This window comes from Amblyraja radiata, chromosome 18, assembly GCF_010909765.2.
Source record: "Amblyraja radiata isolate CabotCenter1 chromosome 18, sAmbRad1.1.pri, whole genome shotgun sequence".
In the NCBI taxonomy this organism is placed as follows: Eukaryota; Metazoa; Chordata; class Chondrichthyes; order Rajiformes; family Rajidae; genus Amblyraja; species Amblyraja radiata.
This window is the reverse complement of record NC_045973.1, coordinates 24,159,029-24,303,207: the sequence shown is the minus strand read 5'-3', so window position 1 is coordinate 24,303,207 and position 144,179 is coordinate 24,159,029. Positions and strand designations below refer to the sequence as shown.

General features: G+C 44.5%; 2 protein-coding genes across 10 annotated transcripts; one reads left to right on the top strand and one right to left on the bottom strand.

The window, feature by feature from the left end:
• Positions 1-55,068: 55,068 nt before the first annotated feature.
• acy1 (aminoacylase 1) lies at positions 55,069-80,744 on the bottom strand. 5 transcript variants are annotated; one of them, XM_033036872.1, is made up of 15 exons: positions 80,644-80,744; positions 78,850-78,952; positions 75,981-76,045; positions 74,423-74,527; positions 74,189-74,283; positions 70,331-70,407; positions 69,292-69,381; positions 68,006-68,062; positions 61,192-61,265; positions 60,500-60,549; positions 58,828-58,972; positions 58,621-58,689; positions 57,773-57,852; positions 57,422-57,482; positions 55,069-56,714 (listed from the first exon to the last, which is right to left on the bottom strand). In XM_033036872.1, the coding sequence occupies exons 2-15, from the start codon at positions 78,938-78,940 to the stop codon at positions 56,550-56,552; spliced, it is 1,224 nt and encodes a 407-aa protein (XP_032892763.1). In that variant the 5' UTR covers positions 78,941-78,952; positions 80,644-80,744; the 3' UTR covers positions 55,069-56,549. The 5 variants fall into 5 exon arrangements, with proteins under 5 accessions (XP_032892763.1, XP_032892759.1, XP_032892761.1 ...); XM_033036868.1 differs by lacking the exon at positions 80,644-80,744 and adding an exon at positions 79,785-79,828; XM_033036870.1 differs by lacking the exon at positions 80,644-80,744 and adding an exon at positions 79,756-79,801.
• A 240-nt stretch (positions 80,745-80,984) lies between these two features.
• ip6k1 (inositol hexakisphosphate kinase 1) lies at positions 80,985-143,916 on the top strand. Of its 5 annotated transcripts, XM_033036864.1 has the most exons (7): positions 81,010-81,143; positions 86,193-86,311; positions 95,382-95,764; positions 114,671-114,875; positions 129,763-129,944; positions 135,595-135,770; positions 138,858-143,916. In XM_033036864.1, exons 3-7 carry the CDS (start codon positions 95,542-95,544, stop codon positions 139,362-139,364), a joined length of 1,293 nt encoding a protein of 430 aa, XP_032892755.1. In that variant the 5' UTR covers positions 81,010-81,143; positions 86,193-86,311; positions 95,382-95,541; the 3' UTR covers positions 139,365-143,916. The 5 variants fall into 5 exon arrangements, with proteins under 5 accessions (XP_032892754.1, XP_032892756.1, XP_032892755.1 ...); XM_033036863.1 differs by lacking the exon at positions 86,193-86,311 and having other exon boundaries at positions 80,985-81,143; XM_033036865.1 differs by lacking the exons at positions 86,193-86,311; positions 95,382-95,764 and having other exon boundaries at positions 81,004-81,143.
• Positions 143,917-144,179: the final 263 nt, after the last annotated feature.

Sequence of the window (144,179 nt, the reverse complement as noted above, 5' to 3'; positions counted from 1 at the left end):
TTGTAAGGCACCGTGCTCGTTGATGTTTTCACTGGTGATGATGATTCTCTCAACATAAGGTGCTGATTGATCCTTTTAAAAGGGGAAAGCCGAGGATCCACAAACCTGTCTTCATCATTTGTTGGTGGTGGAGAAAGTCAACAACTTCATGTTTCTGGTTGTGCATATCTTTAAAGATCTATCTTGGGGCCCATCATAAAGAAAGCCATATTTATTCTACCTTTGGTGGAGAGATTCTTGGTAAAGCAATATGGTGCGAGGTTATTGTAGACAGTGACGCAGGATTGAGTTTACAATCAGTTCTGCTGTAATCTTACTAAACAGTTGAATACACTTCAAGGGTGGGGTAGGGTGGTAGTTATGATCATAATGTGAATGCACACACGTGTCATAGTCTGGCAGTAGTGTCAGTAGGGCTGAGAGAGGATAACAACCATAAATATGTTTCCGTAGCACTATTAATGAAGAATGGTTATACATGGAAGCTTAGATAAATATTTAAAAAATGACTCCCATTCAAAGAAGAATGCACAGTCTTTACCCCAGGGTTGGGAATCAAGAGCATAGGTTTAAGCTGAAAGGGGAAATATTTAATAGGAACCTGAGGGACAACATTTTTACACAAAGGGTGGTGGGTATATGGAACGAACTGTCAGAGAAAGTAGTTGAGGCAGGTACAATAACATTTAAAAGATATTTGAATAGATTCATGGATAGGAAAGGTTTATAGGCATACAGGCCAAATGTGAGCAATTGAGACTAGCTGATGCTCAGCATGGATGGGTTCTGCCAAAGGGCCTGTTTCTGTGTTGTATCACTCTGAATTTATTTGGACAGATGACCAAATATTTGGCTGGTAATTGATGTTAGGATGTCTTTAATTAGGACAGAGCGACAGTAAGCCAAAGGTCGGGAGGAAGTTCTGGAGCTGATTGTGAATTTAAGCTTCAGGGATGGAGCAGTGAAAGTCTGAGAAGTGGGAAAAGCAAGTGGAATATGCTGATAATTCAAATGATAGATGAGTTTCCAAGGACATACAAAGAATACTTGAACAGAGGGATCTGGGGGATCTTTGTTCTAGAAAACTGGAATGTCAGTATTCAGTATGCAAGGGAAACTAAAATCAGGAAATCTTGCTGCAATAGTATGGAGCATTACTGAGCCTTTTGTGGGGAAATGTGTACAGTTTACTTGTTGAGCTAAATATTTAATCTTCCAGAGGGTTATCTTCTTCTTGCGTATGGCGTGCACAGCCTAAAGTTGTAGGACAACTTGTTCTATTTGATCTTACTTTATTGTGCACGCCAGGTTGATTGCATTCGTCAAAACAGGGAAGGTTTCAATCTCCCACCCCCAGAGGGTTATGATACTTTGGAACTCTCTCCGCCCATCACCCCCCTCTCCCCCGCCCCCGTCCCCACCCCACCCCCACCCCCACCCCGAAGGAGATCGCTGAGTATTTTCAAGGTAGATTTTGTTATTAAAACGGATCGGTGATTATGTGAAACAGAATGGAAAAAAGAGCTGAGGCCACAGTTAGCGCAATATTGATTGGCAGAAAAAGGTTTGAGTTGCTGAGAGTCTCCTTCGCCTGTTTCCTATATCCTGATGTATGTTCATGTCATTGATGGATTGATAACATGAAGTGCTTCCTAATTTGAATCTCTGACAGGGAGAATTTCAAAGAGATACGGAATCAGTTGCGTTCAGAACCGATTTAGTGATGGAATGATTTACATCACTGTCTGAGTTTTTTTTCTGTGATGGATTGAGCTAAACTAAAGAGATTAAATTGATGTGTAATTTGTATTAGTGATGGAGCGAGTTAAAATAGTTACTGACAGCTCTCCAATACCACGGAAAACGACTGGGACTAGTCTCATGGTTATTGGTTGCACTGTCGGAAAAAAGAAATGGATTTTCCTGATGTCTGCAGACACTACTGTGCCGTTTGTCAGAACCAAGCTTGTGGACTCTGGATTTGGTGAAAGACCAGTGTTACTGTAGGCTCGTCCTGTGGCAGCCTTCCAATAAAACTTTGTGATTTGTTTGGCTTGAAATGAAATTGCAAGCAGGGGGAATAACATTGATAGACCGGCAAATCTTCATCGCAAGTTTGTGATCATATCGGAAAGGAACTTTTGCTAATGTACAGTTTGCCTTATTATTGTGCAAATCCCATCCAAGGACCCTGGGACTAAAATTATGGTGGAGAATGCCTGATGGAATTGGCCAAGAAATTAGTTGTGTGGAGTTCATTGCTCCAGGGCAGAAGGCATCAGCTGGGCTCCATTGGACCACATGGCTCAAGTGACCTGATGCATTTGGAGTCACATCATGCAAATAGCTTCCTGAAACTTGTGAAATACATAGGATCACAATGTCAACTTAAAGTTTACTGATCTGGTTTTCATTGTGTGGAATGATTGGGGATGCCATGATCACATTGAGTGGCGGTGCTGGCTTGAAGGGGCGAATGGCCTACTGTAGTGGCAGATTTTTATATTGTTCAAGAGATTACTCCCTCTAGCCACTAAAGTAGACTACATGATTAAGAAGAATATTCTCTCACTTCTTCCTTGAATGGGCCACCCATTATTTGGGCTCCTCTTGGCTCATGGGTCCTCATTCTAGATTCTCCCTCAATAGAATGTATGCTCTCCATATCTAATCTGTCATATCTCACAGGAAATCATGTTTTGATCAAGTCCCCTCTAAAGGTCTCCATTATAAATGTATTTCCACTCTTCCAATCTACCTGGTTATGGCCTTTGCTTTTAAAAAAAAACTGTAACACTATATTCAGCACTGTTTATTTTCTCTTTTGCACAACATGACGTATTCATGTATGATATGATCTGCCTGAATAGTATGCAATACAAAGTTTTACACTGTATCTCAGTACACGTGACAATAATAAATCAATACCAATACATCTCCTCTTCCAAACTCCGGGGAACCACTTCCAAAGTAATAAGATCCTTAGATAGGGAGACCAATCCTTGCATGGTGTTTCAGATGACATCCATACTCTGGAATTGCATGCACTCTAGACCTCAGAGATATATGGCAACCATACAGAATGCTCGGTAGAAGCACAAAGTTCTTATGTTATTTTCAGTAACCTAATGCAAGCATTAAGTTGCATTTATAGGTCATGCGTATGGTGTCATGAGACACACACGGGCATACTAGAACTCTGTGCTTGAGTTACACCTGTGCCCACAGCACCAGGCCCACTCATGTGCCCCAGAACTACAGCACTCACGGCCCATGCATGACCAGAGACCCAGTGCTGCCAAATTTATGCATTGGGATTGTGTGTTTGTACTCATTCATCAGATCTTAGGGCTGCACCTGCATGCTTGTGCCCCTTGCCAAGCACATGCTCCCATTGGCCCCACAAATTTTGATTGATGCTTGGCCCCACACATGTGCATCAATGTATGGCCACACACATGTGCATGGATGCGTGGCCTCACATGTGTGCATCGATCTTGGCCCCACACACGTGTATTGGTACCTGGGTCTGCATCCATACTGGTACGCTAGCCCTGTATGTGTACGGATGGGCATACACATCGATATCGGGTTATATAGACTGCAGAAGCCCCCTGGTGCGCACGCGCCCTGTGTTTGGTGCTAAGGCTCTCACTGCAGCCTGAACACTTTGCAGTGTGTCTGTTGAAGAGTTCCCAGATAGAGTAGGAATGGATGGCTGTCGACACCATAAACTTCATCCCTACCATCTTAGCAGGCACATGATCCAGTGATACTAGAGCCGTTGACTAACACAGCAAGTATTCTCTTTATATTGTGTAGAGCCAGCCCAGGGATGAAGTGTGTCTGAGCAAGGGTCTCGACCCAAAACGTCAACGTCACCCATCCATGTTCCCTAGAGATGCTGCCTGACCGGCTGAGTTACTCCAGCACTTTGTGTCCTTTTGATGAAGTGAGAAGGTTCCCTCCAGTAAACCCTTGCACCACTGGAAATTCACTGTTGGTTCCAGTCCAGCCTGAATCCCACCATTGTATCATACACTGCACGGGCAAATTCATTTCATTTTTCATTTAAGTCTCATTTAATTTAATAATCAGCAGCGGAGGTTTGTAAAGGTTGGTCTGTTGCTATAGTGACTGTTTTCATTTACTGATAACACTCTACCGTGCAGCATTTTTCCATTCTCCTGACCCAGTGCCGTATCCCACAGGGCTGCTTCCTCATGCACAGTTTGTATCACAGACACAGACATTTATTCCCCAAAGAACCCTTCCAAACATGAACATTTATCTTTGCCTTAGAAGGATTGTAAGAATTTCCAGCCATTACACAGCGATATAAAGCTCCAACCAACAATTTCATCTCGTCCTTATTTACAAATCAGCATCATCTACCAATCCTGCCTGCACTGACCCAGTCTGACATCGCATCATTTATTCTGAGCAGTGCCCAAAGATTCTGGAGGTAATTCCACGGACCTTGCTGACTCTGGGGTCACTGAGGTTGCAGGGCTGCAGGAAGTGGGTGAGGTGGCTGGTTCCCAACTCCTGGCCCATGGGAGCTGAAGGGATTGACGAATCTCAAGAGACCCACACCAGGGTCACATAGTTATCACCTGCTTCCTACTCCTCTGTCTCTATGTTTCATCTAAACTACCCAGCAAAGTGTGGAAAAGGGCCAACTCCTGCAGCGTTCAATGGGTGTTCCGAACCAACTGAACACAAGCCAGAGTCCCCAGCACATCCCACATACTCCCAAGATGGGGAGCGGGTCCCACTGGAATGTCGGGCAGGTGAAGAGAGTTCCCGACAAGCGAGGACATCAGTCAGGCTGACAGAGAATTGAGGTCGAGGGCAAGAGGTGGTCCATTTATCCACAACCTGACATGCACGGCTGAAGGTTCCCAGCAGGCCACAGCCCTTGCATGGCCAAACTCAAGACCTGGACGGATCGCGGCTTAAGGGGGCGCCTGCCGAGCCGGGTCCTTGTGGCCGAACAGAACACCTGAAGGATCACAGCTTCAGAAGGAGCCCACTAAGCCATGCTCAATAGACCCAGTGGAAGGGGGAACCCGCCGTGCCCATTCCCCACATCCATACGGAAGACTTGGCGTATCACGGCTTCAGGGGGTGCCCGCCGAGCCAGACCCCTGCTTGTCCACGAAGACAAGAGACTAGGAGGATGGAGCTGGTGATGACAACGATGGGTAAAGAGTGAGGCCGGGAGGAGAGGGAACCGGGCTCTGGCCTACTCGTGGTCAGCTGCGGGAGGCACCCCCGGGGATCAAAGGTGGATAAACGAGGTGATGGCTGGAGGCCTGTAACAGTCTGGGACTTGCCTGGAACAGGCACCGCTCATAAGAACTGGAGCATGGTCTTTGATAATGGCACCAATACATGGCTCCCCTTGCATGCGGGCACAGTAGACTATACACTATACACTTGCTAATCGAGGGTAGCGGTTATGGCAATACTCTACTGGATTGTTTGAAAGAAAAATAATTTCACCGTGTTAGCACTTCACACATGTGACAATAAAAGCACCAATGGACAGATGATGCAGTCCTTGTCTACACACAAGGACTAGCACACAAGGACCTACCGACTGCGAAGGCCGGTGAAGGACGCAAAAAGGAGGTACAGGGACAAGATGGAGTCACGGATGGAGCAGCAGGACACCAGACGCCTGTGGCAGGGGCTACGGACTGTAACCAACTACCGGAGCACCCCACCCTCATCCGCAAGTGCCGGCACCTCCCTAGCTGATGACCTGAACTCCTTTTACACTTGTTTCGAGATGGGCAACACCACCCCAGGTCTGCCGACTATCGACAATACCGCCAGCGGGCTGGCTACCGAAGCTGAGGGGAGGAATGTGCACACATTCTCGCTGTCCGAGCATGACGTGAGGAGGGCTCTGACACGGGTGAACACGAGGAAAGCTGCAGGCCCCGATGGCATCTCGGGGCGAGTACTCAAGTCCCGTGTTACGCAGCTAGCTCCAGTGCTCACTACAATATTCAACCTCTCCCTGGACAAGTCCGTAGTCCCTGCCTGCTTCAAAAAGTCCACCATTGTACCGGTACCAAAAAATGCCTCCCCAGCCTGTCTGAATGACTACCGTCCGGTGGCCCTTACCTCGGTAGTCATGAAATGCTTTGAGAGGCTGGTGAAGAAACACATCTGCGCCTTCCTCCCTCGGAACATGGACCCGTTGCAGTTCGCATACCGTCCGAACAGATCCACGGACGATGCGGTCTCCCAGGTTTTGCACACCGCTCTCTCTCATCTTGACAGCCAGAAGGGGGGTTACGTGAGGATGCTGTTCATAGACTTCAGTTCAGCCTTCAACACGATAGTCCCCACCAGACTAGCCGGGAAGCTACTGGAATGGGGGCTCAACACCTCCCTGTGTGCCTGGGTCCTGGACTTTCTCACCGCCAGGCCCCAGGTAGTCAAGATGGGAGGGAATACATCGAAGTCCCTCACCCTGAGCACAGGATCGCCCCAGGGTTGCGTCCTCAGCCCCCTATTGTACTCCCTGTACACACATGACTGTGTGGCTAGGTTCAGCTCCAACTCAATAATTAAGTTTGCTGATGACACTGTGGTGGTGGGCCTGATCTCAGACAACGATGAGAAGGCCTACCGGGAGGAGGTGGCTGATCTAGCACTCTGGTGCCAGGACAACAGCCTCCTCTTGAACATCAAAAAAACTAAGGAGCTGATCGTGGACTTTAGGAGGGCACATCATCCGAGGACGTACACTCCATTGAGGATCATAGAATCATAGAATCATAGAAAGTAGGTGCGAGAGTAGACCACCAGGTCCGTCGAGCCCGCACCGCCATTCACTCATGGCTGAACACTAAACAGACACACTTACCCACAAACAGTAGACACAAGACACAGAACACAAGACACTACCCTCCCCTTTATACCGCTATCACCCCTCTCCACCCCAAGAACCGCGTGATCTCCTGGGGGAGGCAAAAAACCGGATAAAAACCCAGGTCCAATTCGGGAAAAAAATCCGGGAAATTCCTCTCCGACCCCAATCCAGGCGATCGACACTTGTCCAGGAGATCACTCAGGTCTACTATACTATAGTAAATGGGGATAAATGGGGATCCTGTGGATAGGGTGAGCTGTTTTAAATATCTGGGAGTCCACATCACTGAGGATATGACATGGACATCACACGTCTCAGCACTCGTGAGTAAGGCAAGGCAGCGCCTTTACCACCTCGGGCAATTGAGGAAATTCAGAGTGTCTCCGAGGATCCTCCAGTGCTTCTACGCAGCGGCTGTGGAAAGCATCTTGTCCGGAAATATTACCATCTGGTTTGGGAATTGCGCTGCCCAGGACAAGAAGGCTCTGCAGAGAGTAGTGCGTTCGGCCGAACGCACTATGGGAACTTCACTCGCCCCCCTGCAGGAACTATACATCAGGAGATGCAACTCCAGAGCCAATAAAATCATGGGAGACCCCTTCCACCCCTGCAACGGACTGTTCCAGCTGCTACGGTCAGGCAAACGCCTCCGTTGCCATGCTGTTAGAACGGAGAGGTTGAGAAGGAGTTTCTTCCCAGAGGCCATTCGGACTGTAAACACCTATCTCACCAGGGACTAACTTTACTGAACGCTTTTCCTTCCAATATTTAATATGTAAAAGAATATGTGTGTGTTTATGATTGTGTTTATAGTTTGTTTGGTTGTTTGTTTGTTTGTCTTTTTGCACAAAGTCCGCGAGCATTGCCACTTTCTTTTCACTGCACATCTCGTATGTGTATGTGACGAATAAACTTGACTTGACTTGACTTGAAATTGACACAAAAATCTGGGGTAACTCAGCAGGACAGGCAGCATTCCTGGAGAGAATGAATGGGTGAAGTTTCGGGTCAAGACCCTTCTTCAGGCCAACGTGGATCCACTTTAATTCTTACCGAAAGCCAGCCCCACCGTAGGCGTTAAGCTCCCAAAGACAACACCTGTAGTCCAATGACTCGCATGAAAAGAGCAAAAAAAGTCACAGTTTGTTTCTCTGCCAGGGAAGCATCTGACTCGCAATGTGAATTTCTCCCTCAACTGGCTGCGAAAAATCCTTCCAGTGAAATGCTTGTTGGAATTTGCACAGATGGCACCGACACATACTGTACATTGGAGGTGTTAAACAAGCTGGAAGAAACATTGCACGGTGAAGATTGTAGGCCAGTTGAAGGGAAGAGATATACGCAAGATGTCAAATTGGTGCTCACATCACTCATACGTGTCAACAGACCATCTTCTGGGCCCGCCTTGAAGGGCTTTGCTATGAGATTCGATAAATATTTCCACATGCACGCTATCTGTGCAGAGGGACTGAAAGATTTCAGAATACTGCACTGCAGCACTTGCTTCCTGACTCATGGACTAGTGGTGGATGAAGGTTTATAGAGTTCTGCAGGGCTGTGAGAAATGGCCAATGTTAAAAAAACCTTTGTTGGTAGACAGACTCATCAGAAGGAGGTAGAGTAGAGGCTATTGAGAAAATTGTCAGTGACCGAAGGTTTACTATATATCTGTGTGAACGCAACAAGGAGGTTCAGTGAAGCTTTGTCAATTCAATACTGAGATACATTCGCACTCTTCGGTGATAATGGGGAAATCGGTGAATCTCTTCAAGAGTCAAGAGTCAAGAGTGTTTCATTGTCACATTCACTGGGACTGGAATATTTAAATTCTTCCTTGCTGCAAATTTACAGGCAGTAACACAACAACGCAAGATGCTGCCTGTCCCGTTGAGTTACTCCAACATTTTGTGTTCGCCTACAACAAATAAATATACACTAAACAATAAAGCAATAAATCATCAGTTATACTAAATAACCAAACCATATTTGTGCAAGTTAAAATACGTCGTACAACCTTTATACATCACTCATACATATCAACAGACCATCTTCTGCCTGCCTTGAAGTCCATAGTAGTTCAGTGCTGAGGGAGGGTTGTGATTAGGGTTTTTTGGGATAGATGGTTGAAGTGAAGAAGCTGTTCTTGAACCTGTTTCTATAATTAAGGTGATTTTGTTTGCAAGTTTGGCCTAAACTGCACAGATTTCCATGACAAACAACTTACAAAAGATTGCTTCAAAGAAAAATATGTCCAAGCTGAAGCTTTGCAGTCAGCACAGGGAGAAGAGTAGAGTTCCTCCTAATTACAAGGGGGCTCGAACCATGAGGGGCATGGAGAAAGTGAAGGAAAGTAAAGCTGAGGCCAAGATCAGATCATCCATGAACATTAAATGGCAGAGCTGCTTGAGGAGCCTCCAGCTCCTGTTTTTAATGTGCCCCTGTAAAGAACAATTACTGCTGAATTAGTCATAGACATATAGCACGGAAACACATCTTGCATATTAGTCATAAAGTCGTAAGGTCATTCAGCATGGAAACAGGCCCTATGACCCAAATTATTCATGCCAATCAAGAACCCATCTAAGCTGCATTTGACCCAAATCCCTCTAACCTTTCCTATCCATGATTCATGTACCTGTCCAAATGTCTTTTCAATGTTGCTACCGTATCTGTTTCAATTACTTCCTCTCGCAGCTCGTTACATCTTTGTTCAACTCCCTGTGTAAACAAACGACTCTTCAGGTTACTATAAAATTGTTTCTTTCTCACCTTAAACCTGTTCCTCACAAATTCTTGATTCCCCAACCATGGGGGGAAAAGACCCAATCTATTCCCCTCATGAATTTATACACTTCTGTAGGATCACCCCTCAGTCTCCTGCGCTCCAAGGAATACAGTCCAAGCCTGCGCAAACCCTCCCTCGAGCTCTGTTGAGTCCCGGCAACATCAGGTTCTGGTCATGTGGTTTGTGGGTAATTGGCTTTCCTTACAGGATATACAATGTCTTACTCAGAAGGCAATTTATTCTTTACACAATACTACATATGGTTTAATATTGTACTGATACCTGATACATGCTCCAAGGCCAAGCTAGCACTAAAGCCTGAGGCTTGATTTTCCCATTCTTCATATTCTGAGTATCAAAGAACCAGAGACGCAATGAGCTTTCAAATGATTTTGCCGTGCCTAGACAGCCCGATGACCACGCAAAGTGATGATACCATTGTTTATTGATTGTTTGGTACACCCTGCCATCAGTGACAGGTCCATCAAACTGTTCTATTTGGCTATATAACACATGGGGGTATGCACTTGCATGGCACTTTAATGCAGCAAAGCTGCTGATAAAGTGAAGCTTGATGACAAAATCCCTGAGATCTTACACTTTTTATTAAGGTGAGGCTCCAGGAGATGCAGGGGACAGTTTCAAAAGGTCAGGTACCAACAAAGAAAACCAGCTGGAAAGGATAATCCTAGAACATTAATCAGTCCAGACAGAGGTTTAGGTTTATTATTGTTATGTGTATCCAGGTACAGTGAAAAGCTTTGTTTGGCCTGCTATCCAATCAAATCTATACTATTACTATTCATAAATACAATCAAGTTAAACTCAAATGCAATAGATAGAGCAAAGTGAAATCTATAGAGTGCAGAATATAGTTCTCAGCATTGTAGCACATCAGTTCTGTAAAAGCCCAATGTCTGCAATGGGATAGAGGAAAATTGAACAGCAGCCCTAGCTTATGGAAGGATATTTCAGAAGTCTGATAACAGAGGAGACGAATGTGTTCATGTGTCTGGTGCTGCAGCTTTCAAGCTTCTGCATCTTCTGCCCGATGGGAATGGGGAGAAGAAGCAACAACTGGGGTGGAACGTCTTTGATTATGTTAGCTGCCTTCTCGAGGCAGCAGGAAGTGAAGATTAATAAAATGGTGGGGAGGCTGGTCTGTGTGATGGACTGGGTTACTTCCACAAGTCTCTGCAATTTCTTCCAGTCTCAAGTAGAACTGTTTCCAAACCATGATGTAATGCAACCCAACAGTATGCTTCCTATGGTGCAACTGCAGAAATAACTGGAGACATAATGAATTTCCTCAGTCTTCTGAGGAACTAGAGGCATTGGTGTGGCTTCTTGGCTGTCGCTTCAACGTGGTTGGTCACAACACATTGTTTGTAATATTGATTCCAAGAAACTTGAAACTCTCAACCATTTCCACTTCAGCACCATTGATGCTGATTGAGGCATGTACTCCACCATGCTTCCTGAAGTGTATAACTAGCTTCTTCATCTTGCTGACATTGAGGGAGAGATTGTTGTCCTGACACCATATGACTAAGTTCTATCTCCTTCCGGTGCTCTCTCTCATTATTGTTCATAATCCAGACCATCACAGTAGTGGGCCATCTACAAACCTGGAGATGGACTTGAGGTGTATTTGGCCCCACAGTAATGAGTGTATAGAGAGTATATTAGAGGATGGGGCACTGGTGTTGAGAATTATTGTGGAGAAGGTGTCGTCACCTATCCTCACTGATTGAGGTCTGTGGGTCAGGAAGTTGAGGATCAGGTGGCAGAGGGAGGAGTTGGGAGATGATTATGTTGAATGCGGAGCTCCAGTTTAGCATGTCCATGTGTCTTGTCAAAGGATCAAGGGCAGAACTGGCTTATTGAGCATGGCCCGCTCATAAATCAACTGAGCAGCATCCTCTCTCAGTGTGTATTAAAGTCCAATAGCTGCAGTGGATTTAGTCACAGAGTCATGCAGCACAGTCAGGCCTTTCAGCCCATCGTTGTCACGTTGACCTTTTTGCCCATTTACTCTAATCCTATTTGCCCACATTAGGATCGTACCCTCTGGGCCATGCCTATTTCAAGATTCAAGAACTGCTTTTTCCCCGCTGTGTGATCAGACTCTTGAATGGACCTCCCATATGCTTGGGGTGAATTCCCCATCTACCTTGATGCACCCCTTATACGTTTTATTTATCTGCACTTTCTCTGTAGTTATAATACTATTGGCTGCACTGTTTATTTTTCTCTTTGCATGACCCGTTATACATATATACGGTTGCATTGTACTCATGTATGGTATCATTTTGACTAGATAACATGCAAACAATGTTTTTCAATGCATCTTGATACACATGACCATAACATTCCAATATTTATGCCCCAAACTATGAAGGAAGAATGCCATTTATCTTCTTCACCATCTTATCGATCTGTGTTGCCACTTTTGGAGAATGATGTTCTTGGGGCCCATGGTCTCTCTGCTGATCAATGTGATGATTGAAACTGAAACCAGGAAGAGGGCTGCTTTGCAGCTGATGCTGTGTGTAGCATCTCACCACAAGTAAAACAGCACGATATACAAACAGTTAAGCACCAGGCCCTGTCTGGCTGTGTTATAAAAACTATTTCTAATAGAAAAATTTTCAAATCAAAGAAGGGGATGCGGATTTTAATTGAGAGTGATGTTGGGGATTGTCAAGTGTGCCCTTGGTGCAGGGGATTGGCTGAGGAGCCTGGAGCTATATGTGTTCTCTCTGGAGACAATCAAGCAGAATATGAACTATGGGGCTGGCATTAGTGTCAATACAAACACAATTGCAGGCTTCTGACATATCTCACAACAAACTTCAATTACTGGAGCTTGGTCCTGCCTCTGGTAACGGCAGCGCACTAAGCTCTCATGCCTGATGAAGAGCCATCCACCTGAAATGTCACCTCTGCTTCCCTCTCCACGGAAGCTGCCTGGCCTGCTAAGCGTTTCCAGCATTTCCTGAGTTATTTTCAGATTTCCAGATTTCTTTCAGACCTGAAACTTCTTGCCTTTCAACCTCACAGATGCTAGTTTGTGATCGCAGCTGATGATCCTCGACCCACTCGATGGTACGAACTGACCAACGTTACATTCAGGGCCTAGTGAACACAGGGCCAGGGATTCCACCAGGTTCTGCTGCAGAAACTCCTTTTCACATCAACCATCCTCATTTGTCACCTCGCCAGTCCCCATCATAGTAAAATGCACACACCCATTCTGACAGAGTCATGGTCGGAGTCAATAAACAGTCCCGCTGGTGGCCAGGGAAGGGTGGCAGACTTGGCCACCCCTTCACACAATCCCACTGCTTCATGTTTTGTAAGGCCCAGAATCTCCATAGCAAAAATTATAGAGCAGAGCAAGAGAGACCACTCCTCCGAAATCCAATGGGCTGACGTGTAGTACGTAACGGAACGTCACGGCCACCATTTGTTTATGCCAAACGCGACATCTTTGGTAGCGGGGACGGACTCCAGTTATACAATCTGCTCTTACATCAGGTCGAAGGGAAAAGCAAAGATACTAGAGGCTCCTCTAGTATCTTTGGGGGAAGAGGACGTTTCCTCCACTCCTGAGTTGATCCAGGACTGATTCTCGGTCCCCCCCGATACCAGATGAAGGAAGGCGGCCGGTGGGAGAGCCTCAAGCGTCTGCCCGCGATCGGCACTCCCGAGGCAGTGGGCAATGCTCCTCTAGTATCTTTGGTGTAATCCATTCCAAAGATTGATCCGTTCTAATACTTTGGTGTAATCAGTGTTGTAGGGAAAAGTGTGTTATATATAATCGATCACCACATATTTAGTTAATATTATTGTAAATTTTATTAATATTATTGTAAATTGCTGCTCAATAAAATGGCCCATGTCATATTACGCTTTTTTCGCAGAGTGGCGCATCTTGCTCTGCTCTATAATCTTTGCTCCATAGGGTCTTACAGGCCTTGCAGAGGCCTCACGTGCTACTGTGCTCCAACCACTAGTGTGGCACAGAGCTTTGGCCCCTCCTCTTTTTAATTTTTCCTACAATGGTCCCTCTGAGGAATAGGGAGAGAACTTGGTCCATCCATTCAGTAAGGCCATAGTTGGTCTGCTCCTTAGCCCTCCCGCCTCTCGAAACCCATCAACTTCAGTTCTGGTTTCCACTGGTCCAGCCTTGCTATGTCTGGGCAGTAAGTTTCAGCTTCCCCCTTCCTTCTGTTTGAGGAGGACCTTCCTGGATTCCTATACTGGGCAAGAAAGATTTAGAGGCATATCTTTCAAGCACAGGCAAATGGGACTGGCTTAGGTGGGCAACTTGATCGGCATGGATGTGTTAGGACCGAATTACCTATTTCAGTGTTGTATATCTCTCTGGTTCTATAACATCTTGGAACAGCCTGGCAGTAATTTAAAAACTAGTTGTCTTGAACTGTAGCCCTCCACCAGCAGAATCCGTTGCTGCCAAATCTTTAAAACATGAGAAATATCTCAACGCAATATTGAATGTCAAAACATTGCAGCTACTCAGTGGGTCAAACAGCATCTGTGCAGAGAAAAGAGAATTAATAGGTCAAGAACCTGAATCTCACATACTAATGAAAAACCAAATGATCTCCTTCTCCCGACACATTTGACGTCCCACTCCTATCTCCAGAACTTTATAATTCATCAAACCTGGGCAGGATCTTCACAGTGAAAGGTCTTGGTGAGTGCAGTAGAGCAGAGGGACCCAGGAGTGCAGGTACATAGTTCCTTGAAAAGAACATCGCAGGTGGACAGAATGGTGAAGATTCTTTGGCATGCTGGCCTTCATCAGTAAAGGATTGAGCATAGAAGCAGGGATATTATGTTACAGTTGTACAAGACATTGCTGAGGCTACACTTGGAGTATTGTGTTCAGTTTTAGTCACCCTGCTGTAGGAAAGATGTCATTAAGCTAAAAAGAGCACAGAGAAGATTTATACAAATGTCGCCAGGACTTAGGAGTCTGAGTTATAGAGAGAGGTATGGGCAGGCTAGAACTTTATTCCATGGAGGACAGGAGTCTGATGGGTGATCTTGTAGAGAAGCATTAATACGATAGGTGTATGGAGTCTTTTTCCCAGGTTTGGGGAATCAAGATCTAGAGGGCATAAGTTTAAGGTGTGAGGGGAAAGATTTTATAGGAATGTGAGCAACAACCATTTCACACAGAGGGTCATATGTATATGGTACAAGCTTCCAGAGATAGTAGCTGAGGCAAGTACAATAGCAATATGTAAAATACATTTAGACAGGTCCATGGAAAGGAAAGGTTTAGAGGAATATGGGTCAATGTGTGCAAATGGAGCTGGCTAGATGGGAATCTTGGTCAGCATGGACTATTTGGGTCAAACGGCCTGCTTCTGTGCTCTGTGACTCTATGATTCTTTAATTTAGTTTCAATTAGATTATTTCATTCAAGGAAGTACAAACTTGGTGTACTCCGCACTCCTCCTCACCGCTTTAATCTGCGTGCCCTGGTACTGTCAAAGTGACTCCTCCAAAGCTCATGTTTCCTTCTAACCCATGCAATATACAACCTTTTCCCATCCATTCTTCTTGAGAGAAGGATGACACCTCAGTTATGACATTTTATCCCAGTGGAGCGGTGGTGGACATCCAAAGAATGGCATTGTCCTAGAGTGTGCACAGTGTTGTTGTGAATTAGAGGAGATTCCAGGAATGAGTGCAGGACCGAGCGCAGTCCAGCGAGAGGTGTATCCAACCTGGCCCCGGTGTTGCAAGAGGAACAGCAGCTGGACTGAAAGCAGTAGAGGTCGGTGGCAGATTCCTCGCGCAACATTAAACCTGTCAACCCCCGCACTCTCCCTGAGCTCCCTGATAAAGATGATGATTACGTGAAGTGGCACAGCACGAGCTTGCTGAATGCCAGTTGCTGCACTGACACAGGCTCGCAAGCACAATGCAGCCAGCCAGAAGATGACAGGCCTGTACCGATGTTGACGCATCACAGGAATATACAGAACTAAGAACAACATCCCATGCAGACGAGGCATTTCTCTGAACTGAACAGTTCCGAAACATCATCCATTCCTTCTCCCCAGAGATGCTGCCTGTCCCACTGAGTTACTCCAGCATTTTGTGTCTATCTTCAGTGTAAACCAGCATTTGCAGTTCCTTCCTACACAGTACCTCACTTTGGAACGTTTTGATTTTTAATAACTTACCCATGAGAGACTCAACATAGGGCCATGCTTTTGAACTTCCAGCAATGGATTCAGCAAGGATGGGACCACCTTGGACAGCAATGAGGCAAATGCAAAGGCAGACCACACCCCAGGCCAGGTGGATACTGAAAGACCACTGATTCTCCTGGCCTGACAGAAATCATTCCAGAATTGTCCTCAGTGACACACTCTGGGGTTACCCAGACACTCCACCCCTGAAATGGGCAGGAACAGCATTTCCAAAATGGTCCAAATCTATGATGTTGAAGGCTCTCCATAAGTACGAGTGCTTGGTGTCTCTGAGCTGTTTGTAAAGGTTCTCTTCCATCCTCTGCAGGAGGCTGGTTGATGTCCAAGGACCCAGGATGGGTGGGACAAAAGGTGAGGAAGGATGTGAGAGGTTGCAGAGAAAGTACAGAGAAGGCGCAGAGAAATTTGTCTGGAGAACTGGGGTCACAAGGAGACGTTGAGATGTGTCCTTAAGGAGAGAGAAGAGTGCAGGAAGAGTGGTTGAGCTGCATGACATTCTGGGAAGGCTAAGCAGGATAAACTGTAAGGACAGTTCCCTCACCAAGGCCTCAATCTGAAGAAGGTCCTCGACCCGAAACGTCACCTATTCCTTCGCTCCATAGATGCTGCCTCACCCGCTGAGTTTCTCCAGAATTTTTGTCTTCCCTCAGTAACACGCAGTTTGTTTGGTGGAATGGTAAGAAGAGAGATGAGGCTTACTGCCTGGGAGGGTGTTGGTGGCAGAAATCGCCATCACATTCAGCATGCAAGGGTAGGCAATAGAGGTGTGAACCATGGAACCATAAACAAAGAATGGGAATGGTATTAAAGACCATTGCCCCTGGAGTGCACACATTGGGCCAAATGGCCTCATTGTATGGGCTTATTTCTGTTCTTTCTAAACTGTTTTTGCACTGTTACATGGAGTCCACCTGTGTATGGCATATGTTGGACACACAGACGCACAAATGTATACACACACACACACACACACACACACACACACACACACACACACACACACACACACACACACACACACACACTAATTATCTGTACGTACTAAGCCTGGAGAACTGGTAATCCAAGAATTTGAGATTGAAGATAAAAACAGAAACTGCTGTAAACACTCAGCAGAAAAAGCAGCATTCACGGAGAGAGAAATCGGTAATATTTCAATCCAAAGATCCTTCACTAGTGTTTTAAGATAACATCCAGTGAAGCAGGAAGATATACAGTAGTAATTGTACACAGGAGTCGTTATGCCTGAGAGTCCACAGTGCAAAAGGACAGAGTACCTAGATTCAATAGTAATTTTCCAGAGGAAAATTGGATGAATTGTTGAAAAGAAAACATTTGCCAACCATTTACCCGGTGAGTAATTTGTAGACTGAATAGAATCCTGATTCAGTGGCATTGGCCCATCACTGATCGCCTGCGCTTACATAGTGCACCCACGCGTGTTTCAAACAGTGAGCAGAGAAACAAAAAACGCTGCCGCCAGCATCGCAGGATCCAGCGCTGCACCTTCCCTGTGCATCCTGTGATATTGCATTTCCAGAATGCATCACTGTTGGAAAGAGAGAGCTGCCTGTGTGTGGCTGGGATGTGCAGCGTGAGTGAACGACGGGTGAATCAGTCAATGTCTCCGAGTGTCCACAGCTCCTGATCACCGAAGCTGAATTTACAATGTAGCTACAATTTGTTCCTGCACTGACATGAAGTCTTGATTCCAACCTGACCCTCATTCCAAACAAATGCATGGAACTGATTTAACCAGCAGACAAAGCACATGATAAATGAATGTAGAAGAGGAAATAGGAGGTTGCCAGAATAAGAGGTGTGCAGAAGAAGCCCTGACATGGATACAAGCCCTTGTGCATTTTAGCGGAGCTGATTATTCATTTTAGCTGCAGGAATATTAATATAAATGGAGTTTTATGTTAATGATTGTGGCCTTACAGGGAAATGTGTCTGTGAAAGCTCAAGAGGTCCTTGAATCACAAATGTACCGCAGCTAAACTCGCAGATAATAAGCAGCCAATCATTTTGTTTACACCCATTCACCCATGGTGTATAATTTGTAAATTCGGCAGAAAACTGATTCACCAACACTGGCCCTTCACTGATTGTCGGCATCTCCGCCACTCCGGCCAATCACATTGCACCAATGCTCCACACAGTCTATAAACGGGCAACACCCTCCTCGGCTCTTTGATGAGGCACCTGATCTGAACCGTGTCATTTAAAATGCAGAGAACATCGCACGTTATCTGTGTGTGCTTTCTAGTGTTCAGCGTGTTTATGTTTTTGTGTGTATGTGTGTGGTGTGTGAGTCTATATGTGATGTGTGTGTATGTGTATGTATACTGCCTGGTGTGTGTGGTGTGTGAGTCTATATGTGATGTATGTGTATGTATACTGCCTGGTGTGTGTGGTGTGTGAGTCTATATGTGATGTATGTGTATGTATACTGCCTGGTGTGTGTGGCGGGTGTGGAGGGTTATATGCATGTGTGGTTGTGGTGTTTCTGCCTGTGTGGTGTGTGTGTATGTGCAGTGTGTGTGTATTGTATATATGGTTGTGCGTATGAGTTCGCGTCTGTAGTTTTGTGTCAGTGTGTGTCTGTGTGCATGTGTCCTTGCGTGTGTCTGTGTGCATGTGTCTCTGTGTGTGTGCGTGCACGCATGTATGTGTGCATGTGTGTGCGCATGTATGTGTGTGTGTTACTCTTGGGAATAAATGACATCTCACTCAAGTCCTAAATATTGGTGGTGAAGAACCCTAGTCACAAATCTACATTCACACCATCAACATGTGGGAGGAATCCATGATTGTATTTATGAAAAACAACATATCTGACTGTGGGAGCTCCAGAGGGCTCGCCGCAGGGAAGGTCATCACCAATGTTCACCTCTACCACCTACCCTTGGCTGAATTGTTCCCCAATCCATCCACCCATGGGCATAATGGATGTGATCTTCACTGTGTGACAACTCCAAGAGAAATGCAGGTAGCAGCACCCTCCACTATTCACCACCTTCCAAAGCCTCTGACTCCATCAATCAGCTGCTCACAGAAATCAGTCATTTAACTCGTTGTTCTTGACATGTGGAGATGACATGACCTCGGACCATCTGTAATATAAGGCCACATCATCTGCACGTATCAAGAAACATGAGTTGAAAAATAAAATTTGTGGCGATTTATTTACGTTTTTACATAAATTACATTGGAGTGAATGTTATTCCACACCAGTAATTTTGGCTAATAATTTGTAAATTCTGTAAGGGAGAACTATTGTAAGCTCACAATGTTCCCCATGTGGAGTAGAGCAAGGTGTATTCAACCATGGTCACTGCACTCCAGGACTAATGTATTGAGAACCTCAAGTTCATGCATCAAGAGCACACAGAAATCTTGTGGAAGAGGTACAACACCTCATAAACTACATACCCACCCGGCACCATCAGCCACCAGTGGAAGAGTCTGCAGTTCACACTTTGGCCTCATCAGTCACAGCTGTACAAGAAGTTGGTGAGGCCGCACTTGAGGTATTGTATTCAGTTTTGGTCATCCTGCAAGAGAAAATATGCCATTAAATGGGAAACAGTTCAGAAAAGATTTATGAAGATGCTGCCAAGAACCAAGTGACCTGAGTTATACAAAGAGGTTGGGCAGGCTAAAGTGGGAAAAGGGGATTAGCTTAATTGGACACTTGGTTGGCATGGATGAGTTGGGCCAAAGGGTCTGTTTCCGTGTTGTATGACTCTATAATCTTGTTTGAACCTACAAAACCAGAGTGGAAACAAGTCATTCATTATCCCGTTGGACTGACTGAGAGTCAAGAGTCAAGCCAAGAGTGTTTTATTGTCATATGTCCCAGATATAACAATGAAATTCTTACTTGCTGCAGCACAACAGAATATGTAAACATAGTACACTGTAAACAATATGATAAACGAGAGAGAGAAAAAAAGTTCAGTATGTATATATACACATTCTCACAAGCACACACACACACACACACACACACACACACACACACACATATATATATATACACATACACACACATATTCAAAAGACAAACAATAGTAGTGCAATAATAAAACAATAATAATAATAATAATAATAATAATAATAATAATAATAATAATAATAATAATAATAGTCTTTTGTAGTTCAGAGCTTATTTGAGGTTGTAGTGCTTAATAGCCTGATGGCTGTAGGGAATAAGCTGTTCCTGAACCTGGACGTTACAGTTTTCAGGCTCTTGTCCATTCTTCCCGATGGCAGTGGTGAAACGAGTGTGTGGCTAGGATGGTGTGGGTCTCTGATGATGCTGGCTGCCTTGTTGAGGCAGCGACTCCGATAAATCCCTTCGATGGTGGGGAGGTCAGAGCCGGTGATGGACTGGGCAGTGTTCACAACTTTTTGCAGTCTTTTCCGCCCCTGGGCATTCAAGTTGCTGAACCAGGCCTTGATGCAACCAGTCAATATGGTCTCTACTGTACACCTGTAGAAGTTCAAAAGAATCCTCTCTGACAAACCAAATCTCTGTAATCTTCTCAGGAAGTAGAGGCGTTGATGTGCTTTATTTATAATTGCATCAGTGTGTTGGGTCCAGGAAAGATCTTCTGAAATATGCACGCCCATGAATTTAAAGTTTTTGACTCTCTGCACCATCGTCCCGTTGATATAAACAGGATTGTGGGTCCTCATCCTTCCTCATCCTAAGTCCACAGTCAGTTCGTTGGTTTTACTGATATTGAGAGCCAGGATGTTGTGCTGGCACCATTTAGTCAATCGGTCGATCTCACTTCTATACTCTGACTCATCACCTTCTGTAATTTATCCAACAACGGTGATGTTGTCGGCAAACTTGAAGATGGAGTTCGTACAGTGTCCGGCTACACAGTCATGAATATGGAGTGAGTAGAGCAGGGGGCTGAGCACGCAGCCTTGAGGTGCTCCCGTACTGATTGTTAACGAGGAACAAGTATTTTTGCCAATTCAAACAGACTGTGGTCTGTGGATGAGGAAGTCAAGGATCCAATTGCAGAGGGATGCGCAGAGAAACAGCTTGGTAACCAGCTTTTTTTTGTATCAAAAGCAATTTATCTGATTTAATTTAATGATCAATTTAGCACGATATAAAAACCCCCCAAAAAAACTGTGGTGACATACCCACCACCATATTACAAAATCACCAAATTATTCAGACACTGAATTCCAAACAACTATGTTACAAATATACTAATAACTACTATACAATCCTGGTAAAAAGGCAAGCATCTGGCTCGGGCAAAGCCCTCTTCTGCCTGGCGCCATGACACGCGGATGGCCAGTGGATGGCCTCCGGACCTTGGCTACAAGGAACGCTCTACAGGTCCCTCTACCCTCATCAGGAATGACACTGCACTTGATCTTGGAGTCCTCCAGGGCTGCCAAGAAGGACCTGAGCTGACACCAGTTGTTCCCCTGCACCTCCTTGCCCATCCCCCTCCTTTTGAGGATGAGGTTCAGCGAGCAGGTGAGCCTGTGTAAGTTTGGCCACCGGAGGGAGGCCAGTCTGGACTGATGTTGGGCTCCTTCGGTGGCCTTGATGAACTCGCGGATTTCCTCCACTGGAATCAGTGGGGGGGGGGGGGGGGGGGCGAGAACATCTATTGCCTCATTGTCCGAGGAGTCCCCCTCCACTCGCTCACTGCAGATGGAGACACCATCCCCCATCCCCGGACACACCTTTAGTGCTCGACACTCCCCCCCTCACCCTGTGCGGCGGTTACCTCTTCACAACCTGCTGGTCTCTCCTCCACCTCAGTCCCAACCCTGGGCCAGTGGCAGAGGAGCCTTCCCCAGATGTACCCGGGGAGTCAAGACTATTGACAGTGGGAGCGTCTATCCCTCCCCCAGTTTGGCCCAGTGTGAACTCTGGTGCACCAGACTCAAGGAGTCCCTCTGGAGCCAGGTCCTGAGGGAGAGAAGGGCTGGTTTCCCCTCCCCCCTCCCCGCCTACAATCTCTACTTCCAGTCTGGTGCCTGAATCTTGACAGAGTGTTGAGGTTACAGCTCGGCCAGATGGGAGAAAGTAAGCTATCGGAGATCAAGGCCACTCAACCATGGAAAGTCAAGCTGTGCTAGCACTCAGGGTGGACAAGACGGCTGATTGATTCACATCCGCCAGTAGATTGATTTCCCCCACAAGCTACAGGAAGGAGGTGTAATGATACTCGTGCGAGCCAAGCTGCTCCTGGTGTTGCACAGACAGCCACTGGCAATGACAGCCCTGGGGGTCTTCAGGCCCAAAGGCCAAGGACCAAATGCACGAAACAACTCATTTATTTCTCTTTATTCATCACTACCGGGATCCATTAGTATTCCATCGCTGTAAATTTTAGCTGCTTTAGCTCTTTTCCAAAATGTCTTCCTCTCCTGACACTCTTCTCATCCCTGCCAAGCCATGCTTACAATGTAAATTCTGGAAAAGTTAACTAAAAAACATTGGTCATGATTTAACACCTCACCACCCACTCCCTCACCTCCCCTGGGAGCAGGAGATTAAAACCTCAGAAGCCTGCTGAGGCTCGCTTTCACAGGACTGCTTTGAGTACTCTCAGTGGAGTTAGAGAATAAAACACTGACACCAATTTGAAGTGACGTTTACGGGTGTGTGACTTTGTCGCACACTCCTTTCCCCTGCAGATTGGGCTGCAGTCGAACAAAGAATAAAGCTCCCCCATACTGTGCATGTTTCCCACCTAAATGCCCAGCTCAAACACAGATATCAAAAACAAAGCTCCATGCACTCCTAGATCATCTCTTATACCACAGAGTATTCATGAACATGTACTGTAAGTGGGTGCCGGACAGTTAACCTCGCCAGCAGAGCTGCTTGTCAAGCCTGACTTGTATCTTATCCCCATTTACCCCCTGTGGTTCTCTGATCCTTAGGCTGCAGTTGCAGTCATAATTCTGAAGTTGTATATGAACCTCCAGGATCTGGGAAAGAGGATTCCAGACCTTCACCCATTTCTCTATGAGGAGATTACTCCCTCTGAGTGTCCTGATTCATTCACCTCTCCATCAAAGCACAGTCACTACAACCCATTCCCACAAATTAATCCTTCACTACTACTGCTCCACAGTGGAATAAAGCATACGTCTCCCTGGAGTGCCTCTGGATGCTCCGTGAGATGACTGTGGGTAAGAGAGTAGTCAGCACTTGTGGTCTTACACAGGCAATAAACTGGAAAACGTATTGTAATACTTGCTAAAAAAAAGTGAATTTAAGGGTTTTGGAGTTTTAATGAAAACAGCATCCAGTACTCTGGGATATCTGGGTAGGAAGGAACTGCAGATGCTGGTTTACACCGAAGATATAGACACAAAATGCTGGAGTAACTCAGTGGGACAGGCATCATCTCTGCATAGAAGGAATGGGTGACGTTTCGAGTTGAGGCCCTGCTTGGAATATCTGTCAGTTCAACTCTGCCAAAGTACCAAGGGCAGTGGCGGACTGACCAGGGTGTCAGCTTGCCCGATGGCAAGTGGGCCCCTGATGAAGTGATAGCAAGTGATGGCAAGTGGGTCCCTGTTAAATGATAGCATTGTAGTTGTGGGTGGGCCCCCTTTGTCTCCTGGCAACCAATATTTTTAGACCCAGTCCGCCACTGACCAAGGGTGCCAGATCATCGGAGATTTACTGTCGGTCGGTGAAAGAGGCAGATCCCCATGGATCATCCTGTTCCTGGGTGATCCCGTGGTGGGCATCTTCAGCATCAGCTGTTAAAGTGAAGCCGACTTTGCATGTCGAGTCAGGGAGCTCCTTCTGGATAGTATGAAGCACCGTGAGTTTTCTTACTATTACATTTTCATTCAAATCGACATTTTGCTTATCGGTGCAACAAGAGTTGTTCAACATCACCAGGGCACCTGACAAATATGATGTCAAATGAAACTGAAGTCCTCTGCCTGCACATGATCAATATCCCTCCATTCCCTGCATATCCATGTGTCTATCTCAAACCCTCAAATGTCACTATCATATCTTGTCCACCATTACCCCTGGCAACGTGATCCAGGCTCCCACCACTCACTGTAAAAAAACAGCCATGCACATCTCCATTAAACATTGCTCTTCCCACCTTAAAGCTATGTTCTCTAGTCTTTGACATTTCCACCCTGGGAAAAGGATTCTAGCTGTCTACCCTATTTATGCCTTTCATAATTTTATAAAATTCACATAGGTCTTCCTTCAGCCTGTGATGCTCAAGAGAAAATAATCTGTTGTCAAACCTCTCTTAATAGCTAATATCCTAATCCAAACAGCATCCGGTAAATCTCTTCTGCATCCTCTTTGTACCTCCCATCACCCCCACCATCCTCTTTCCACCAGAAACCCCAGTCCAGCCTTGTGGGTGCCCACAATCAGGGGGTATACCCAACACCTCAACAGAGAAAGCACCTGTTTTTGGCATTCCAAACAAGTAAGAAGATTAGTCATTGACATGCAATGTTAACCTTCTTGATCTCTCCAAAAATGAAGTCAGAGAGTCGTTCAGCACAGGAACGGGCTATTCGGCCCACCATGTCCTTGCCAACATTTTTGCCCATCCACACTAATCCCATTTGCCCACATTAGGTCTGTATCCTTATCTGTTATCTGTTTACTTATCTGTCCAAGTGTCCATACATATGCTCCTTAAACATAATGGTTGTATCTGATTCCACCGTCTCCTCTGACAATGTGTTTGAGATATCAACCACTCTCTGTGCAAAGAACTGTCCACCCAGATCTTCTTTATAACTCCTTCAGCTCGCCATACACCTATGCCCTCGTGTTTTTGCTAGAGAACATGAGTTCTATCATGAGAAAAATACTCTGATAATCTACCTTATCTTTACCTCTTATAATTTTATTAACCTTTATCAAGTGATCCCTCTGCCTCTTTTGCTTCAGAGAAAATAAGCCCAGTCTATCCAGCCTCTCCTATAACTATCCTTGAATCCAGGCAACATCCTGGTAGATCTCATATGAGCACTTGTATCCCATCATGAGCCAATTCTATTCACATCTATCCCCATAGCCAGTTCCTGGCCAGCTGTTTAATTTGAAAGATGTTGACTTCTTCCCACATTCAATACGATATGATACGATAGAACTTTATTTATTCCAGGAGGGAAATTGATCTGCCAACAGTCATAAAAACAGAAAATACATGGAACAAATTAAAGTGACGAGTGGAAAGACTTGGGGTATTTGCAAAGATTGGGTTGGGGGGGGGGGGGGGGGGAGGGGGGATGAGGGGGGGGGGGGGGGGGGGGGTGAGAGGGGGGAGTCATTCCCATTCTACCCGATGACCGAAGGGGGAGGAGTTGTAAAGTTTGATAGCCACAGGGAAGAAGGATCTCCTGCGGTGTCCTGTCCTGCATCTTGGTGCATCTTCAGTCTGTTGCTGAAGGTACTCCTCAGGTTGACCAGTGTGTCATGGAGGGGGTGAGCTGTATTGTCCAGGATGCTCCACAGTTTGAGGAGTAACCTCCCCTCCAAGACCACCTCCCATGAATCCAACTCCACCCCCAGGATGGAGCCAGCCTTCCTGATGAGTTTGTTGATCCTATTGGCGTCCACCAGAGTCTACCATTCACCTACACATTGGTGGCATTGTACAGCGTCATCTGTACTGGGATAAAATAGGAGCATATGGAGAAAACTCATCCAGTCACAGGGAGAACGTGGAAAACAAAGATCTTAGGGCAGAGCAAGATGGTCCACTCCTGCAAAGTCCAATGGACTGACGTGTAGTACGCAACGGAGCGTAACTGCCGCCATTTCAGTAAACCCGACCCGACTTCAGTTATGCCTGTCGCAGTGTAATCAGCGTTGGGGGGGAACAGTTTGCATGTTTCTAAATGTTTTAAATGGTTTTTTTTTAATTTCTTTTTAAATGGCTCATATCCTGTGTTTGAATTGGTTTTTGTATTAAACTTGCACTCTGTAATTCATCTAATCCCATTGTTCACAAATGCTTGTATGCACCAATAAAAGCAATTATATTTATATATATAATATATATAAACACATATATATTTGTTATATATACATGTGTGATACACACATATATAAATGAGATTATAGATGCATATGGGGCGCCGCATGAAGGCAGCCTCTGCCTACAGTCAGTCCGTTTTTTAATTTTTAATTTTGTTTAAAAGTATGTTGAGGAGGTTTCTTTAGCTTTTCTATGTGGGGAAGGGGGGTAGGGTAAGGGGGAAACCGTCTCCCAGTCGCCTCCTGGCGAGGATGCGACTATTCTCCGAGTCGCGTCCTCGCCCCCCTCCTTGCAGCCTACCACCTGGATTGGAGCGGCCTTTCCTGCCGGGACCGGACCAGAGTTCCAGCAGCGGCGGCGCAGTGCTGGATACATCGCTGAGCGGGCGATGCCGTTTGAAGCTCCGGAGTGCTGGGCCTGCTGCAATAACATTGTGGGGCCATGGTTTGAAGAGCTTCCAGTGCGGGCGGTGCTGGCTTCAACATCGCGATGCCTGGGGCCCTTTGCTGAGGGCCGCCAGCGTGGGTTTCCGTTCGGTGCGGCCTGTGGACTTCGGGAGCCGCGGACTCCGGTAGGAAGTGGCCGATTCGGAGATCCATGCCGCTGAGGTTGTTCTCCCGTTCCGACGACGGGGTTCCATCATCCCGGCGAGAGGGCCTGAGCATCGGGCCACCCGTAGTTGCGACTGCAGAGAGCTGCGGAGGGCTCGGGAGGCCCCAACCACGGGTGTACATCAAAGAACATCAAAGAGAAGGATGACTGAACTTTGGGCCTTCCCTCACAGTGGGAAACTGTGATTCCGGGGATATTTATGTTAAAATACTATCGTGTTTTGTTCTTTTTTTTTCGTATGGCTGTATGGTGACCCCAAATTTCACTGTACCAATTGGTGCATGTGACAATAAATGTCTCTTGTCTCTTATCTTGTCTATAATTATATAACACACACACATATATATTTTTCTAGTTTCTATTCACCTGAGCTACTGAGCGAGCTGCTGGCATGAGCACCCGACCCCGTCCTTCTCAACACTCCTGCCCTCCCCGCAACTTTATCCCTGGCAGTCCAGCCGTGCTAACCCGGGCCAGATTCCCCACTCGCTGTGGAAGGAACATAGGCACATTTTGGCTTTTTATTGTGATTTATGGATTATGCACCAACCCACTCAATTTTAAATAATTCAACATCGAAATTCATAAACAAGGATAACACTTTTTATTTCTGTCATTCATGGTAAGATTTACATAGTTGACATTGTTTTGTGTGCGTGATATACTGGGTTGCAGTGTTTCGAATATCAGCTAACTAATGACGGCAGTTCTTTGACAAGTACTCCGCAGTTCGGTGTCGGAGATCTTTTCGACGAGTATTCTGGTGACAAGTATTGACAGGTACTCCATAGTTCAGCGTAGGTGATCTTGTCGATGAGTATTCTGGACCCATTGTCGACATCTGAAATTACAGAAAATATCATATAGGACTAACTTATAAGAACAAATTAATAATAACTACATACCTGCAGAATGGATGATATGTCACTTAAATGCAAAAATTGTATTCAGGGGTGGGGAGAGACATGTATATTGAAAACACATTTTTCCTCTAATATGTCAATTTATCTTAAATGTAGAAGAGCTTATTAAAATCTTCTGACACTAGCATGCATACCTTATGCATACCTTATACAAGAACAAAACCAAAAATGTACAGCAGGTGCATAAATCCTTGTAGGAGATGGGCAGGTTGACAGAGCGATTAATGAAGCAAGTAGGATGCTGGACCTATTAACAAAGACATTAATATAAAAGTAAAAAAGTGATGTCATATAATATAATACATTGTTGGGATCATAAGAATAGAATTGTATATGGTTATATGTTATATGTATATCGTTACAGTCATCATGCATTGGGAAGGAAATTAAGGCTTTAATGTGTGCTCCTCGTGGCATGTCGTAGTTCCCTTAGATGTGGGAGCTGCACAAGTGCAACAGAGTCTAGATCAAAGATCATAGTCCCTTCTACGATCTTTGGTCTAGATGTTCAGCTGAATGAGAGGCTGAAAGAAATTACATTATTTAGCCTGCCCGATCTCTCCCACTTGATAGCTCAGTTAGTCGAGTCCTGGCAACGACTCGACTATCTGAGCAATAATATTTTCACTATACGACAGAAAGTAAATACATTTTTCTCATCTTTCGTTTTTCATGGGGAACCTGCAGACAAGTCGGGTCGTCTACATTGGCAATTCGAGCAAATTATAGTGGAGCAGTACGCTCCGCTTGTAGATGACACCGCTATGACAGAAGCCGGTTACGGGAATGTCGCTGAAGATTACCCATCAGCTACTAGGGCTTTCTCGCGGAGTGAACCATCTTGCTCTGCTCTAAAATCTTTAGTGAAAACTTCCTACACACTGTCATTGTGAGACAGCAGCTATGCCAGTTGGGCAATTACGTTAATGTCCCCAACCTGTCCCCCAGGGCACGTGACTGATACCTGACAGCCTGGGTTCACACCAGTGGGGTAAACACAGGTGATCTATGTCTGCTCTCTGCATTGTAGCATAGACAAGTATGCAGTTCTGGTTGCCATACTATAGAATGTAATTAAGTTAGAGAGGGTGCAGAAAAGATTCACAAGGATGTTACTGGGTCCGGATGGCTTGACTTATTTGGAGAGACAGGATAGGCTGGGACTAATTTCCCTGGTGCGTAGGAGGCTAAGGTGTTTCCTAGTAGAGGTTTACAAAATGATGAGGGTTATAGATGAGATGAATTGTCACAGTATTTCTCCCAGGATTTGGGAGTCTAAAACGAGAGGGCATAGTTTTAAGGTGAAAGTAGCATGTTTTTCACACAGAGGGTGGTGAGTATATGAAACAAGCTGCCAGAGGAAGTGGAAATGGAGGGCAGAATTACAATGTTTAAAAGGCATTTAGACAGGTACATGGATAAAAAAAAGGCGAGAGGGATCTGGGTCAAACACAAGCAAATACAGCTAGTTCGGGAAGGCACCATGATTGACAGGGACAAGGAAGCACATTTTGAGCAGAATAAATAATTGCTGTTTCTCCTGGATAAAGATTTTGGTCATCTGGGCATTGGCAGAGAAAACAAAGGCCAGTGCTGTGATGTGACTTGAATTTCCGGGAGACGGTTCACAGATGTGTACAGCACAGGAATGTCGGTGTCGAACTTCATGCTTGACTGTATATTTTCCCCTCATATTCAACCTTCCAAAGCTCAGCTCCTCACACTTACTTTGGGAGGAGTATTACTTGTTTCTGTAAGTATCACCATGGAGACATAACTGTTACAGTTCAGCTCAGTAATTCTGCCAAGTGTGAAGGCCTTTTGAAAAAATTAAGGTGTCAAAACACCTGGCGATGGTCATTTTGGGAAAAGGAGCGTGTGATAGAGAAGGGCTGGGAGAGTGAAGCAACACCTGGAAAACAGCAGCTGCCCTCTCTGCATCAGGGGCTGAGTGAATTGCTGCCTTTGAAACGGATTCCCGGTTGTAGAACATTGTGAAAGGCAGCGTGACATTTAAAGCACTGTGGCCGGGGAAGATGAAAGTCAGTGTCCCTCAGTCTCCCTGCTGCTTATCATGTGTATTTTGTTTCTCTGCTCCCAGGAGCTGCGGTGACTGTAAACAAATTTAACTCCAATAATACACTGACAGAAGGAGTTTGGTCTCCCATTTCAACCAATAATTGGCTTGCAATGTCATCATTCAGTCAGAAGCTGCCTTCAGAATAATAATTACTCCTGTTGAGGAGCTTGTAGAAATCTGTGCTCCTAGACTAGCCTCGTCTCCTCTGCTTTGTCCAGCACAGGTACAGGCACCACACAGTCACTTGCCTCTCACCCTACACTGGAATTGAAAGCAAGCGGGCACTACAACGATTTTTCTGGAGCTTTGCGGTTCAGATCTCACCTCGTTTTACTTTGCTTTCTTTCCTCACATACATTAAAATATCATTATCAACAACTCATTTTCCAGCAGACCTGCCCACCTTTACCCTCTCCTCCCATTGCAAGGCACCATCTACCACCTATTATTTCTTCCTCATTTTCCTTTTTTCCTTTTTTTTTTGGAGAACGATGGATGCCTCTCTCTCCCTCCGCCATCTGGCTCCTGCTGTCCATCACACTCCAGCACTCCTCAGTCCACCAATCTCACCCTCTCCCTCTCCTCTTTATTCCAGCATCTCCCCTCTCCACTCAGTCCTGATGCAGGATCTTGACCCGAAATGTTGACCATTCCTTCTCCCCCTCTGATGTTGCTTGACTCGCTGAGGTTTTTTTTTTTTAATTAAAAAAAAAAAAAATTTAATTAAAAGTGATGTACAATAATATACTAAATGAATAACATATTCCATTTCATGTACAACTTCTTATTTTAAATTTAATAGTAGAGAAAAAAAGATATGAAAAGCAAGAAATATAGAGGGAGAGAATATTATATAGCTCGAGAAAGAAAAGAAAAAGGTGATGTGCACTAAGCAAGAAGAAAAAGAAAAAGAATAGGAGAGAGAAAAGAGAGAAGAAAAAAAAAGAGAAAGAAATTGAAAGGGTTATGCCCGCTGAGTTTCTAATAACGGCAACAACACCTTTCTCTTCAAACGTCAGGAATCAAGATCAAGACTGGAGGAGGGAAGGAGCAGCCACTCCATGCTACCTTCCCACTGAGCACAGTGACTTGCTTCAATGGATGGTGTAGGTGAGTATCATTGAAAATGGCTTGTGAGCAGCAAAGGCTGGTGTCCTTTTTCACTGGACAACAAGAATCAACTGAAGACTGAGTTAAGTTTAGTTTAGTTTCGAGATACAGCGTGGAAATAGGCCCTTCTGAGTCTGCGCCGACCATCGATTCCCGCACATTAACACTGCCTACACACTAGGGATCATTTACAATTACACATACAAATCTGTAGATCTTTGGAGTGTGGGAGGAAACCGGAGATCTCGGAGAAAACCCAACAAGGTCACAGGGAGAACGTTCAAACTCCATACAGACAGCACCCATAGTCAGGATCAAACCCGGGTCTCTGGCTCTGTCAGGTAGCATCTCTACCACTGAGCCACCATGCCACAGGAAACAGGAGTGAACAGGAAACAGCTGGGCTGTGTGACACATTGCTGGGTGTGCAAGGATCAACAGCGTAGATTCACAGAGTTCTGGAATAAGTGAGTTGTTGTGTGAGTTTAGAAGAATGAGAGTCAAACTCAATGAAATGTATACATTTCTCAAGCCTGCTCCGCCATTGAATATAGTCATGGCTGATCTCTGCTGGCCTCAACTTCTCTTATGTGCCAGTTCCCCAATGGGAAACCGAGTTGAGGCTTTTACAGTGCGACAAGTGCTTTGCAGGACAGTAAAGGGGATTTGGACATGTGATATTAGGGCAGATGATCAAAAGCTGATCCCACAAGGTTTCAAAGGAGGTCAAAGGAAGGTGCAAGATAATAGAGGGTAGGGTGGAGACAGAAATAGAGAGAGAGCAAGTGAATGGAGAGAGATAAGGGGAGAGAGGGAGACAGAGTGGAGAGAAAGAGAGGGAGAGAGGTGGAGAGGGAGAGGTTGAGTGGGAGGGAGAGAAAGTTGGAGAATATGAGGGATGGCCAAAGAGAACCAACGGGAGAGAGTTGGAGAGGAGAGAGAGAAAGTAGAAGAGAAAGGGGGAGTGGGAGAGAAGGAAAGAGGGAGAGTGATGGAGCAAAAGAAAGATAGTTTAGGAAAAAGAGGAAAGGGAGAGAGAGAAAGTGGGATAGATAGGGAAGTAGGAAAAGAGACAGAGGGAGAGATCTGCAGAGAGCACTGGACTGAAGCCTTTTGTGCTAAGATAAATAAGTAAGACTCCCCTTCACTTAGCTTTCCTCCATTCTTCTCTCCACTGAGTTCCACCCTTGCCCTCCTCTCCCTCCAACATTGGTGCAGCTTTGGCCAACAAAGGGTGCTTCAGTTTAGCCATGGAGTGCCCGTGCCGGAGCCCCTGATATTTAACCCTGTCGAACGATGATAGAATACCTCAGCTCAACCTGAAAGGAAATAAAAATCAATTTCCCAACAGATTTTTTATGTCCTCCACCATTCTTGCATGATGAAGTGTTGAAAATTGCAACTCGTGGGTGCCCAGTTATATGGTGAAATATGTCTGGGTGAGAAGGTTGAACAGTCATCAAAGTGTGACTGCTGTTTCAGCTCAATGACAGAGTGAGTAAGGGTCAATGTTCACACACGTCTCAACGAATAAGCCAGCAATGGTTGAAAACTGCCCTCAGCCATAGTGCCCGTTCCTTTGTGGATGCTCTTCTGACCTTTCCACAGATCATTGTAATATGGGCTGTAACGTGTACTAGCTGTCCGATTGCAGACTCCCCTCACAGCCAAACCACAACAAAGAGGCAGCTGCATGGAACCTGCTCATTGGCTCTTCAAATCATGTTAACAAACACACATACACATGCACACACACGTACACAAGCACACGTGCTCCCACATATGTACATGCACACACACACATGTACATCCACTCACACACTCCACATATATCTGAATCTACTCACATACCCAGTTACATCTGCACATTTCACTGGACAGGTTCAAGAACAATTCCAAACTACCATGGACTTTGTACTATTAAGGTTGCACTATGTACTTTTACTTGCACAATCATGGTCTGGTTTACTAGAATTTAGAACATGATGGAAGAAAGTAAAGTGGACAGAATGGGCATGACAGGGAGTGAGGAATGACTGTTGGATTGAATTGCACTTATTTTAATGCAAGAGGCCTGATGAGTAAGGCAGTTAAATTCAGGCCATGGATAAGTAGGTGTGACAGGGATGTTGTAGCCATTACAGAAACCTGGCTGAGAGAGGGACGTTCCAAGGTACAGGTTCTTCAAGAGAGCAAGAGGTGGGTGTAAAAGAAGAGGGGGTGTTACCTTATTAATCAAGGAGAATGTCATGGCAGTTGTCTGAGACGACATTACTGCCATTTCATCCAGTGAGTCTGTATGGGTGGAGCTAAGAAATTAAAAGGGGATATTCACCTTGTTGGGAGTGTCCACATAGGTCATGAGGATGTGGCTAGGGTCTCCATCCAGGCCATTTGTTTTGCACTGATTCACTCTCGGGAAGGCCAACATTACATCTGCCACAGTAACTGTTGGCCTGTACTTGTAAAGTTTCAGCAAGTAGGAATTTCATTATTCCAGTGCATCTGACAATTAAACAGTGTTGGACATTAGAAATACTCAACTATACACATTCAGACTCTTACATGTAAGTACAGAAGTCTTTTTGATACATGCATACAAACAGACCCCACACAGGCAAATAATATAAACAAACACAAACAGACACATAGAGACGTCACGGTATTGAGTGCACAGAACATGCACGCGCAGCACAATTCCGGAAACATGGAAGCATGCTCACAGAAATGAGCAAACCCATGCAGTAACCCGTGTGCTAACACAAACATTTTCTCCTCCTGTGGCAAACCCTCAGGATCGAGGATGACTTAGTTCCAGTTACAAACTGTGGGTCCTGAGCTCACTGTGGGACTGCGGATTCTTCCACCGATGCAGCATGAGGTGCCCGAGGGGGAGAGAGCAATAGATAGTTGTGAGCTGGTGTGCTCACATGTCTGTGTGCTCCCCATGCAGGGCCTCAAGGTGTCAGTACCATCCTGAATGCTCCTTCCCAACTTTGAGCACTGTCAGGAGTCTGTGGAGATGTACTTCGTTAAGGAGGCTTTGGGTAATTGTTATTCTGTCCCATTTTGTTACTTAATTGTTACCTCTGTCCACCTGATAATCTTTTGTCATGCCCGAGCATGGAAACGGATGTCTTTTACTGAATAGTGTGCCCCTGTCCCACTTAGGAAACCTGAACGGAAACCTCTGGAGACTTTGCGCCCCACCCAAGGTTTCCGTGCGGTTCCCGGAGGTTCCCGGAGGTTTTTGTCAGTCTCCCTACCTGCTTCCATTACCTGCAACCTCCGGCAACCACCTGCAACCTCCGGGAACCGCACGGAATCCTTGGGTGGGGCGCAAAGTCTCCAGAGGTTTCCGTTCAGGTTTCCTAAGTGGGACAGGAGCATAGTGGACACATCACACATACAATCAAACACGTATACACATGCAAATCGACATCACAGACAAACAGACATGCAAATAGACACACAAGGACACACACTCATGCATGCAAACAAACACGCATTTTCAATCTGGGGGGCACTGCATGATGGCTGCCTCTGCCTACAGTCTGTTTGTTTTTTAAATCTTTTTTAATTTTTATTTTGTTTGGAGTATGTTTGGCGGATTTTTTTTCCGGTGTTTTATGTGGGGCAGGGGGGTCGTGTAAAGGGGAAACCGTTTTTCAGTCACTTCCTGGCGAGGATGCGACTATTCTCCGAGTCGCACCCTCGCCCCCCCTCCTCGCAGCCTACCAATTGGGTTGGCGCGGCCTTTCCTGCCGGGGAACGGACCAGAGCTTCAGCAGCGGCGGCACAGCGCTGGATACATCGCGGAGCGGGCGATGCCTCACCTGGGATCGCCGTTTGAAGCTCCGGAGTGTTGGGCCTGCAGCATCAACATCGCGGAGCTGTGGTTTGTAGAGCTTCCAGCACAGGCGGCGCTGACCAACATCGCGGAGTCCTGGGACCCTTTGCCGAGAGCCGCCAGCGTTGAATCTCTGCCCAGCTCGGCCTGTGGACTTCGGGAGCCGTGGACTCCGGTAGGAAGTGGCCGATTCGGAGGTCCAAGCCGCTGAGGATAACATCAACAAGGAGGTTGACTGAACTTTGGTGCCTTCCCTTACAGGGGGAAACTTTGATACCGCTGTGGGGATGTCTATGTTATAGACTATCGTGTTCTGTGCTTTTATTTTGTTTTATTCGTATGGCTGTATGGGAAAAAGCATTTTGTTGTCCCAGTACTTGTACTATGGACAATGACAATAAAGTTGAATCAAATCAAATAGACACACGCACATGCACACAAATACAAAACCACACACACACACACACACACACACACACACACACACACACACACACACACACACACACACACACACACACACACACACACACACACACACACACACACACACACACACACACACACACACACACACACACACACACGAGTTTGGTTTAAATCTCAGTTGGAGCTAAGTGCAGTTTGAAAAGCCAATTTCAGGGAATGAGTGTGAACTAATTGAAGTGATGCTGAGTGGATTGTAAAGAAGCAGCACATTGATTATCACACAAGTAGGAGTCGTTTGGAAACCGGCAGCAGGGCTATAAAGGAGCTGGGTTTGAGCCAGGTCTGTCAGCATGTTTTCAAGTCGACAGAATCGCATCAGCCATGTTCTCAGTGGATGTCCTGCTTGTGCATTCTCCATGCTGATGCTTGTCTGCCTGCAATGCTTTCTGTTCTGTGCAGAATGGCTGCAAAACGATTCCTTTCTTCAGACCATTAGATTGTGCTTCTATTATTTTACAATAAAAGCAAGGTGTTGTATCTAGTGTCACTGACAAGGAAGTGAAAGGTAATGACAAGGATGATTCAGCACTTAACCCTGATCATAAATCAACATTCTCCGGCCCCAATCCCATCTCACAGACAGATGCCCGACAGACAACTCAGGCTAAGTGCTGGGAAATGGAATCAGTATACGTAGGTACTTAATGGTAGGTATGGGCATGGTCTGCCAAAGGGCCTGATTCCATACTGGAAGACAATGATCCCATCGTATATCATGTGACAATCAGGATAACACAACCAGACACTGACCCAGAGACACATACAGACCTGGCGTGATATTCACACACACACACACATTCGGTTCATGCTTTTCCCAGGCTCTCCTCCCTTCCTTTGTCTCTCTCATTCCTCCCCTCGCCCCTCCAGAGGCAGCCCACAGTAGTGGGAGTGGAACTGCCCGTGGTCTGTGTCGAGGGTACGTTTGCCGAGTGGTGATCCAGTTATTGGGAATCACATCACACCTTCAGATGGAAACTCCATGAAATTCGTCCTCAGCATGATTCAAGGTGAGCAGGAGGTTTCTGATGAAGGAGATCAGTTGTACGCTCCAACCGACTGCCTTCTCACACTCCACGACAAAGTCTCCCTGCGTGTGGCGGTTTGTATCACAGCAGGAAGACCAGTTGTGCTGCTATGAGAAGGTGGCAGGGAAAAGTTTGCCTTGAACTGCTGCAATCTGTATAGGTAGGCTGGCAACCTTGGGACCATCACTCCCAATCCCAATGCCTGCCAGTAATATGTTGTAGCTGAAGGAAAGACTGAGCCTGGGAATGTTACAACCCACAGCAGGCAGGGACATTTGAGGAAGCACAGGAATTTGTCTTCCCCTGCCTTTCATAGGACAGGTGTGCTCTTTCAAATCAGACTAACCTGTGGGACAGTCCACCACGTTCCAGGCACTCACTGCTCTCCATGTAATAAAACTTGTTCCGCACATCACCTTTAAACTTTCCTCCTCTCACCTTAAAGCTATGAGATTTCCACCCTAGGAAAAAGGTTTGGACTGTTTTTCTTACCTATGCCTGTCATGATTTTATATATTTCTCTCACTAATACATTGGGTATGTGGAGCCAGCCATCTTCTGAAGGCCAGACTGAGACAGTGGATTGTCATCACTAGTGTAAACAAGTGGCCAGTAGCAGTTGTCTAAGATGAAGGCTGGTGGTTACGGGGAAGGTGAGGGGCGGGGGTGGACATTGTGTGGTTAACATTGTCTTGCCCCCACAGTCACAACCTGGGGGTGGGGGTAGGGAGCAGATCTGCTCAGTCCTGCCCACACTCGCACACCAACTAGGAGGCCACTGGACGAAGGTCAGCAAAGGTCACAAGCCACCCGCTGAGTTTGGGATATTGAGATGACTGATTCAAACAAGGAAATATCCACCAGATATGAGCCAGAACAATTACACTTTATTTCTTTCATCTTTACAGGCAAACAAAACAAATATATGTACAATAAATTATCAGCTATTCGAAGCTAACTAACTATGATAGAGCAAAATAAAAAGTAAATTTAGTGTCTGAAGAAGGGTTTCGGCCCGAAACGTTGCCTATTTCCTTCGCTCCATAGATGCTGCTGCACCCGCTGAGTTTCTCCAGCTTTTTTGTGTACCTTCGATTTTCCAGCATCTGCAGTTCCTTCTTGAACAGTGTGGTGGATGTCAAGAGTTCTGCTTTACACTGGGATACTTTATAATGTGCTTCAATAATGAATCATCTCCAACCTTCCGCAAAGTTCTGCACAGCTAGACGTCAGTGCCAACCCCGAGAGATCCAGTGTCGTCCTGCCACTGAAGGCAGGTTATCAGTTTGCCCGCACAGTGTCCCTGCACCAAGAAGCTGTGGTTGAAAAAGTTAATTACCCACATCATTTCAATCTAAGTACCTGCACCTCCAGACTCCAGCCTGAGCAACAGAAATGTCAGCTTCACAAAAGCACTGCTGCTTCTATTGTCTGCAATAGATTGAGTGCAAAAATCTGCAAAAGGCACTCGAGGGTTTGCACCTCAGTGTCACGCTTTCCAACAACAACTCTATAAAGAGCGATAATGAACAGATTACACATTCCATAAGAGTGGTGACTTCTATTTCACACCAAACGCTGGCATTTCAACATGAGATAAGGAAATCAAGTGGGATTGCAATTCTGATTCAAATAGAAGTGGAATTAATGTGTTTTAAAGTAGTTAACTTTGGGTGCTTCAGTGTTTCGTACAAGGAGATACAGGTATAACAGTAAAATACAGGAGCTGCAGTAATGAGGTGAAGTTCTGAAAACAGCTTCTGCACTTGTATGTGGAATAATTCCCGAAGTTCCCTGTACTCAGCTGGACACACTGGAGTATTGGACTCTAATTTAGTGCAGAAAGAAGTTGCCTTTAGTGCAGGGCAGAGAACATCCACCAGAATATGCCAGGTATGGAACCTCAGCTATGTGGGAAGATGTAGGAAACTGGGATTATTCTCCTGATGCTGAATAGGAGTTTTGTTCGAGGCATTCACAACAATAAAAGGATTTGTTAACGAATATGGATGAACTGTTTCCACTACCAGTGCAATTAATAGTTTAGAATCTGGATTTAAGGAAATGGGTCAGAAGCAGAGATAAGGAGAAAATACAGAAATACCAGGAATGCTTAATATGTCCGAGAGCACCCACAAAGAGAGAAACCTTTCAGGTTAAAGATCTTTTCAGGTCAAAGAAACAGTGGGTAACGTCAGATAGCACAGCTTCAGCTTATTGGGTACCACCACTCCTGTAAACCATCCAAGGACACCTTCTCGCACTGAATACAGTGTTGTACGGTTTCCTTTACAATGGCGAGATGAAGCGTGGACTAGATTAGTGTGCACAGTTAAAGCAGATGGGAATGGGAGGTGGGGAGGGTTAGAGTCATAGAGTAACTGAGATATACTGCATGGAAACAAGCCCTTCAATCCACCCAGTTGGCATTCTGGGCGAGTATCTGATCAAATTGAAAGTACATCTGCTTCTGTAGCTTCCTCTAGTTTTAGAATATTCTACCCTGAGAGCATTCACTTTATCTATACTTCTCTTGATGTTTTACACCTCAATAGGTTCACCCTTCAGCCTCCTATGCTCAAAGAAAAATGTCCCAGCCTATCCATTCTCTCCCTATTACCAGCAAGTCCAGGTAACATCCTGGTGATTCTTTTCTGCACCCTTTCTAGCATAATGACACGCTTCCTATAGCTTGACGACCATAACTGAATCCATATCACCAAGTCACTATTAATCCCGTGCAGTTTACCAGGGAGTACAGATACCATGGAGTGTACCTGGACAGTAAACTGGACTGATCCAGGAAAGCGGAGGCCCTGTACAAGAAGGATAGAGATGGCTGTACTTTTTTTAGAAGGGTCCGCTCCTTCAACATCTGCAGTAAAATGCTGCAGATGTTCTACCAATCGATGATAGCCAGTGCCATCTTCGCTGTTGTGAGCTGGGGCAGCAGGGCGAAGGCCGCAGACGGCAATAGGATTAACAAACTCATCAAGAAGGCTGACTCCGTCCTGGGGGTGGAGTTGGGTTTATGGGAGGTGGTCTTGAAGGGGAGGATGCTTCTCAAACTGCGTAGCATCTTGGACAATACAGCTCACATCCCCCCCCCCCCCCCCCCCCCCCCCCTTTGACACATTGGTCCTGAGGAGCACTTTCAGCAACAGACTGGTTCCACCAAGATGCAGTACAGAATGACACAGGAGATCCTTCTTCCCTATGGCTATCAAACTGTACAACTCCTCCCCCTTCTGTCGTAGGGTAGGCTGACTCCCCCCCCCCCCCCCCCCCCCAATCTTTGCACATCCCCAATCCATTCCCCTCGTCACTTTAATTTCATGTTTCATGTATTTTGTGTTTTTATGACTGTTGGCAGCTCAATTTCCCTCCTGGGATAAAGAAAGTTCTATCGTATCGTAATATATCTTAATCTTCTGGATGCATCCATCATGGGGGACTTCATCAAATGCCTTACTGAAATCCATGTAGATCCATGTACATAAGCAGCTGAGATGTAAATGTAGTTGGGTTGGTTAGAATATTGCAGACTATACCAGAATTGATGGAGTGTGAGGTGTTGCTCTTTGAAAGGTCGATGGTAAGGGGAAAATATATAATTAATGGCAAGATCCTTAACAGAGGGATCTTGAGGCTCGCGTCCATAGCTCCCTAAAAGTGGCAACACAAGTAGGGTGGTAAAGAAGTCGTATAGTCAATCAGGGCTTTGACAAAAAGAATCAAGAAGTCATTTTCCAGTTTTACAGAGTTTTAGTTGGGCCACATTTGGAGTATTATGTACAGTTCTGGTCATCCCATCACAGGAAGGACATTGTCATTTAAATCATTAATGTAGATAACAAACAGAGGACCCAGCACAAGTAAGTCCTGCGGAACTCCATTGGTCTGAGGCCTCCGTCAGAAAGGTAACTCCTTCCTCCAAGCCAATTTTGAATCCAATTAGCTAGCTCACCTGGGATTGCATGCGTTCTAACCTTCCAGTCCAGCCTATCTTACAAGGCCATGCTCAAATCCAAATAGCCCTCATCAATCCTCCGATGTTCTCTTAAAAATCTCTATCAGATATGTGACATGATTTCCCATGCACAAAGCCTTGCTGGCTATTCCTAATCTGTCAATGCCTATCGGAATGGTAGTAAATACTGTACTTCAAAGTCCACTATAATAACTTTTTCGCCACTGACGTAAGTTGTTCCCTGGCTCATCTTTGCTCCCCTTCTTAAATAATGGCACAACATAAACTAACCTCCAGTCTTCCGTAACTTTGCCTGTGGATAGAGATGATGCAAATATCTCTGCAAGGGTTCTGCAATTTCTTCCCTTTCTTACCACAAGGTCCAAGGATGCACTTGGTCAGGCCCTGAGGATTTATCCATTTTAATGTGCTTTAAAATCACCAATACCTACTCTTTGGTCATTCATATATGATCATTCCGGAGGAGGCCTGTCCTGCAGCTGTTTTTTCACTTCTTTTTTATTATTTTTAGTACGTTAAAAGTGTGTAGTCAGGGGGTCTAATCTTTTTATGTGTGGGGGGGGAAGGGGGAAATTGCTTTTCAAGTCCCTACCTGGTCGGAGGGGTTGCCTTCCTCCGAGCAGCGTCATCGACCTGTCCTCGCGGCCTACCAGCGGGTCCTGGAGCGACGTTTCCCTGAGGGGACCTGGCCAGAACCTCGGCTTTGGCGGCGCAGCGCTGGAGCGCTGTCGCGGAGCGGGCGATGCCTTTCTTGGGTCGCCGCGCTGGAACTCCAGTATGCTGGGACCGCCGATGAAAACATTGTGGAGCCGCGGTTCTGTGGAGCGGCCAGCTGTGGCGCTGAACTTTACATCCCGGAGCCTGGGATCTCTCGCCGAGATCGCCAGTGTGTGGAGCTCCGTCCGGCGCGGTCTGTTGGCTTGGAAGCCGTGGTCTCCGGTGGGAAGGCGGCCGTTTCTGGCACCCCAAGCTGCTGGGGGTTCTCCCCGACGCCGGAGCACCATCACCCGGCGAGAACATCGGGCGCCGTGGCGGCGACTGTGGAGGCCTCAATAGGCCCGACTCTGGGTGGACAAGAGGATGGGGACTGGACTTTGTGCCTTCCCCCACAGTGGTTCCCACTGTGGGGGGATGTTTTTGTGTTTCGGTGTTGAACTTCTTGAATGCTATGTTGTATTTTTATTAGTGTGCTGCAAGGACATCTGAATTTCCCCTGAATAAGGGGATTAATGAAGTAAAATCAAATCTAATCTAATCTAATCTAAGACATTGTGTCTCATGCCGCAGTTACTTAGTTTCATGATCTTCTCAGTAAAAATGGATGAGAAATATTCATTTAATAACCAATGCACGAGATGGGGGAGGTATTAAATGAATATTTCTTATCCATTTTTACTTTTGCCTTTTGCTATAAGAGAGAATACAGTGAAGTTGCACCAGATTGCCTTCTGAGATGGTGGGACAATCAGATAAGAAGAGATTTGCTCAATCACCCTTGTCACCACTATAGTTTGGAAGAATGAAAGGAGATCTTGTTGAAACGTACAGAATTTTGATGGGCTTCAACTGTCTGGATACAGGGAGATGATTTCTATTGACCAGGGTGTAGAAGATCACAAACTCGGGGTAGGGGCGAAGAAAAAGTGTCCTGATTCAGAGGGTGATGAGTTTGTGGAATTCTTAAGCATAGAAGTTGTGGAAGTCATATTGATAATTTAGGTGTCAAATCATCCTCTACGATAATTCTCAACACAGGTGCCCTGCAAAGATGTGGTCTCAGCCTCCGACTGTACTCCTTATACACTCACAACCCTGCAGCCAAATACCAGTCCAACTTAATCTACGTTTGCAAACAACAACATAACATCAAATAATGATGAGATGGAGTACAGAAAAGAAATTGAGAACCTTGTACCTTAGTGCTAAGACAACAACCTCTCCCTGAATGTCAGCAAGAAAAAGGAGATTGTGATTGATTTCAGGAAGCAACGCAGTACACACACCCCAGTCTACATTGATGGTACTGATGTAGAGATGGTCGAAAGCTTCAAGTTCTGGGAATAAATATCATCAGCAATTTGTTCTAGACCAGCCACATCAAAGCCATGGCAAAGAAAGCAAACCAATGCCTCTACTTCCTTAGAAGGCCGAGAAAGCTCAGCATTCAAAAATCCTAACCAACTTCTACAGATGTGCAGTAGAGAAAGCATTTAATCGGGATGCATCACAGCCTGGTTTGGGAACAGCTCCATCTAAGTGCAAGACATTGCAGAGTTGTGGGTATAGCCCAAACCAGCCTCCCTTTCATTGACTCCATCAACACCTCACACTGCCTTAGCAAGGCTGCCAACATAATCCCTCTTCTCCCCATGCTATCAGGCAAGAGATACAAATGTTTGAAAATACATACCTCCAGATTCAGGAATAACCCTCTCATCAACTAGAGTGCAGTCCTGACCTCCCATCTACCTCATTGGAGACATTTGAATTATACAGTGCCCTACATAATGTTTGGGACAAAGACCAATCATTTATTTATTTGCCTCTGTACTCCACAATTTGAGATTTGTAATAGTAAAAATCACATGTGGTTAAAGTGTACATTGTCAGATTTTATTAAAGTATATTTTAATTACAAATTACAGCTGTCTTTAGACATAGTCCCCCCATTTCAGGGCACCATAATGTTTGGGACACATGGTTGCACAGGTGTTTGTAATTGCTCAGGTCTGTTTATTTGCCTCCTTAATGCAGGTATAAGAGAGCTCTCAGCACCTAGTCTTTCCTCCAGTCTTTTTTATCACCTTTGGAAACTTTTATTGCTGTTTATCAACATGAGGACCAAAGTTGTGCCAATGAAAGTCAAAGAAGCCATTATGAGACTGAGAAACAAGAATAAACCTGTTAGAGACATCAGCCAAACCATAAGGCTTACCAAAATCAACTGTTTGGAACATCATTAAGAAGAAAAAGAGCACTGGTGAGCTTACTAATTGCAAAGGGACTGGCAGGCAAAGGAAGACTTCCACAGCTGATGAAATAAATTTATCCCCCACCCTTGCCACTCATGTGGCCCACTGGCGTGGAATCCCTTCCCTTATTTTGAGGGGCGTTTCTACCACACCCTGCCCCCCATGTCCAGCAGCGGAAGGACCCTAGACTGTGGTCCTCCCCCACTGAGCCTTGGCGTTGGCTGCACCATGCTTCAGTGCGTCCCTCAGCCCGTACTCCTGCAGTCTGCAGCAGGCCAGTCGGCAACATTCCCCAATGGACATGGACGCTGGGAGGTCAACAATGCTTGGGCAGACCAAAGAGCATCTTTCACCGAGTTGATGACCATCTAGCAGCATTCGATGTCACTCTGAATGCGTCCCTGGGAACAGTCCGTAAATCACATGTTCGGAATAAATCATGACAGTTGTACAAGACTTTGTTGAGGCCACATTTGGAGTATTGCATTCAGTTTTGGTCATCCTATTATAGGAAACTAGACTAAGTGGAACGGGTCCCATGTTCACACGGGCGGGCTGGTCCCCCGACGCAATATTCCACCTCTCCACCAATTCCAATATTGGTGGCCAGTGGGGGGGGCTTTCTGGAGCGCTGGTATGGGTTCTTGGGGTGGCAGCTCAGTCCCTCAAGCATGATATGCTGGCAGCTCACTCACTCAACAGGAAGTAAGTGCATTTTCAGTAGTGCCTTTTAACTTCAAGCCAAAGCACCCAAACAACCATTTGCAGGCAGTGCCTTTTTACTTCAAACAAACCATATTTTCATTTTCAAACCACATTAAGGGGACTCACAGTTGAGTAGTCATGTGTTCAGTGTTATTCAGAGCTCAGAGATACGTGACCCTTTGGCTTCATCCATCTTGCAGACACTGAGTGAGGCACACCACTTCCTGGTTTTATAGTCCCTCCCCCTCCCTCCAGCAGGGGCAGCAGAGAGAATGGTGAATTTTTTAAAAACATTAATATCTCTCTGATTTCATCCATGTGAAAAATCCTCCAGTCCAGGAAGGCGGAGGGGGGCTCTGAGCGAGGTGGCCAAAAATGACGGCCATAGGTGGCGGCGTTCTCTCGGAAATCGCAGCACAGTGGGCCAAAAGTGGTCAAGATCAGACTTTTAGTGATATAGATATAGATATGTCATTAAGCTAGAATGAGTGCAAAGCTTTACAAGGATGTTGCCAGGACCCGATAGACTGAGCTACAGTATAGGGAGAGGTTTAGCAGGCTAACACTTTGTTCCTTCAGCACAGCATGCTGAAGGGTGATCTTATTGAGGTGTATAAAATCATGAGGGGAAAAAATAGGATGAGTGCACAAAGCCATTTACCCAGAGAAGGGGAATCAAGAACCAGACTACATAGTTTTAAGGTGAGAGGGGATAGACAATTTGGGCCAAAGAGCCTGTTTCCATGCTGTATGAATCTTTGCCTCCAGAGGGCACAGGTTGTCATGGACAAGTTGGGCCAAAGGGCCTATTTCCATTACTCTATGACAGTAGAGAACTTAGTTGAGAGAGGAAAGATTTAATGGGAACCCGAGGGGCAGTTTTTTTCACACAGCAGGTGGTGGGTATATGGAACGAGCTGCCAGAGGAAATGTTTGAGACAGACACAATAACAACATTTAAAAGATAACTGGACAAGAACATGGATAGGAAAGGTTTAGTAGAAAACGGATCTTGCGTACTTGGGGTATCTTGGTCGGCATGAACAAGTTGGGCCAGAGTTCCCATGCTGCATGACTCTACAACCAGGCAGTGGTGTGAGCAGTGGACTCCAGCAGCCAAACCCATCACTCTGGGCAGTGTAACGACTGCATCAGCAGCGGGATGGCTCGAGGTGAAGCAGACAGGAAAGGTCCTGAACCAAAATGGCGTTTGTCCATTTCCTTTCACAAATGCTGCCTGATCCGCTGAGTTCCGCCAGCAGTTTGATTGCCACTGGAAATTGCCTCTGGTTGTGTAAGTGAGTGATGGGATCTGAAGGGAATTGATGGGAAAATAAAATGGGATGAGTGTTTGTAAGTGCTTGATGATTGGTGCAGATACGATGCGCAAATGGTGTGTTTCTGTGCTGTATGTCTCTATGATTTGAAGTCTCACCAAACTTACAGTTGAAAATACTTTTCCCCTTTGCCAGTCATTCTCATTACAGTGCCGAGACCCCTTTGTTTAAAATCCCAACAAACAAGGCACTTAAATCTCTCAACATTAGCAGACACCCAAGCTTCCAGTACATTTTGCAGAACATTTTAATAGGGGAGGGCACAGCTGCTAAAACAGCTAAAGGGGAGCAAATAGTTAAGACCAACATTATGTCTGCAGATACACCATTCAGCTTCCAATGGATGATGAGTGGGTTTCAGTGTGCAGGCGCTGAGCTGGAGTGGCTGTGCCTGTGAAACAGCCTCAGTTACACATGTATGAATAGACTTCTCTGTGGAACTGGATGGGCTGTCAGTTTGCAATCATAATGAGAACGAGATGCTTGCTGCACTAATGGAAACTCTGCTTTGTTAATATAATAATATTTATATAGAGAATTAATTAAAGTCACTTTTTATCTAGCAGACTGTCATATTGAAGATCTTGTTCAAACGCAAGGGATGAGTTCAGTGTGAAAAGCATCTCGTTATCTCCCAACCTTGGTGCAGGGCAGTCTGGCAAACCTATTAACTCCTTGATTTTATCTCACTAAATGGGTCAAGTTTCTCATTTAACTTTGATTTGTCACCGTATTCAAAATGGTGATGAATTGCTTTCTGTTCATAATGAGTAGAAGTTCCTCTGCAGTCTGCCACAGTCTGTTAAATTACACTGCACATTCTCCAATTCTGCTACAGGTCTGCCACAAGCAGCTGGGCAGGAAGAAGGTTTCTCTACCAGCTCGAACCAATGCCCTTCACAACCAAGAAGGTATTTTTCCAGAGTGCATTCTTGGAAATATTTCCCTGTTTTCTGAGTCTAAATCCTGGAATGCCATTCCCAGCAGCATTTAAGAACATCTTTACTACAGGACTGCTGTGGTTAAAGAGGCATCACACCACCATCTTCTGAGGGGCAATTAGTAATGGACATCAACTGGTAACCTTACCAGAAACACCCACATCCCAAAAGAATGAATTTTAAAAAGTCACAGGCATAAGTTAAGAAGCAAGTGCAAGCTCCATGCAGGTCAACATGTTGACAGAGAGTGCACCAGATGTTGCTGGGCCTGGTCCATAGTTGCATCCACTTGGAATGGGGACAGACTTTGCTGTCACAGATTATAACTATCTTTGATGACAAAACAGAAGTACATGATTAAACAATTAATAATAAATAATAATTAAAATTAATGTTAATAAAAATATTTTAAGCTTATTAAAGTAATACAAAAATAATTTTAAACCATTCACATATACATCCCTTTCCTTCAAATTCTTCATCCTAAATCCCCAAAAACCCATCCAGACTGAGACCCAGATGTGTGTGGGTTAAGCCATTGCCCCGCACTCACTGCCCAGAGAGTATAGCATTGAGCTGCCTCATGATGGCTGTGGTCACAGAGTTGTACACCATAGAAACATGCCCTATGTGCCTATGCTGAGCATCATCCCTATCTATGGCAAAACACGAAGAGCTGGAGTAACTCAACCGGTCAGGCAGCATCTGTGGAGGGAATGGGCAGGTAACATTTAGGGTGGGACCCTTCTTCAGATTTAAGAAGGGTCCTGAACTGAAATGTTCTCTGTCCATTCCTCCACAGGTGCTTCTTAATTCATTGAGTTCCTCCAGCACTTTACGTTTTGTATCAGTATCCCTATCTATACCATTCCTGCTTACCTCCATTAATCCCATATCCCTCCATTCCCTGTTTATTTAAGATGCCCTTTAAATGTTGTTACTGGTCCTCCTTCCACCACCTCCTCTGGCAGCTCATTCTAGATACCAACTATTGTGTGCATGAATTGTTTACCTCCCAGATCCTCTTTAAACCACCCACTTCGCAGCTTAAACCTATAACCTCTAAATTTTGGTATTCCTACCATGGTAAACAGATTCTGGCTATCTTCCCTAATTATGCCTCTCATAATTGAATATATCTCAGTCATGTCACCTCTCAGCCTCCTTCACTCCAGGGAAAATAGACCCGGCCTATTCAGTCTCTCTTTATAGTGTTAGCTGTCTTCACGTTCTCTAGCTTAATATTCCAAATGCGGCCTGACCAATATTTTATACAATCATATCATGATGTCCCAACTCTTGTAGTCAATGCACTGACCGATGAAGGCAAGCATGCAATAAGCCTTCTTCACCATTCTGTCTACCTGTGTCACCACTTGGCCATTGGAGAAAAGAAATAAATGAACTGAGATACAGAAAATAGCAGGTGCTGGAAATCTGTAACAAAATACACTGCTGAAAACACTCAGTAAGTCAAGCAGGATCCATGGAGGGAGAAAGACAGAATTAACGTTTTTGGTGGATAATCTTGCATCAGAACTGACCTTTTCTTTACACAGAGGAATGGCTGATGATCTGAGATTGAATACAAGATTGAGTCCTGAGGGATGAAGTGTTGTTCCTCAGAGTTAGCATTTGTTTCAGTGCAAAATCATTTCAGTTTGCTCAATTGCCAGAAATGTCAGTCACTGTCATTATCACTTATTTCTTATCATGGACATTTAATGTACTGAATTTACACACCACCACAAATGTCGGCGACTGTGGTGGCACTTTAAACCCACGCCTCCAAAATTACCGATTATGGAGGCTCGATTACTAGCTCAGGAATATAATTTTCGCACGTATGGATGTATGTTGCCATCTCAGGTGTAATCACATCCTTCCTACGGTATGGAAACTAGAACTGTATACAGTACTCCAGCTGTGGTCATTAATGTCTAACACAAAGCACCAGGGTCCCATCACTGACCCTTGTAGTACACTGCTGGTCACAAACCGCTGGTCAGAAAACCTGCCCTGCATCACCATCTGCCAATTTTGGATACAATTTGCCAATTTGCCTTAGATTCCATATGCTCTAACCTTGTGGTGTGACCTTGTCAACAGCTGTACAGCAGACCACATCAACCACACTACCCTCACTGGTACATTTTGTTACCTCTATGTGTATCCACGGGTGCGAATATCCACTAGCATTGTATCCACTGGTCTGGTATTCACTGCTGTTGCATCCACCAATGTATGTGTCTACCAGTGTGTGTATCCACTGGTGTGAGTATCCATTGGTGTGTGCCCCACCAATACGTGTATCTACTGGTGTGTGTGTGTATCCACGGGTGTGTTTGACTGCCAGTGTGTGTATCCACAGGTGTATGTATGTCTACCAGTCTGTGTATACACTGCTGTGTGTATCCACCAGTGTGTGTATACACCAGTATGTGTATCCACTGCTGTGTGTATCCACCAGTGTGTCTACCACAGTATATAATAATAATAATAATAAATTTTATTTTTATAGCGCTTTTCTAAGACTCAAAGTCGCTTTACAATAGTAACAGACAATAGCAAACGGAGAAGCGGCGAACAAACAGCGCCAGCGTCCTCTCCGTGCAGCACATAAAGAAAGAATACAGACATAACAATAATAGACATTTAATCGGAATAACATATAATCGGAATATAACAAATAATAAAGACATCACAGAGACACAAATTAAAAACAGAATTCAATCCAAAAACAGAAAATCAAAAACACAGTGTGAAGAGAGAGCAGCGGCAACCAATTCGTGCCAGCGTCCACTCTCCCTTCACGGCAGCCATCTTGGACACAGACCTACAAGACTACAGTTAGACAAAAAAAATCATCCCCCCACAGTGGATAGCACTATGGGGGAAGGCACAATGTCCAGTCCCCACCCCATGTTCACCCCAAAGTCAGGCCTATTGAGGCCACCGCAATTGCCTCTACGGAGGCCCGATGTCCCTGGCCGTTCTCACCGGGTGGTCTTGCCCCGGCGTCGGGAGAGTCCTTTCGGCGGCTGGGCCACTTGGAACGGCCGCTTTCTGGTTGGAGCCCGCAGCTGCCGAAGCCGACAAGGCCGCGCCGGTTTGGAGCTCCCAGGCTCCAGATGACAAAGTCGGCGCCGCCCGCTCCGCAGCCCGCAGCCCGGAGTTGTTGCTCTCGGCGGTCCAGCTCGCCAGAGCTCCAGCGCGTCGCTCCAGCGCGGCGACCCAGGCAAGGCATCGCCCGCTCCGCTCCGCTCCAGCGCTCCAATGCTGTGCCGCCGCCGAGGCCGAGGTGCTGGGCGGTTCCCGCCAGGAAACGGCGCTCCAAGCCCGCAGGTAGGCCACGAGGACGGATCGACGGGCAGCCCGGAGAAGAAGCTGCCACACCGACCAGGTAGGGACCTAGAAATTAGGTTTACACCTACCCCCCACATTAAAAAGACCATATCCCCTACAAACAAACAAAACTATATGTAGTCAGCAGTGTGAACATGTCCAATGGAGTGAGTGTTTAATATTGTAATGCTGTATAAATGTCACAACTTCTCCTGGACTGCTGCTGGTCATAGCCTCCCAATCCTTCTCTTTGCTTTCTGTCATTTGACTTCTACCTGATGCTGAAAATTCGTTCCGACGGCCGTTCTCTGAATGTTTTTTTTAAAACCGCGGGACAATTTCAGCGCTGGAGTAAAATAAAAAGCAACTTCTAATGCCATCAACGCAGGCAACGGAATGGATCTCACGTACTGGACAAACATAAGGTAAGTCGTTTATTTTACATATAAACTTGCTTCTTAGGATTACTTTAATCAAAATTTCACGTTGCGAAAATGTGATTTGGGCCCCATACGAACCGGTTTTTCCTGCCGATATGGGGTTTAAATTCACCGCAAACCGCAACATTCCAATCGATAGCGTTCCACAAAAACCCACTCGCAAGATGATTAAAATGGCCATTAATTTACGGGAATTAAACACTAAATTCCTTCCATTTGGCCTATAAATTCATGACAATGAGATTTTAAAATCATGTTATATTGTGAATTCTTGTGTGAATGTTATTTGGACACTTAGGCTATTTAAAAATGTTAACCTTTTCTTAAGAAATGGATAGATGTTTAGATCTAGTAATTGAATTTTGTAATTAGCTACAATTAGATAACTAACTAATTATATGCTTTAATTTCAGATCATCCAAGTAACATTGTTTCATATTTGTTTCAGAATGCTTCAATCTATAATAACTGAAAATTTCTTTCAGTTCTCTTAATTTTTAAGAAAGTTATGGGCTTTTGACTGTTCTCGATCACAGCTTTTGTGTTAAGTCAATGGAAAAGCAATAGGGAACAAGATGCTAATTTCAGAGTATGAAAATGGCCATAACTTTTTTAATACTGAAGATGTGAAAGTGAATTAGGTGTCAAATTAAACTTCTTTTTATGCTTTATCTGATGGGATAAATTGCAGATTTGATTTTTTAAATCTCAAAATATTGTGACATTGCTACATTATACTGTCCTCCACTTTCTGTCCCTCTCTCCTGCTCTCTTTCTTTCTCTCTCGCGTTTTCTCTCTGTCCCTATCTCTCTCTCTCTTTCTTTCTTACTTACTCTCTTTCATTCTCTATCTCTCTCCCCCTCGCTCATTGACAGAGTAAGGAAGACGCATTACAGGTGCCGTGCCCGTGTGCTCTGTGTCCACGGGTGAGGCTCTGCTTGTGTGAAACACTGCACCTGACTGCCACCTGCTGGCCTTTCAGTGATGTGCAGGCTGGACGGACTTTGCAGGTGAATTAAATTTGTCCGGTGTTTTGGGGTCCCCAAATACGACCTCCCTTCACTCACTGTTAGGACTCAAACTGTCCAGAGCCGTCCTCTCAACACTGACGTTTGCGTGCAAATGAAGAACATGTGGCATTCATTTCTACTGGGCGTGAAAGACTAAGCTAATACTGCCATCTCCTGTGGCTTTCAGGACATCACAAGCCAGCCTGTTCCCCGACTGCAGGGACAAGAACAAGGCAGCCTTCGAATCAGAGGCAGCCTTACGCAGGGGAATGGGATGTTGACATCGTATATTGCATATTCTGAACGACATCTTGATCTGGCAGCTTTTGTACATGGAGCTTGTGTAAAGACAGAGACAGTAGACTCGGGTGGACAGAGGCTCACTGCCCCATATGGACTGTGACCCACTGCCCCAGGTAGGCAAAGACCCACTGTCCCAGATATACCGTGACTCACTAGGCAGCACGATGGCTCAGCGGTAGAGTTGCTGCCTTACAGCGCCAGAATCCCGGGTACGATCCTGACTATGGATCTACGGAGTTTATTATGACTGCGGTGGGTTTTCTCCAGGTGCTCCGGTTTCCTCCCCCACTCCAAATGTACAGGTTTGTTGTTTAATAAGCTTCTGTAAAATGTCGTGTATGGGGTAAGTGTAGTGTGGGATTGTGGTAGGGTAGTGTATGGCCTGTTTTGTCTTTGTATCTCTAAAGTATAAAGTCACTGCCTCAGGTAGACTTCCGATAGTTGCGTTTAAGAGCCTTTTAGATAGACAAGTGGATATGAGCAAGCAGATGACTTTAAGACAAGCAGATCATTTTCATTTCCTCACTTATTTAGCTGTAATCACATCCCTACCAAAGTCCCCAATCCTTGTACTGCCCATCTACATTGTGGGCAAGTTACATGAATGAATTACTCACTGACCCGCATGTCTATGGAACTGGAGCATTTGGAGGAAACACTTGCAGTCACAGGGAGAACATGCTAATTACACAGAGTCAGCACCAGAGGGAGGGATTGTATCCGGGTCGCTGGAGCTATGAGGCAGCAGCACCACCCACTGCAGCATCTGAGCTACCTTAATCAATGACTTAGATGGAGGGATTATGGACTGTAGCCTAATTTGTAGAGTGGTGAATCTCTGGAATTCTCTGCCACAGAAGGTAGTTGAGGTCAGTTCATTGGCTATATTTAAGAGGGAGTTAGATGTGGCCCTTGTGGCTAAAGGTATCAGGGGGTATGGAGAGAAGGCAGGTACTGGATACTGAGTTGGATGATCAGCCATGATCATATTGAATGGCAGTGCAGGCTCGAAGGGCCGAATGGCCTACTCCTGCACCTATTTTCTATGTTTCTATGATATGAAGAAATGTTAATGTTAATGGTATACCCGGTCGTGTTCTAAAAACCTGTGCGGACCAACTGGCGGGAGTTTTTACGGACATTTTCAACCTCTCACTTCTGAGGTCTGAGGTCCCCACCTGCTTTAAAAGGGCATCAATTATACCGGTGCCCAAGAAGAGTAAGGTGACATGCCTCAATGACTATCGACCAGTGGCACTAACGCCGGTGGTGATGAAGTGCTTTGAGAGGTTGATCATGGAGCAAATCAACTCCTACATCGACAAAAACCTGGACCCACTGCAGTTCGCGTACCGCCACAACAGATCAACGGTGGATGCAATCTCGCTGGCCCTCCACTCCGCACTGGACCACTTGGACAACAAAAACTCATATGTCAGGCTGCTATTCATTGATTACAGCTCGGCATTTAACACAATCATCCCCTCCAAACTGGTTACCAAACTCGCAGAACTGGGTCTCTGCGCATCCCTCTGCAACTGGATCCTTGACTTCCTCGTCCACAGACCACAGTCTGTTCGTATTGGTGGAAATGTGTCAGCCTCAATAACAATCAGCACGGGAGCACCTTAAGGCTGCGTGCTCAGCCCCCTGCTGTACTCACTCTATACCCATGACTGTGTAGCGAACCACAGTGCGAACTCCATCATCAAGTTCGCTGACGACACCACTATTGTGGGGCGTATCACTGATGGGGATGAGTCAGAGTACAGAAGAGAGATCGAGCAACTGTCCATATGGTGCCAGCGCAATAACCTGGCCCTCAACACCAGCAAAACCAAGGAACTGATTGTGGACTTTGGAAGGAGTAGGAGGGGGACCCACAGCCCCATTTATATCAACGGGTCGATGGTTGAAAGGGTCAAGAGCTTCAAATTCCTGGGCGTGCACATCTCTGAAGATCTTTCCTGGTCCGAGAACACTAATGCAATCATCAAAAAAGCACATCAGCGCCTCTACTTCCTGAGAAGATTACGGAGAGTCGGATTGTCAAGGAAGACTCTCTCTAACTTCTACAGGTGCACAGTCGAGAGCATGCTGACCGGTTGCATCGTGGCTTGGTTCGGCAATTTGAGCGCCCTGGAAAGGAAAAGACTACAAAAAGTAGTAAACACTGCCCAGTCCATCATCGGCTCTGACCTTCCTTCCATCGAGGGGATTTATCGCAGTCGCTGCCTCAAAAAGGCTGGCAGTATCATCAAAGACCCACACCATCCTGGCCACACACTCATCTCCCTGCTACCTTCAGGTAGAAGGTACAGGAGCCTGAAGACTGCAACAACCAGGTTCAGGAATAGTTACTTCCCCTCAGCCATCAGGCTATTAAACCTGGCTCGGACAAAACTCTGATTATTACCAACCACTTTCTGTTATTTGCACTATCAGTTTATTTATTCATGTGTGTATATATTTATATCATGGTATATGGACACATTTATCTGTTTTGTAGTAAATGCCCACTATTTTCTGTGTGCTTAAGCAAAGCAAGAATTTCATTGTCCTATACAGGGACACATGACAATAAACTCACTTGAACTTGAACTAATGCCCTGGGATTACAAAATGGTCAGGCACCACAGTGCATGAAGCACAAAACATTATCATGTCAGTACAGCAAGTAATTCAGAAGTTTTTATTGCAAGAGATCTGAAGTGTGAAAGACTGCTCGGATTCAAGGGTATTAGCTATAAGGATAAATTGGACAAACTTGGATTGTTTTCTCGGAGAGATGTATGGATAGGAAGGGGTTGTGTATGGTTCTGGTCAGCCATTAATTGGGTGTTGTTCTGGTCACTTCATTAATTTAGTGCAGTTCTGGTTGCCCCATTACAGAATAATTCTGCTCAGATTCAAGGATATTAGCCATGAGGATAATGTTGGACAAACTTGGATCATTTTCTCTGCAGTATTGAAGGCTGATGTGATACCCGATAGAATAATATACTATTATGAGAGGCATAGAGGTTAGACGGTAAGAACCTTTTATCCAGGATGAAAATATCAAAGACTTGAGGGTTTAAGGTCAGAGTAAGGTAGTTTAAAGGAAATGTGTGGGGCAAATGTTTTTCACAGAGAGTAGTAGATGCCAGGTATGTTAGTGGTATTTAAGAGGCTTTTAGATAGGTAAAAGCCTATAAAAATATATATATAGGGAATGGTGGGATATGAGCAGATTCATCAGGACCTCCACCATGCAGGCTATGCCCTCTTCTTGCTGCTACCATTCAGTACTAAGTATAATAATAATAATAATGGATGGGATTTATATAGCGCCTTTCTAATACTCAAGGCGCTTTACATCGCATTATTCATTCACTCCTCAGTCACACTCGGTGGTGGTAAGCTACTTCTGTAGCCACAGCACCTGAAGTCCATGCTTCTAGAATCAGGAATAGCTACTTTCCAACAACTATCAGGTTTTTGAACCGACCTGCACAACCCAAATTCTACCTCAGCAACGGAACACTACGGACTACCAGGGACTTGTCTTCCAATTTTGGTTTGCACTTATGCCTTGTTTTTTTTACACACTCTTTTTCTTTTTACTGGTTTATTGAACATATCTATAATTTTTGGTTTTGTATGTGTTTGGCTGAGTCTACATGCCTGTGATGTTGCTGTAAGCAAGTTTTTCATTACTCTTCTACCTCACTGTACTTGCGCATGTAACAAGAAACACATCTTAACTAATATTATAAGGGAGCTGAGGGCATGGGTAGTGGGTAAGTATTGTTATGGCCGAGAGTGGATTAGCTACGATTTTATTGGATGGCAGAGCAGGCTCAAAGGACCAAATGGACTCTCCCTGCCCCTGTTTCTCATGGTTTTATGCTTAGGCTTAGTGCTGTAAATTATTTATATTTCTTCAGTAAGGATAGACAATAAAAGGCCAGATATAGCAGCCAGCTTGAACTGCACAGAGGTTTATTTTGGAAGAATAAAATCAAGTTTGAATTAGAATCAAATCGTCATAATATCCATAATCTGCAGAACACACATTTACCCACAGAATTCTCGGATTTTTCCATTGTGGAAAGCTCCTGTTCCTTCACAGCGTACGTGTCGCACCATACAGGCACAGTGGTTGAGGCCATATTTTCACGCCCTCCCCACCTGTCCAAAAGAGATACTGACACAATCTTGAATTGTTGCCATCCTCATGGTGCAGATGAGCTCACAATACTATTGTGAGAGGTTCCAGTGAAGAAGGACTGGTGTGGATGGCGTATCTGGGAGAGGAACCTGTAGGTGGCGGATGGTGTTTGCGTCGGCCTGCTGGTAGTAGACACAGGCTTTAAAAAAAATCAAAACACAGGCTTGGGAGGTGCCTGGATGAGCATGTTTGCAGACACTACACACAGCAGTCACTGTGCACTAGTGGTGGAGGGAGGAAGTGTTGTGGTGGGTGGGTGGGTGGGGGAGGAGTAGACGGGGAGCTAATTGAGCAGCTGCTTTGTCCTGGATGGCTCTGAGCTTCTTGTCTGTGGGGGTGAAGAGTGTCCCCCAACTGTGACGTGCCTGAGATGGGTGGGGGGGGGGGGGGGCCTCGGGGTGTCAGGTGTTAATGCTTGAGACACACAGTGATGATGTAACTACTAGGTTTCCCCAGTGGCTTCGACCCAGACCCAGAGCTCTTGTTGGAGGTGGGAAAGGGGCTGTTCTGTGAAGCAGTGGCTCCTGTGAAAAGACAGAGCTAACGTCCATTTGCCCAACACTGGGCACCACTCCCACTGTCCCGACACCAGCCGCTCTCACTGAGAGGCGGAGGGGATGGAGGTGGTTTGAGGGGGGGCTGTGGGTGACAGAGGAGGGCAGAGAGAGGAGAAGGAGTTGGAGAAGGGTGGAGGGAGACCGAGGAAGATCGAGGGGAATGGAGGGGGACAAAGGAAGATGGGGAGAGACAGAGGAGGACTGAGGGGGATCCAGGGAGACAGAGAGAGATAGAGGGTAGAGCCTGGAGGGAAGAGTCAGAGTCATCATGTGGAGAGGTTTCCCGCGATAACAGCAGCCAAATAATCATTGTGAAGAGCGTAAGGCGATCAAGAGGCTGTGAAAAGCCCAAACAAAGGCCAATCATATGAGCCTTGAGAGAGTCGCAATATTCAGTAAGTGAGGTAACACCGCAGAACTCCAGCGTCAGGAGGAGATAAGGGGTGAGGAAGGGGCTGAGGCACGGCTGGGGCGGTGAGTGAGGGTGAGTGGGGGGATGGATGAGTGGGAGAGTGAGGGCGAGTCAGAAGGGGAGTGCAATATCTTTATAATGTTTGGAGGCAGTGTGGTGGAGGAAGAGAAAGGACGTCTATCACAGTGAGGAAGGAAGGAGGGGAGGGGGAGAGAGGGGTCCCGGGTGTTGGGGCAAGGAGGTGGAGAGTAGGTGTGCTGCTTCAGGCTTCCCCAGCGAGGGGTGGGACACAAGCGAGGGCCGGGAGGAGGTGGGTGTAGATGTCAATGCCAGTCAGGAAGACCTTCTGGTTGAGGTGCTCATTGTGGTCGTGCAGCAGGATGGGCGTGTGGTTCATCGGGGAGAATCCAATGGCTGGGTAACCAATCTGTGAGAGTGAAAGGAAGGTCAAAGAGCAGCTTCACCATTACCCCCACACCTCAACACCCCCACATCCTCTCACCCACAACCCCAGTCTCCCATCCCCACTCCCACCCCACACACACTCACATCCCCACTCCCATCCCACACCCCAAACACACTCACACACCCCCACTTCACATACATCCACCAAAACAACCTTCAGCCCCACACCCTCACCCCCACATACCCATGCCACATCTCACCCGCCCACCACAAACACCCCCACCCCCACATACCCATGCAACATCTCACCCGCCCACCACAAACACCCCCACCCCCACATACCCATGCCACATCCCACCCGCTCACCACAAACATCCCCACCCCCACATACCCATGCCACATCCCACCCGCTCACCACAAACACCCCCACCCCCACATACCCATGCCACATCCCACCCGCTCACCACAAACACCCCCACCCCCACATACCCATGCCACATCCCACCCGCTCACCACAAACACCCCCACCCCCACAAACCTCACATCTCAGTCACACCCATACACTTATTCACACCCCAGACAGACAGACAGCCAGACAGACAGCCAGCCAGACAGACAGACGGACGGACAGACGCCCACCCACCCTCACTGTTGACCCCAGCACCAGTCGGAGCTACACTGGGTCGGTGTTCCCCAGCTGTTCCGAGGCCAGGCTGTGGTTATTCTCACCTGCCGGATGAAGCGACTGTCGGTGGAGGCTGGGAAGATCTCACACTGCACCGTCATGTCCCTGGAACACAGGAGGATGCGTGTGTGAGTAAGGGGAGTCAAGCGAAGGGGGTGTGGGTAAGGGGGTACGGGTGTGACAGGGGTGTGAGTGATGGGTAGGAGTTGGGTGATAAGGCTGTGAGTTTTGGGGGGAGGCGAGTGACGGGGAAAGGGTGGGTGATGGGAGTGTGAGTGGCAGAGTGGGTGTGAGTGATGGGGAGGGAGTGAGTGATGGGGAAGGGGTACAGTGATGGAGTGGGTGTGTGGCGGGGTGGTGTGAGGCAAGAGCCCCAGTGTCCTGCACCCACTCACCTCTGTCGACAGGCGTTGCTGAAAGCACTCCACCAGGGATCTGACGGATCAATCGACGTCAGCTTATCACATGTGCTTTTCTGAGAAGGAGAAGAAGACGAGAAGTCACCTCCATGCGCAGACCCAGTACACGATCCTAGTCACTGACCCTGACACGCAGGCGTGGTAGATAGACCCATCACTAACGCTGTTACTCAATCTTCATCAGTGACCCATATACAGGTTGATCTATTCAAGGAGGCTCATTTCAAAGCCCTTGTGTGGACACTGGATCCAGGTTTGATTCACCTACTTCGAGCTAACACAGTTGTGGGAGGGCAGCTGGTTACAGATTAGAGGGTAGTCTGCGGCCGTCTCTCTGCTGCCAGAGCTTCTCCTCAGGTTGTGGGAGCTGTCAACATAGGGAGGTTTCATTCCCTCACACAGGGCAAGAGTTAAGTATGGTGTCCCGATGTGGGGACAGGGTAAGAGTCAGTCTGGATGAACTCCAGTCAACAACAGTCTAGACAAGAGGGAGTCCAGGCTGGACAGAGGATATCAATGTGAGAGGAGCTGGTTCTGGGCTTACCACAGAATGGGAGAGACTTGCCTGGGGAAACTGCACGTGTTCTGGGAGTCCCATCACCCCGACAGCATGAGATCAGTCCAGACACGTTGTCTGCATATATGCAGACGAGCAGTCTAGCCTCACATCGCTGTGGGTGAAGGCAGAGTTACCAGGTCTGAGTTGGAAGACCATTTCTGCAAAACCTGCCAGATTGTTCCAGGGAGTTGGATCCCTCCAATGCTGTCAAAGTAATGATGACTGCAAGTTCTTGTAATACAAATAGCACCCGTCATATTAATACCTGCAAAAATTCACAGACAACTCCTTCCCCTGCTTTCTGACACCACTGCTTCATTTGTTCCTCAAATGCCTGAAAGACAGAAAGTCACAGTGGTCTCCATCGATAGACATTCAAGAGTCCCACTCACTCCCTTCTGTTGAAGTACCACAGGAATCCCTCCTACCTCTCTCTTTGCCATCATTCATCACGTAACACATCATGACTAACCTTGAGGTCCGCAGCTGGAGGAATCCGGATATCAAAGCCTGCCATTAACTCATCAGGGATAACGTTGTATGCCACGCCTCCTTTCAAGGAGGTCAGGTTGACAGTGATGACATCGCCCAGAGTCAGGCACTCACTCTGATTGAGTCTAGACACAACACAGGAGACGGTTATTCTCAGAACCAGGAATGGTCTAAAGGGTGCTCTCTCTGTGTCCTCCTACCCTGCCTTGTCTTGTGGATATGTCCCCTTTTCAGGTGCTTGCTGACCCGATCTGTGCCCTGTGCTCATTCGGCCTGTGCAGTTCATGCTGGTTGTCCATTATCTGTATCTGCTGGTCTTTGCTGCCCCAGTAGATGTACGGTTGTCCCACACTTACTGTACTGTATCTATGCCCGTTTTTTATTGTCATGACTTTAAGCACTCCAGTCATGCCCCCCTGGATATGTCCTCTGTAAACCATTGCTCCTTGCCCTGTGTGTGAAACTATTAGAACAGTAAATACAGACACAGTCCTTTCAGCGCACGTTGTCTGAATTAACCTTTATTATTGACAGTACTTTTGGTCACCTGTGCTAATCCAGGTGCGCCGTAAAAAGCATCCTATTGGGATGCATCATCGTTTGGTTTGGCAACAGCTCTACCCAAACTTCAAAAAGTTGCAGAGAATTGTGGATGTAGCTCAGTCCATTGCACAAACCAGCCTCCCCCCCCCCTTCCCCATCAACTCCATCTACATTTCCTTGGGATGGCAGCCAACATAACCAAGGACTACTCACACCACAATCATTCCCTCCACTCCCCTCTCCCAGCAGGCAGGAGATACAACAGCCTGAAAGCACGTATTTTCCGTGCTGTGATCAGATTACTAAAGGGTCCTTACATAAACTAGGATGAAGTCTCAATCTCCCGTCCTAACTTATTGTGGTCCCCACATTTTTTTCCATCTGCACTTTCTCTGCAGCTATAAAGCTCTATAACATTGTGGCACAACATTCTGCACTCTGGTATTTTTCTCTTTGCATTACCTGTTGAATTTGATTGGGTTGGGCTTGATTGTACCCATGTAAAGTAGGATTTGACTGGATAGCACAAAAACAATTATTTTCACTGTGTCTCAGTCGACGTGACAATAATATACCACGATAAATAATAGTTCACTGCATAACTCAGTCAATTATTTGCTTGGAAGTATTTCAACATTAATTTAGCACTGAGGCTTAACAAGTTGTGACCCTTGTAGCTTCATAGGCAGTCAGGACCCTGGGATTACCCATTGCTCACCTTGAAATAGGATTTGGATTACCCATTGCTCACCTTGAAATAGGATTTAGATTACCCAAACAGGCAGAGGGTTAGCAATCTATCATCTCATCCAAATGTGGCACCCGTGTCTGCAGCGTTACATTATTGTCAGTCAATAGACAATAGATGCAGGAGTTGGTCATTCGGCCCTTCGAGCCAGCGCCACATTCAATGTGATCATGGCTGATCATCCTCAATCAGTACCCCGTTCCTGCCTTCTCCCCATATCACCTGACTACGCTATATTTAAGAGCTCTATCTAGCTCGTGTTAGTGGTGTGTCTGATGTGAGTGACCAACAGTAGATATGAGTTAATTCAGGAAAACCACCACTTGCCCCAAGATGAATGAGAATACGTGTGTAGCCTCACCTCTTCTTCTCTTTCTCTCTGAAGTCCAGGAACGAATTGATAACTCGACGCTTCAATGGTAAAAAAAATAAAGAATTAGCAGTGTCTAAATCCTAATTTTTCTTTCTTTCTTATCTTCAGCTTCTCACCATGGTATCATCAAACAAACTACACCCTCCACATCTTCAGCCCCTCCCCTTCACCATTGGTCTCCAGATGCCCAACATCTACACCTAATTCATGCCTCACTAAATCCAGAGATCCCCATCTTCCCAATTCCTGATCTCCCTAATATTCCTCACCGATCCCTTGCCCATCAATGCATGGAATATTGCATTCCATCAGAGAATCTCACACATCCTCATCGCAGCATTATGACTCTCCCTTATTTTCACCACCTCACACCCAAACCTCACCCCAGCAACATCTTGCACTGTCACAGCGGCTTTGTCCTCACAGATGGACACTGACTTGAGGGACGGACGGAGAGCTGTGAGAATTTCTGGAGAGGAGGAGGAAATAGGCTAGGAGGGAATGAACGGGATGATAAGGGGATAAGTGTGTAGGGGTCTGAGGAAGATAGGACTACAGAGACATAATGAATGGATGGTGGAGGGACTGGGACGTAATGGAGGAGTTTAAGTCATAAAGGTGGAGTTGGGTCTGGAGGCGCTGAGGGGTGTGGAGATCTTCCACTTTACTTCGACACTTACCACCTTTTCTCCAGCGGTGTTCTCGATGAAGCGAGACCCATGTCCTGGGTTACCTGGGCAACGCACTGATACCCCTGACAGGCAGACAAAAATTGGCACAGATTAACAACTGTTAAAATTCCCTTGTCTAACTATTTACGTTTCTGTTATGAAGGCAACTAATATAATCAAAGACCCCACACCACCTTGGTCGCTCCTCGTTGCTATCCTCGGGACGAAAGTACAGGAGCTTGACAGCTCCAGGTTCAAAAGCAGCTTCTTCCCATCAACTATCAGAGCCTTGAACGACCCAGCACAATCCTAACCTTAACTATTCATCCACACTGAACCACGATGGACTTTCCACTATTAGGATTGTTTTATGTACTATGGTTTTTGCACTAGGGTGGTCACTAGTTTGCATAGAATAACCGATAATTAGTTGTGTATTTTTGTTTTGGCATCTAATATGCCTGAAAATCTGCAACAAGTATTTAATTGTTCCAATGCATATGACAAACAAACACTCTTGACTCTCAGGGAAAATTCAGAGTGCAGCTCTCCCTCCCTCTCTCTCTCTCTCTCACCCAGCACTAGTCACAAACTTTCCTATTGCAAGCCTTGAAGTGCTTGATGCACTGGAAGTGTTGGAGGGATTGTGTTGAGGAAGCTCTTTACATACAGATTGGAGTACCCACCACACTCTTGAAAGCTTATCAACCTAACAAGTTAATACACCTTCTTGCTTTGAAGATGTTTCCTGTCCTGTATGTTTCATAAAATATTTCCTGGTTAGGGAAAGTGTGGGCTGAATAGTGAGTGAAGTCCCTGCTACGCGGTTCAATTACTGTTCACAAACCACAACATTATTTCCATAAAGACAGTATCCATCTGCCAATTCATTGTAGTTTCCAGTGATTGTCTAATCCAACTTGGGACGGCAAGAAACTATATTAATAATAATAATAATAATAATCATAATAATATCTTTTATTGTCATTGCACATCAGTGCAACGAGATTTAGTATGCAGCTCCAACCGATGAAAAAGAAAAGTAAAATAAATAAATAAATAAGCTATGATGCGTCTGAGCAACTTGTGTCGTGTAGCAGGCGGAGCACAACTCATCAGCCAAGGCTTGCTGAGTCTAGGTCCCAGATGTATCATTCAAAGTTCCGGTTGGACTTAGCTGGCCAGGCAGCATCGGTGGAGAGAAATTGTCGATGATGTTTTGAGTCGTGACCCTCCTTCAGGCGGATGGAATAGGGAGGTATGGTGGGAAAAGCCTGGCAAGTGATAGCTGGATACAGGAGAGGGAGGAGGTGATTGGCAGATGGGTGGAGCAGTGGCAAAAACTAGAGGTGAAAAGGAGAGAAAAGAGTATCAAGTAAGAAAAGAACAGTCAAATGTAAAGCCAGCACCAGGAATTTGGGTGGAAGGGGACAGGGTGAAGTGGAAAGAGGGGAGATGGTGAACTTGGAGATAGGAGGGGCGGGGATGTACCGTGGAGGGGAAAACTGCTGGGTGTCCCAAACGTTATCTGCCAATTCCCCTCCACAGATGCTGCTCAACCCACTGAGTTTCTCCAACAGTTTGTGTTTTGCTCTCCATTCCGGCATCAGCAGGGACTTGTGTTTCCATTTTACCATTTAACTGGTAATAAGCACCCTTTCAACATTCCCCTGCGCAAGCTGATTTGTATAAAATACAGAACAGAAACTGAAACTGCTAGAAACTTTGCTGGTTGAGAAAAACAGGGTTATTTCTCAATGTTTCAAATCAAAGAAGGGTCTTCTGTTTTTATTTGGATTTCCAATATTTAAGAAAGGCGGGAGAGAGAAAACAGGGAATTTATAGACCAGTTAGCCTGACATCGGTGGTGGGGAAGATGCTGGAGTCAATTATAAAAGATGATATAGTGGCCCAATTGAATAGCAGTAACACGATCGGTCCGAGTCAGCAAGGATTTACGAAGGGAAACTCATGCTTGACTAATCTGGAATTTTTTGAGGATGTAACTAGGAAAACGGACAAGGGAGAACCATTGGATGTAGTGTACCTGGACTTTCAGAAAGCATTTGATAAGGTCCCACAAAGGAAATTAGTGGGCAGAATTATGGCACATTGTATTGGGGGTAGAGTGCTGACATGGATAGAAAATTGGTTGGCAGACAGGAAACAAGGAGTAGGGATTAACGGGTCCCTTTCAGAATGGCAGGCAGTGACTGGTGGGGTACTTCAAGGCTTGGTGCTGGGACTGTAGCTATTTACAATATACATCAATGATTTAGTTGAAGGGATTCAAAGGAACATTAGAAAATTTGCAGATGACACAAAGCTGGGTGGCAGTGTGAACTGTGAGGAAGATGCTATGCAAATGCAGGGTGACTTGGACAGGTTGGGTGAGTGGGCAGATGCATTGCAGATGCAGTTTAATGTGGATAAATGTGAGGTTATCCACTTTGGTAGCAAACACAGGAAGGCAGATTACTATCTAAATGGTGTCAAGTTGGGAAAAGGGGAAGTATAACGGGATCTAAGGGTTCTTGTTCATCAGTCAATGAAAGTAAACGTACAGGTACAGCAGGCAGTAAAGAAAGCGAATGGCATGTTGGCCTTTATAACAAAAGGAGTTGAGTATAGGAGCAAATAAGTCCTTCTGCAGTTGTATAGGGCCCTAGTGAGACCACACCTGGAGTATTGTGTGCAGTTTTGGTCCCCTAATTTGAGGAAGGATATTCTTGCTATTGAAGGAGTGCAGCGTAGGTTTACAAGGTTAATTCCCGGGATGGCGGGACTGCCAAATGCTGAGAAAATGGAGCGACTGGGCTTGTATACTCTTGTGTTTAGAAGGATGGGTGGGGATCTTATTGAAACATATAAGATTATTAAGGGTTTGGACACGCTAAAGGCAGGAAACATGTTCCCGATGTTGGGGGAGTCTAGAACCAGGGGCCACAGTTTAAGAATAAGGGGTGAGCCATTTAGAACGGAGATGAGGAAACACTTTTTCTCCCAGAGAGTTGTGAGTCTGTGGAATTCTCTGCCTCAGAGGGCGATGGAGGCCAGTTCTCTGGATACTTTCAAGAGAGAGCTAGATAGGGTTCTTAAAGATAGCGGAGTCAGGGGATCTGGGGTGAAGGCAGGAACGGGGTACTGATTGGGGGTAATCAGCCATGATCACATTGAATGGCGGTTCTAGTTCGAAGGACTGAATGGCCTCGAAGGACTGAATGGCCTACTCCTGCACCTATTGTCTATTGTCTATGCCATGATGGTATAGTACTGAGCTTAGCTGCCTTCTAAGGAATTGACCCAGGTAACAGTGGCACAGTTGCTTCACTGCACCAGAAACCTGGGTTCAGTCCTGACCTCAGGTGCCATTTACATGGAGTTTCAACATTCTACCTGTTTTCACCAGGTGCCCGAGTTTCCTCCCACAACTCAAAGTCCTGTGGAACAATAGGATAATTAGCTGCTCTTTATTGCCACTGGTGTATAGGGCGTGGTAGAATTTGGGAGGAGATGCAAGAATGTCAGGTGAATTAAACAAAAGGGATTAATGTTAGATTAATATAAATAGGTAGTTGATGGTTGTATGGACTCAATGGGCTGAAGGCTCTATTTCCATGCTGTATCTGTCTATGACACAAACATTCTCATATGCAGCATAAGGAAGTCATGCAATGCCTCAGATTCAGCAAAGTCCATCATGGTCGAAATCTGATTTTAATAGAGCGGATGAATTCAGTGTCCTCAGGTAAGAAAAACAATATTGTCAGGAAAATGTAGCAAGTTATTTGGAAGGCCAATTAAATGATATTTCTTTACAGAAATGTTTCGAGATATTTTCTCCCAGCACCCACCAATTCCTACGTAGCCCAGATATCTTGCTGGAATATGTTGAATGATTCAACCACACAACCCTCTGGGGTAGAGAATTCCAAAAATCCTTCAAATCTGAAATGGGTGACCCTTTCTTCTGAAACTGAACCCCCTGGTTCAATATCCCCACCAGGAAAAACATCGATTCCTATCCTCTCCAGTGCAAGAAAGTCTTTCTCAGAGAAGTGATCCAATGTATTTTCAACCAGACTTGCAACGTTATATATTCCAGGGCCTTGACACGATAGCCAACATTTAATTTGCCTTCTAAATGAGTTCAAGTACCTGCATATTAACCTTTATTTTTCTAGCAATGAGCACCAGATTGGCAACTGAATACCTGCATTCATTGCTCCCTTATCTAATCTTCCCACAAACGTGGATAACCTTGTAAAAGTAAAATTTAAAGGTTATGCAGTGTTAGAGACAGATTGGTGAGCTGATAGAAATATATATGATGCATAGATATGGTAAATAGTCAGAGACTTTTTCCCAGGACCTCTCCTCTCCTGGCAGCATATTACAGCCACCTACCTCTCCCTATGACAGTTTTACCAAGGTCAATTAACCTACAAACCTGCATGTCCTTGGAGTGTGGGAGGAAATCGGAGCATGGGGAGAAAACCCACATGGTCACAGGGAGAACGTACAAACTCCATACCGACAGCACCGGAGACCCTGGTTCGATCCTGAGTGCGGGTGCAGTCTGTATGGAGATTGGCCTCGGTGTAAATTGTCCCTAGTGTGTAGGATAGGCTAGTGTATGGGGTGATTGCTGGTGGGCGCAGACTCGGTGGGACGAAGGGGCTGTTTCTGCACTATCTCTACAAAAAGTGGCAGGAAATGGAGAGATACAGATCATGTGCAGGTAGGTGTGCAGTTTAAATTGGCACCAGACATGGCGGGATGACACACTATGTTTTTAAAAAATGTGATTCATGGAGGATTAGTGTAAATAGGTGGTTGATGTTCAGCATGGACTTGGCGGACTGCAGAGCCTGTTTCCATGCTTTATCTCTGCATAATTCTATGCCGTTTTCTTCATGCTGCATCTGCCATCTTTATGCCCACTTGCATAACATGTCAATATCTCTTTGAAGATACTCTGAGACCTCTTCATCCCTAAATCTGGATGCATTACATGCCATCATTAAATAAGCACTTAAAATAAATGGGGATAGTCGAGGCTCACTGCGCCCCAAGACACTCGACCAGTTACACCTCATCAAATTGAAAATGTTTTAGTTATTCCTACTGTTTGCTTTTAATTTACCAAAGCTATCCAGATACATCCAGATCAAATGCTTCTTAGAACCCAAATATACCACATCCACATAGGCATCATCAGAGAACTCTAATGAATTGTCCAAGCACCATTTCCCTTTCACTGGTCCATGGTGATGCTAATTTACTTTACTCGGATTTTCTCATTGCCGCAATATCACTTCCTAACGAATTAATTCCAGATAAAGGAGTTTAGACTAACTGGTCTGCACTTTCTGCTATTTCTCCTTCCTTCATTCCATGTTTGAATGGTGGTGTTTCATTAGCAGCCATCCAATCTGTTGAGAGCTTTCCAGACAGTAAAGAACTTTGAAAGATCACAAGCAATTGATCCACACCTCTGCCACCATTTCCTTACTATGCCGAGATGCAGATGAACAGGTTGCTGGCATTTGTCAGCCTTCATAGAATCATGAAATCACATGACACAGAAACAAGCCTTTTGGCCCACTGTATCCATGCTGAACATAATCCTATACATGCTAATCCCATTTGCCCGTATTTGACCTGTATCCCTCTATGCCTTTCCTGTGTAAATACCTGCCTAAATGCATTTAGAATATTGTACTTGCATCTGCCATTAAAATCTCCTCTGGCAGCTCATAGACATCACCACCAGGTGAAAAACTTATCCCTCAGATCTCGTTTAAATTTCTCCTTTCTCAAACCTATGTGCTCTAGTTCAAGACTTGCCTGCCTGGGAAAAATATTCTACCTTTGGCCCTCTTAAGTTTATAAACCTCTGTAACCTCACCCCTCAGCTTCCTACATTGCAGTGAGAATAAACCCAGCCTATCCAATCTATTTGTATCACTACAGCCCTCCATTCCAGGCAACATCCTGGTACATCTCTTCCTGGTGTGTGGCGACCAGAATTGTGCACAATACTACAAATGTGGTGCAACCAATGTTTTGAACAACTAAGGACATTCTATCTCTTATACTCAATACCCTGACCTATGAAGGCAAGCACACCAAATGCATTCTTCACTACCCTATCCACCTGTGTTGTCACTTCTGCAATTATGGATTTGTGGCCCCATTTTCATCTCATCAGTTTACCCAATTATATTAACGGTGTTATTTGCTTTGGGTTTCTCCTTTTGCATCCTATTTTTTTTAGTCTATTTTAGCATGCAGTACTGTCTTTCCTATTTTTTCCAATCTTTGTGTAAAGACTTCTAGTAACAGATACTGCAGTCAACAAAATCATTTGAGATAGTGAAACCTGTAATCAAATATCTCCTTACAAAGAGAGCCATGGTTTCGCCTGTGCCTCCTCCTAAGTAGGACCCATATCCCAGTGAGTTTTCCAGTAGTTGAAATGAGAGGCCCACAGCCTGAAAGTCAGTCCATCCTTCTCTCTCTCCACAGATGCTGCCTGACCCACTGGGTACTTCCAGTGATGTCTGCAATATTTTGTTCTCGCTGTAGCCTCACCATCCTTCAGAAGTTTTGTTTACTGGGTATAATGTTCGGCTTGAATGCTAACCAGTGACCCCAACCCAGCACAGTGGAGGCTGCTTCTCGAGGATAAACTGCCCAACTCCTCGACTGCAGTCACAGCACTCGACAGGAGTGACACCACAGGGCAAAGCATGATGAACAGCATTTGAAACCCAAGCACTAACCAGCAGCCAGATCGCAGGAGCTAACAGGTACTCACACCAAACGTTCCTTTCACCGTAGAACACTGTAAAGGTTTCACCAGGGTTGGCCAGACCTGGAGACAATAAGTTCAGTAATTAGTAACGGTGCTCAGAAATGCATGACTACATCTAGTGTAAATATTACAGGTGAAGTGTGGACAAAGGGGCTCAATGGCCCACCGGGTAAATACACTGCTGGGAACCAATTAATGGCCCCAGGATCAAACTCCAGTCTGCACAGACGGTTAGGGATGGTGTGGGGAGAAATGCCCCATGGGAATGCTGAGAGACATTGGCCTTTGATTGTCAAGGAGTTGGAAATGGAGCAGCCCCACAGGCCTAAGGCCTTGTTGATGGTTTACATCAGGAGCTCAATTCTCAGGCAGTGCATAGTGGAACCTGAGGCTTCTGGGCTTTCTTAGTATCTCCACCTGCAGCGGGCTCTGGCTCAAAGCAAATGCTATCAAACGGCTCAGCAGAATCTGTGGATGTGTTCGCCCATTGGTGATTCTGCGGCAGAAACTGGTTTGACGAGATAGCAAGAGTGGATGGGCAGCAAGCAACGGCTGGGGTGGTGGGCAGGCGAGCCATGGTAGGGTCAGTGATGGTAGGAGTGGAGGAGTGCGTACCAAGTATCAGGAGTGAAAGACTGGAGGAGAAACCAGAATGGGTGGGTAAAGACCAGAAGCAGAGAACTGGGGGGCAGGCGGCTCTGACTCTGATGGGTGAGGTGCCTTCATGTACACCCGGATGAGCTGTGAGAAAGGGTCTGAGCCATGCCGCAGTGAATTGATGGGCCCCGAGTCTAGGTGCAGATGTGTTTAGGGGTCGGGTACTGGGCCAAGGCTGGGTCAATCTGGAGCAGAAGGAAACGGTATGGGTTTGAGTCAACTTTTAGCTGGTCTACTGCTTGTGTGCTGCTCAGTGGTAACAAATGCTTGGTTCCTCTCCATGCAGAGTGTAGAGCATACTGGAATCTCAACCAGCCCGAGCCTTTAATGCCTTGCATCGAGAGAGAAGAATATCCACATGTGCTTCATAGGGTAATGGAATATCTGTGATCTCCCTACCATTTAGTCAGAGGGATTCTGCTCATCCCATGCAGTGCAGACAAGATGTGGTGTGCTGCAGGGTGTGTGTTCTGGGCATGTCTGTGGGGAACACAGGGAGATGTGGTGAGCTGCTGGGTCTGTGGGGAACACAGGGAGATCTTGCTGGAAGGCCATGACCTGGAGCTAAAAAAAACAGGGAGAGAAACAGAAATCTGAAATTGGAAAAAACTTGGGGAAGAATTGTGTCTTACCTTCATCAAGGGCAAACCCAATATTCAAAGCTCGGAACTCTTCACTCTCGACCAACTTTTCCATTCCATTCCGACCTCCAATCTCCTCGTCTAAGGCAGAGGAAACACACTTCAGACACCACTGCAAGATGTCTAGCCGCCACACTAGTCTCTCCAGAATGTACCTACACTGTGAATGGGAATGGAGATGAGCAGGGATGGCCCCTGCTCTGGCTCGGTTGTCTTGATCTCACCCCCATGCATTGTGGCATCAATGCCCGGCCAGCACTAGTGCCCAGTGCAGTCAGTTTGGCCTTGCTGAGGGAGTGCCGTCTTTCAAATGGCATGTTGAACCAACCACCTATCTATGGATGCTAAACACCCCACGCATGCCACAGCCAAGAAAGCACACTGGTGTCTCTGCTTCCTCAAACGATTGAGGAAATTAGTCATCACTCCAATGATGCTTTCATTTTTTTTACAGATGCACCATAGAAAGCATCACAGCTTTTTATGGCATCTGCTCTGCCCAAGACCCCAGGCATTTGCAGAAGTTGTGAACACAGCCCAGTCCATCACACAGCCCAGCATCACCCCATCGACTCGATCTACACTTCACGCTGCCTTGGGAAAGCATCTAACATAATCAAGGATCACTTACACTCTTCTCCCCTCTCCCATCAAGCAACAAGCAAATGGTACAACAGTTTGAAAGCACATACCTTCAGATTCAAGAATAATGCTCTACCAGACTTGAATGGACCTCTCACAAGCTAAAACATATTTCCCATCTTCTATTCTACCTCGCGATCCATCTACTTTGTTTTTTTCTGCACCTTTTAATAATAAACGACTGCCAATACTAATACCAGGACATTGGACGAATCTCAACATTGACAGGGTAAGGCACTAACTAGACACCTTTCTCTTTCCCTTCAAACAGTGGGTGGCACAGGGTCAAAGGGAAGCATATACAAGGGTGGTTACAGTGCTACTAAAACTAAAACGACAAAATCACTAGCAGCCCTGGGCATCAGATGTCTGAGCTTTTTATCCTTACCAGGAACAATCGACAGGTGAATTGTCCTTGGAAATCTTTTGCCCTCCAATTTCAACCTTCGAATTGCTTCAATGTACCTGTGAGGAACAGGTAATAAGTGATTCTGGAATCTACAGGATTTGTCACTGAATCAGAGTGTTATAGACTAAGCCACAATGAACAGCATACAATCACAAGGATCCCATTACATGCTTTCAATGTGAAAGGGTCACATTGTCCAAGTGGGAAAGGCCAATGTACATTAGATACTCATACAACAGATATGGCATGGATTGGAGGGAGCACTATGCCACCTTCCTTTACATACTTCACAAAGAACTAGCAGTATCTACCTCCTCCTAACTTTCTATTGTGTTTCAGTTGAAGGTTGTAGGATGGTGTGGGAAAGCCAATTGATCAAAATGGTTCACAGAATGAACAACTAGCCAACAATGGCTTGGCTGAAAGCAAAATACAAAACACATATAATACTCAACAGGTCAGGCACATCTGTGGAGAGAAACTGTCAACTTTTCAGGTGATTTCTGATCAATTCGACCTGAAACATTGTTTTTCGTTCACCAGATGCTGCCTAAACTGTTTTTCCAGCATCTGTTTTTATTCAGCGTTTCCAACATCTGAGGCTTACTTTTGAATGCCTTTATCCAAGCAACCATTCAACGCCCATGTTATGTAATTACAGAGACATGACAATGGACTCAGAACACATACATTTCCCATGTACCACCATGGGCCACTCGACGACAATAGACCATAGGTGCAGGAGAAGGCCATTTGGCCCTTCGAGCCAGCACCGCCATTCAATGTGATCATGGCAGATCATCCCCAATCAGTACCCCGTTCCTGCCTTCTCCCCATATGCCCTGACTTCGCTATCTTTAAGAGCCCTATCTAGCTCTCTTTTGAAAGTATTCAGAGAACCGGCCTCCACCGCCCTCTGAGACAGTGAATTCCACAGACTCGCAACTCTCTGTGAGAAAAAGTGTTTCTTCGTCTACATTCTAAATGGCTTACCCCTTATTCTTAAACTGTGGCCCCTGGTTCTGGATTCCCCCAACATCGGGAATATGTTTCCTGCCTCTAGCGTGTCCAAACCCTTAATAATCTTATATGTTTCAATAAGATCCCTTCTAAACTGCAAGGTATACAAGCCCAGCCGCTCCATTCTCTCAGCATATGACAGTTCCGCCATCCTGAGAATTAACCTTGTAAACCTACGCTGCACTCCCTCAATAGCAAGAATGTCCTTACTCAAATTAGGGGACCAAAACTGCACACAATACTCCAGGTGTGGTCTCACTTAGGCCCTATACAACTGCAGAAGGACCTCTTTGTTCCTATACTCAACTCTTCTTGTTATGAAGGCCAACATGCCATTTGTTTTCTTCACTGCCTGCTGTACCTGCATTTCATTGACTGATGAACAAGGACCCCCAGATCCCGTTGTACTTCCCCTTTTCCCAACTTAACACCATTTAGATAATAATCTGTCTTCCTGTTTTTGCTACCAAAGTGGATAACCTCACATTCATCCACATTAAACTGTATCTGCCATGCATCTGCCCACTCAACCAACCTGTCCAAGTCACCCTGCATTCTCATAGCATCCTCCTCACAGTTTACACTGCCACCCAGCTTTGGTGGCAAATCTGCAAATTTGCTACTGTTACATAGAAAGTAGGTGCGAGAGTAGACCACCAGGTCCGTCGAGCCCGCACCGCCACTCGCTCATGGCTGAACACTAAACAGACACACTTACCCACAAACAGTAGACACAAGACACAGAACACAAGACACTACCCTCCCCTTTATACCGCTATCACCCCTCTCCACCCCAAGAACCTCGTGATCTCCTGGGGGAGGCAAAAAACCGGATAAAAACCCAGGTCCAATTCGGGAAAAAAATCCGGGAAATTCCTCTCCGACCCCAATCCAGGCGATCGACACTTGTCCAGGAGATCACTCAGGTCTTACTATACTAACCATACCTAGGTCCATATCCCTGCCCTCTCCCCGTAGCCCCTTATCCCCTTGGCAGCTAAAAAACCATCTATTTTAGTCTTAAATATATTTAAAGTTTCTGCTTCCACTGCTCCCTGGGGCAGTGAATTCCATAAATTAACCACCCTCTGGGTGAAGAAGTTCTTCCTCATCTCAGTTTTAAAAGAGCCCCCCCTTATTCTGCAACTATGTCCCCTAGTTCTAGTTTCCCCGATCATTGGGAACATCCTCGGTGCATCCACCCGATCAAGGCCCCTCACGATCTTATATGTTTCAATGAGATCGCCTCTCATTCTTCTAAACTCCAAAGAGTAGAGTTCCAGCCTACTTAACCTTTCCTCATATGTCAATCCCCTCATTGCAGGAATTAATCTTGTAAACCTTCGCTGCACTGCCTCCAGGGCTAGTACATCCTTTCTTAAGTATGGACCCCAGAACTGTACACAGTATTCCAAATGTGGTCTCACTAATACTGTGTACTGTTACTTTGAATCTCTTCATTTAAATCATTCATGTACATTATAAATAGATGCGATCCCAGCACCGAGCCTTGCGGTACCCCACTAGTCACTGCCTGCCATTCTGAAAGGGACCCGTTAATCCCTACTCTTTGTTTCTTGTCTGCCAACCAATTTTCTATCCATGTCAGCACTCTACCCCCAATACCATGTGCCCTAATTTTGCCCACTAATCTCCTATGTGGGACCTTATCAAATGCTTTTTGAAAGTCCAGGTACACTACATCCACTGGCTCTCCCTTGTCTATTTTCCTAGTTACATCCTCAAAAAATTCCAGAAGATTAGTCAAGCATGATTTCCCCTTTGTAAATCCATGCTGACTTGGACCGATCCTGTTACTGCTATCCAAATGTGCCGCTATTTCATCTTTTATAATTGACTCCAGCATCTTCCTCACCATCAATGTCAGGCTAATTGGTCTATAATTCCCGGTTTTCTCTCTCTCTGTCTTTCTTAAAAAGTGGGATAACATTAGCTACCCTCCAAGCCACAGGAACTGATCCAGAATCTATAGAACATTGGAAAATTATCACCAATGCGTCCACGATTTCTAGAGCCACTTCCTTAAAAAGTACCCTGGGATGCAGACCATCAGTCCCTGGGGATTTATGAGCCTTCAGTCCCATTAGTCTACCCAACACCATTTCCTGCCTAATGTGGATTTCCTTCAGTTCCTCCATCACCCCAGATCCTCTGGCCACTAGTACATCAGGAAAATTGATTGTGTCCTCCTTAGTGAAGACGGATCCAAAGTACCTGTTCAACTCATCTGCCATTTCCTTGTTCCCCATGATAAATTCCCCTTTTTCAGTCTTCAAGGGTCCAACTTTGGTCTTAACTAATTTTTTCCTCTTCACATACCTAAAGAAGCTTTTACTATCCTCCTTTATATTCTTGGCTAGCTTACCTTCATACCTCATCTTTTCTCCCCGTATTGCCTTTTTAGTTATCTTCTGTTGCTCTTTAAACATTGCTCTTTAAACAGGATTGTAGATTGAGTTGATTTTTCCCTCCTTCCAACATGGAAATTAATTCTAACTGTAGTTCCCACCCCAATGTCAAAGCAGGAAAGGCTCGGACTAAAATTTCAAAGTGGAGCCCTCTTTAAATGAGAACAGAGCCGCACTCGTGATACTCTGTCGGTCATGCAGCAACTGTTCTCATATAAAATATCATTAACCTGCACCATTAACGGCTCCTCTTTACACAGATGCTGCCTGGCCTGCTGAGCACTTTTGTTTTTATTTCAGTGTCTGCAGCGTTTTGCTTCTTCATTACCGGGACCCACACCCCTGCTAGTTTGCTTGCCTCGGTGCCAATCCTGGGTGTCAAACTCACTGAATAGTCACACACTTCATGTCCTGTGATCCTCGGCCGTATATATTCCCCTCTTCGTCCTTCTGAGCTGCAAATGGGTCAAACCTCCAGTGCTGCTGCAGATAGAAAGAGAAGAGTGAGCCCAGATCTTCACCGTCCCATCGGCTCACTAACCCCTGCCCAACCCCCCCCCCCCCCCCCACCACAACCGCACAAAGCCACCCACACCTGCCCAACTCCATCTCTCTCCCTTACCTCGAATACTGGAACCACGTCCATGTGGGAGTTGAGGAGGATGGATTTCAGCTTGGGGTTAGTCCCCTCCCAGCTGAGGATGAGGACCCGGAGGCCAGGCACGACCTGTACAAGAAGAACACAAGCCTCAGCACCGGCTGAGCTCAGAGCCATGGACTTAACGCAGCCCCCTGACAAGAGGGGACATCACAAGATGCTTTGCAGAAAAAAGAAGTGGCATGCAAATAAGCCTGATCAAAGATATGGAAAAAAGTGAAGAGGCGAGGCAGCCAAAAAGTGTAGGAGGGAATTCCAGAGCTCAGTGTGTGGGCAGCCAAAAAGCCCTTTATATTTATTTGCCACCCACTGCACTAGGGCTAATTTACAGCAGGACATTATCCTACCAGCAAATTTTGGGATGTGGAAGGAAACTATCCATCAATAGTAGAAAGATAAAAATGTCATAATCCTGAGACCAAACTATAGTAGCAACAATCCAGGTGGCTGAGCAGGTTATGGAGAATTTTGTCAACCAGCCTGTGATGGGATTTAAACATCAGTAGGGGAATTCTCAATTGGAGGTGTTGTTGGATGAGTCACAAATAAGGCAGGCTGGGTAAGGATGCAAGTCTTCCCTCCAGATGGATGTTAATGAACTAGATGGCATTTTTAAAACCAACTAATAAATTAGTGGTCATCAATTTTAACACCTGTATTTTCTTTTACATTTCAGTTTACTAATGAAATTTAGCTTCTGTGGCTACTGTGTGGGATTTGAACTGGTTTAAGATTAGGGTTTTTAAGATTCTGGCCTCCAGGTTACTGGTCTAGAAAGTGACTGCCTTTCTATAAGACAGATGTTTTACTGCAATTATACAGGGTCTGAGGAAGACCACGCCTGGAGTATCATGTTTAGTGTTGTTCTATACCGAAAACAGAATGTAATTGCTTCAGTAGAAATGCGGCACTACAGTATAATTCAGCCTATTTCCTTCGCTCCATAGATGCTGCCTCACCCGCTGAGTCACTCCAGCATTTTTGTCTACCTTCGATTTTCCAGCATCTGCAGTTCCTTCTTAAACAGTACAGTATAACAGACTGGTTCCATGGATGGTGAGTTTGCCACATTAGGAAAGATTGTCTCTACTCTCAAGAATATATAAAACAGATAGGATACTTAATTGAAACACATAGAACTCAACATAATAAATATGGGGTCGATATTTCCCCTGCCTGAGGCGACTAGACCTGAAGTTCAGTTTCAAAACAGAAGGCAAGTCGTCATGGATAGGAAAGATTTAAAGTTATTGAGTTCACTGAAAAGAGAGATTGATGGATTTCTGGATATTGAGGGAATCGAAGGACATCATGTCAGGGCAGGAATGTGGAGCTGAGGTGGAGGGTCAATCATGATGACTGGCAGAGCAGATGCAAATGGCCAGACAAACTATTCCTGCTATTTCATATTTAATCTTGGATAATTCTCACACCTCCTCTTCCCAAAATACTTGTATAAAAATGATCCAAATTCATTCTTGTGAAACTACTCTACGGTGTTGAGCAGGGGCTTATCACTCACCTCGATTTTCTTACAGGGAAGACCCAGTTCTATACTGAGCTTCTCCAGGAATTCAATGGCACCATCTGAAAAACATAGTAATCACTCAATCTGTTGTGCAGTTTGTACAAATGTGGTGGTTATAACAATTGTTACCAATATCAACAGCAGTACTGTCATCTTACAAGGGCAGGTCAGAGACTGGGTGTCCTGTGGTAGGTGATTCACCCCCTGACATATACAAGGATAAGAATACTCTCCACCAGCCTGCATGAGTGTGGCTTCAACAATACTTAAGAAGCTCAACACCATCCAGAACAAAGCAAAGTGGAGTACCCCACTCCACTCCCTCAATCGTGTAGTACACTTTTTGCAGTATGCACCAACTACAAGGAACCCAGCAGGTACTCCACATGCCTGTTCAGTCAGTCCCACCACCTCTACCATGTGGAGCAAGGGCACAGCCAGCATGTCACGACATTAGCAACCACCCTGCAGGTTCCCCACACACCATCCTGCCCTGGAAATCCATCACTGGCCCTTTGTTGCGGTATTCCCAACCCAAAGCAGCCGAAATAACTTTACTGCACAGGCTGCAGCAGTTCAAAACTTCAGTTCGGGTCACTGTGGCAGATGTTGACGATTGCTTGCCTGGGCAAGATCACCCACATCCAGTGAAAGAGCTAACCCATTCCTTAAAACATACTTTTCTAATCCATCTACTGGCTGTCCACTCCGTCACTTTCACCAGTGGGCATGTTCAGAAATCTTTCCCTGTCTTGAACACAGGCATCCTTTGATTCATTCTGCTTATTTCCATGATAAAGCCATAGTGTCTCTGGGGATAGTGTCCTTGATTAAGGATCTGTTTATGTAGCAGAGTGTGTCATACCCTTTAAAAGAACACCATACCAAAATACTCATAATACATTTCACCCAGTCTTTCATTAACAAAGAGTGGCACAGTGGCACGGAGCAGTGTTGCTGCCTTACAGTGCTAGAGACCCACGTTCGATCCTGACTACAGGTGCTGTCTGTATGGAATTTGTACGTTCTCCCCATGGCATGGGGTTTCCCTGGGTGCTCCAGTTTCCTCCCACACTCCAAAGATGTACTCCAAAGGTTAATTGACCTCGGTAAAGATTGTAAATGGTCCCTAAATGTAGGATGGTGCTAGTGCATGGGGATTTCTGGTCGGCACAAATTCAGTGGGCCGAAAGGCCTGTTTCCGCGTTGCATCTCTCTAAACTAAACTAAAATCCCATTTAGTGAAACACCTGCTAGGAATATGCCCATGTTGTGATTTGTGGAATCAATGTAACTACCCCAGGTAAGAGAAATTTGACCTTATACCAGTTCCCAAAACTGCCCAATCTCCTTCCCCTTAGCTGTAGACCTTCCTGGACGAGGAAATGCCCCCAGGATGACTATCTTGCTGTCCTAACGAATGCCTGTATTCACAATGGTGAGAGTTTAAAAAAAATTTAATCAGAGTTGTATCACCCAAAATATTATACTAAACACTGATGCCACTAACAGTTGGATCAAATATGCACCTGTGCATATGTCCTGTGGCCATCAAGGGCTCTGTACCCATCTCAGTAAGGGACATCTGAACGTAGCTGGAGGTCCAAACATCCAACGAGAGGCAGAACGGCTCCTCTGAATGAAGGAGAGATAAGCCAGTGCTTAGCCATCCCATTACCCCCTTCAGGCTTCTGCATCAAGTGGTTGGACCTAGTTAAATGAGTGACATTCATTCTCCTTGTAGTTAAGATGAAGTGTGCACAACAGCCTGGCAAGTCAGTCGCATCTGTCCAGCTGCATGTGGCCTCGCCCACAGCTGGCTTCAGAGGCTGGGGGTTTGTGAGAAGAGTGATGGAGATAAAACCATTCGCCGAAACTGGTGCTCCTTGTCATTTGGGGGGGGGGGTCGAGTTGGGAGTCACAACTCCCAAATGGGGCTCTGCCCCATTTCCCCACCCATCCCACAAAGTACCAAGTACAACCGTCCAGAGTAAGTTGGATTTAGAGGGGAATACTGGAACTGTAGCATAGGTCCCGAACATTGTCGGCAAATAATTAAAGCACCTCTGCAGTCAAATTGTGTCGTCGTGGTGACCCGCAAACCTTGCACAACCGAAATGCTGACAACGGCACTTGCTGCACAATAAGTGGTGCAAAGGTCAGTTGGGAGGCATGATCAATGATTAACGTTTAATTTAGTTTGGTGGTACAGCAGGGAAACGGGCTCTTCTGCCCACCGAGTCCACTTGACACGAATTATCCCGCTTTCTCAACAACTCGCGACACGCCGAGGGCAATTTACAGAAGCCCGCACGTCTTTAGGACGTGAAAGGAAACCGCGGGCACAGGGAGAACGTGAATACTGCACACAAGCAGCACCCGAGGTCAGAATCAAACCCAGGACATTGGCGCTGCGGGGCAGCAGTTCCACCAAGCTGCGCCCTGTGTTGCCGAGCGTCACCCGACCCCACTTCAATGGTCTCGCATGAACTGTCGAAGTGTCCCGCCACCTCATGTGCAGCCATCCCAATTTTAATTACCAGTTTCTTAGAGACTGCAATCTCAGTCTGAACATTTCTAGCCATTTGGTCACCATTTATCACACTGTCCAACTACCATGAAAATGACAGTGCATGGTAATAAACATATGCCGGCCTGATGAAAGTAAATGGAAGAGCATTTATTTTACTACATGTGATTACAAATTAATAGGTCAAAACTTCAAGCACTTTGTGAGAATAAGTAAAATAGTAGTCAGGCAGGAAGATAACACATGACATTGGGAGGCTACAGCTGAATCTCTGGTGCTCTGTGACAGAACTAAAGCAGCATCACCGCTGCCCCCTCTGCCCATAAACCTTACCATAGTCCGGCCGAGGGTGCACCGTCCTGATCCTCAGGTACTCTCGGAACAACCGGACTGATGGATGCTCCTCTTCCTGTATCCCTCCCATTCTGGGCTGAACCTGTCGACAGACAAGAGATACAGGTCACCGCAGCAGAAACAACAGCATCTGCCACGACAGGATGGGGAACAGATCGAGCAAAAGATGATCCGCTCGCTCGCTGCCCCATATCCCCCGCCCCGCGATCCCTCTCTACACCCGTGCAGCTCTCCCACTCACCGCTCTCCCGGCCCCGAACCCTTTCCCGGTGCAGCGGCGCGGACGCGGTTGTGGCCCCGAGATAATCTGTCGGCGCCTTGGGCCTGACTGAGACTCTGGTCGTCGCTCCGCCCCGGGGAGGAGCGGGAGGCGGTCCCGGACTGGACACCCTGAGCTGGTGGCAAACACATCCCAGCGGACCGCTCGTCCCGGATACTGATCACCAATCCCCCTCCCCCTGGGTTACCCACTCCCCGAAGATCACTCCCCCCGATATTCAACCATTCCTCCCAGCCCCTCCCAAAAAGACCACCCACTTCGCCCCCACAGGTCATTCCCTCCCGGATACTCACTCAGGTCACTCTACCCAAACACTCATCCTCACTCTCCCATGATCAGTCTCACATTCCCCCCGCAACACTCACCCCAGACGGTAACCACATCCCCCCAGGATCACACTCCCCAAACACTCATCTACTCCTGGGATCACTCTCCCTCAACTGTAATCCAACCCTGGAATCACTCTTCCCGAAGTTTTACCCTACGCCGAGGCTTACTCTCCCTGAACACTCACCCTTCTGAAATTACCCTACCCAGGCAACTAACCGCTCCCCAACCTCCGCCCCACCTACGATCACACTCCCCTGGCAATCAACACTCCTCACCCTTCCAGTCACACTCCCTGGACACTCACCATCGCCTGCTGAATCCCACTCCCTTGACCCTCAGCCTCCCTCCAATCACAGTTCATGGACACACACCAACCACCACCCCGGACCGCCCTCCCTGGATCACTTTCCCGGACTCTCACTCCAGAGATCACTCTCCCGCCGTCGCAGAATCTCTCTGCCTGGACACGACACTCAATCCTCCTCCCTGGATCAATCTCAATGGGCACAGCCCACCCGGGAATATTTACCCCACTCACCTCCCACCCCCGTCACTCACCCCTGACGCTCACGCTCCTTCCCTGGAGCATTCATACACTCGCCCACCCTCCAATCCACCCCACACCCCTCCGGTCGCACTTGGGTGGTGGGTGTGTGGAACGAACTGCCAGAGGAAATGGTTGAAGCAGGTACAATGACAACATTTAAATTACATTTCCAAAGGTACATGGATTGGAAAGGTTCATACAGATATGGATTAAAACGCGGGCAAATGGGACTAGTTTAGATGGGGCATTTTATAGGCATGAAGAGGAATTCCTACAATGAATCTGCTTAAGCTTCACTACATTCATAAGTTTTAGATCTTTCGGCCCATTAAGTCTACTTTCACGTTCAATCATCCCTCTCAACCCCACTCTCCTGCCATCTCCCCTTAACCCCCCGACACCATTACTAATCAAGAATCTGTCAATCGCCACCTTAAAAATACCCAATGACTTAGCCTCCAAAGTCGTCTCAAGAAATTCCTCCTCACCTCCTTTCTAAAGTTACGTCATTATATCACAGGGAGAGCCACAAGAATCCGGGGAGCAAGGAGGAGAAAGAAAAGAGACAACACATTCGATGAGATGTCCCTGCGTCGTGGACATTGAGGAGACCTACTGATATCCTGGCGATATATGGCGATTGATATGACCGAGCGCTATCCTGGCGATTAACGATACCCAGTACTATGCTGGCGATATGTGGCGTTTGATGGACCCAGTGCTATGCTGGCGATATGTGGCGATTAATGATATCCAGTGCTATGCTGGCGATATGTGGCGTTTGATGGGCCCAGTGCTATGCTGGCGATATGTGGCGATTGTAAGACAGGACGGGGCTACCGGGGTGGAGGCGGGGCTCGTGCGTCAGCTCATGAATATGTATAGTTGGCGGAAAGGGGCGCCTCCACTCAGCGGTCGCCTGTCCTGCATATTGATGAGGCATGGTTGCGTCGGTAGAGAGTGTGCGCGTGCGCGTGCCGCTGAGCGCGATGAGGTGGCCGCGCTGGCCCCGCCGCCATCTTGTTTGTTTGTGCCCGGGTCTCCAGGCGGTTGTGACCGAATCGCCCGTTGCTCCGCGGCCCAGTAAGCGAGGCTGGGGGTTGGCCCCTTGCCAGGGTAAGTGTACCTGGCTGGGCTGAATTCTGGGCGTGCCAACCGGAGACAGAGAGAGGGGAGAGGAGTTGAGAGCGCGGGCAGGACGAGCGGCGAGGCCTGTCAGGGGAGGCCCGGGCGATGTGGGTCTGCGGTCCAGGCGTGACTGTGGGTCGGGATGCGGGTGGGTTCCAGATTGCCCCTCCTCATGCCCATGGTGAGGGATTTGTTTATACTCCCCACTGGGCCCTGGGTGTGAGACCCCTTCTCCCACCATCCCCTCCTCCCCCACGCCCCCCTCTCCTCTCCCACGCCCCCCTCTCCTCTCCCACGCCCCCCTCTCCTCCCCCACGCCCCCTCTCCTCCCCCACCCCTCCCTCTCCTCCCCCCACCCACACTGCCCCCCTCTCCTCCCCCACACTCTCCCCCCTCTCCTCCCCCACACTCTCCCCCCTCTCCACCCCCACACTCTCCCCCCCTCTCCTCCCCCACACTTCCCCCCCTCCCTCTCCACCCCCACACTCCCCCCCCCTCTTCTCCCCTAGATGGGATCAGTTAGATTGGTATCATGATTAGTGCAGCTATGGTGGGCCGAAGTTCTATATTGTTATTCGCATTTGGAATTTGTGACGGGAACAGATTTTATGTTGCTTAAAACTGTCTTCAGTTTTCCCAACAGATATATCTGTTAATCGAGTGTTGTCAGTCAGATATTTGGTCTATATTTTAAAGATAGTTAAGGTTTCAGCGCAGTTGTTGGTGACGTGAAGGTGGAGATTGCTGTGCTTTCAGATAATGCTGACAAAGAAAGTATAAAATCAAGGCTAGATTTGGGATACCCACTGATTATTTTAGTTTAAAGCATAAAACGTTGGAAAATGAAACAGCAGATGCTGGTTTAAACTGAAGATATACAAAATGCTGGAGTAACTCAGCGGGACAGGCAGCATCTCTGGATAGAAGGAATGTGTGACATTTTGGGTCGAGGCCTTTCTTCAGATTGGTCAGGAGAGAGGGAGGTACAAAGATAAGGAAGTGTAAGGTGTGAAAATGAGACAAAGGGGAGTTCAAGGAAAATGCAGAATAAATTATTGTTAGCTGGGAGAAGGTAATAACAAAGCAAACAGATAAAATGTAATCGGAGACAGTCAGACTGGTCATAGAACTAAAAGGGTGGGTGGAGAGAGAGGGAAAGCAAGGGTTACTTGAAGCTAGAGAAGTCAATATTCATATCGCTAGGTTGTTAGCGGCCCAAGCAAAATATGAAGTGCTGTTCCTCCAATTTGTGCTGGGCCTCACTCTGATACTGGAGGAGGCCCAGAACAGGAAGGTCAGTGTGGAATGGGAAAGGAGTTAAAGTGTTTAGTAACCGGGAGATCTGGTAGGTTTAGGCAGACTGAGCGGAGGTGAAAGTTCCCCCATCATCGTTAACCAAAAACTGAATAGATACAGGCACGTCAATGCAACAGGAATAGGAGAAAAATGTGATATCCATCAGAAGTTGATTTGCCTCCAGATACTAAAACCTTTCCAAGATGTACGAGGCTCAAGTGCACTTATATTACTCAGAATATGCTTAGATTTGAACAGCAGCAACTATATTCAAGAAGCTTTATGTGCCATCCAAGATAACGGCGTCCGTTTAACTAGCAGCACTCACCACTGTAAATGTTGAGTCATGCCACCTGGAAAAGGAAGAGTGGGTTGGGGGGGAGGGAGCAGGAAGAGGGGGTTGGGGAGGAAGAGGGGGTTCTTTACTGAAATTTTCAATTTGTCAACCTTTAACTTGTAGGGTAATATAAGGTGAATGGAATGGAGAAATGGAATGCACCTGTAAATATTCCTCACAGGTTTGACACTATCGCAACTTTAAAATACATTACTATTTCTTTATAGCCTCTGGATCCAGATTGAACAGTACTGTGAGAGTACCGTCACCAAACAAACTGCAGCTCATCACTATCGCTATGGCAAATGGGAATGCACCGTAAATGCTGCCATTGCTGATATACATATTCCTCAAATTAGATTTATGGAAAAAGAAAAACAGAACACAACTCCCTGTGGAGCACCATGGGTAGATGTGTGGGTACACAAAGAGACTCGAGAGATTGCAGATGCTGGGATCTGGAGCAAAAAAACAAACTGCTGGATGAGCTTGGTGGGGCAAGCAGTATGTGTGAATGCATTGATGGTTGATTTTTTGGGGACTGGTGCAGGTAATCGACCAAAAATGTGACTGTCTTTGCTTCTACAGACGCAGCCTGATATGTTGAGTTTCTCCAGCAGTTTGTTCTTGCTCCCTTGCTCTTGTTTCCAAATACATCCTTTATGACTCAGACCTATTTTCTGCTGCTAGTTACTGATAGCAGTGCTGAGCCATTTTATTTTAAATGGCTCAGTATGTAATGGAAGCAGGGGTTAAATTACTAAGCAAAATACATTGATGAATAATTTACATCCCAGTAAATTGGAAGTTGGAAAGTGTAATACTGCTACTTAAGAAAGGGAGAAATACAGAACCATGCATCAGTCCTGGCATTAGATGTCAGCAGAGTGCTTTGCCATCAGTAATGAACTGGTAATGGCACTTACAAAATCATTAAATGATTAGGTGGGGTCAAAGGGAAAATAGTGTTTGACAAATTTAATAGTTTTTTTAACTTTTAATTGGCAGAGTAGATAAGGTTGCTACATTAGACCTTCATGGGGTTGTGGGTAACGTAATAGCATTGTTGGAGGATTGGTTAAAGAACAGAATAAGATTTTTTATATTGAGGGTGTTGTATAAGCTGCCATACAAAGTGATAGAGGTGAGTATAATTACGATACATAACTTGGATAGGCACATTAATAGAAAAAGTTTGAAGGGACATGGGCTAGGCGCAGGCAAATGGGGCTAGGTGGGTTAAACTACTTGGTCGACATGGCTAAACTTGGTTGAAGGGCTTGTTTCCATGCTGTTTTGGTCTATGATTACGAATAAATAGGTTATTTTCAGGACACAGTTTATATTAATAATTTAGGTGAAAAGACTAGTTTACAGATGATACAGAGCTGGATGAAAAGGTGAGTTGAGAAAGGCACAGATAAAGCATTTTAAAGACAAGTTAAGCAACTGGGCAGCAATATAGCATATGCGTAAAATGGAGTAAAAATATTGTCATTTAGTTTTGTAGGAAGGATGGAAGGCAATGTTTTATTAATGATGTGGAGAGGTACATACACATACATAGTGTATGGGTTTATGAGTATGAGTACAATACACATATATAATGTATGTTAACAAAAAAACAACAAATTAATAAACCCAATTTGTGCATTAAGCCTGAAGTCCTTAGTGCAGCCAAAGATAGTTCACAGTTGAGGATTAGTTGTATAGTGTTGTAGAGCATTCAAGAGCCAAGTAGTTGTTAGGAATAATCTGTTCTTGAACCTGGTGCACAGTTTTCAGACTCCAATACCACCTTCCCGAAGGTAGTAGTGAAATAAGAGTCTGGCCAGGATCGTGTGGTATTGAATATTTTGGAACAAGATAAGGAACTTTATTTTTTACAAAGGATTTTTTGAAATTTTCTATTTTGGATGGCTGCGAATACGCAGTTGAATATTTGCAGTAGATTTTTCAACAACTGCTTTTTGGTGTCCAATCCCATCATAAGCTGCATCTTGTTGCACTCTATTATCTGTAGCACACCTGAAATCACTAGTTCAAAATTTAAAACTATATGGTCCAGCTCTTTGCTCCTTTCAAAAAGTAATATCAGCCTTTTTACAGCAAAGACATATAGCTACGGTCTTAGTGTCAGAGAAAGATACAGTACAGAAACATACCATGCTGTCCATCAACCACCCATTAACACTAATTCTGCATTAATTCAATATTTTCTCCCCACATCTTCCCCACCCCCCCCCCCCCCCCCCCCCCCCCCATTCTCATCCCCCCGCCCCCTCCCAAGATTCTACCATTCGGTTACATGCTATGGGCAATTTATGGTAGCCATTTAACTTACCAACCTGTACGTCTTTGTGAATAAACTGGAGAAACCCCATATCGATCCGGAGAGAACGTGCAGGCTTCACATAGACCGCACCCAAGGTCAGGATTAAACCCAGGTCTCAGACACTCTGATGCCATATTTCTTAAAAGGAGCATGACTGCTGGCCAATTATGGTAATTTGCACAAGATTTTGTGAGCTGAGGTGGAATTATGCACTTAATTATCTTTTTATTTAATTGCAGAGGATGTGTATGAACCTAAAAGATTTAATTAGAATTTTCAGAGCCAAATTTGGCATTTCAATAAAAGACTTCTGTCTCTTCTGCATTTGGGGCAGATGGCACATTTTCATATTCGCATTCCCAGCTGATGTTATGCCTGAGGATCATTCAGCATGGTATTGCCAGTTATGAGGATCAGCATTGTTTTTCTCAGCAGTGCACAATGTGGTAGAGGCCAGTCATTCTTCACAGAAGTAAAATGTTTTTTTTAATTTTATTTCATTAGCTATCAAATTTATTTTGATACTCCTGCTCTGTATGATACATTCTTGGAAGTGCTGTTTCACAGAGGCTTTTCTCTATTCGATACATCCAAAATAACCTATATTGGAAAGAAGCAAGGTTGCTTTCCCTAATATACTGATTAATATATTTCTCAGCTGATATAATTGAAAAAAACTAAAATTATTTGCTCTTTATTTTAATGTCTGTTGGACCTTGTGTATACAAATTAGTTGTCACATTTTCCACGCACAATACCGACCAAACATCGGAAGTTCCTGTTGTGGATGACGTCCTGGAAACATGAAAGTCCACTAGTGGCACTCTGGGCTTACAGAATTGAATGTCACAATATTGCTTGATTCTTAAACCCCTGTCTTGAACTTGGCAGCCTAAGATCTAATGTGGTCATTGAATTAGTTGCCACAACATGTATTGTGGAAAGATGAAAAAGATGACTGTTTCACAGATGTCACACCCATAACCTTAGAAGTGTTTTAAAAAAAATATACCCTACAAAAATCTTTATTTTCAGCAATGTTACTTATCGATAATTATTTTTTCCATAGTAGAGGTCATGTCCTGCGACACAGATGAAGGAATGAGATAGACTTTATATTTTCCGCACAAAACCTGTTGAAAGATTGGGCTACCAGTTCAATGTCAGCTGCACTCCTAAGAGCCTGAGGTACAGTGACCCCAGATGTACTGAATGATAATGGGAAATAACCAAGTTGTCCACTTTATGCTGGCATTTTTTTAAACCTGACATTTTTTAATGCTTTTGTAAAATGCTCCACATATCTTACAAAGAATTATGTGTAAAGTTATCTCCTGAACAAACTGTATGTTGATGAAGATTATCAAATATTGTCTTGTCAGGTTCCATATGAGAGTTGTAATGGAAGATTTCTTATGCTAGATGTGGATCATGCAACTGAGCTTCTCAGTTTATCTGAAATTAAATCTACCTTTCAACACTGCCATTAATCATACAAGATAAACTTTTATGGAGAGTGACATCAAGTGCACCCTCATGGACTTTAGCCATGTGTTTGTGACAGTATATATTTCATAGCCATGCCTGTTTATTTTCTTCTTTGCCCTCCGTTATGTTTTAAGGAATGTTTAAAATGAGTTTTTATTGTTGAATTAGTGGCTTTATTCTCTTTATCCCTCTACTGACACCTCCCTTCCTCTTTCTCTTCCCCACCCCATCAAAAGTCCCAGGTGAAGTGTGCATTGCTGTAGCAGCAGAAACAAAGTTCTCAAAGTGCTGGAGTAACTCTGGGTCAGGCAGCATCTCTGGAGAACATGGATAGGTGAATTTTTGGGTCAAGTCCCTTCTTCAGACTTATTATAAGGGCTAGGGGAACAATGAAAGCTGGAGGAGAGGCAGGACAAAGCATGGCATGTAATAGCTGGACAGAGGTGAGTTGTGGGGAGGTTTGATAGGCAGATGGTTGGAGCAGAGACTAGAGAAAAAAACAAAAGGACTGGATTGAAGAGTTGCGAATTGTAAAACGGAGGATGGGGAGGGGAGAAATAGGTGGGAATCCAGGTGGAGCACATGTGAGGAGGGAGCAGAGAGGGCAGGGGTGGGGTTGTTATAGGTAACCTAAATTTGAAGAATTCAATGTTCATCCCTTTGGGTTGTAAGCTACCCAAGTGGAATATGGGGTGCTGTTCCCCCCAGGTTGCGTTTGGCCTCACTTTGGCAGTGAAGGCGGCCTAGGACAGAAAGGTCAGTGTAGGAATGGGAAAGGGAGTTAAAATGGATAGAAACCGGGAGGTCCAGTAGGCCTTGGCGGACCGAATAATTTGTTCAGCAAAACAAGTCTATGCTTTGATTCACCGATGTATAGGAGGCCACATTGGGAACACTGGAAATAATAGAGCTGGTGCATGTGACCCTCTATCTCAGTTGGAAGGACTGCTGGGGTCCTTAGATGAAAACGAGGGAGGAGGAATAGGGACAGGGATTATTTTTCCTGGGGTTGCATTAGAAAGTACCTGTGGAAGAGGTAGGTTGGGTGGGAATGGTTCACATTCCTTCCCACCTAAACTGATCCATTCCCCACATACTTTGTGCAGGTAATGCAACACCTATCCCAATACCTCATCCCTTGTCTCCATCAAGGGGCCCAGCAGCGATTACACGTCAGTAAACTGATTCATTGGTTGTGGCAACATTTAGTTGTGCATAACATGCTTTTTCCATTATTTAGTATGGCAGAGTTCTTGCAGCTTCAAAAGATATGCACCTCTTTTTATGGACTTGCTTAACGAGAGTTGCCATAGAATGAGGTATATTGCAGGTTATGAGGTTACAGGTTGTATTGAACACAGTGCTGCTGCTGTTGGCCTACAGTGTCTCGTATACAGTGCCCTCCATAATGTTTGAGACAAAGACCCATCATTTATTTATTTGCCTCTGTACTCCACAATTTGAGGTTTGTAATAGGAAAAAAAATCACATGTGGTTAAAGTGCACATTGTCAAATTTTCTTAAAGGGTATTTTTATACATTTTGGTTTCACCATGTAGAGATTACAGCTGTCTTTGTACATGCATTTCAGGGCACCATAATATTTGGGACATGGCTTCACAGGTGTTTGTAATTGCTCGGGTCTGTTTAATTGCCTCCTTAATGCAGGTATAAGAGAGCTCTCATCACCTAGTCTTTCCTCCAGTCTTTCCACACCTTTGGAAATTTGTATTGCTGTTTATCAACATGAGGACCAAAGTTGTGCCAATGAAAGTCAAAGAAGCCATTATGAGACAGAGAAACATGAATAAAACTGTTAGAGACATCAGCCAAACCTTAGGCTTACCAAAATCGATTGTTTGGAACATCATTAAGAAGAAAGATAGCACTGGTGAGCTCACTAATCACAAAGGGACTGGCAGACCAAGGAAGACCTCTACAGCTGATGACAGAAGAATTTTCTCTATAATTAAAAAAAAAAAAAAACCCAAACACCTGTCCGACAGGAAACACTCTTCAGGAGTCAGGTATGGATTTGTCAATCACCACTGTCAGCAGAAGACTTCATGAACAGAAATACAGGGGATACACAGCAAGATGTAAACCACTAGTTAGCCGCAGAATAGGATGGCCGGGTTACAGTTTGCCAAGGACTGAAAAGAGCCACCCAAACATACTGCTAAAGCAACAAAGGATTTTTTCAAAGCTAAAAAAGGGTAAATTCTTGAATGGCCAAGTGAATCACCTGATCTGAACCCAATTGAGTATGCCTTTTATATGTTGAAGAGAAAACTGAAGGGGACAAGCCCCAAAAAGAAGCATAAGCTAAAGATGGCTGCAATACAGGCCTGGCAGAGCATCACCAGAAAAGACACCCAGCAACTGGTGATGTCCATCAATCGCAGACTTCAAGCAGTCATTGCAGGCAAAGGATTTGCAACAAAATACTAAACATGACAACTTTCCTTTACATGACATTGCTGTTGGTTGTGGTGCCCTGAAATGGGGGGCCTATGTATAAACACTGCTGTAATTTTTACATGGTAGATCCAAAATGTATAAAAATCGCCTTTATTAAAATCTGACAATGTGCACTTTAACCACATGTGATTTAAAAAAAAATATTACAAATCTCAAATTGTGGGGTACAGAGGTAAATAAATAAATGATGGGTCTTTGTCCCAAACATTATGGAGGGCACTGTAGCATTGAGCTAATCAATTTGAACCCATCTTGTTTGACACTGGTAGTGCCACACTTAATGGAATGCTCTTGTGTGAAAACAAGTTTGTCATTCACAAGTGAGTTTCTATTAGTTATTTCTATCATGAATAGGTACAACTATGAAAGATGGATTTGTGAGAACAAGATTAACAAGATTACTATTGAAAGCAAAAAAAAACAGTAAAACGGCAATAATTCAGCATGCTCTGGAATTTGATGTTGGATTAACAAATTTTCCAGATGTTTAGATGCTGTTTATATTAAGTTGTTGTTAATTGATACACAGTTTTGTACTAAATTACCGAGTGCAACAGGTAAGTTTGAAGGGATTGCCGAAAATGGGACCCTGGTCAGTTGAAAGGGTACTAAGGAACCAAGACTCGATGAGCTAGAAATGTGCGCAACACACATTACCTGATGACCAAAATGCTGAAAGATCAGGATTAACAAATGGTTGGGTTATGGTTTGGACTGGTTGAGTCTGGACTGCTATTGCTGGAAATACGGAAGATGTAAATGCTGGAAATACTGTGCAGCATATGTGGAGACTTGTAACATTTATATTTGTGTCCCACAAATTCTGTTTGCATATTTCCAGGTTTTTGCCCAGTGTTGATTCACTCTGACAGCAATGGATCCTGTTTCAGGCTTGATTACAAGCGGTGTTACTTAGTAAAAGTAACTAAGTATTAAATGGAGAATATTGATTTTATACTTGCTATTCATTTTATACCTATTCTAGAACAAACCGGCTAGAGACTGAAACTTGTCACTAACAGTGAAGCGGATCTACTGATGAATTGTTATCTGACATAGAATTAGAAACGTAGAAAATAGGTGCAGGAGGAGGCCATTCGGCCTTTTGAGCCAGCACCACCATTCATTGTGATCATGGCTGATCGTCCCCAATCAATAACCCTTGCCTGCCTTCTCCCCATATCCCTTGATTTCACTAGCCCCTAGAGCTCTATCTAACTCTCTCTTAAATCCCTTCAGTGACTTGGCCTCCACTGCCCTCTGTGGCAGGGAATTCCACAAATTCACAACTCTCTGGGTGAAAAAGAGTTGTGAATTTGTGCAATTATGAAGTATTTTGAGCACTGCTGCATTAGATGTGTGTTCTTTGACTGCTGGGTCTTGTGGTTTACTCGGTTTTCAGTTTCATCAACCCCAACATTTGGTGCGTGTGTGTGCCCCCAGAGGTGGCGGGAGGCGAAGTAGGAAATGTGTTGACAATAAAGATATGTCATTTTGAATTGTGTAATTTGCCTTGTCTGCTACCCCTCTGTCATGTTGGTCTTCTGCAAGATCATAACCATTCGTGCTCTTTTGGCCTGTTGTCCATTCCCAAATGTTGTCTTTGAACCCATACCTACAGCTGTCAAAGCTTTAAGTTCCAAAATCCCACCCCAAAACCTCACACCTTTCCTTTTGACTTTAAAATGGTCCTTTAACCTCCTTTTCTCACCAAGTCTGTTCATCTGATCTGATATTTTATTTTGTGGCTGACATTTTATATTTGATAGCTAACTTGTGAAGCACTGGGATGTTTTTGCAATGCGAAGGCACAATCTATATATTACTAAAACTCATCATCTTTGTTTGTCTGTCTGTCTTGAGTCATGCCCTGAATTATGCCAATACGGTACACGATAGTGTTACACTTTTTGGACCACCTTAAACAATTGTTTTGTCATGTGTATTTTATCAAGTTTCGTTCAGATTGATGTTATTTTACAAGTTATTCACATTTTTAACTTTACAAAATCCAGTTTGAGAAACATTTCTTCCATCTGCGCACTGGCAGTTACAGCTATGACGTCACAATGGGATCCAAATCCTTGCTGGCCCTCCCCGCAAAAATGCTGCAATCACAGAACACTGAGTCCTGCCAACAAGATTTTAAAGTTTAAAAACAGGGAGGCTGAAGAGGAGGGTGAGGGAGTGCTGGGGGAGGCAGGGGAAGTGCAATTGGATTCTTTTTTTAAAGTCCTGGCAGCAAGTGCAATTGGTAGGCTGAAGAGGAGGGGGAGGGAGTGCTGGTGGTTAAGGGGAAATGAGCTGTCCCTGCGCAGTTGGGGGCTATGTGAGTGGTGGAATATTGAGTTGGGGGAACGAGTTGCGTTGGGGGAACGGGTGAGTGGTGGAATATTGCGTTGGGGAAACGGGTTGCATTGGGGGACCAGCCCTCCCATGTGACAGGGACCCAACAGGTCCCATTTGGTCTAGTGTAAATTAAAAATATTGATGAGCGATAGATCTGGGAAGTAAGAGGATCAGCAATTATAGAAAAGATTTAGTATGAAGAGCCTTTTCAGCAAAGCACTTGATCCTTGGTAACTAGTTTATCATAGCTGTAAAGCCTCTCACCGGGGTCACCTTTGTGTTCTCTGAAATCAAATGGCTGATTCAATAGGTACCTTTCCTTTGTGCTGATTTGCTTGTTTATTTTCATGCAAGGGCAATGCGTAATCAGACAGGCTGGTTCTTTGGCGTGTGTTCATGTCTGACGTACTTGTTATTTGTCATTACTGTTGGAAAGAGTTCATAGAAATAGTGTACACATTGGTAGTCACCTTCACAGTGAAAAAGTTTTTAATTGCCGGATTGACTACTTGGACCAGTCAACAGCTACTATATCTGGATACATTTATAAGTAAGTAAACTGCCGTCTTATTGATATTGCATGAAAAGTAACCAACTATAATAGACCATAACGTGTGAAACTTTCATTACCTGGCATTGTAGTTATGTTGGGGCATAGAATGCAAATGTCAGGAACTTATGGTGCAGCTTTCTGTCCAATATGTGAATTTGGTTGTCACGGTCAAGGTGAGCCAAAGGGTTGGAGTCAAAGACTTATTTCTTAGTTTAGTTTAGAGATACAGCGCGGAAACAAGCCCTTCGGCCCACCGAGTCTGACCAGCGATCCCGCACACTAACACACTGGGGACAATTTACATTAATACCCAGCCAATCTACAAATCTGTACGTCTTTGGTGTGTGGGAGTAAACAGAAGATCTCGGAGAATACCCACGCGGTTGCGGGGCGAACGTACAAACTCTGTATAGACAAGCAGCTGTAATCAGGATCGAACCCAGGTCTTTGATGCTGTAGGGCAGTATCTCTACCGCCACGCCACCTTGCTGCCCAATTTGTGTTGTGTTTCCTAACATTTTTTCTTCGGACATGTCCCCTTTAAATCTGTTGCTTCAGTGCAATCATTCCACATGCTTGTTATTAGGCCACTTACCATTTCTGGCTCAAAGTCTTAACTATTTTGTACTATTGGTGGGTTAGAATTGAGCATCATTTTTAAAATCTTGATCAGTCAATAAATTTACTCCCTTTCTTTGTTGTGTTGCTGTCACTCTCCAGTTTAAGTATAGTTTAAGTTTAAAGATACAGCATGGAAACTGGTCTATCGGACCACCGAGCCCACGCCAACGATCGATCACGTATTCACACTTGTTCTATGTTATCCTACTTTCTAATCCACTCCCTAAACACTAGGGCCAATTTTACAGAGCTGAATTAACCTATGAACTTGCACATCTTTAGGATATGGGAGGAAACAGGATCGACCAGAAGAAACCCATGGAGAGCGTGCAAACTCTGCACAGACAGCACCCGAGGTCAGGATCAAACCTGGGTCTCAGATGCTCCAGTCCTTATAGAAGCTAAATGTCTTGTGCAGTTCTTGTCTTGCTGCCTCCTGATTCCCATTAACTTGAAATTCGCCTACTGTAAATAAAACTGCAATTCAAGCGTAGAAAGATACTTTTAATTGTTTTAGTGATCAGCACAGGAAATTTCGTCATTTTGTCAATATGATCTATTGAAATAGTGAACCTAACGGAGGTTTAAAGATATAGATTTTCAGTATGCTTTAGCATAGCATGTTAGAAATTTTCTTTAGAACAGCAGAATGGTAAACAGAAATATTCTGCTTCATGCCGTAACCTGTGGACTTGTCATTATGTAGTGATTGTACATTGGATTGTCAACATACGAGCAATGTGAAGGTTTAATAAATATACTCTAGTTTGTAATCCGACAATGTGAATATATGGCATTAAATCTGGCCTGATGTTGCTAGTTATTGATGGAAGATAGTGTGAAAGATAGTGTTTGCGATAAAGTGGTACAGACGATAAAGTGGTATATGACTTTTAATTACCAGGCAGACCAGAACATGTAAGTGAAATCAGCGTATTCTGCTTGTAATTATCCTCCATGGGTTTCATTTCTAGCTTTTAAATAATCCTCAATCCCACTGTTACAGAGAGAAGTTCCTTGTTGCTCTTCTAAAGGGCCTGTCCCACTATACGAGTTTACCCAAGAGCTCTCCCGAGATTAAAAAAAAAAAATCAAACTCGTAAGTACGTAGCGGGTACGTCGGAGCTCGGGACATCTCTTAGGGGTTCGTAATGTTAACGGCAGGTACTCGGGAAACGCGGTAAGCTCGTGAAGTTTTTTCAACAGTGTAAAAAATGTCCGCGAGAGCCCCGAGTACCTACGAACGGCTATTACCGTAATTCTCCGAGTTCGAATCAGGGGAAACTCGGGAGAACTCTTGAATTACCTCGTACAGTGGGACAGGCCCTTAAGTGTGTGCATTTGAAAGGGCAGCATATTCCAATATGCCTGCTTGAAATAGATATTGGGATAAATAGCAATGGTAACATATACCACTTTCAATGGGAAATTAGTTTATTGTCACGTGTACAAGTTTTTTTGTTACGTGCTATCCAGTCAGTGGAAAGACTGCATGATTACAATCAAGCCATCCATGGTGTACAGATACAGAATAAAGGGAATAACGTTTAGTGCAAGATAAAATCCAGTAAAGTTTGTAAAAGATAATCTGAGGGTCTCCAATGAGATAGATGGTAATTCAGGACTGCTCTTTATATGGTGATTGGATGGTCAGTTACCTGTTAACTGCTAGGAAGAAACTGCCTCTGAATCTGGAGGTATGTGTTTTCACACTTCTATACCTCTTGCCTGATGGGAGAGGGGAGAAGTGGGAGTGTCTGGGGTGAGACTCATCCTAGATTATGCTGAGGCAACCTGAAGTGTGGATGAAGTTAATAGAAGGGAGGTCGGTTTACGTAATGGTCTGGGCTGCGTCGACAATTCATTACAGTTTCTCGCGGTCTTGGATGGAACAGTTCCCAAACCATTCGGCGATACATACTGATAAAATACTTTCTACGGTGCATCTGTAGAAGTTGGTGAGGTATGTTGGGGACATGCCGAACATCCTAAACTTTTAAGACCGTAGAAGTGTTGATGTGCTTTCTTTACCATTGCTTCGATATGGCTAGTCATAATGGAAATTAACTTTATCTAACCAATCGGTTTCAAATTTATGAAAGGTGTGAGATTCACCTGTGACATCTCTGATGACAGTTCTATTAATTTTAAGGCCACCTGGAAGTAGATTAAGATTGTACAATGAAATATTCTACTGAATAGTTGCAACCAATACAAAACATTAATCAAAATGCTGCAATAACTGGGTCAGGCAGCAACTCTGAAGAACATGGATAGATGTTTCGGGTCTGGACCCTTCTTCAGTCTCATTGCAGGGAGAAACGGGAAAGAAAGCTGGAAGAGAGAAGGGGCTGAACAGGGGCTAAACGCAGCAGATGACCTCAAGCAAGGGAGTTCTCTGATAGGCAGAACATTGGACAAAGGCTCGAGATAGAAATAGGTGTAGGCCCAAAAGGGATACATATTTTCAAACACTGAAGCTTGTTGAAGGACACTTTTGGTGGAAGGGGTGGTCAGAGAGACGGTGCAAGGTCAGCCAGGATTCAGGAGAAGGGTGAGGGGGATGAAAGGGGAGGGGGAACTGGGGTGTTTGTAGAAGTTTGCTAAAATTGAATAATTCAATGTTCATACTGTTGGGTTGTAAGCTACCCAAGTGGAAAATGAGGCACATTCTATATTCCACATTGTCACAGAATTGTGATGTGCCAATGAGTTGATTACTGGAGTTTAGGTGAGTTTACGTTTTCCTTTTTCCTTTCTTTCTAGAAGCAAGCACTGAGCAAGACATCAGTGGAGTTTGGAACAGCTCTTCGCTGGAGATATTTGGTCCTGGAGGCTGGTCCTCTGGCCTGTACACCTGCAGCCAGCGTAGCCAGGCCTATGCGCTGTGCTCCATGTCTCCTCTGAGTTGTGGCTCTGTAACGCAATGTGCCTTTTGGACATCATGGAAGTGGGGAAATATAGTAACAACACAGTTCCAGAGAGAAGCAAAGGAGTTCTCTTGGAGCCCTTCATCCATCAGGTTGGCGGGCATACCAGTATGATGCGCTATGATGATCATACAGTTTGTAAGCCCCTCATCAGTCGGGAACAGAGGTTCTATGAGTCCCTGCCACCAGAAATGAAAGAATTTACTCCAGAATACAAAGGTGAGATGTCAAGAATCCTCTTAACAGAAATGAGCAGAGTCTGCACTTCTTTCTGATTTATTTTTATCTATGGAATAAGTCTAAATTCAAATTACAAGGAAGCATGCATTTGTTTGGTTTAGAGTGAGCAGCTATCTGGTTGAAATGGGAACAGTTTGGCAGGATTTTTACTTCATTGAATCTGTTGGTCTCTACGGTATTTGTACTTTAAATAGATGCAGTATGTAATCCACTTCTCTTATCAGACATGTAAGTTAGTCTTAACAGATGGATGGGAATAATTGTTTAAAAATAGTCCTTGGTGTTTGTTAAATTGAGCTTCAGCTATAACAGTGAGTTAATAATACATTTAACAAACCCTTAACATTAAATCAACTCAATTTTCTTCTGAAATGGCACAATAGTATTAGTGCTTCTGGCATTTTAGATTGGGTGAATGCACATAAATGCGAAGCTATCTGTCATTAACATGCAAACAGTGCTGCCTTTGGCTGAAGGTCAGATAATTAAATGCCAGACATTTGTGTGGAATCCAGTGGCAGAGCCTGATTGTATTGGGAAGAAGGGTGTCGAAATGGAGACACCACACCTTTATGAATAGGGATTCCTGCATGGAGATCAAATTCAAAAGTTTAGTCATTTTTCTTATACTTTTATTGCAATATCTCATGAATGATTTCTTAATGTTTTGATGTTACTCATTTTTATATTTGTGAAATATTTAATTTATTTAAAGCTATCTAAATGTTTTAAATGTCGATATCAGTGATTTAAAAGCTTGTAAAAAGGCATTCCCTATCTCAGTTATAAGCAGCTTAGTTGTAGTTGTAAGCTGTTTGCATTTCACTTCTCCTGTCTGGATGGTTCCTGGATGTTCAATTGATCTCTGGCATCTGCACCAGGTAAGATCAATGAGGTGGAGATTGCAAGTGTCAAGTCCAGGCAGCTGAGAATCCAGCTGAGTTTCATCCATTAAAATTTATTGATACCAACATAAATGGGTTTGCCTAGTTACCTGAGTTTCATGTAATCGCAGTACCATAGATGGGACATCTAGCCTATACATGTGATGAAAGTGCCGGTTCTTCGTGTGAATTTCTAACTTGACCTCTTTTATACAGTTGTGCAGTCCACAAGATGTGTGAGATTTGGTTGCCATGGCATATTCCTGGTTGAGTTTACTTTAGTCCCATTTTAGTTGAGCAGCACTTCACTCTCTACCTGATTGCGAATCCATTTGCTAGGTTGTATTTCACCACAGCCACATGGAGAACTGTCTCAATGACTTTGTGGTGGTGACCCCGTGCATTTATTGACTAACTCTCTTCAGAAGCCCTTTGATAAGGTGCCACATGTCGGGCTGCTAAGCAAGATAGGAGCCCATGGTATTAGGGGCAAGGTACTAGCATGGATAGAAGATTGGCTGACTGCCAGAGAGCAAAGAGTGGGAATAAAGAGGGGCTTTTCTGGCTGATGTTCCACAGGGGTTGGTGTTAAGTCAACTAATTTTCACGTTATATGTTAATGATCTAGATAATGGAATCGATGGCTTTGTGGCCTAGTTTGCAGATGATAAGAAGATAGGTGGAGGGTCAGGTAGTGTTGAGGAATTGGACAGGGTAGCAGAGTGGACAAAAAAGTGGAATATAGCATTGCATAGTGTATGGTCATGCACTTTGGTCGGAGGAATAAAGGTATAGACTATTTTCTAAATGGGGAGAGGATTCAGAAAGCGGAGGTGCATTGGTATTTGGGAGTGCTGGTGCAGGATTCTTAAAATGTTAATTTGCAGCTTGAGTTGGTAGTAAAGAAGACAAACTCAATGTTGCCGTTCATTTCAAAAAGACTAGAATATAAAAGTAAGGATGTAATGCTAAGGCTTTATAAGGCGGTGGTCAGACCACATTTGAATATTGTGGACTGTTTTGAACCACATATCTGAGGAGGAATGTGTTGGCATTGGTGAAGGTCCGGAGGAGAGTTATGATAATGGGATGATTAGGTTAACGTATGTAAAGCATTGGATGGCTCTGGCCCTGTACTTGCTGGAGTTTTGGGGGGGGTCTCATTGAAATGCACCGAATAATGAAAGATCTGGATAGAATGGATGTGGAGAGGATATTTCCAGTGGAGGGAGAGTCTAGGACCAGAGGGCACAGCCTCATTATAAAAGGACATATCTTTAGAATGGAGCCATGGCTATGGAGACAAGTCTTTGTGTATTTAAAAGTGGAGATTGATAGGTTCTTGATTATTAAGGGTATCCAAAGTTCCAGGGAGATGACAGGAGAGTGAGGTTGAGAGGGAAAGATCAGCCATGATTGAATGGCGGAGTAGACATGATGGGCCGAATAGCTTAATTGTGCTCCTATGTCTTTTCAACTTATGAGGCCTGAGCTGTTAGTACAGTGGCAGTACTTACTTTTAGTTACTGGTATGAAAGCTCAAGAATGGATTTATATTATACAGATATGTGGCATGAACTTAATTTTGTGTTCCACTGATTATCAAAGATTGAGAGGCTATCTAAAGACACTGGTAAAAAAAAATTTGAAGGTATTTATTTGATAAATACTTCCTCTGGCAGATGCAAAACAAGGGCACCATCTTAAAATTAGATTGATGATCAATAAGAGTGACATCAGGCAATCTGTAACTTTGCCCAAATGCTATAAAGACTGCAGAAGGTCCCCTGGTCCTTGCATTTCATCCCACCTGCCTCCACATTCAATGAATCATCTATCGTAATTTACACTGACTCCAACAATTTTTTTTTAGGGCTATTCAAGGAATGTGGACTTTGCAGACTGGGCCAGCATTTAATTGTCCATCCCTACTTGACCTTGCTAAAGTAGTGGTGAGCTGCTGCCTTGGGAGGTAGGTATACCCAAAATGCTGATGGAGTTCCAGGATTTGGACCCAGCAATGGAGAAGGAAAAGCATCCTATTTCCAAGTCAGGATGGTGTGTGGCATGGAAGGCCACTTCCAAGTGGTGTTCCCCTGATATTGACGGGATCTTATCCCCTTATCCTTAGATTTGGTAGAGATCGTGGATTTGGAATGTGCTGCCGAAGAAGTCTTGGTGTGCAGCTGCAGTGCTGCCTAAGAAGTCTTGGTGTGTAGCTCCTGTAGATGGTACAAACAGCTGATACTTTGCGTCTGTGGTTGTGAATGAGGTGGCGATCAAGGGGACTGCTATGTCTTATACAGTATCAAGCTTCTTGAGTGTTGTTGTGTTGGAATTTGTCCAAGCAGGTAGAGAATATTCCATCACACTCCTTACTTGTGCATTGTGGTTGGTGAGACATTAGGAGGCAAGTTATTCGCTGCAGGATTCCTAGCCTCTGAACTTGTCTTAAAGCCACAATGTGCGTGGTAACCCTTCAGGATATTGATAATGATGGCGATGCCATTGGATGTCAGGGTAATAGTTAGAACTTATTGAATATCATCATTGCTTGGCACTTGTGTTGCATAAATGTTACTTGCCAATCTATCAGCCCAGGCCTGGATATTATCCAGGTCTTGACACATTTGAATGTGGACTGAAGAGTTGCAAATGATGCTAAACATTGTGCACTTATCATTGAACATCCCTCCTGCCCTAATGACTGAAGGAAAGTCATTATGAAGCAAATAAAAACGTTATAGCCTCTGGCGCATTCCCGAGAAACTCATGCAGAGATATCCTGTGGCTGAGACGATTGGCCTCCAACCGACTTTCTTTTTGCTAAATATGATTCTAACATGAGGAGGGTTTTTTCCCTTAATTTCCATTGCAATCGTATTCGATCAAGTGCTGCCTTGATGTCAAGAGCAGTTACTTACACCTCCCCCTCTCCCCCCCTCCCCCCCCCCTCTTCCCTCCCCCATCTCCCCTCCCCCCTCTCCCCCCCCCTCTCTCCCTCTCCCTCCTCAAGTGTACTTGCAATGAATGTATTATTCCTTTGACTTCTTTGTCTTCTACTGTTCTTACAAACACAAGACTATTCCATGCTGCTCCATTATTTACTTGATTCATTACTGATCTGCATCTATAGTTTGAGATAGAGCGTGGAAAAAGGGTCCTTCAGCTCACTGAGTTCATCCCTACACCAGTTCTACATTTTCCCACTTTTGCATCCTACACACCAGGGACAATTTATAGATGTCAATTAACCTACAAACCTGCATGTCTTTCGAATGTGTCAGGAAACAGGAGCACCTGGAGAAAACCACTGCTGTCACAGCGAGACCGGATAAACTCCACAGCACCCATAGGATTGAACCTAGGTCTCCAGTGTTGTGAGACAGCAGCTCTACCGTTGTGCCACTGAGATCTTCCTCATCTTGGTTCTGTAACTTATAATACCTATGCTTAGTAAAAATCACACAATTTCAGTTTATAAAATTTAATTTGACCAACAGCCTCAATGGCTACTTATTTAGAATTTCCACCAATTTATGTGGGGAAATATTTATTGACATTGCCCAGAAATGCTCAAACTCTAACTTTAGGATTTTTGTCCCTGATTTCCACTCACCTGCTAAAGCAGTTTCTCTTGCTGAAACAGATTGCTGGGAATAGTTAGCTGGTCAGGCATTGTCTGTGGGAAGAGAGAAACGGGTCATATTTTGATTAAATTGATAAGAACTGCAAGAGTAAGAAAGCAAGCCTGTTTTGAGATGAGGAGGGGTGGAGAATGACTATTAGTGATAGGGTAGAAACTAAGATTTCCCTGGCAATGCAGTTGCTTTTGTTGCTGGCATTTAGAGAGTAAAAGGAAATTAATGGGCATGCTAAAACTGATGCAGAATGTAGCACGTTAAATATATGAAAATTAAAGAAATATCTCTTGATTGCCTTTGCGAAATGTATTAATTCGCTCAAATACAATCATTCTTTCATCTATAATGAAGGAAATATAAGATGAGTATCTACCTTATAATTTGTCACTTTTAGTCCAATTATCAATGTTGATAAATTGGATTGAATTGAATTGAATTGATTTTATTAGGGACAGTGCATATTAATAAACATTTGCATGTAATATGCAAGATTGTAGCCAGTAGCTAATTTCCATCTTTAGTCCCACACAAGGTAAACACATCCCAAACAAGGTAAAAACAAAAGACAAAAACAAAAACAAAACAAACAATATGGTTTAGCCTGCAGTCATAACATAGAATAAATAACAAACACTCAACACAGTTTAAAGCCCCAAAGTCATTGTTTCTTTCCTCCTTGCTTTCCCTCTGCGCTGAGGCAATCCAAGCCTCCGATGTTATGACCCCGCCGGGTGATGGTAGGTAAGTCCCGCAGGCTGAATCCGAGCTCCGCAAACGGGCCGGTTCAAACTCCGCGGCCCGGGGCGGTCGAAGCTGCCGTCCTCCAGTCCAGCGGACGCAGCTGTAGTTGCGGGAGCTCCGGAAAACGAACTCGAACTCCCGATGATGTCGTCCACTGGCCCGCGGCCGAGCCTCCGAGGCTCCAAAGTCGGGTCGGAAGTTGTGCCGCACCACAACCACAGCCCCGAAGTCGGCCAGGCTCGCGTTGGTAAGTCCTGGTCTGCTCCACAGCCTCCACAGCCTCGAGGTCGGTCGCAGTTGGAGGCCGCCAGCTCCGCGATAGGCCTCAGCGCAGACGGACACGGAGACGGGGATACGGCAGGAAAAGTCGCATCCCCCCGAAGGAAGAGCCAAAAAACACACCACACCTACCCCCCCCACACACACACAGCCAAACAAACCGAAACAAACCGCAAAAACAGGACAAAAGAAAACAAAAAACAGAAAAGACAAACGGACTGCAGGCGAGCCGCAGCTGCAAGGCAGCGCAGCCACTCCCATAATGCTTGTGTCCTATTCCAAGACCAATCTATCCTTTCAGAATTACACATACACTGGATGGGGTGAATAGTCAAAAGAGAATGTTGTATAATCATAAGAATAGCTTTCTTCCTATTTTCCTCTCTTCTTTGTTTCTTCCCCTTTCTCCCACCTGTTTGCTCTTCCCTCTTAAGGACTCTGCCACAGTTGCATGTGCGCGTGTTAATTTGGAAACTATATGTACAGTATTTATTTCCTAATTCCACCGGATTTGGTTAGTTTGTGTTGCATTCATTATCTTTGTCATATTTTCACTGCACTTAGGACCATTTAATTGTATTGGTAATGATTATTTTGTATTAATACTGAAACTATTATTGCAACTGAGAGTCAGTTTAGCAACAACTTACATTTCTCATAATCAATAGTCTCAAGGTTCAGTTTACATTAAATTCAAATATCTGCATTTGCTGTAAATCTGAAACACAAGATGCTGGCAACAGATCTACAACCTGACATGTTAGCTTTACACAATACTACTTGAAACAAAATGTTTCCAGTGTTTTCTGTTTATATTCACTTTACGTGTTAATCAGTCCTTGGCTGTTCCCATAGATCACTTTGGAGCAGCTGTTCAATGCCAAGACACTTAAATAATGTTGTCAGCGCAAAAAGTGTTTGAGCTGGTTATTATTTGGCCTGAGTGAGCTGCAACACATTCTCATGTGTCAATGTAGCCTTAATACAAATTGGATTACTTCTAAAGTGGTTACTGTACTAATACTGTAATGTAGCAATAACCCCATGGTTCAGATATCTGCATCATATAATGCTAAAATAAGACGTGCTGTCTTTATTTTAATAGCTTGACAGATTTAGTGATGTCATTTAAGAGCATTTGCACTGGTTATTAAGCCAAAGTATAGTGTTTGTGGCAATGATTCCTCCAGGGTTGGGGAGGATGTGGGGTTATCTTTAATCTCATCTGAGTTAATGTTGGAGAGATAAATGCTTTCCCCCATGGCAGAGAGCAGGAAGAGCCCCCTGGAGTTACCATGGTCAGAACTGTTTCCTTCCTTGGAGATGGTCACGATTGCGGCATCTCTGGGTGTTCCCTTGAATACCTTCCTCCTCTTCCCTGATGTGGATGATGAGATTGCGGAAATTCAACAATCCCCAAATAGTACAAAAACAATGCTAAGGAACTCAGCGGGTCAAGCAGCATCTGCAGAGGCAAAAGGTGTAGGTTGATGTTTCAAGATAAGGCCCTGCATCAGATCCTGATGCAGAATCTGGCCTGAAACGTCAATTTACTCCTCTTGCTTACACAGAAGCTGCTTGATCCACTGAGCTCCTCCAGCATTCTGTTTTTGTTTTAGATTCCAGCATCTGCAGTGTCTTTTACCTTCAGCTCCAAACGGTAAGCTATTCTAATTTGTTGAAATGGATCACAGTTCCTTCATGGCAAAATCTTGTCGTTCCGTGCTCTAACAGGCATGTTCAATTACTTTCATAACGGGAATCAAAGCAATTCAAGAAAGCTGATATTCTCATGTGTGTTTAGTTGTAGTCAATAAACACCAGCCATGCCTGAAATAATTATATTCTGAGAATGAGCAGTATAGAAAGGTCCTGTTTAAATAAGACTTTTGTAGTATCCAGTCATAAGTCATTGTAACACTGGAAGAATATCAAAAGATGTTTGTCATAGTTAAACATCTCAATGTTAAACGGCTGCCTCCTATTACCTCAACAGTTTGCCGTAGCTTTTTTCGGTCTTACTTTTATTGATCTTATTGATATGAGAGATTTTTTGGTCAGGGTGATTAAATTATTTCAACATGATAATTCTAATATATCTTTACTTAACTTGTGTCAAGTTCTATCTTCGTAATTCATACAAATTTGTGGAGAACTTGAAGATTGGGGGAAAAAAGAAATTTACGAACATTGTCAACCGTTAGCAGCTGTTTCCTCCTTTAATATCAAAAAAACTAAAGTTTAGTTTAGAGATACAAAGTGGAAACAGGCCCTTTGGCCGATCAGCAGTCATCTGTGCACTAGTTCTACCTACACTAGGGACAATTTACTTAAGCCAATTACTCTACAAAACTGCACATCTTTGGAAAATGAGAGGAAACTGGAGCTCCCAGAGAAAACCCATGTGTTCACAGGGTGAATGTACAAACTCCGTACGGAGAGCACCCGTAATCAGGATTGAACCTGGGTCTCTGTTGCTGTAAGGCTGCAACTCTACCACTGCGCCACTGGGTTGCCCTTACAAGAATTAAAAATAATCAAATAAACATTTATTAAAAAGTGGTGACATTGAAAGCTCATAAATCTCAAGCGGAGGTGATCACTCTGGCACATAATATTAAGGAAAATCAAGAGAGATTTTATCTACATTAAGGAAATGTACTGGCTTGCAAAGCAAAAAGGGCTGTTGAGCCAAAACCAAAGAGGCCAACGTCAGGCAACGCCATTGTAGTGGGAGACTCCATTGTGAAAGGTACGGACAGGGGTTTCTGCGGCAACAGACGGGATTCAAGGATGGTATGCTGCCTTCCTGGTGCCAGGATCCAGGATGTCACGGATAGAGTGCAGAAAATCCTCAAGGGCGAAGGTGAACAGACGGAAGTGGTAGTGCATGTCGGCACAAACGATGTCGGAAAGAAGGGGATGAATATTCTGCAGCGTGTCTTCAGAGAGTTTGGAAAAATGCTGAAAAGCAGGACCTCCAGGGTTGTTATCTCCGGTTTGCTTCCAGTTCCTCGTGCTGGCGAGAGCAGGAACAGGGAGATACGGGACCTGAATGTGTGGCTGAGGAACTGGTGCACGAGGCAGGGATTTAGATTCTTAGATCACTGGGATCTGTTTTGGAGTAAGGGGGAACTGTACAAAAGGGCCGGATTGCATCTTAACAGGTGGGGGAACAGCATTCTGGCAGGCAGGTTTGCCACTGCTCCACGGGTGGTTTTAAACTGAATAAGGGGGGTGGGGTGTGAAATGGGATAGTCGAGGATGGAGTTAAAGGGAAAGGGTTTCTTAAATGTGTGAGCGTAGAGACAGGGGTGTAAAATGAGGGTAGAAGCAATAGGTAGCAAGGTGAAAAGTAAAAGTGGCAGGCAGACAAATCCAGGGCAAAAATCAAAAAGGGCCACTTTTCACCATAATTGTATAAGGGGTAAGAGTGTTGTAAAAACAAGCCTGAAGGCTTTGTGTCTCAATGCAAGGAGCATTCGTAATAAGGTGGATGAGTTGAATGTGCAGATAGCTATTAATGACTATGATATCGTTGGGATCACGGTGACATGGCTCCAGGGTGAGCAGGGCTGGGAGCTGAACATCCAGGGATATTCAATATTCAGGAGGGATAGAGAGAAAGGGAAAGCAGGTGGGGTAGCGTTGCTGGTTAGAGAGCAGATTAACGCAATAGAAAGGAAGGACATTAGCTTGGAGGATGTGGAATCGATATGGGTAGAGCTGCGAAACACTAAGGGGAAGAAAACGCTAGTGGGAGTTGTGTACAGGCCACCTAACAGTAGTAGCGGAGTTGGGGATGGCATCAAACAGGAAATTAGAAATGCGTGCAACAAAGGTAAAACAGTTATTATGGGTGACTTCAATCTACATATAGATTGGGTGAATCAAATTGGCAAGGGTGCTGAGGAAGAGGATTTCTTGGAATGTATGCGGGATAGTTTTCTAAACCAACATGTAGAGGAACCAACGAGAGAGCACGCTATTCTAGACTGGGTATTGAGTAATGAGGAAGGGTTAGTTAGCAGTCTTGTTGTGCGTGGCCCCTTGGGCAAGAGTGACCATAATATAGTTGAGTTCTTCATTAGGATGGAGAGTGACATTGTTAATTCAGAAACAAGGGTCCTGATCTTAAAGAAAGGTAACTTTGAGGGTATGAGACGTGAATTGGCCAAGATAGACTGGCAATTGATTCTTAAAGGGTCGACGGTGGATATGCAATGGAAGGCATTTAACGACTGCATGGATGAGCTACAACAATTGTTCATCCCAGTTTGGCAAAAGAATAAATCAGGGAAGGTAGTGCATCCGTGGATAACAAGGGAAATCAGGGATAGTATCAAAACAAAAGATGAAGCGTACAAATTAGCCAGAAAAAGCAGCCCTACCAGAGGACTGGGAGAAATTCAAGAGTCCAGCAGAGGAGGACAAAGGGCTTAATTAGGAAAGGGAAAATAGATTATGAAAGAAAACTGGCAGGGAACATAAAAACTGACTGCAAAAGTTTTTATAGATATGTGAAGAGAAAAAGATTAGTTAAAACAAATGTAGATCCCTTGCAGTCAGAAACAGGTGAATTGATCATGGGGAACAAGGACATGGCAGACCAATTGAATAATTACTTTGGTTCTGTCTTCACTAAGGAAGACATAAATAATCTGCCGGAAATAGCAGGGGACCGGGGGTCAAATGAGATGGAGGAACTGAGTGAAATCCAGGTTAGCCGGGAAGTGGTGTTAGGTAAATTGAATGGATTAGGTAGGGGGCGCTGCTCTGTCAGCAGCCATGGCATGCAGCTCGTCAGTTTTTCAACTTTTTTTTATTTTTTTTGTATGTTTTAAAGTCTGTATTTAATGTTTCTTTGTGTGTTTTATGTGGGGGGTGGTGTGGGGGGGTAAGGGGGAAACCGCTTCGGTCGCCTCCTCCACGGAGATGCGAGTTTTTCCAGGTCGCCTCCCCCGTGGCCTAACATCAAGGATCGACGCGGCCTTTCCCGGAAACGCGCCCGGGGCTTCAGCGGCGTGCGCAGCGTGGACTCTCGGCGTGGAGCGGGTGAGCCCTCGCTGGAGGGGAGCGCTCCGTTTCGCTGGCCCGGGGCTGCCGGCAGCCTGAAGCCGCGGTCTGCAGAACTCCAGCTGGTGCGGCGTCTACAGCCCGGGATCTCACGTTGGGGACCCGGGGGAAGAAGAAGCCATCACTGCCGGCCCGCGGCCGACTTCTACCGCGGGTCCAGCATGGACTTACCATCACCCCTGGAGGGGAGCTTCGACCGCCGGCCCTGCAGTCTACGGTGCTTCTGGCTGCGGCGGGGACTTTAAATCTTGACCGCCGGCCTGCGGCCTACAACAACTTAAAGCCGCGGTCTCCGGTGAGGAAGAGCCGATCCTGGACTGACTCTGGACTCTGGTCCTGACCACGGGGGGGAAATGGAGGAACTGGCCAAATTGTGTGCCTTCCACCACAGTGATGAATGCTGTGGTGGATGTTTGTGTTAGAGTTTTATTGTGGTTGTGTGTTCTTTATTATTGTATCGCTGCAGACAACCCAAATTTTCACCAGCCTGGCTGTGTGGCAATAAATTATATCTAATCTAATCTCTAATCTAAAGGCCGATATGTCCCCAGGGCCGATAGGCTGCATCCCAGAGTACTTAAGGAAGTAGCCCCAGAAATGGTGGATGCATTAGTGATAATTTTTCAAAACTCTTTAGATTCTGGAGTAGTTCCTGAGGATTGGAGGGTAGCTAATGTAACACCACTTTTTAAAAAGGGAGGGAGAGAGAAAACGGGGAATTACAGACCAGTTAGTCTAACATCGGTAGTGGGGAAACTGCTAGAATCTGTTATTAAAGATGGGATAGCAGCACATTTGGAAAGTGGTGAAATCATTGGACAAAATCAGCATGGATTTATGAAAGGTAAATCATGTCTGACGAATCTTATAGAATTTTTCGAGGATGTAACTAGTAGAGTGGATAAGGGAGAACCAGTGGATGTGTTATATCTGGACTTTCAGAAGGCTTTCGACAAGGTCCCACATAAGAGATTAGTATACAAACTTAAAGCACACGGTATTGGGGGTTCAGTATTGATGTGGATAGAGAACTGGCTGGCAGACAGGAAGCAAAGAGTAGGAGTAAACGGGTCCTTTTCACAATGGCAGGCAGTGACTAGTGGGGTACCGCAAGGCTCAGTGCTGGAACCCCAGCTATTTACAATATATATTAATGATTTGGACGAGGGAATTGAATGCAACATCTCCAAGTTTGCGGATGACACGAAGCTGGGGGGCGGTGTTAGCTGTGAGGAGGATGCTAGGAGACTGCAAGGTGACTTGGATAGGCTGGGTGAGTGGGCAAATGCATGGCAGATGCAGTATAATGTGGATAAATGTGAGGTTATCCACTTCGGTGGCAAAAACAGGAAAGTAGACTATTATCTGAATGGTGGCTGATTAGGAAAAGGGGAGATGCAACGAGACCTGGGTGTCATGGTACACCAGTCATTGAAAGTAGGCATGCAGGTGCAGCAAGCAGTGAAGAAAGCGAATGGTATGTTAGCATTCATAGCAAAAGGATTTGAGTATAGGAGCAGAGATACTGCAGTTGTACTGGGTCTTGGTGAGACCACACCTGGAGTATTGCGTACAGTTTTGGTCTCCTAATCTGAGGAAAGACATTCTTACCATAGAGGAAGTACAGAGAAGGTTCACCAGACTGATTCCTGGGATGTCTGGACTTTCATATGAAGAAAGACTGGATAGACTCGGCTTGTACTCGCTAGAATTTAGAAGATTGAGGGGGGATCTTATAGAAACGTACAAAATTCTTAAGGGGTTGGACAGGCTAGATGCAGGAAGATTGTTCCCGATGTTGGGGAAGTCCAGAACAAGGGGTCACAGTTTAAGGATAAGGGGGAAATCTTTTAGGACCGAGATGAGAAAAACATTTCTCACACAGAGTGGTGAATCTGTGAAATTCTCTGCCACAGAGGTAGTTGAGGCCAGTTCATTGGCTATATTTAAGAGGGAGTTAGATGTGGCCATTGTGGCTAAAGGGATCAGGGGATATGGAGAGAAGGCAGGTACAGGATACTGAGTTGGATGATCAGCCATGATCATATTGAATGGCGGTGCAGGCTCGAAGGGCCGAATGGCCTACTCCTGCACCTATTTTCTATGTTTGTATGAAATGAGCTAACTAGAGAGAGAATATGGCACCTCAGAAACCAAAGTAGTTGTCACTATGTGGAACTGCAGGGGATGGGCATGGTCTTCTAATGTAGTACATCTCTGTTTTTATTGTGGAGAAAGACCTTGGGGCAGTTAATGAAGATATTTTGAGATAGTCAAGGAGTTGCTCAACATCCGAAGGCGTATGAAGCTAGATAAATCTCCAGGTCTGAAGTGATGCATCCGTGACACTGGGAAGCTTGGGAAGAAATTGCTGGTGCCCTGGTTGATATATATGAATCATCATTAGATGCAGGTGAATTTCCGGAAGACTGAGTGGCTAATGTTGTACCTCTATTTGAGGGCTGCAAGGAAAAGCCTGGGAACTTTAGACCGATGAACCTAACATCTGTGGTAGGCAAGTTACTGGAGTGTGTTCTGAGGGATAAGATATATATGCTTTTGGGTAGGTAGGAGCTGATTAGAGATAGTCAGCATGGTTTTGTATGTGGACGATTGCGTCCAATGAATCTGACTGGAGGGCTGTGACTAGTGGTATGCCACAGAGATTGGTGCTGGCCCATGCTGTTTACAGTTTATGTCAAAGATTTGGATGAGAATGTAGACGGCATGATTGGTAAGCTTTGCAGATGACAATAATTTGGATTGTATTGTGGATAGCGAAGATGACAATAGACAATAGGTGCAGGAGTAGACCTTTTGGCCCTTAGAGCTAGGACCGCCATTCACTGTGATCATGGCTGATCATCCCCAATCAGTACCCTGTTCCTGCCTTCTCATATCCCTTGACTCCGTTATCTTTAAGAGCTCTATCTAACGTTGGTTAGTAAAAATTACAGCAGGATCTACATCAATTGGGTAAGATGGCTGAGGTATGCTTAATGGAGTTTAATGTAGATAAATGTGAAGTGTTGGATTTTGGGAAGTCAAAGCAGGACAAGATATATGCAATGAATGGCAAGGCCCGAGGCAATGTTGTAGAGCAGAGAGATTTCGAGGAGGCACATAGTTCCCTGAAAGTGGCGTTAGAGGTAGATGGGGTAGTGAAGAAGGCTTTCAGTACATTGGCCTTCATCAGTCAGGTTATTGAGTATAGACGATTGGCACAAAATGCTGGAGAAACTCAGCGGGACAGGCAGCATCTCTGGATAGAAGGAATAGGTGATGTTTCGGGTTGAGAAAGATCTCCAGCATTTTGTGTTTCTTCGATGTAAACCAGCATTTGCAGTTCCTACATATTGAGTATACAATAATACAATACAATACAATTTTATTGTCATTTGAGCCTCAGTGAGGCTCAAACGAAATTCTGTTTCCACAGCCATACAAACAAAGACAATTCCTAGACATACACACAATTTAGTTCACACAAACATCCATCACAGTGAACCCACTGTGATGGAAGGCAAAGTCTTTTCTCTCCCCTGTTCTCCATGTCTCTCCCGATGTCCAAGCCCCAGGCTGGCGATGCTAAGTCCCATGGCCATTTTAGGCCGTGCCGGGCGATTTACGGCCCCGCTCCCGGTCTAGAAGTCTCGAAGTTGGAGCCCCCGGCGGGCGCTGGAATATCCCACGGCCATGAAGCCGTGCCGGGCAATGTATGACCCCGCTCCAGGTCGTGGCAACCCCGCGACACGGGCTGGAGAAGTCACGTTGCGGGAGCTCCGGGAAGCGGTCTCTCTCTCCCCCCGGACCCGCGAGCTCCCGATGTCCCAGTCCACCGGACCTGCGGCTGCGTTGCTGGAGCCTCCGAGCCCCAGGAGTCGAGTCGCAGCAGCGAGTCACCACCGCTCCCCACGCTCCGAGGCCGGCCAGCCCCACGATGGTGAGTAGTCCGCAGCTCCGCAGTTTCCCGGGCCCCTGGGGTTGGGACGTTATGTTACAGTTGCACAAGACGTTGGGGAGGTTGCATTTGGGGTTTGATCAGTTTGGGTCATCCTGCTTTAAGAAGGATAGAAGCTGGATCAAGCGCAAAAAAGATCTATGAGGATGGTGCTTGGATTTGAGGGTTGAGCTATCAGGAGATATTAGGCACGCTAGGACTACGGACACTCCTCGACTTGTGTAAACTTGCACTCGAGTAAACAATTCTGTATTCTGTCCCTAGTGGAATCAAGACAGATTGTAATTTCCACAACACTGTACGATCACTCGAGTTTATATCTGAGGTTCCTTGTGACTAAACGATTGCAAGACAGGCGGTAGAACCAAGCCGGCCATGACGGCAATGCTTACCTAGAAGGCCACATGGCACATTAAGTGCCTCAATGATAAGATGGAACTCAAGGTGGCAATGGTGGCGGTGCTTGCTCAGAAGGTAGCATGCTGCAGAAGTGCTCCAACAATGAGACGGCACTCAAGTTTACAAGTAACTGCATTCCCCGTAAGATGCAAAGTGCTGGAGTAACTCAGCAGGTCAGGCAACATCTCAGGAGGACACGGTGGTTACTCCAGCACTTTATGATTTAATTTTTATAGGCAGCTGCCACTCCAGGAGTTTAAGTTGCTGGGAGAGTGATAAAGAGTGGTCTCTGTCCCAATATTAGCCGCCCTAAGCACAGTTTTAACACTTCTGATTTATTAACGCAGTGTGAAAGAAGGGGAGTTTGCTCTCCATCAATTTGGGAACAAGCAAAACAAAAGATGACCCATTTGTGGCAAGGTTTTGAGTTATTAGCTGTTGCTGAGTCATAGCTGGATGCTGCTGAGATGGCGAGCTTTAGACTAGCAGTATTGACTTGCAGTTTGAGCGAGAAGTGAGACAAGAACCCCATTGATTGTGATAAATTGGTTAGCTGGCACTGCTATCAAATTAGGATCACAAACCATTTAAAAACCACCCCGGTCAGTGGACAGTTCTACAAAGAAATAGCAGATATGACATTTCGAAACAAAGAATGCACAGTGATGTAGTAACTCAGTGGGTCGGGCAGCTTCCCTGGAGAACATGGATAGGTGATGTTTCGGGTCGAGACCCTTCTTCAGATCTCTGAATTAATTTGGGCAAGGGATGGAAATCGACACAGTTGCTGCTACGTTGATAGTAGTGCCTGTGGAAAATGAACCTTCAGCATGCAATTCTAGAACTAATGTGTAATTACCCCAATTGAACTATGCATACTGCTCGTAAATTGTGAACTTGTAGATATAGAACTGAAGGGCTGATCACTGAAGGCACAGAACAGCTCCGATTTTGCATAAGTAAATTAACACGTGTACAATAGTACTCTACGCGATTCCGGCTTGTGTAAAATCTGAATTGCATTAGGGTTTATGGAATGTTGGGGAAATGGATAGGGTGAATGCACAGTCGTTTACCCAGAGCAGAGGAATCGAGAATTAGAGGACATAGGTTTAAGGTGAGGGGTGAAAGACTTGTTGAGAACCTGAGGAGCGACTATTTCCACCCAGACGGTGTTGGGTATATTGAACAAACTGCCAAAGGAGGTAGTTTAGGCAGGTACTATAATAACATTTAAAAGATAATTGTATACGTACCTGGATATGAAAAGTTTAGAGGGATATATTCCAAATGCAGGCAGGTGAGACTAGTGTAGATGGGAAATCGTGGTAGCCATGGGCAAGCTGGGCCAAAGGGCCTGTTTCTGTGTCGTATGACTCTATGACCTAAAGTAGCTGTTTATATCACTATAATTTTATGAGTTGCCTGGATGAATATCACGACCTTTTCAGACCAGATCTGCCTGTGACTACTGAAGCCTTGTATATACAATGATATTTCTTATTGTGCATGGGGCTGATTATTAATAAAACTGTAATTCTTCAAATCATGCAGCTATCCATGACTGTCAGGTAAGGCCCTAACCATTATCAGCTAATGCCTGGTTAGTTCATGCCACATATTGCTATGCAATACCCAGTAGCAGTGAGGCCTTCCTGAGGTGCTGCGTGGCAGAGGCTTTTCCGAGGTGCCTTGGAACTGGGAACCCACCTGAAGGCTCAGCGGGCTGAGGAACCGGGAACTCTCCCGGAAGTCCCGAAGGATTGACAGGCTGCGGAATTGGGAACACGCCCGGAGAACCTGAAAGATCGGCGGGCCAGGGAACCAGGAACCCGTCCAGAGGCCCCGAAGGCTTGTGCTGCGGAACCGGAGAGGGAGTCGCTGGAGACGTGGAACACGGGGAGCAAGAGCTGGTAGGAGGGTGAACCAGGGTCATACTTCCAGCACTTTCGACGTTGGATGCAGGAGGCGGCCCCGGGATACACAGTTGGTCGGGTGAGGAGAGAGACGTCTGTTCACGGTCCGATCCAGTTGAAGACGGGAAGGCTGTGGCTTACCTGGATCGGGAACTGCTTCAGTAGACTGAACACACAAGGGCGGATCGGACTTTGGAAATGGCCTCAAAACATGGCGACGTCTACATGTATAAATATGCAAGAAGAATTTAACTCTGCAGTTGCACACGCGAGATATAAAGCACCATTAAATCTTCTCTCCTTGACATTTAAAAGCAGAATCATTCAATATCCTCAGCAAAATCTATCATTAAAATTGGTTAGCCGCGTATGCTCTACAGCAGGATATTTCCTTAAAGTTTTTCCATTTAAAAAAAAAGCAAATCTGTGTGATAACGTAATGTACCTTGTCTGAGAGAGTGCAGATGTGATGACACACAAGCTCAATGTCATCCAGGCAAAGCAACCTGTTTGGACCCCCCCCCCCCATGTGCCATTCTATTCATTCACATTCTCCATGCTGATCAGCCATGTTTACTGCTTATGGCAAACACATAATGCACCATAGTCATTCACCAAGGGTACTTTGACAGCTCTCAATCTGTGGCTTTGGGTGCCATGAAAGGCAAGAGCTACAATTACACAGCTATTACTAACTTATGATACGATAGAACTTTATTTATCTCGGGTACGAAATTGATCTGCCAACAGTCATAAAACCAAAATACATGAAACAAGAAATTAAAGTGACGAGTGGGAAGGATTGGGGAAAGAGGGAGGGAGGGGGAGGGAAGTCAGCCTCAGTCACCGTCTACTTCACGACAGAAGGGGGAGGAGTTGTACAGTTTGATAGCTACATGGAAGAAGGATCCCCTCTGGCATTCTGTCCTTCATCATGGTGGAACCAGTCTGTTGCTGAAGGTACTCCTCAGGTTGACCAATGTGTCATGGAGGGGGTGAGCTGCATTGTCCAGGATGTTCTGCAGTTTGAGGAGTATCCTCCCCTCCAAGACCACCTCCCATGAATGCCTCAGAATGGAGCCAGCCTTCCTGATGAGTTTCCTGATCCTATTCACGTCCCCAGCCTTCGCCCCGCTGCCCTGGCACACGGCAGCGAAGAAGATGGCACTGGTAGAACATCTGCAGCGACTTACTGCAGACATAGAAGGAGGGGAGCCGTCTCAAAAAGTACAGCCGGCTCTGTCCCTTCTTGTACAGGGCCTCAGCGTTCCTGGATCAGTCCAGTTTACTTTCCGTGTCACTCCAAGGTATTTGTACTCCCTGGTAAACTGCACATCCACACCATTGTTGGAGACGGGTGTTCCTCTCCTCCTAAAGTCCACCACTAACTCCTCGAGTTTCCCTCTAAGACGTCACTCAATCAAAACTATGTCCTTGCCTGCAATGTCTGCATTCCGTGAGAATATATAGTATTAAATCAAATGACCTCAAACTTCTGTAATTTATTAATATTACACTTTTTTCACCAATCACCCAGTTTGGACAGGTAAGAACATTTTTTTAAATTGTGGACCAGCTTAGAAAGCTTTGTAAATTGGTAATCTAGGGAGCAATCTTTGAAGCACCTTGTATTTTATATTATGAACACTGACCATGTACCCAGCACTCATTATAGATTTCCCTCATTAATCGAACAGGGAAAGATAGCTGCTTGTAAGCTTAAGAGGGAGGCAAAGCGTGCAGCGTCACACTGATTGTCCATTTCAGTTTTCAGTGCTGATTGGCCTATTAAGTGTTTAATAACATTTTTCTTTTCAAATTTCTGTGATTACTATTTGTGCTTTTATTTAATAGTGGGGAACATCTGATGCTACAAATACATGCATGTACTTACTTTGCAATAGCTTTCTCAAGCAAATTGGGAGACAACATTCACTCAAAGCCAATTTGCTAGTCTCGTAAATACCAATGTTCTTCCTGTCCAGGTGTTGTGTCAGTATGTTTCGAAGGAGGTCGTGATGGTTACATTAACTTAGTCGCATACCCATACGAGGAAAGTGAAACTTTGGAGCAGGAAGAGGTTCAAGAAAGAGAACAGCCCCGCAGGAAGCATTCCCGGAGAAGCCTTTACCGGTCAGCTAGTAGCAGTGAGCATCTGATCCAGATAGCGAATTCTGACTCCACAGAGAGGTAGGTGGAGTGCTTTCAGGATGTTTATGGGTATGCTTCTTTGTGGATTGTGACAGTAATCTCATAAAGAGCCACAATTCCATCAAAAGGTTTGCTCAGAATACTCCTGAGGCAAGCTATAGTTTGTAGACCCAGAACTATACATATTATTTTCCTATGGGGCAAGTTCCTGGTCTCAGTTATACCACTATAGATTTGTCATGGAGCGATACAGAATCTGTGGGACTCGCTGACTGAAAAATACATTAAATTACATAGCAGTGACAAGCACTTAAGAATCCTCAAAGGTATGTTCCATTGAGAAATAAAGACTTCATAAGAAGAACAGATTGCTGAGCAAACAACAAATCGGGGGGAAAAAAGCATACAAAGTTGAAGATTAGTGGTATGCCAAAATAATGGGAACATTTTAAACATCAGCAAAATATGACCAAGAATAATAAACAGGATGAAAATAGATAATGAAACTTGCACAAAATGCAAAAATCAATAAGAGCATCCACAAGTGTATAAAAAGAGTAGATATGGCAAATGTTAGTCCCTTAGAGCAGGGGCCTCCAAACCTTTTAGCATGAGGGCCACATTATATATTTGGCACATTTTTGTGGGCCGTAGGAAAAAATAAAGACAATAGATGCAGGAGTAGGCCATTCGGCCCATCGAGCCAGCACCGCCATTCACTGTGATCATGACTGATCATCCACAATCAGTACCCCGTTCCTGCCTTCTCCCCATATCCCCTGAATCCGCTATCTTTAAGAGAATTCCATAGATTCACAACCCTCTGTGTGAAAAAGATTTTCCTCATCTCCGTTCTAAATGGCTTAACTCTTATTCTTAAACTGTGGCCCCTGGTTCTGGACTCCCTCAACATCAGGAACATGTTTCCTGCCTCTAGCGTGTCCAAACCCTTAATAATCTTATATGTTTCAATAAGATACCCTCTCATCCTTCTAAATTCCAGAGTATACAAGCCCAGCCGTTCCATTCTATCAACATATGACAGTCCCGCCATCCCGGGAATTAACCTCGTGAACCTACGCTGCACTCCCTCAATAGCAAGAATGTCCTTCCTCAAATTTGGAGACCAAAACTGCACACAATACTCCAGGTGTGGTCGCACTAGTGCCCTGTATAACCACAGAAGTGAAGAAATGTCAGTTTTGCTATAGGGACTCGAATATCCCAGTTCCGATGATGGGTAGTGGATAGACAAGGAAGCCGATGGCGTCCGTGGGCTTGGAATGGACTTTGGCCACTCGCGTTTTCTCTGAATCGGAGATAGAGACGGCGAGAAAGCAAAGGGAATATTCGTGGCTTGAGCAGAGGAAAATGGGAGCTGGTTGGAAGCTGGCAGTGAAGGAGATGAAGCATTAAAGCGGTGAACGAGGGCAGGAAGCAGCACCGATACAGACATGATGTACCTGAGAGAGAGGTGAGGGAAGGGTCTGGCGGCGACTGAGACAAGGAATGATCTATGTATTCTACAGGGAGAGAGACTGAGCCTGAGCACAACGGGCTCCCACCTGGAACTGGGAATTCGGTTTGAATCCATTCCTCCAAAGATCCGTTCCGAAGAAAACTAAACTGTTGTGTGAAGAACAAATGCTGCAAACACAGTACAAATTCTCTGAGTCGTCGGACTTTAGGACCCGGGGGAGCCCAGTGCTAAGAGTTTGCTGCGGGCCGGATAAAATCTCGTGGCGGGCTGGATGTGGCCTGCGGGCCATAGTTTGGAGATCTTTGCCTTAAAGGATGAGGTTAGAGAATTAAAGGGAAATATTGACTATCATGGTGGAAGTGTCTCAATAATAGAAGAAAATCCACCCACTTCTGTGCTGGATCTCTCACCACAAGAAAACTAATGGAACTAAAAGTAGACCTGTTCCTTGGACTTGACTGCCTACATCCAAGACTGTTGAAAGGATTAGATAAAGCAGAGTGCTAGCTTACTCTCTATTTTCATCCTGTTTATTATTTTTGGTTATCTTTTGCTGGTGTCTAAAATGTTCCCATTATTTTAGCCTGGCACTAATCTTCAATATTGTATGCTTTAAGTTCCAATTTGTTGTTTCCTTAGCAATCGAGATTATCCTTCTTGTGGACTCTTTGTTTCTCAATGGAATATATAATTGAGGATTTACACTTACTGTTTGCTGCTGCTTATCTAACAATGTATTTTTTCAATCATCTTTACCCACTGAGTGGCTTTTCATACTCCATACCTCTTCATTGCCTACATTACAATTTAAACTGCATTAACGCCCAACTTGAACGAGATTTGAGTTGTTATTTTAAGTAATTTTTTAGTAAAGATAATTTCACCTCTATTGTGAGAAATGTTTGTCTTGTTTCTCAGAACCAGGTTTTGTAAAGGCTGCTATCATAATACCAATGTGCTGTACTTGGGTTCTGGATTTTTATGAAGTGTAATCTGAAAACCTTTAAGAACAAATCATATGAAGAGCTTTAAGAATTAACGATGGCAGTGTTTGATTTATTTGATTTGAGGACTGGATGAAACTTGCAGCCCAACCTCTCTTTAAATCACCAGAACTGGTGTGACCCTCCAAGATGATAACAAAGCACTCAATCCTGATTGCTGGAGCATATTCTCTCAGTCCATTATTGGAATAGGTGTTCTGTCTTGGTATGCATGATAGTTCCAGCTGGAAGAGAGTGCAGAGAAGATTTAAGGGGATATTGCCAGGACTTGAGAGAGAATATCCACGTCTTCCAGGGATGCTGCCTGACTGGCTGAGTTACTCCATCACTGATTTGTTTTTTAAAGTGTGGAATACAGCAACCCTTTCCATGGAATGACCAGGTATGGCATTAATTGGAAAGTCACGTCCACCAAACCTATTGAAGAAAAAAATCCTTGATTTTAATGGAAGGAGATTGAAATACGCCCACGAAATCAGGACAAGAAACCAATGCTTTAATTGGCACAACCATACTGTCAACCTCTACTTTTAAATTTTAGCTGCAAAAAATGTTGTACAGAATAGTGATGTGAGAACCTAGGCGAATGGTAATTTAAAAGTGTGGCTGTGAAACTTTTCCCAAGACCAGATAATTGGATTGATATTAGGGAAAGTAGTGGGCAACAGTTTGTGTAAGTAATATGTGTCTATGAGCATAGAAGTTGACAAGTCATGTTACAGTTATTTGCAGCCTGAAGAAGGGTCTCGACCCTATACGCCATCTATTCCTTTTCTGCAGAGATGCTGTCTGACCCACTGAGTAACTCCAGCTTTTTGTGTCTTGCATATTTAAAATGTTGGTGAGGCCGCATTTAGAGTATTGTGTTCAGTTCTCGGCACTGTTATGGGAAAGAGATTATCAAGCATGTTGCCAGGACCTGAGGGCCTGAGCTATAGGTAGAGGTTGAGCAGGCTTGGACTCTATTCCTTAGAGCGCAGGAGGATGAGGGGTAATCACATAGAGGTGTACAAAATCATGAGAGTAATATATCGGGTAGACACACAGTCTCTTGCCCAGAGAGCCCAAAAATCGAGAACCAAGGAACATTGGTTTAAGGTAGAGGGGGAACGATTTAATGGAACCTGAGGGGTAACTTTTTCCACACAGAGGTGGGTGTATGGAACGAGCTGGCAGAAGACGTAGCTGAGGCAGGTAATAATAATAATAAGCCTTTATTGTCATTGTACTTAGAAATACAACAAAATTAGGAGAGCTACTCCTGATCAGGGCAACCCAAACAAGTCCAAACAAGACAAAAACACATCCAATACATTCAATATGTTATTTAACTGCTTAAAATAGTAGATAAATTATAATTATCACACCTAGATAGAACATTGCACTTGGAGAATATTACACTTTAATATTTAATAAATGCTTTAAAAGAATTTAAAAAAAGAAGAAATATTAGCTGAGTGGTCTGATTTATAGTGGAATGGATGACAGCATTCTCATGTCGTGTGGATATTTGAGTTCTAATGGCCCAGGGAAAGAAACTGTTCTTGAGTCTGTTTGTCCGGATTTTAACGCACCTTTACCACCTACCAGAGGGCAGGAGGTTGAACAGGTACTTTGGATCCGTCTTCACTAAGGAGGACACAAACAATCTTCCTGATATAGTAGTGGCCAGAGGATCTGGGGTGAGGGAGGAACTGAAGGAAATCAACATTAGGCAGGAAATGGTGTTGGGTAGACTGATGGGACTGAAGGCTGATAAATCCCCAGGGCCTGATGGTCTGCATCCCAGGGTACTTAATGAAGAGGCTCTGGAAATCATGGATGCATTGGTGATAATTTTCCAATGTTCTATAGACTCAGGATCAATTCCTGTGGATTGGAGGGTAGCTAATGTTATCCCACTTTTTAAGAAAGGAGGGGGAGAGAAAACAGGGAATTATAGACCAGTTAGCCTGACATCGGTGGTGGGGAAGATGCTGAAGTCAATTATAAAGCCGCACATTTGGATAGCAGTACAGGATCGGTCCGAGTCAGCATGGATTTACGAAGGGGAAATCATGCTTGACTAATCTTCTGGAATTTTCTGAAGATGTAACTAGGAAAATGGACAAGGGAGAGCCAGTGGATGTAGTGTACCTGGACTTTCAGAAAGCATTTAATAAGGTCCCACATAGGAGATTAGTGGGCAATAGTAGGGCACATGGTATTGGGGATAGAGTGCTGACATGGATAGAGAAGTGGTTGGCAGACAGGAGACAAAGAATAGGGATTAACGGGTCCCTTTCAGAATGGCAGGCAATGACTAGTGGGGTACCGCAAGGCTTGGTGCTGGGACCGCAGCTATTTACAATATACATCAATGATTTGGATGAAGGGATTCAAAGTAACATTAGCAAATTTGCAGATGACACAACGCTGGGTGGCAGTGTGAACTGTGAGGAGAATGCTATGAGAATGCAGGGTGACTTGGACAGGTTGGGGGAGTGGGCGGATGCATGGCAGATGACGTTTAATGTGGATAAATGTGAGGTTATCCACTTTGGTATAAAAAACAGGAAGGCAGATTACTATCTAAATGGCGTCAATTTGTGAAAAGGGGAAGTACAATGGGATCTGGGGGGTCCTTGTTCATCAGTCTATGAAAGTAAGTATGCAGGTACAGCAGGCAGTGAAGAAAGCGAATGGCATGTTGGCCTTTATAACAAGAGGATGGCAGGACTGTCATATGCTGAGAGAATGGAGCGGCTGGGCTTGTACACTCTGGAGTTTAGGTTTAGAGGGGGGATCTTATTGAAACATATAAGATTGTTAAGGGTTTGGACACGCTAGAGGCAGGAAACATGTTCCCGATGTTGGGGGAGTCCAGAACCAGGGGCCACAGTTTAAGAATAAGGGGTAAGCCATTTAGAACGGAGACGAGGAAACACTTTTTCACACAGAGAGTTGCGAGTCTGTGGAATTCTCTGCCTCGGAGGGCGGTGGAGGCAGGTTCTCTGGATGCTTTCACGAGAGAGCTAGATAGTACTCTTAAAGATAGCGGAGTCAGGGGATATGGGGAGAAGGCAGGAACGGGGTACTGATTGGGGATGATCAGCCATGATCACATTGAATGACAGTGCTGCCTCGAAGGGCCGAATGGCCTACCTCTGCACCAATTGTCTATTGTCTCCTGATATGAGTCCAACCACTGTAGTGTCATCCGCGAATTTAATAATGGAGTTTGTGGAGTGGATGGGAGTACAGTCGTAAGTGCACGGAGCATAGAGGAGTGGATTCAGCACACAGCCCTGTGGAGAACCAGCGCTGAGTGTGAGGGTGGAGGAGCAGTGGGGGCTCATTTTGACTGTTTGTGGGCGGTTAGTGAGGAAGCCATGCGCAAGTGAGAGAGGGGGGAAGTCTTAGTCTGACAGCATCGTAACGTTTAAGAAATATTTGGACAGGTACATCGATAGGATAGGTTTAGAGGGATATGAACCAAATGCAGGCAGGTGGAATTAGTGTAGATGAGATACGTTGGTAGGTGTGGGCAAGTTGGGCTGAAGGGCCTGTTTCCACGCTCTATGGCTCTATGATATGCATTTGTTGTCATTGGTGTAAAGGGGTTGGGGAAGCTCATATTGAGTATTGTTAAGAGAAGACAGTATAAAGTGAGCAATGAGGAAAGAGATTGCAAGTTTTAGATGGTGGTTGCCTTAATTAGGGATTAGTAAGGAAAGCAATAAAGGTCCATTGATGAAAAGTAAATATGATCTACAGGTGGATGGTGGAAAATTAGGATTCTAAGTGCAGTGTTAAAAGGTAGAAAAAGTGAAAGGTGAGAAGATGGCAAAGATAATAGAAAGAAAGTGATATATTCATTGGAGAGATACTGCCATTGTGGTCTAGATGAGGCAAGTATGGTAGGTATAATGAAACAGGGTTTCATTTAGGATGCTGATACCACTCTTCAGCCAGGTCATTGCAATTATCCATAATAAGCTTCTGGGTAATAGATTTTCTTCACATATGAATATAGAAATGAAAGTTGAACTGGGGTGGGACTCACAGGGCCAGCACAGGGTGGGATGTGATGAATGGAATAGATGCAGGAAAGATTAGCACCCACTGGTTACATGGTTGCTGCTCGCAAGGATATGCTGGGATGAACACCTTGATGGCACCTATCTTGTGCCATAGATGGTCAAAATTGGGCAGGCAACAAGGAAAGTAGGTAAGCAAGTATTGAAGAGTTGAACCATCACCTATATATGTTCTCCAGAGATGCTGCCAGGCCCGCTGAATTACTCGAGCATTTTGTATCCTCAAAGTGATGGATAAAATCGGACTAGCTGTTAAAAATAGGCCATGGAAAATTTGAGGCGTATATGTCTTGACACCCAACAGGTTCAGGATGCACAAATCCTGGCTGTAAATCAGGAAGAGAGCACGCAAAAAGAAGCAACCCATACCTAAAGTCGTGGTTGTTATTGATAGAGTGGAATCAGCATTGTGCATTACAAACGTGCAGGTTGCAAGACTGATGTCACAGTCATTTGAGTCTGGCAGCCATCTGTACGACATTGGACTAGAGGGAGTGTAGATGCTCGAAACATGCAAAATCTATTTTGGGCGACACAAATGCTGGCAAAGTTTGAGGTCACCATGTTCCAGAATTGCTGGGGACAGGAACCACATTAGTCCTAATGTCGTTCAGAGTCGGCATGTAATAGCAGATATGAGTTATAGGTCACATATAAAGATTTCTTTATGAAATGTATGAATTTGTTGAAGAAACGTGTCATTTGAGTCTTGGATGTTGAGAGAAGTTAAGATTTTGATAGCCAAAACGACTAAATGTTTGCTGAGGACAACGGAGTCAGCATAGCATGGCGATGGCAGTGCCAGTAAACCAACTGCTAACAGTGCTAAGGCTAAAATGTGCAGTGTGTTTTGCAAAGAAAAACCTGAACTGTGAAGAGATCCATTTGGAGGAAATGGAAGGAGATGATGTTCAAGTTAAGGACAAGGCAATGTCTTACAGAGCTGGTCATATAACTGGTCCATAAGCATAGACACAGAGCTAACTCTTCCTCAGCACATCTGCACACTTTGAAGATTTAGTCTTTTAAGGATGAACAGCCAACCTCAGCTGAGGCTCTAGGCATTGTACTAAACTGAAATGCAAAAATCATCAAGTCAGTGATCTTTGGTTACCAAGCCTTCAAGTGCCAAGTGATGTTTTTGTCTCCCACGTGCCACAATGTGCTTACATAGGAATTAGTTAGGCCAGATCAATGATATACTCAAATGTGCAAGATCATTTTTGCAATGGATAGTATAATAAAGTTATTTTATTCTATTATGTTGATCATTTTTGTAATCCAAAATGGAACCAGTAGTTTGTCCTTTGATAAATAACATTACTCATGGTGAGTTAACTTGCATTTCTAAATTTGTTTATTCTAAGAACTACTATTCTGGATAAAAGAAACAGCACAAATCAGTGCTGTAACTGACGAGCTGCTAGTCGATATAAATGAGATCTCCCAATGGTAATGGAGCTGGTGATTGAAAGGCAATTCCTGATCACAGGGGATTCCCCAACTTAGCTCTCTCCCAGCACCCAAGACTCGGCCCTCCAGCTCGAAGGTTTCTCCATTCATCACATGCACAGAATGGAGGCAGTGAGGAAAGGAGGGGTGGTGGCATCTCCCTCATGGTAAGCTCTTAGTGGTGCTCAAACTTGTGGGGCCTGTCCAACTGCTACTTTTTGCACCTCGAACACCTGGAAGTGTAATACTGCCCCTTCTACCTCCTGGGGCAATTCACCTCCATCAACATGACTGCAATCTGCACCCCATCTCAGGCAGACATTCAACTAGCATTGGAGGAGTTGTACATTAACAAACACCAGATGTCTTTCCTATCATAGTTGTAGACTTCAACAAAGCCAATTTGAAGAAATCACTCCCAATCTACCACCAGTACGTGTCCTGCAGCACCAGATGATCAACTGCTGCTATTCCACCATCGGAGATGCTTATCGCTCCGGCCCCCGTTCTAGGAAATCGGACCACTTGGCTGTGCCGTTCCTTCCTGCATATGTACAGCGACTGAAGAGCATAGCACAGTGATGAGCTCTGCACTGGGCTGGACAAGGGAGGCAGAGAAACGACTCGGATTGCTTGGAGCCGGTAAACTGGGAGATGTTCAAGGACTCGGCAACAGACTTAAACGAATACGCCATTGTTGTTACAGACTTCATAAGGAAATGTGCGGAGATGTGTGTTCCCACGAAAACCATCAAATTGTTCCTCAACCAGAAGACTTGGATAAACCATAACTCTGCAATCATCTGAGGACCAGATTTAGTTTAGTTTAGAGATACAATGCTGAAACAGGCCCTTTGGCCCACCGAGTTCACGCCGACCAGCAATCCCCGCACATTAACACTATCTTACACACACTAGGGGCAATTTACACATACACCAAGCCAATTAACCTACATACCTGTGCGTCTTTGGTGTGTGGGAGGAAACCGAAGATCTCGGAGAAAACCCACACAGTCACGAGAAGAACGTACAAAGTCCGTACAGAGAGCACCCGTAGTCGGGATCGAACCTGGGTGCTACAAGCGCTGTAAGGCAGCAACTCTACTGCTGCGCCACCATGCCTGCCCTCGAGATCTCGGGCATTCAAGTCTGGCGATGCATATTCATCCAAGAAGTCTAAGTGTAATAAGGCCATTTAAAAGACTAAAAGTGACTTTTACTCTGGAGAATGAGACAGATGTTCAGTAGCTGTAGCTGGGCTTGCATGTCATCACTTCCTACAAGGCAAAAGGGGGCAGCACAAGCGACCACGAGGCATCAATCCTGGGCGAGCTCAATGCGTTCTACGCATGCTTCGATGGGGAGAACACTGGTGTGCCTTGCCAGGCCCCATAGCCTCCGATGGTATTGCAAACTTGGTTAATGAGGCTAACGTCAGAAATCCTTCCAAAAATCGTCGGCCTGATCACGTTCTCACAATATGTGCGGACCAACTGGTTGGAGTTTTTTGTGGACTTCGTCAACCTCTCATTACTGGTCTGAAGTTACCACCTGCTTTAAATGGGCATCAATAATACCGGCGTCAAGGAAGAGTAAAGTGGCATGCATCAATGACTAAGGACCGGTGGCACTAATGCCCGTGGTTATGAAATGGTTTGGGAGGTTGGTTATGTTGCATATCAACTCCTATCTCAACTCGTATCTGAATCTACTACAAGTTGCTTACTGCCACAATGGACTAGCGGAGAATGTGATCTCAGTGGCTCGCCACTCCACACTAGATAATGTGAACAATAAAAACGCATACGTCAGGTTGTTCATAGATTACAGCTCAATTACTTCATGCCTTCCAAACTGATTACTGGGAACTTGGTCTCTACACATCACTCTCACCTGGATCCTCGTCTTCCTCATCAACAGAACATAATCAGTACGAATTGGCAGCAACACATCCTCCTTGATAACCATAGGCACTGGAGCATCTCAAGGCTGTTTGCTCAGCCCTCACCTCTGCTCACTCAACCCGTGACTATGGCCGAACACAGTTCCTACTCCATCTTTAAATTTACCGATGACACCTCCGTTGATTACAGATGATGATGATGAATGAGGGAGATCGATCGTCTGACTGAGCGGTGCTAGAACAGCTGCCTTGCTCTCAATGTCAGTAAAACTAAGAACTGATTGTTGACTTTATAAAAGGAAGGCCAAAGATCCACAAACCTGTCTTCATTGACAGTTGGAGCAAGTCAAAAGCTTAATTCCTGGGAGTGCATATCTCTGAAGCTCTGTCCTGGACCCAGCACATTGATGCAATCATAAAGAAAGCCCATCCACACCTGTACTTCCATAGAAGATAGAGGAGATTTGGCATAGCGACAATTACTCTAGAACTTTTAGAGTAAAGGGCATATTGACTGGTTGCAACTAGGCCTAGTTTGGCAAAATTGAACGCCCAGGAACGAATAAGATTGCAAAAAGTGGTGAAAACTACCCAGTCCAACATCACCACCTCCCCACCATCTAAGGGATCTATAGGAGGCACTGTCTCAAAAGGACAGCCAGCATCAACAGGAACCCACACCACCCTGGCCATGCTTTTATTTCACTCCTGCCATCGGGAAGGAGATATAGGAGCCTGAAAACTATTGTCCGGGTTCAGGAGCAACTTCTTCCCAACAACCATTTGGCTATTGAACACTGCGAAGTCCAACAAATCTCCAAACTACAAATTGTCTCGATAGCACTGGGAACTTGGGAGCATTGTTTTTGTCTTTGCACTATATTGTTTGTTTTTATATATTGAACTACTTTTTGTTGTTTATGAGGGAGTACCATGTTTACATATCTGCTGTGCTGCTGCAAGGAAGAATTTCATTGTTCTGTTTTGGGAAATATGACAAAACTCTCTTGACTATTCCTGTCTCCAATATTAAGCTGGCTGTGCATATCCCATTTCTGAAGGCTTCTGTCAAAGATGTAAATTGTGGAAATTGTTTTTTTTTAAAGGACAGGGATGGCACAGCTAGTAGAGCTTCAACCACCCGGGTTTGTTTGTATCCCGTGGTACTGTCCATAAATGAGCCATTAATGTATAGCAGGGTCTGAGTGGGCCAAAGGACTTGTTTCTATATTTTATCTTTCTATGTCTGTGAATCAGTGGTATTGTCTGTGATGTGGAGGCGATGTGAGAGGCATATTGTTATTTTTGATCAACAAGTGAGTGAAGTGTTTTCAAGAAAAAAAAATTCTGAATTTTTCAATCCTTTCAATTTATTGCCCTCTCATGAAAATCTGATTCCAAGCATTTTAGTTGCCTTCCCATGCTTTACTCCAGTGACTATTCTACATGTATGGCTATTGATTTGTTTGGCTGCAATGCCCAGGTGACTTTGACCTGCTCTCATTAGCTAATTGTATGCACTTGCAATCTGTATCCTTTTGCATAAAGGCTGAAGCAAATCGTGCTGCCTTGTGTTATGAGACTGAGCTCAGCACCTTGGCGCTCACGAAAATTGAATCCATGGCTACTATAAAACAAGCAAAGTTTAGTGTAGGGACAAGAGATTGCAATGCTGGAATCTGGAGCAAAAGTTCTATCACATGGCTGTGATTAGCCATGATCACAAAGAATGGCAGTGCAGGCTCGAAGGAGTTTACGCTTTTACGTTGTTTACTAATCCAAGAGGTTTACTGCCTCCGAGCTGTACCATTACGTGCCGTTGGTGTAATCGCTTTAAAAAAAAGACTAGGATAAGTGGGATCCGTTGGGCCCCGTTTCCCCAACACACTATTCCACCACTCACCCGTTCCCCCAATGCAACCCGTTCCCCCAACGTAACCCCTTCCCCAACGCAACCCGTTTCCCCCAACGCAACATTCCACCACTCACCCACAGTCCCCAACTGCGCAGGCGTGGATCATTTCCCCTCACCCCCCAACACTCTGTCCACCTCCCCTCCCTCTTCTCTCCCTTCTCCTCACCTCCTCCACTCCCTCCCTCACCCCTCCCTCTCCCCTCCCTCTCCTTTCTCTTACGCTCGATCTCTCCCTCCCTTCCTCCATAACCCCTCTCCCCCTCCCTACCCCCTCCTCTCTCTCTATCTCCCTGCTCCCCCACTCCTCTCCTATCTCACTCCCCCAATAAAAACAATATTTAAATAACATTTCTCCTCTCCTCCATCACTCCCTCTCCTTACAACAATGTAACAAATCTCACATTGCACTGGGTGGAACACTGTTGATGGGCAGTTTCTGTAAATGAGGTCCCGTTGTGACATCATACGCTGCTAACTACCGGTGGAACACTGGTGAGGGGCAGTTTATGTAAATGAGATTCCATTGTGATGTCATACTTTGCTAACTACCAGTGCAGATGAAAGATTTTTCTCAAAGTGAGATTTTGTGAAAAGAAAATGTGAATAACGTAAAATATAACATCAATCTGAGCGAAACGATAAAAACACACCACAGGACAATTGTGAGTAAGGTGATATAAAATCATAGCGCTATCGTGTACCGTTTTGGTATAGTTCCAGACACACACAGTCACCCAGACAGACACAGACAGAGACAGAGACACACAGACAGAGACAGAGGCGCACAGACACCACCCCCACAACTGTGCAGGCGTGGCTCATTTCCCCTCATCCCCCAACACTCCCTCCCCCTCCTCTTCACCCTCCCTCTTCTCTCCACTCCCTCCTTCACCTCTCCTACCCTCCTTTCCCCTACTCCCGGCGCCAATTAATGGACTCGACTTTAGGGTCACCGTTGGCGCTCCCATGAGCCAGTCAATCCTCCCCACGGGGGGGGGGGGGCAAAAATCTCACCCTCCTTACTCCCTTTGAAGCTGCAGATCCCATTGTCTCTCTGTCACCTCTCCCTCCCTCCTTTTCCTTGCCCTCACATCCCACTACCCTCCCTCGCCTCTCCCCTTTCGCACTCCCCCATTAAAATACACTGTTTAAATAACATTTCTTCTCCCATCCCCCACTCCGTCAACTCTCATAACTTCTGTATTGGCAGCAGAGATCACATTGTGATGTCATTTTCGGTTTTCGGAATCTTCACGGCAGCTTGTGTAAATGAGATCCCATTGTGATTGAATGACTGAGATGCCATTGTGACATCATCACTGGAAGCTGCTAGAAACATCTCCCACTCACAGGCAGTTATTATTTTCAAAGTTGGCTTTTTTTAACTTTAAATATCAATAACGTGAAATGTAACATCAAATGTGAAGACAACGGGAAAAAGCTGAGTAAGATTCTGCAAAGATTTTCGCACTATTGTGTACCGTTTTGGCGTAGTTCATTGATCTCACAGACAGACAGACAGACAAACAAGACGAGACTTTTAATAGTATATAGATATTGTGTTGGGTCAGAGCACTGTCAAGCTTCAAACAAGTAAATTTCTGTCATTCAGACTACTCCTCATGTTATGGCAATTTGACGAATGGAAATTTGCCATAACTGATTTCACAGATCATATTTGTGTACTTGTGTGTTCAATGAACTGTTAAATTGGACTGGATATTCTGCATCAACTTCAATGTAAATTGGCATAAGGAATGTTTCTAATTTGTGATGTATAGAGACGAGTATTAAATATTAAACGAAAGATGAATAAATGTTGACAAAGTACAATGTTGTTGTACTGTTTAGGTAGGTATTTGAAATTATAACTGGTTACAAGAACAGTGGGAAATTGCCTAGCAAGAATTGTTATTAAGCTAAACCAAAAGGGAAGAATTATGAAAGTACGCATGTGAAAGACCGGATCGATTGATTTTATGGATGGCAATACCTGGAGATGGGTGGATGCTAAGGTTCATTGTAGGAATACAAATGTGGGAGAAGAGGGCAGGCTATGACAAAGACTGGTTTGTTGATTACCACCACATGGTGGTGAATGGTTTTATTAGCGAGTGTGGGTAGGAATGAAAAAGAATTGGAAGAACAGTTGTCTTCTCAAAATAACAATCATACACTTGATTAGAGGCAGATATTGGGATATCCTCAGAGTTTGGGGTTTATTTAGTGCGAGGACCGTACCACACTTCGCAAAAGTCACAATTTGATATTTTGCCTTGAGTTATCAAAATTACCTTCAGTAGCACCTAATGATTGCAAATTTGTAAACAAGCCAGCTTCTGTGACATCAGTGTATGAATGTACAGTGAGAATAGATAATGCTGTTGAAATCGGCAGTATCTATGGAGGCTGAAGAACACATTGTTTCAGGGTGAGAAATTGGGGAGTAGGGAAACAACCAAACTACAGTTTTATTTCAAGGTTGGAGAGTAGAATAAATTAAATGACAAAAATGGATTATGTTTTGCAATACCATTTGTCCTGTCCTGTTCCTACATCCTATATTCTTCTTAGTTCTGAAAAATGGCATCTTTATTTCGCTTTGGTACCAATATATGACATTGAAGTGAAATACTGGTGGGTGCAGATGTGTCATTAAATGACATGAGTACAGAACCAGTGCTTACAGGGAGTCTAAAGGGCCTATCCCACTTACGCAATTTTTTTGGCGACTTGTCATAGTCGCATTGTTGAAAATCCAGCAGCAACCAGAAAAAGTACGACTCTTTGGGCGACCACTCATAACCATACAGGCGTCACCCCGCAGTCGCGGGGTGACGCCTGTTAAATAAGTCGAGTATGGAATATAACGAGTAAAACATGACTGCTTTCAATTGGATTTAATAAAGCATGCGGAGAAATAACACAGTATAACATGTCATTTCCCATCTATTTGAAGTTTTGGATTGCATTGTGATCAATGTTTCTAGGAGGACCCCAGCCCCACATTTAGTGTGTACAACTGATTGTCATCTTGACATTTGAATGAATTGTTTTTTCCCATTTCATGGTGCTCCTTTGATTTTCGTATAGCCCTCAGGAACTGAAGAGTTCAAGGATGGAGTTACAGATTTCGTCTGACATTCCCTTCCAAATGCTGGATAGCAACAGTGCACTGATTTCAGAGAAGATCAGCTTCAATCCCTGGAGTTTACGCTGCCACAAACAGCAGCTGAGTCGGATGCGCTCTGAATCACAGGATCGGAAACTTTACAGTATCCTTTACTATGCATCTGTGTAACATGTTGGGGCCAATGTTGTGACATCCCGATTACCATTACATGCTATGATTTGGTACAACTTAATATAACTGCAGTAGCTCAGAAGGTCTGATTAGAAAAGCATACCACATCAACATCTGAATGCACCTAAGTTACTGGGGCAACCCATTAATGGAAGGTGTTTAGTGGCTGGAGCCAGCAGGCAGGACAGCCTGGTAACCAAATTCTTAGTGAACAAGATGGATTTTGAAAGTGAGGCAGTGAGGTTTGAAGAGGAACCCAAGAGTGTGATGGGGGGGGGGGGGGGGGGGGGGGGTGCTCACAGATGTTGTGGAGGTGTAATTCCAGCAACACTTCAGCAAGCACACCTACTGCTTTATTACCATGCACCATCTTGATCTTTCATTCACTCCATTAATAACATATTTTGACGGCTGTGCATATAATCTATAAAATGTCCTGCAGCAACTCTCAAAAGTATCTTTACAAAATAGGCCAATCCTATGATTATCTTAACCGAAAGAAGATGGCAAGAGGGCCTCGGGAACATCAGCTCTTAAATTTCTGTCAAATTTGTAGATTGTACTGATTTGAAAATCAACTGGGTCAGAATCACGATTTGCTTTCCTAACAGCACGGGGTTATTAACATGGAGTGCAGCAGTTCAAGATTCAGCAGGACGATTATGCAATTAATGCATATATGGTTATTGATGAGACATTCCAAGCACAAGTTAAAAAAAAACTTTCCAGTACCATTTATAACATTGTAATATGTTCCAAAGTCCTTAGGGGAGCTGTATCAAGTAAAATATAACCCTACCCACATGAGAAGTTGATGATTTTTGACCAAAGGCTTGGTTAACGTAAGCATGGAAGGAAAAGAAAATCAAAGGTGGAGAGATTTAAGAAGATAATAATGGTAGAATTTAAAGTGAAAGTAACTAGCTGAAGGATCAATATGACCTGAGACATTAAATTTTACAAACAAATGTAGGTACAGGTTGATGAAATTTGGATTTTCCCTTAACATGGAGACTGCCTGCTTTTGGTATTCTGGGCACATAAAGTTTAAAAAAATGAAAGGCATGAAGTTTTTGTGCTGCAACCTCTGAGCCTATCCATTATTTTCCATTACTTAGCAGATTGCCAACGCTAAGTAAGATCAAGCATTCAGAGTTCTTCATTGGCCAATCCAGATGCAATAAAATGACGATTATGCAGTCTCCTTGTAATGGGAAAATCTACATTTCCTTTAACTGCATCTCTGAATTTGCTTTCACTGGGAAGCGATAAAAAGAATGCCCTCAACCAATTTCAGCATTAGCATGCCAGTGAATAACCCATTTTCAGATAAAGATGGGCTTGTCGTTCCTGGAGTTTAGTCATGGCCTCTAGGTTTGCTGAGGAATCCCTCTATTAGATCCAGCATAATTGTGGAAATTATTGGAATTCACTTGGCTTCACATCAGAAGACAAAGAAACAATTTTAAAAAATGTTGCTTTCATTTGATGTTTTAAATTATTCATGCATTTTGCAGTCTATATAAATATTTTTAACTTTTAACTGTTTTTTATGTTAATCATTTAAAATATCCCTAAATATCAAGCATATAAAAAATATTTTTGCAACTATTGGAGTTGGGAGAGTGAGGCTCTGTCAGAGCGAGGAACTAGACACTGCACTGTTAGAATCCTAGTTACAGCATAGTTGGATTCCAACATGTTTCAGACCAGTGCAATCACACCTTTATGTGGGCAAGGTGAGGGTGATGGGCACTGATCTCCACCTGAATGTCTAGATGTCATTCAACAAGCAGTAGTATTGATTTCCCATCAGCTGCGGCAATAGGTTATCAAGAGTTTCCTTGCTTTTGTTTGACCTAATGCCATGACATTGCATGGGGTCTACTCATTATGGATGATTTACAAGGCCCATCACTCCTTGCCTGTGTAGATTGTACTATTGTGTCTGTGTTGCCCCGATGTTCTGCCAATGAGCCAGCATGTCCCCAGTGGTTGTGATGAAGGAATTTGTTTCTTTGGTTGTAAAGATCTCAAGCTGATGGTCTGTGGGACAGCTTCCAATAATTTAGATAACAGTCCCGAGATGTTCATGTTGAGAACGTTACAAAGTCAAAAGGTTAGATACTGACTTTGGCCTATCCAAAGGCAGCATTAATTTCAATCATAGGAGGTCTATCTGGTTTTGTTCTTATTTTGATGGGCATGGTGGTTTGGATGCAATTTTGGATTGTTTGCAAGGTCATTTAGTAGGTCTATTTAGAATCAACTCTTAGTCCAGTGTCTTTAACTTGCACTGCCATTCCTTGCAGAAGGAGTTCTGTCTTTACTAGCCAACTCCTGAAGTGTTGGACATTTCTAATGGTTTAAGATTGCCTAATTCTTCAAGGGTGTTCAGGATCACCATCCAAACTGCCTCACCTACAGCCGACACCAAAAAGCTAAGGTGACATGCCTCAATGACGACTGACCAGTGGCACTAATGTCCGTGGTAATGAAGTGCTTAGGAATTGTTATGGCACTATCTCAGTAAGAACCTGCAACCACTACAATTTACCTGCCAACACAATAGATCAATAGGGGATGCAATCTACCTGGCTTTCCACTCTGGACCACTTGGACTACAAAAATACATATGTCAGATTGTTGTTCGTAGACTAGAGCTCAGCATTCAACATCATTTCCAAACCTCTTAAGAAGTTGATAGAACTGGATCTCTGTCATTACCCTTGCAACTGGATTCTCAAGTTCCTCATTCACAGAACAGAATTGGTACAAATTGGCAACAACACATCCTCCTCGATAACCATCAGCACATGAGCACCTCAAGGTTGTGTGCTCGGCCCTCATCTCAACTCACTCTGCCTATGATTGTGCAGCCAGGCACAGTTCCAACTCTTCCTTTAAATTTGCTGACGATGCTACCATTGTTGGACGAATTACAGATAATGATGAGTCGGAGCATAGGAGGGAGATAAATCGTCTGATTGAACGGTGACTTGCAACAACCTTATTCTCAACGTCAATAAAGCCAAGGAACTGATTGTTGACTTTAGAAGAGGAAGGCCAAAGATCCACAAACCTGTCTTTATCAACGGGTTTGTGGTGGAGAGAGTCAGCAACTTCAAGTTCTCTGGCATGCATATCTCTGAAGATCTGTCCTGAACCTAGCACAGTGATGCAGTCATAAAGAGGGCACATCAACCTCTCTGCTTCTTTAGAGGAGATCGGTATGTCAACAAATACTCTGAACTTCTACAGGTGTAAGGTGAGAGCACATTGACTGATTGCATCACGGCAGGTTTGGCAACTTGAACACCCAAGGACAAAGGAGATTACAAAAAGTGGTGAACACTGCCTGGTCCATCATAGGTACTGACCTCCCCACCATCGCAGGGATCTATAAGAGGAGCTGCCTCAAAAAGGCAGCCAGCATTATCAAAGACCTACACCATCCTGGCAACGATCTAATTTCATTCCTGTCTTTAGAAAGAACGTATAAGCATCTGAAAGCTGTAACATCCATGTTCAGGAACAGCTTCAACAACCAGGCTGTTGAACACAACAAACTCCAACTAAATTACAAACTGCCTGGGTTGCACTAGAGACTTTGTTTTGTTTTTACACTATATTGTTTTATTTACTGAACTTTTTTAGTAATTTTATCTATTAAGTACTGTGTTTACAACCCTATTATGCTGTTGCTGCCATGATTGCCATTGTTCTGTTTTGGGACACATGACAGCAACACTCTCTTGACTATTGACCCAGCAAAAGCTATATCCAAAAAATAACTTAGCATAGAAAGTCCAATGAATAAAATTCTCCAAAATGACTGGGAATGTTGTTTTCTCTGCCTGGGAACAGTGCTTTCCATGTCATCAATGACTTGCAAATACAAATTTTCAACACCAGCTACTTGGTGTCTTTAAAGTGGTAAAATGTCCCAAGGTTGGTCAAAGGAGCATTATCGCCATAAAATCTTACAACTGGGTACTACGCATTCATTGTCACGTATTCAGCTATCTGTCTGTTATTGACTCTTATTTTTGTTTCTGTGGCTTTTACTCTGCTACTCCCATTTAAATCCATGCTTTCTTGCAAATTCAGCCTTCTGCAATATTTCTGGTCTTTCCACAAGGTACAGTAACATAGTAGTTATCACAGGGTGAGTAGTTAGAGCTGTATTGATCCAAGGACGTGAATTCCAATATTGATATGGCCGTTAAGTATTTTGATGCAAATCTACTACAGGATGAAATACATTGTGGACCGACAAGTTCACAATGGTCCCAATCTCAATGCAGCCTCAGTCAAGCAGGGCTATGTCATTGTCCATCAACTGTCTCAATCTTTGTCTTCAATGCAGCATGATCAAGAAAATTTAGTGTGCTTTGAGTTGCACTAAACCTGTATTTCCACCATGGATTGTGGTTAAGTGTTTTCAGAGAGAGATTATTTAAAAATATTGTGAATCAAAGCAGTATTTAAAAAATTACCTTTGTATGTTTGTAGCTGATATAAGGGCGCTGGAATGGGAGATGGGGAAGAAATGAGAAAATTTGATACATTGTTTTTAGCTGTTGGGGTATATTGGTCAATACTGAAATATTAATCCTTGGTTCATTAGCATTTATAACAAGAGCAGAAAGCTGGGATTAATAATAATGTGACATCAATGTATGTTAGCAAAACTTAATTACTTTTATATTTCGTCTCCATTCCAGTAAAAAAATAACATGTCATTTGGCTTCCTAGTAATTTGTTTAATGTATAGAATCCAGATCCATTTGTACAGCAACACTCTGTAAATTCTGTGTACAAACAACCACACGTTACGGCCGTATGGATTGCAGGATTTCACTCTCACAAACTTCACAAATCATTCTCCCAGAAATTTGAAATATTTAAAAAAAAATCCGCTTACAGATCACCTATGTGCAACCAATCTTACTTTTGTTCTTCATTACAAAGTCGATACATTTTTCCTACATCATACTCCATCTGTTACACTTACCCATTTGTTTTATGTATTTTTCACTTCGTTGTCTTTTCTATTATTGGGGAACTTTCAGTGTCTCTTGAAAATAGATCAAAATAAATATTTATTCAGTGCCTGCTTGGTTAGCATTTCAGTTCGTGCAGATCAGCTGAGTTTGTGTATTTTTTTTTTTTTACTAAGGTGGAAATAGTTTCCAGTTCCTCTGAGATACCATGTGTAGGAAGAAACTGCAGATACTGGTTTACACCAAAGATAGACACAAAATGCTGGAGTAACTCAGTGTGACAGGCAGCATCTCTGGAGAGAAGGAATGGGTAATGTTTTGGGTCGTGACCCTTCTTCGGACTGAGGGGTCTCAACCCGAAACATTATCCATTCCTTTTCTTCAGAGATGCTACCTGTCTCACTAAGTTACTCCAGCATTTTGTATCTATCCTCTGAGATATTACTTCAACAGTAACCATGATTTGTAACTTCTGAATGATTACAGATTCTGTAATTTGGTTGATGAGTAGGGTCCGAATGAAATAATTTATTTTAAGTATACCTTTGTGTTGAAATGTACTCAGAATTTCTGCTGTTCCTGCTAGAGACATTCCTTGACAGAGCTCCCTCCAAGAGTTTCTCCTCCTGGAGAATGTGGTTCATCACTTTGGGTATCCTTGTATTCTGGATCTAAAGATGGGGACCAGGCAGCATGGAGATGATGCATCTGAGGAAAAAGCAGCACGACAAATAAAAAAGTGTGAGCTGAGCACATCAGGAGCACTGGGTGTACGTGTCTGTGGGATGCAGGTAAGTGACCGATTTAAACATTAAAAATAGTCCGCCATTCAGTTCAACTTTGTCTTCTCGAGCAAGAAGACAATTATTTTATTTTAAAATATATTACAAAGAAATGTAACTATTATAGTTATTTTCCAGTTCCCATAGTATTCCAAACAAATCCATATTGTCATGTAATTGGAAGAAACCAAAATCTCTGAATTTTCTATACTGAAACTTAATTTTGGTTTGGGGGAAGAGAAATCCATTCAAATTTGGCACAATTTGTACTGATTTCATTATTCACAAAATAGGCACATTTAGCACGTTCAAAAACTGGAAGGTCTAGAGGTCAAAAACAAGAAGAGCTTGTCATTTATTAAGGGAGTCATGACATCTCTGGGCGGGGGGGGGGGGAGGTGGGAGCTGTGGAGAAGTAGGTCTATTCAACGAAATGTTGCAGAGATTGTTGTTCACATTGTTGCAATTTTTATTTTACTTTTGCGTAGTTTAAGATTGTTAACTGAATGCTAACTCGTCAAACCTGCAGGTTCTAAATTAAGACGCGTTTGAATTTCAGCTTTGACATTCCAAATCATGGCCGATCTTGTATCTCAACATTACTTTCTTGACATATACCAATGTTCTTTTGATGCCGCTAATATCCAGTAATATGTTGATCTCTGTTTTGACTGCCATCATTAACAACCGCATGACTTCTAAAAATTCAAAGGATCTGTACCTTCACAGCTTTCTTCCCAGCTGTTATCAGGCAACTGAACCATCTTATCACCAACTAAAGAGCGTGTCTTCACCTACCATCGACCTCATTGGAGACCCTCAGACTATCTTTAATCAGGCTGTACTGGATTTTATCTTGCACTAAGTGTTCTCTTTATCCTGTATTTGTATCCAGTGGACAGCTTAATTGTAATCGTGTATTTCAACAGACTGGATGGCACACAACAAAAAAGCTTTTCACTGTACCTCGGTGCATGTAACACTAAACTTAACTAATCTTTGGTGCAGGAAGAGAGAGGGCCAAATAGAGGTTTGGCAAACACCCTGATTTCTACCCTTGGTCACTCTGATTGGAGTTTACATCCACTTCAGTAACAAATTCAGGCATAACATACTAAAAAAAAAAAGTGCATTTCCTCAAGTGATATCAAACTTTCGTCTGTCAATCACTAACACCTTACTGTCTTTATGTTCACTGATAATCCAGCCTCACTGTATCTATCATCCCTTCTGGTCAGTGTTCTGATTTACATACATGGATATTGCACAGGAGATCATGTGGACTGCTGTATCTCAGCTGTTTGAAAATGTTACCTATGCTGCTTCACTCTTCTGTTCCCATTCTGCATAAATACCTCTGAAGTACCCCCATTTCTAACACAACATTAAATCTGCATCCACAAACAATTAAGACAGTTTGTTCCATGTAATTCCAACACTACATAAAAATGTTTTCCTCTTATGTCGTTCCTGTATCCTCGGGTAATCCAACCGGCTCACATCATGGCACAGTAACCCATCTCAGTGACCATTCAGCCCACTGTGTTCTGCTGGCCCAAAGATTTAGCTATTTGCATTTAATTGTAATATGTACAACAACCGAACAAATGACATTCTTACTTGGCCTGTAAATATAAAGTACACTTAATAAACAAAAAAGTCAATAAATTCATAACCCCTATTCAAGCTCCAAAACCCCAAAGTCCTTAGTGCAACCAAAGGCAATTCATAGTTGAGGTTAGTGTTGTGTAGTGTTCAAGATGGTTGTTGGAACCAACATATTTCTCGATATTCATGAACCCGTTGGTCACAGTTTACAGTCTCTTATGCTATTTGAGAGCTTAGGCAAGTGAGGGAAGGAACCAAAGTCCAGTCGGCCTCCTCGCTGATCTTCCCAGATGTTCACCCGTGGTCGGGGCCTCCCGAGCACCCCGTAGTCGCGGCTACGGGTGGCCCGATATTCAGGTTCTTTCGCCGGGAATGATGGAACCCCGACGAATGGGAGAACATCCTCAGCGGCCTGGACCTCTAAATCTGCCACCTCCCACCGGAGTCCGCGGCTCCCGAAGTCCACAGGCCGGGCTGGGCGGAGATTCATGCTGGCGACCCCCGACAAAGGGTCGCAGGTCTCCGCGATGTTGGTCATCGCCGCCCGCGTTGGGAGCTCCGCGAACCACGGCTCCGCGATGTCGATGCAGCAGCCCCAACACTCTGGAGCTCCAAACGGCGATCCCAGGTGAGGCATCGCCCGCTCCGCGATGTATCCAACGCTGCGTCGCCGCTGCTGGAGCTCTGGTCGGTCCTGGCAGGAAAGGCCGCGCCAATCCAGTAGGTAGGCCGCGGGGGGCGAGGACGCGACTCGAATAATAGTCGCATGCTCTCCAGGAAGCGACTGAGGAACGGTTTCCCCCTTACCGTACCCTCTTTCCCCCCCCCCCCCCCCCCCCCCCACATAAAAAAAAAACAAACCCAAAAAACATAACAAAAAATAAAAAAGACTGAAGGCGGAGGCAGCCATGACAGCACCACCGGATGTCCCGAATTCAAGCCATTCCACTTTGTCTCACCTACCTTCTGGAGAAGATATAGGCTCTTGAAAGCCCAGTGGTCCAGACTTAAGAAAAAGATTATTCTCCACTACTATCAGACTCCCAAATCAATTGCCTCTTTTCACACCTCCTTCCCACATTCTCTTTAACTCTATTTGGTTATTTTGGTTATCGCACTTTAATATAATTTTGCACTACTTCAGATTGCACTACAATCTTTCTGCTGCTTTGTATTTATTGTGTTTATTGTTGTATCTATCATTAGCTGTTTACTCTAAGCTTCATGTGAACAAAGATTTCATAACACCCCAATGCAGTACTTTTTTATGATGGTATGCACTGGTATAGCCCAGCATTATTTCACTTCCAGGTCACGTGACATGTATGTCTATCAATCATGTATACTGGCACGAATGTGTCTGCAAAAAAAAGCACTGCCAGATATATATGACAATAAACTATTCTGAATCTAGATTATTTAATTTTGTTTGTGCTAAAACCTAACCATCCTGAATGCCAAATTGAGCAGTGACATTTGTTTTTCCAGGTGTATCAGTTAGACTCGGGGCACTATGTATGCAGGAACAAGTACTACGGCCGAAGTCTTTCCATTGAAGGGTTTGGGAAAGCTCTGTATGAGTTCCTGCACAATGGCAGGTATCTGCGAAAAGACTTATTTGATGCAATACTGCAGAAACTTCGAAGTCTCAAGGGGGTTCTAGAGAAGCAGGCTTCTTACCGCTTCTACTCCAGCTCCTTGCTGATCATCTACGATGGAAAGGAGAAAAAGTTGGAATTGCGACAGAACTCTGCAGAGACATTGAGCCAGGGCAACCTGCAGGATAGCATCAGTTCCTTGCCATCTTCATCTTCCTCCATGAGCAACACTGAGAACCTGCCAAAAATTGACTTGAGGATGATTGACTTTGCCCACAGTACGTACAAAGGGTTCCGGGATGACCAAACTGTGCATGACGGGCCAGACAGAGGCTACATCTTTGGACTAGAGAACCTCATTAATATCCTAGAAAAGATTCAACTTCAGAATCAGTAGCATATTCAAAACTCTTCCTATTTCTTTCCATATTACTCCAGGGAGGGGTGCGAACTTCTCTCTTTCAAGCACATGCTTATAACTGCTCACTTTGATGCTCATCACAGCAATGACATCACAGAAAAAAATTGCTGTCAATTTCTGGCAGATTATTAGACAAAAAAGTTTGTTGTTTGAACTGTTTGTTATACCCCCAGTGTATATATATAACTGTTATATAGTCACGTGGAGCAGCACTGCCTGTACAGACACTGGTGCAATGGAGCAATGCCATTCACTTACTGAGTCCTGCACTAGAGTGGAAATTGCCAGTGTGAGGGCAGCCACTTGGTACCAAAGCAGCAAGCAAGCTAGGTAATTCCTTCACTGTTCCCAAAGACTGAGGCTGCATGAATAGCTGTACATTTGTAAATGTTGGGTCAAATTTCCTCATTTACGACCACCTGAATGTGAGTAAAGAACTCCATAATCTAACACTCAGGTTCTTTAGCTGACAGGTGTGCGCAGGTTTGTTTTAACTTTCACTTTTTCCCTTCAATATTATTCTCTTCTGTACTTTGCCAGGTTAATCTCTTATTGTGCCAGCAATTTAATGCACAGAGCCTGTGGCTCACCTGATTTTTGGAAGGCTGTTGCATGTTCTACAGAAGGGAGATTAGACTAGCGTTCCAAGAGTTGGATCACGGACCAACATTGTTTTACTGCTGAGGACTGTGTGCCACAATGTCGGAGCTTCTCAGTGGCAATAGATATGAGTATCTTGATGCAAGAGATTTTTGCGGACTAGCACAAACTTGTTGATATTGTTTAAGTAAGCAGGCAAGTAGAAAGCTAAGTGCTGTTGCAGGCTTCCCATGAACGTTATTGGAAGTGTCATAAGTGTAGAAATACTTCCCATTGTTCATACCCCTATCATTTGGCTTTCACCTGTTATTTGTAGCTGCATATATACATTTTGCTGTTTCAGGGGAGAAATTTCGTGTTTTGTAGAAAAGCACATTGCCCTGTATTCCTCTTAATATAAAGCACTTATGTGGCCATCCTTTTGTTCAGGATATGTTTATTTTATACACCTTTACGTACAAATATTTCCAGTATTTAATAAGTTGCAACTAATTTTACTGTGTAATTTTTAAGGTTGCCGTGATGTTATGTTGATCCTAATTCTTTATTTTTGTCTTGGTGTACATTTCAGTACAGATCATGACATACTGAAGAGCCCTGCCTTACAGAATGCTGTCCACCCCCTTTTACTGGCATGTGTCAGAAAAGCTGAAAGCTGCAGTGGCTTGTTCCAGAAAGAGGCACGGTTTGGCTCAGCTGAATGCATAGCTCAGGTTTGCTCCAGTGTTAAAGCCCCGATTGGCTAGCTAGCAACTGAGAACACTGCCCCATGTGCTGAGTACATTGTGAAACTAATGAGCCTAATCGGGATGGAGTGCTGGCTGCTCAAAGCCTAGGCTTAAATTTGAACCCATCTGTAAATGTTTTACTGTGGGTTCAGGGCATGTTTGGAGCTGCTCATAATGTGTCTATTTGTCCCCAAGAAGATCAACATGTTGGATTTTCAGGTGTAGCACTTTCCCCAGCTTTGGATTTCTGCATGCCACTAAATGGAAAGTTGAGAGGTAATTTCATAATTCAAACAATTGATTAGGTTTTATGGGTTTCTAACGATGACATAAAAATATAATTTTGGGGTTATGTTCTGTGACGGACTGAAATGGTCCCTTTGATAAGATAAATAGAGTAGATATGGGGAGTCTGCACCATTTGCCAGAGAGAGCTGTGGGGAAGTATCTATGTGTTATAGTTCTAAACAGTTTACAGGGACATTTTTGCAGACATGTTTGACTTTGTGTGATGAGATGATTCCTCTTCAGTGAATTCATTAACTATTTGAGTTGGTCTCCTTTGTGAAACTCATGGGTAGATTGGAACATGAGCCATGGACCAGTTATGTTATAGTTAACAATGTGAAATTTTAACTTCTATGCTTCACATCCTTCACAGATTTTGTCCTATACTCATGGTATGGCTACCTGTAAACACTTATCAGAAGCAACTTTGGATTTTCAACAGAGAATACAAATCTAGGTTCTTTTTGAGATGCCTCTGAAGGTTCCACAGCAACTCAACATGAATTGCAGTTCACCATTGACTCGGACATAATGACTGGGTCTGAACATTCTTGTTTGTGTCTTTCACTGTGCTCGTCCCATATCAAAGTCCCTACTTCGTATAGGAATTAAGCACCGCATAGGTGGATAGGATAGTCTGTAGACACTCAGGAGCATAGCTGTCCTTAATGTAATGCACCGGGTCAGTGGGACAGAGCTGACGGCAAAGGCACTGTTTCCCAGTTTAGAGGGAAAATACTACCAGCTCACCTTGAATAGAACCCCATTGCAATGTGGAGCAAAGAACAAATAAGGTTTCATTCATTGCTCTTGAATGTGCTGCATTCAGGAATACAGCAGCACGCAGCAATGTAAGAAGCGTGTTTCCCCTTCACCTCCCTCTGAATCTTTCAGTTTAATGCTACATGCTAAACACTTAAGATTAAGGTTGAGCACCAGTGAAGAACACTGAACAAAGACTATATGCACTGGACCTAAGCTGGAAATGGTTCCAAGGGGAAATGAGAGAGTGTGGAAAGGGCAAAGATCCTTGTGAAAGGAAAGATGTGAAGGGCTTTGGTGAGTTAAAAAAAATATTGCATTGCTTTTTTTTAATATATTTTGTTTTTGGTGTATTTGAGTATGTCGGGACCAGTGTAGGTGCCAGATGTTTAGTGAAACTTCAGGCATTTTTTTAGTTTCAGAATTGGTTGCTGATTACTCAGTGAATGCTTAATAGAAGGAAGACTTTTTAATACTGTAGCCCTTTCATTGTAGCCATGCAGCGATTTGAGTGGACGACCTGTGGACAGGCAATCACTTTCATTCATAATGTTAATTCACCCCTCTGAACTCCCTGAAGCAAAATCAGGTTGTGCTTTCAAAATGGTGTTGCAATCCGCACTAGTATTACGTAGCTCATAAGCATTAATATATGTGAGAAACTACACACAAATCTACATCTGGCAGGTGGATTTGAACAGGCCTGGAACTTGATGGCTCCTCCAGACTGGCAGTCAATGAAATATGTTTAAGTAATTTTACTTCTAAGTCAGTGGATTAAAGCCTTTGAAAGGAAAATAAGTTGAGCATTTCTACCTTGTTATGGTTTCTGTTTCTGAAGTAGTGTGTATCGAAGGAAAAGCACACAAGTGTCAGAGTGTCATTTGGTTCTGCCTGTCAACAGGTGACTAAGGGACAGCCAGACCAGAAAGTGTGAGATGCTCGTTGAACATCTTAAAACTAAATGAGAAGTTCAAACTTTCTTATCTGTCAATCAATCACGAAGAATTGCAAGAAAAAGATCGAGCACAGCTATTTCAAAATAGAGCCTGTTAAAGGAGTGAAGGTATGGAATGCCACAAGGCATGGTTTTGGAACATTGTCTCAGACCACTGTGCTTTCTCATCCCTGGAACATTAACCTCTCTGTAAATATAGTTGCATAAGAAGATCTAGCTATTTCAAGATTTGTTGTAAATGCAGAGATAGGAGTGAGGCATCCAAGATTAAGAGATGCTTCATGTGTGTGAAGTCTTGAAACAGCCTGACTTTAAAGTAATGTACAGACTACATTTCATTGAGGCATGCAGTTATTTGTTTTTTGTGAAGTACAGCCCAATCCAGGTATTCTGCCCAGCTCAGTTAGATTGTTCAGACTGGGTTTTCTTTCCAATTATTTCAAACAAAAAAGACAATTGTCCAGAATTGAAGGGGTGACCGCCACTGCTGGAATTTCAGGATACATAGCCACTAATGTTTCCAAACCAGGTAGGTTTCAAAGTAGACTCAAATATGACTCGAGCTGGTGATTTCCCTAAATTGAGCTGACAAATGTGTTTTCCCACTCAATATGACATTTGGTACAACAGGTAACTAATGGCATTCTCTTAATACTCGCTCCCATCCCTGAAGACTGACAGTCAAAACATTGTACCAGAAAAAGCAGAACAGCGCGTGATGTGTTTCCCTTTTCCTTTACCTGTCTAAGACCTCAACCCGACTAATTAGAAGAGATGCTGAAACTTTGATGCAACGCTCACTTATGGAAAGTGAAGGGAATATGGGAAAGATCAGGCTAATAACATTTCCTTGTTCCACTGAGGTTGCTAAAGACACAAGGCTACTGAAACTTGTACTAAGCTATTTGGCAATGTAGGGAGGTGTTAATGTTCTATACGGCATTAAACCAGAGGTAAATTTCCTAACTGCCAACAAGGTATGGGAATTATTTTATTACATATTTAATTTATTGAACGTTTCACTGGTTTCATTTCATTGTATTTCTGTTGAGCAACTATATCTTTAATGCTAGTAACCTAATCTTCAGGAATCTGTGGGCATGAGCATACTGTATCCCTGTGATCTGTGTTTGATATTGTTACCTCCAAGTTGTCACAGTTCTGTATGAAATAAATACATTTAGGAGTCATACAATTATGCTTGATCTTTCATTGGTCATTTGATCTGATAGAAAGATGACCCCATACAGTTATAAAGGTATACAGCATGGAATTGATATAGAATACCATTGTGCTCTAAACCCTCTTGATCCATCTACAGTCCATTCAGAAAGTATTCAGACCACTTCACTTTTTCCACATTGTGTTACGTTACAGCCTTAATCTAAAATGGATTAAATTTTCTTTTTTCATCATCAATCATCAATAGGTGTTTAGAAATGTTTGCAAAGTAAT

Bases quoted from the DNA above. Each gene is read 5' to 3' on its own strand.
- acy1 (XM_033036868.1), bottom strand. The intron at 61,266-68,005 runs GTGAGTACCTGT...TCTGCCTGTCAG, and splicing joins CGGTGAAAGGAACGTTTGGT to GGGTATCAGTGCGTTGCCCA. The intron at 58,973-60,499 runs GTGAGGCTACAC...TGTTGTGTCTAG, and splicing joins AGAGAGAAAGAGAAGAAGAG to ACTCAATCAGAGTGAGTGCC.
- ip6k1 (XM_033036863.1), top strand. From the start codon at position 95,542: ATGTGCCTTTTGGACATCATGGAAGTGGGGAAATATAGTAACAACACA. The intron at 129,945-135,594 runs GTATCCTTTACT...GCTCCCTCCAAG, and splicing joins ACAGGATCGGAAACTTTACA to AGTTTCTCCTCCTGGAGAAT. The intron at 135,771-138,857 runs GTAAGTGACCGA...TTGTTTTTCCAG, and splicing joins TACGTGTCTGTGGGATGCAG to GTGTATCAGTTAGACTCGGG.